Source organism: Tenrec ecaudatus, chromosome 9 (assembly GCF_050624435.1).
Source record: "Tenrec ecaudatus isolate mTenEca1 chromosome 9, mTenEca1.hap1, whole genome shotgun sequence".
NCBI lineage: Eukaryota > Metazoa > Chordata > Mammalia > Afrosoricida > Tenrecidae > Tenrec > Tenrec ecaudatus.
The window spans coordinates 61,094,906-61,239,084 of NC_134538.1; the positions used below are offsets into that span (position 1 = coordinate 61,094,906).

Here is a 144,179-nt window from a genome sequence, read left to right on the forward strand (position 1 = left end):
ATCTCTGTTAATTTTATAAAATTTCAATACCACATATACTAGAGAATATGCCAAGACACCTACTGTATATACTCAAATATAAACCTACCCGTGTATAAGCCGAGGTACCTAATTATTACGTGGGAAACCAGAAAAACTGATTGACTTGAGTATAAGCCTAGGGTGGAAAATGCAGAAACTATTGGTGAGTTTCAGTAATCAAAACAAATGAAAATAAAATTATTAAAAATTGAGACATCAGTGGGGTAATGTATTTAAATATTTATTTTAAATAAAAAACATAAATAAAAGGACAAGTCATTTAACATTAGTATACCAGCACAGAAAGTGGAAAATAGGTTCAACAAAAACAGTAAGTTATCAACAATGATACCTTAAGAGTACTATTCCCTGAGCTCAGTCAGCAACCAAGCTAAAATGTAAACAGTTAAAATCCTTCAAAACTGGATTCCTCATCATCATCCGTATCCCAATGCAGAGCTTCAGCTGGTGTGAGGTCATCATAGATGTTGTCCTCACTGAGATCGCCATCATCACCATCACTGCTGTCATTTTCATACAAAGCACAGTCTTCACTGCCATCAATAGCATTACTAATACTACATTTCTGGAAGGCACATTGCACCATGTCTTCTGGAAAGTCTTCCCATCCATCTTGAACCCACTTTGCTATTAACTCTATGTCAGATTTCATGAGATTTCCTCCTTTTGTTAGTTGGGTTTGACCAGATGACATCCAATCAGGCCACATCCTTTGCACACAGTCTTTAAAAGCTTATTCAAAGATACATTCAGAGGCTACAGTACAGATGAAAGCCCACCTGGAAGAATGGCTAAAGTAACTTTACTAGATTTTGCCAAATTTTTTATGTCATCCCATAGGTGGACTCTGAACATATCCCAAAGAAGGAATGATGGCTTTTTCTTTAAGGCTGCTCCTGATCGTCGGTTCCAAATTTCTTCCAGCCATTTTTTTTTGTTCTGCCATCATCCATCTAGCCTATAACATTTGCATGCCCAGTAATTCTTGGTGGGAAATTGATCTTTTCAGGCAAGGTCTTTCTTTTAAAAATAATGACAGGACATAGCTTAGTTCCATTAGCCAAACATGATAGCACAACTGTAAAGTGTTTATTTGTTTGTTTTCATTTCCTGTGGTTTTGAGAAAAATGTTTTTTTTTCTCCTAAACTTGCCACAGTTCTGTTGCTTGGAAGATCAAAAGTCATGGCAGTTTCATCCATATTCCCAATACCTACCAGGTCATAATTACAAATCCTTCTTTGTTTTATAATAAATGACTAGAATGACATAATTTTTTCTTCAAGGTCTTGTGGCAATTTCTAGGAAATCCTTGTTCTTTATCTCAAACCTACTGGTAGGCCAAACCTATTCATGAAGCAGATACACCCTCCTGCTGATGCAACACATTTTTCAATCCTGGTGCTTTATATTTGTTATCCTTAGCCATTTGTAGAGCATGTATGTGGAGTCCAATGCATGTTACGTGGGAACCATTTTGATGACATGCCATAATCCATTTATGCAATTCACTCTCTAGAGCCCCATAAAAATACATTAAACTACAATGATCATTTTTAGCTTTTGGGATCTGTTCCAAGTAAGCCTTCATTTTTCGCCACTTCCTCACTTGCTTTTCATCAACACAGACTTCCCTACTTGCAGTACTGTTATTGCTCTCTTCTGATCTTGACACAACCTTCATTTTGAAACCAGCCTCATATGACCAGCGTTTTTGTTTTGGTTCAAGAGTATCCATTACTAATAGGATAAAAAAAAAGACTTTGAATAAGAACTTTCATGATAATGCCCCCCCACCACATGTTAGCCGGGAGAAGGTGAGGAGTCTGTGTAGGTGGGGCATGTAGGATGTGAATTAACACAGAGACCAGAGCGGAGAGATGGAGCGCAGCCACAGACACATCCTTACCAGTTCAGCTACCAGTGTAAGTGAATCACTATGGGTGCTTCTGCGAATTGGGGCCGTCCACATCATAGGTCAGCTCTGATTGGTTAGATGTGAGTAAACAATCATTCAAAGCCCTTCAGTGTCATTGGGGCTTTGAATGGACAGCGGAGAAATGGCAATCACCCATGTGATAATGGGTGCTCGTTCTGTTACCTCGGGAGGGGCGGGGGTAGCAACATGTTGCACCTCTCTGGGGTACCATTGACCCGTGTATAAGCCAAACCCCAGTTTTTCAGCTGAAAAACTCAGCTTATACACAAGTATATATGGTAATTTTACCACAAAATCTAAGGGGTTTTTTCAGCATTAAAAATGTTCTGAACACTGAAGCTGCAGCTCAGGGAGAGGGACGTGTGAGTTCAGAGCACACATGAGCGCAAACAAAGGGGGAGGAAGAGAGAGTGGAGCATATCCTGGCCAACCAAACCTTGATGATGATATTCCCACCAAGAGCAGCAAATCCACAGAGAAGACCATATGGCCAGCCCCACTATAAGAAACAACATCCCTCACTGACACAGCCCTACAGGGGACAACACTTGAAACAAAGTGTGGGAATTGTGCCTGATCTGATCCCACCACACCGAGGCAAAACACTAAGGGAGTGCAACAGAACAGCAAGGGGAACAGAGCAATGAAGTCCCTAGGGAATACCAAAAATAGACTTTGGGCCCGGGCTTGGCACCCCATCAGATTTTGTCCCATCCCACGGAACATCAACAAGGTGGATATCTGAAAGAGGGACTGGGAATGAAGATGGACAAGGGTGCGAGAAATGGAGGCAAGACAGGAATCTTATCAAGCCTCATTTGTTGAGCTGAGAGCAGAGGTTTAAAAAGCCAGCAAAGGGCTGGCACCATTACATCACATGTAAAATAAGGTACAGCTGAGGTAGCCAATAGTCGTGCATCTCTAAATAAGGAAGAAATGGCGGGCAACTGATCAAACAGGTAAGTATGCTAATGAAGCTTTCCTGGAGAGCCTGGGGGGAGATGCCGTCAGTCATGTATTGACCAATGAACATAGCAGCTGCTAGTGAAAGAGCACCAATCCTAGTAAGGATCAAGGCAGCCACCCTCTGGCGGGAAAGGAACAAAGGACAGTAAAACCTCAGGGCAGTTTGTATGGCAGGAAACTGAGAGTAAACTCATGGCTTAAATTCAGGGTAGGGAGACATGCAGTTCCCTACAAGACTTGACCATAAAACACCCCTAAAGGCCAACAAACAGACCTTGAACTAACTACAAGGTTTCCTTTTATTATTGTCACTGGTTTGTTGTTGTTTTGTTTTCTTTTGTTGCTTTGTTTTGCTCTGTCTTGTTTTTGTGGATGTTATTATCTCTGCAGGTCTGTCTAAATAAAAAAGGCTAGATGAACAATCTTGAGGAGAAAACAATGGGATCGAAGGTTCCAGGGGACATGTGAGTGGGGGAGGCAGGGGAAAGGAATTGGCGTTAACAAACCCAGGGACAAGGGAACAAAAAGTGATCCAAATCATTGTTGAGGAGGGTGTAGGAGGCTTGGTAGGGCGTGAGCAACAGTAATGTAACCAAGAGGAATTACTGAAACCCAAATGATGTCTGAGAATGATAGTGCGACAAGAGGAAAGTAAAAGGAAATAGAAGAAAGAACTAGGAGGCAAAGAGCATTTATAGAGGTCTAAGTACAGACATGGTCATATGTAAATATATTTTTATATGAGGATGGGAAATATATCTATGTGCATGTATTTATAGGTTTAGTATTAAGGTAGCAAATGCACATTGGGCCTTCATGCAAGTACTCCCTCAATGGAAGAATACTTTGTTCTATAAAATTGACATTCCATGATGCTTACCTTTCTTACAGGATCACTGAAGAGAAAGCGAGTGCATAAGCAAATGTGGTGAAGAAAGCTGATGGTGTCTTACTATCAAAAGACATAGCATCTAGGGTCTTTAAAGCTTGAAGGTAATCAAGAAGCTATCTAGCTCAAAGCAGCAAAGTCCACATGGAAGAAGCTCTCCAGCCTGTGTGATCATGAGGTCCTGAAGGCATCAGATAGCAGGCATCAAAGAACAAAAAAAATTATATCACGATGTGCTCATCTTCCCATACAATCGCTGAAGACAAATGAATGCCTAAGCAAATGTGAAGAAAGCTGATGGTGCCCAGCTATCAAAAATTATAGCATCTGGGGTCTTAAAGGCTTAAAGGTAAACAAGCAGCCATCTAGCTCAGAAGCAACAAAACCCATATGGAAGAAGCACATCAGCCTGTGTGATCATGAGATGTTGAAGGTTCAGGTATCAGGCATCATCAGAACAAAAAAATCAAATCATTGTGAATGAGGGGATACACATATGGGAACCCAAGACCCATGTGTAGGAAACTGTACATCCCCTTACAGAAGGGTGTCAGGGAGGAGACTAGCCAGTCAGAGTGCAGTGTAGAAATGATGAAATGTATAACTTTCCTCTAGCTCCTAAATGTTCTTCTCCCCCTCCCTCGCACTGTCATGATCCCAATTCTACCTTACAAATCAGGTTAGACCAGAAGATGTATATTGGTACAGATAGGAACTGGAAACACAGGGAATACAGGACAGATGATCCCTTCAGGACCAGTGCTTAGAGTGGTGATATTGGGAGGGTCGAGGGTGGGGGAGTAGGTGGGGGGAACTGATTACAAGGATCTACATATAGCCTCCTCCCTGGGGGATGGATAGCAGAAGAGTGGGTGAAGGGATACATCATACAGTGTAAGATATGACAAAATAATAATAATTTCTAAATTATCAAGGGTTTGTGGGTGGGGGAAGTGGGGAGGGAGAGGAAAAAAAGTGAGGAGTTGATACTAAGGACTCAAGTGGAAAGAAAGTGTTTTGAGAATCATGATTGCAACAAATGTACAAAAGTACTTGACAGAATGGATGTACAAGACCCCAATAAAACAATTTTTTAAGTGCTGAAAAAACTCAGCTTATACTCGAGTATGTATGGTAGATGTGTCAGTCTTGGTTATTCTGTATCTATCAACTAATTTTGTATTGTGAATGAAGAAGGAAGAAGGCAGATCCGTGAACCTAAAATATCCCACATGCAAAAACCTCACCCACGATTGGACCCAACTTCTATGTAAACTCTCAACCTTGAACTTGAGTCAAATCCTTTAGACAGAAAGATGAAAACCTGATTGGTTTTGGAAGGAGTGAGTGCATTCTTCTGGAAAAATGTAGATTCCTTTAACTGGAAGATTGATTCTGAGAATTAAAAATAGTTGAAAATTCTTTATTACTCTTCCTATTTGAAGGGTTATCAAAACCCTTGGGGATTTAAATGCAGACTAATAGATGTTCACATAAAATTGTTTTAGGACTGGTCTCCTCCACTGAAAATGAGAATAAAGATTTTAGTTTTAGCCACACTTCATTTGACATACCTATCACAAATAGAAGTGTGATTCTAAACAGGTTGTTGCATATACAACTCAGAAAATAAAGATAGTCTCAACTAGAAATAAAAATTGTAAAACATCTCCATAGAGAAGATATTTAAAGTCCATGGAAAATATTTTACCAGATTGGGTGATAATTCATAGAGAAAATAGAGTAGATAGAAGCATGGCAATGAGAAAACAATTTAAAAATAGAAATGTGTAAGTGCACAGGAGAAACGGGAACAGTTTATAGTTTAATATTACTGAAACTGAGTACAATGTGTTATATCCAATAGTGAAAAACTGTACAAGATATATTTTTGACCTTAAACTCTTATCAATCTAATAGAGTTGGTAGGTCCTAAAAAAATAAACACATTTTAGTACAAGTGAGGAAGCTATAAAGCACAAAGGGTTATAGTGGAAATTTTCTACTACACAAATTGGGGGTCAAGGTGGGAAGGAGGTGAGACTAAGGAAAATTCACGTTGGTGATAGGGCCAATTTACTTGACTAGAGATGGATCAACTCAATATTTTACAAAGCTTATGTATCTCAACATCTTTCCAAGAGATGGATTTTTATTATTTAATGTGCAACATTACATGAATGTGTATTCATATAGAACACATGTTCTTTATATACAGCACATGTTCATTATAGATAACACACACATATAACTGCCTGTGTATATATGCATAGAAGTTACACATGTATGTGTTTGTGCAGTAACTTGGAGCTCCGTACTTCCATAATCTCTCAAGTGTAAAACTACTTTGTTCCCACTCAGATTAAAGGAAACGATCTGCTCTAATTCATTCCTGGGTCTCTCCTACAATTTATTTCTGTTGAAGCTCTAAATGCAATTCAGACCAACCTCAAAGTATTTCCTCAACAAGTAGTATCAAAATAACAGAATAAATAATTTACTTTATTTCCTACTACCTTTGTGTAAAATTAGTGTGTGGAAAATATCTAACCTCCTCTGACTTCACAAATGGGAAGGAAAATCAAACTCAACATTAGTTCTCAGTTCATTCCTATGAAGTTGAGGGTAGATATACGTCCAAACTCCAACCTGCTTACAACGTTTGAGATCAGTGTTCCTCTCACATCACCATGTCTCTAAGCAATTCAATAATTCATTGCAATGGTCACAGAAAACTCATAGACACTATTCAAAATTATGAAGTCTATCAGGGAAATTAACTGGTTAGAATTCAGGATAAAAAAATGCCCAAGACACAGTTCTTAGATTAGGAGAGCCTTTCACAAAGGTAATCCTCTGTCTGTCTCTCTATGTTCCTCCGTCTTTCAGTCACATGGCTGATCACTGTCATGTTCAGGTATTATTGCTAACTCTTTTAGCACTGCCGATGAGTGCCCAAAGGGCACACAACTCCACCACCAGCTTCATTTTGAAGGAGCTCACCTATATATCTGTGGGTCAATAACCTAGTTCTTCTAATTAAGTGCCTGAATTGTGTCCCACTTTGTGGGTCACGAACCCCACCATTCTCTTTTGTGCTTGGGCTCTTAGGTATGTTCCTGTCATTGATCTGTCAATCCCCTTCTACTTTCTGTACCATGGAGTGATACAGAAATGATGTCTCTGGATAGAAGGAGTTTGGTATGTGGATGTCATGTGGTCCATAAAAGAGACTACACCCTAGGCTCTTTGTTCTTAAGGGTATTGACATTCCCCTACTGGGGATGGCTCATTTTATTCCCAGCAGAATGTCAAAATTTACCAATCCCCCCATTAGAGTTCTACATTTTTACAATGAGAAAGTCATATGTTAACAATCTCTCACAACTGAATCATGCAATCCATCAGCATCTTTCTTCACCTTCTTTTACCGAAACCCAATAAGTAAAGGAGAACGCACCCCATCTGTATGGACCCACTCTCTTCTTTAGGGAGAGTTTCACAGACTATGACTAGAAGAATCAAATCAAGTTAATCATCGGACTCCATTGATATTTTCCCAAGCACAGTGTATGATATAAAACCAACACTAGTTTAAATTAGGTTGTTGTTAGGTGCCGAGTTGATTCTCACTCAAAGCAAGTCCACTCACAACAGAACAACACAGCCCAGTGCTGCACATCCTCACAATTGTTCCGATAGCTGAGCTCGCTGTTGCAGCCACTGTGCCAATCCATCTAGGAGAGTCTTCCTCTTTTCCACTGCCCCTCCCCTTTAATCCAATCAAAACTATTTTCATTAAGACAGCAATAATAACAAAAGATTGAGAGTATGCTTAAGAATGATAAAGTAACATAAAAATGGTAACATTTTATTTTGCGATGTCCTTGTTCTGTCAATGATTAAAATACCTGGATGAAGCTGGAGGAGTGGTAAGCATAAAGAAGCTGTGTTAGTATAAAGAAGAAAACGGGACTTAAGTATGCATGTGCCTCTGTATCACGTCAAAATATTTGAACTTTATTTTAAAAATTAATGGGAAATGATTGAAGAGCTTTAAAATATTAGACTTATGTTTATGAATACATATTTTTTCTTTTTTTTGAGTACATATATTTTAAATGGTCAGTAGAATACAAGAGGGGAACTTTAAATATAAAGAGGGGTTGATTAGAAAACGATGTGAATAAATTTGTTATATTTAATACTATCTAGAGTAATTTAACTGTCATACTCCTTTCTAAAATAATTCACAGAAATTACATGATTGCTTGGAAAGACAGGATTTGATTCGTAAACATTTAAGTTATTGAAATTCATCTTTTAGATGTTTGTTCTTATATATTTCTAGTGTAAGTAATACGATTATGTTTGGCCCGCAACATGTTATCAATAATCATTTGGCAAGGAGTTACATGAAGGTAAGTCAAAAAGCATTGCTACTGTGGCTCTAGTTTATACAGGCATGGCTTTATACAGGCAAAGAGCGAAAAGCTTCAGGGATTGGTCTCCAGTAAGACCACTGGCAACTGGCTGTAGATGCAGTGAATCCAAGGGCCACGGGACAGACGACATGTGGGTGACAACTCCTAGGACCAACAAACATTATGTCAGGCTATTGGTTCAAGTCCAAAGAATTAGCGGTCAGAGAGCCAGGTGAAGCATCAAAGCAAACAAGTTTGAAACAGCATCCACTTATATTGGTAGCAGGCACACACCTGATATAAATGATGTCATCAACACTGTGACCTGAATTAAGGTGCTGCATTCTGCCCTAAGCTTATCCCACTATGGACACTTAGCAGAGATTTACTGTGATTATATTGTATTAGGACAGGTAATGGAGGATTACTAGTGCCAGACCACTAAGAACACTGGCACAGTCAGGCTGACTTAACTCTCTCAGGGCTGACACTGAGGATGTAGTGATTATGGACTCAAAGTCCCTGAGGTGTTTGCTGTTGGTTCTTTCTTCTCATTTTTGAGTTTCTATTCTGAAAATATCTCGTCATCCCCATTCTAGCTGATTTTATTTCTACATTGTATTCTGCATATTTTTAGTGTACAATTCATTGTACTTACATTCATCTTTGCCGTGTGAGATGCAATTTTTAAAGTCGGCTGTTCTGCCTCGGTCCTGTTTCTTCTTTCCCTGGATGGCAGTATCTTTCCTACAGACTGCTACATCCTAACGTGGGGTGATGTCAGTGCTTGTCCAAAGAGGAAGATAATGAGGGCTAATAATTCATTATAGAATTAGACATTATATCTGTGAAGATAAAAGACATCAGCAATATGCTCTTTGGTAATCATCATGCAAATTTATCAGTAAATTTACAAAGTAAAGTGGAATGAAAAAAAAATGGAAAGTTTTGTTCTCTTAATATTATGCACACTGATAAATCTGAAAGAAATGAACCCCATATTTCAGGGAGACAGAATCAGGTTGAGGACAGCTTATAAAACTTGGCATTTGCTAGCTCTAGGTTTAAGCATCTACTCATTAGTAGTTTATTCTTATACAAATTAATAACCTGGATGTCTACTTTCTTTTTGAACAAATGGATTAATAGCTACTTTAAAAGTATTGAGAGTTTTAAGTGAGCTCTAAATGTGCATTTAAAATAGAATGCTGTCTCTGTCAGTAGAGAATTGAATGCACACGGAGACTAAGACGTTTTCATCGCAGCACCGCATAATCCTGAGTTCGATGATCACAATATCAGAATGGCATATATGTATGAGATAGAAGTTATGAGTAACTATCAACCAGAATATACATTTGGCATATCTGGTGGCGTTAGAAAATGACTAAGTCCCAAAATGCACGTCAATTATACATATAGTTGAGCATAAGCATGAAGCAAAATCTCCTAGCAAGATGGCATTTAGGAGGTAAAAGTCTGATGTGTTCTCTCCAAATTGAAAACGTTATAAAACAATGTCTTTGTTTGCAGCCCTGGTACAGTTGTCATCAAGTTCTTTTGGCAGAACTCGGCCTGCAGATCTGACAGGAATAGAGCCTTGAGTTCAGCCTGTATCTCGTCACTGCTAGGGCTGTAGACAGTGTTACCATTATGTAAGAGCTGGCACTCTGATCTAGAAACTGACAGTTTTCTCCTCTTTCTGTTATGACAAGTCAGAATTTCTCCGCTTCCTCTTTAGTCATTTGTCTGTAAACTGCTGAATAATAAAGCTTGTTGAGTTATTAGTAACAACAAGGAACGGTGTGCATGTAAGCGTTGATGCTGCCCTGTCAGTTCGCATTACACATTTTAGGGGACCGTGGCAGCAGATTCAGTTTTGGCAGTTTCTCTCCAGAATCCTTGCCTTAAGATATAATTAGGAGCTTGGCAATAGTGCCATGATAAATGTTTAGTATTCTGAAATGATTCCCGCCGCCACATCAATAAGCTTTATGCTACATCTAAAGCCAGTCATTCAAAATTTCTTAATGATGGTGATTACAGCATTTTGCTGACTATTCGGCAGTCCCTCTATCTCTAGGAAGTGACAATTAAATTCAAAGAAACTGAATTCATGTCGCAGTCTACACTAAGCGTAATCTGCAGGCTGTCCACATTGCACATGGGCAATTCCGACCTGACAGATTACTCTGAATTTCGCTTACGTTGCAGTAGTTCTAATAAACAAGCAATTCAAATGCCAAACAAGAAAATCAGACTTGACAACATCTGATGTTAATGACATAAGTATAAAGACCATGTAGCGGATCTAAGAAAGGCATGGCAGAATGAAATATTAAAAAAAAGGCCAAGAAGCCTGTGAATATCCGGAGGCAAAGAAACAAGAGGGACCCATGAACTAACCTACTTTCCTTCATAGGCCATCCTGCATCTATTTCAATGTATGATGTTGACACTGCCTGTACTATCTTTCTAGTAAACTGCTGAAGATGGAAAGAGAATCAGAGGCTCTCATCAGCTGGAAATGAAGTAGATAGGCAACTGAACAGGGAGCGGATGTCAGGGGCTCACTTGGGAAGAGAGTGATTTGAAAATGGTGATGGTGGCATATGTGCAAATGGACTCGATACATTGGTGGAATGTATGAATTGTGATAAGAGATATAAGAGCCCCCAATAAAATATTTTTAAAAAGAAAATTATTTCTGTACATTAGCTCCTGATTGGTTGAATACTCCTAGTTTCAGGGTATTGGGACAGAGGATGTAAATAGGGACAGAAGGATCTTGTGTTTAGTAGACATAGACTTAAATCATTGGTCTAATGTCCCTTAAACTGTTTGGGCAACCTTCATTGTTTTAGAACAGGGATAATATCGCAAATCAAAGGGCATATTTATTCTCATTCCAGAATCTTGTTGTGTGTGGTTTAGCTGTCCATTTCCTTAGGTCAGAACCAATTGAGTTGGAATCAACTCTATGACAATGAGTTTGATTAGGCTCCAAAATATATACTAATAACTCATTTCCTATATTCACCTCCCAGAATAAAGATAAGAAAGAACCTTAAAATTATATCACTTAACACTTTGTTCATAAGAATTTTATTAGTTTAGATACAAAGACTACACAATATTTACTCTTTGGTAATGTAATCTTTACTATTTTGTAATGACCCCATAGGACAGAGTAAAAGTGCTCCGGAGAGTTTTCGAGAACGTGAGGAAGCAGGCTGCCTTATCTTCCTTCCTAATAGTAGTAGGCAGGATTGAACCAAAAACCTTTCCGTTAACAGCCCACTACTTAACCCACTATGCCCCGAGGGCTCCCAATTTTGATAGTAACAGGAAGTCAATTTAAAGGTAAAATGTTTCAATTATTGAATGATTTATTGACTCCGTAATTGTCAATATCAGAGACTTCATTCAGTCAGTTACATCACTGTGGATCTACTGTCTTTGTCTCTGCTTGCCTTCTACATAGTCAGTTTCATTTTAAGATCACAAGTTGACTGCTAACCGTTTTTATGATCATATGTTCAACTCTTGCACAAAAACCTTGAGGTTTAGTCAGGACTAACTGAGAACACATGCCAACTCATTCAGGGTACCTGGACTACATAGCGATTATCTTAGATGCGGTTTGGGAACTTATCCCAAAACCAGTCACTGAGGCTTGAGGATGTAAAAAAAGGAGAAATAGAGAGGAGTTCATTTGTACAAACAAAGTCGCCTCTATTCAATGGATGAGGGGACTCAATAGAGAAGGGCAAATAAGAAAATATGACTAGAAAATCATATAAAATGTTCTTAAATAAGAATAACAAAATGTGAAGCTATTATTTCTTGACATATCCCCAGCTCGGCCCACACACTCCGAAAGGCAGTGTTTCCATCTTTCTGAGTCTACTCTGTAGAATTCTGGGCTCTTCAATTTACCACACTTCCAAATGACACTTTTGACATCCTTCAGAGACTGAGATAGCACTACATTTCAATGTTCTCTGAGTTTAGGAAACAAAAAGATGACTGAAGTGATCAAATTAGGGATTTGAGGTGGATGGATTTGGGGTGGATGGATTTGGGGTGGATGGTATGAAGTTTCTCAAGGACGGTCTCACAGGACAGCCCATGTTACCCCTGAAGAATACACCGTCCTGAGGGAAAAAATAATTCCTTGGCATTTACTGGTCTTGTTCTCACCAATAGTTTTCATGCTCTTAAAGTTCTTTATATAAGCTTCCATCGTCATTTTGTGTTTTTTTGTAAAAATCTATCGGATTACTCCTTGGGTACCCTAACACACAATTCCTTGTATGCCACTTCCTTGATTGGAGTTTTTGAAGATGCTAACAAGACTAAGACACGTTATTTTGCTGAGAAAATTGGCCTGGAGCCATGCACCAATCACATGGACATGTTAAACATGCTTTGTGTCTGTAGGAACCAGAACCTTTATAGCAATAGTTTTCTACTTACCCACACATTTTGGAAAGCCATTATCTTTGGAAAGCCTGATCATATAAGAGTGACTCCCAAGATTTTGGGATTCTATTAATGTTTTGAGACTGCCAACACAAGATTCCATACTTACTTCAAGGTAGGGATATTACAGAATATCACCCCACATGTTAAATTCTGCTAATAATTTATTCTCTGCTACTAGTCTCCTATTCCTCTATGAAAAATTCAAAAAAAATCCTAATAACTAAATTTTAAAATGGGTGTTTAAAATTTTATTTTAATTTATTATTAACAGAGTTAATACATATATCATACCATTCTTAGTTCAGTCATGTCAAACAGTATTGAACAATTGGTACCACAATCAGTTCCCAAACATTCTTTGTATGTTGTTGTTGTTCCTGGACTCCTTGACATCATCTCCCTCCCCCTGAATCCCTTATTCTACTTGCTGTCCCTGTAGGTTCATCAATCCCAGACCCCTATATCGAAAGACGTGTAACACATTTGAAGGCACTAAGGTTCAATAATTGTGCCAACTGGAGTGAGCTGAGAGATGGACTGCTTTGTGGATGTTGCTAAAAGAAGACAACTAAATATTGTTCACAGTTTTCATGAGCCCTCTACCTCCTCAAGGAGAGTGGGGATTGGAGCAGGACTGTATAAGACAATGTCTTACCCTCTATGTTCTGTGTGTGTTTTAAATCCTCCTCTCCTGCAAAAGAAGAAATGATTGAGGATAGGGTAGGAAGTGACAAAGGCTTCCCTCCCCCCCTAGCCCCCCACCCCTATCTCCAGTCAAAGATACCAGGAGTTTGCAATGTGTCTTGCACTTAGCCATTGGGAAAGGGTGAGAGGCTTAACAATGGTACCATATCTGCTTAACACATCAAAATTCAAAGAGCAGGGGATGGTCTACTTTGCTCAGGATATCAGTAGCCAAGAAGTGGTCGTGTTCGGAGAGCTGCATTCTCAGAGTTTGTGGTAGAAAATAAATGTAAGTTTCCTGCGACTCCGACCTGGTGAAGCAAAAAGAAAGAATCAACCCTTAGAGGCTCTATTCAGATTCACCCAATTGAAATGGGCGGCTGAAGAAGTTGATAGTGTGTCTTTATTTCTCACACATGGTCACACCTGCTTTTCCAAATATGACTTTAATATGCATCATTTATCTCCACCTCTTCTGCTCTTAATACAGAAAATCTTCCATGGTCAGCCAGAGATTACTATTCTGTGATTTCAACAAGTCACTTGCCCCTCAGGACATATACTTCAATTCCAAGAGTCATTCTATATAATCAGATTCTTACAGGGGTCATTATAATACCGTCTTTTTAAAAAAAATTACATTTTACATTTCTTTTGGTAAATCCATACCTTAAATTTGGATTTGTGTTTTTGTTTCACATTATTTGTGTAATTTTTAAATACTCTAAGGGGAAATTTTTTGAAAATATCTTTGTGTGCCTGTGGTAAAACCAGAATCACCTTATTGTCTTTAATGGGAAAATTCGATGCACATGAACTAACATGATACTTTTACATTTTTCATCTGTTTCCCCTGCATATTGCCCTTCCCTGAGCATAAACATTATTATTATTATTTGCCTTTACCTATTTTTTAAAATTGTACATAAACATGCATATATACACAAATACATGCTCATATGTATGTTCAAGGATTTATCTTTTGTTGTGTATAGCAGAATGCTATTATTTTATGGAAGTGACATTTCTCTCTGATATATAGTTATGAAATCAACTGATTCTTACTTTCATTTCTGTTTCCATGTTTAGTCCACACATGCCTTCAGTATTTTCCCTAGCTTTTTGTAATACTTATTCTTTATAAATAGATATAAGGTTTGCATATCTGCTCAAGCAAATTAGAGGCTTAATTACTAAATATTGATCATTTTAGGCTGTTTTCCTCGAGTTCAGTAAATATCCCTCCTTTTCCTGCAGTGATTTTCACATTATTTTAGTTCTTCTATGAACTTCAGATAATGTTCTCTCTCACACATCTCAGGGATGATTTTCTCACATGTTGATCACTACTTGGTTGAATTTTGACATGGGCCTTAAAAGATCTAGAAAATTCCCTGTGCAGCTATCCCATCTCTCACACTTTGTCTACTTGATCCTAGCCACCTTGGTCTTTCTGTATTAACAGCCATCTCTTCAAATCAAGATCATCTCCAGATTTCCTATTAAAAAGGATTTTAGATGAAAGAACACTTACACCTTTATTAACAGAGTCTGGATTCATTTAAACTTACAAATTTAAAACTTAAATTTTTTAAGTTCAAACTTAAAAATAATAATAAGGAATATGCATTGTATTTATTGATAGGGGATTTTATTTATAGACTATGATAGACAGATAGGCCCTTGATGGAAATGATCTCAACCCCTTTGGTACAATTTTCAGCCCCCAGTTGACGGGCTTATCAGGGAAACAATAACATTAGGGAGATATGCATACCTTTGAATAACCAGTCTGTAAGCTCATAAGGGTAGCATTTACCTGCAGGAAAAGTTGGTAAGCGTTAGGAAAGAAGAATGGGAAAGGGAAACAGGGAGGAAGTGGGATAATGGTTGTTAGCTTGTTGGCACAGCATTCAGTGAGATGAAAAATAGTGAATATAAATAAACCTAGCTCCCTTAATTGGGTGCCCAGAGGCACCTCCTTCCAGTAAGCTTCAACCCAAAGTCTCTCAGCTCTACCTCCATGAGTCAGCAAGTCCAACTTCTCCAAGAGCCGCCCCATTCTGCAAGCCAGTCTCCTGCACAAAGCACTCAGCTGACTGGCTCTGTGTGTGGGGAGTCCACCGCTGGGTTCCATCCTCACACTCCTGCTTCTGATGCACCTCCTCCAGTGTATTTTGGGTCCTGAATGTTCACTGCATGAGGATCTTGGGTTCAGAGAACGTGCTCCACTCTTGGCTCTTGCTGGCCTTGAGCTCCCGTCTCCTCCTTCTCAGAGGCTCCTTCCTTTTACACACAGCTGAACGGCATTCCAGGGAATCCTATCAGCAAATTCCCTTACCTTCTCATCAGAACTAGGCAGGAAAGGGTTGACCCGTCCCGCGGGTCATCAACAACGTGGATACCTGAAAGAGGGACTGGGATTGAAGAGGAGCAAGAGACGCGAGAAATGGAGACAAGACAGGAGTCTGATCAAGTCTCATTTATTGAACAAAAGGCAGAGGCTTAAATAGCCGGCAAAGGGCAGGCACCATTACGTCATATGAAAATAAGATATAGCTGGGGTAGCCAATAGTCACACACCTACCAAATAAGGAATAAATGGCGGGTGATTGTGCTCAAACAGGTCTGCATGCTAATGAGGTATACTGGGCGCCTGGCGGAAGTGCCGCCAGGTGTGTGTTGTCCAATGAGCGTAGCGGCTGCTAGCAATTGAGCACCAATCCTAGCAAAGGTCAAGTAACTAATAACTGTAGGTGAAACCAAGGCAGGAAGACCACTGGGCACAATTTATATGACAGGAAACCGAGAGTAAATACATGAAGGTTGTATATGGCTATGATCCAAAGCTCAGGGACATGCAGTTCCCTACAAAGGGTCATTTGGTGGGAATTAGTGTCTGCCTATAAGAGTCATATTAAATAATTCACTGCACCTATAGCCCTTAAATCCAAATATGGTTTGTGGTGGCTTATGACCTAACAAAAGCATTCACATGACTTAAGATTTAGATTGTATGTTGCACACCTGAGTCAGTGAGACTATTTCATGTAAACCACACTACAGACAAAATCCTCTGACATATATGCAGTCATAGCCAATATACATATATAATTTTCTCTCTGTGAAAGAAAAAAGAGGACCATTTGAAATAATGAACAAGAATATTTTCCTTTCTTGGAAATAATTATTTATAAATGTTAACACTACAATTATTTGAATAAACATTGTATATTTTCAGTTAATACATGTAATCATGGGATTTTTCAACTTTGCTAGTTCTTTTTCACACACCTGTCAGGTTTTTCAGTGGTTCTGAGTTGTTAACTATTGAACTTTGATTTCAGATACTCCCTTATTTCTCTGTCTTTTTTAATTATCTCAGATTATGTGTAGCTACTTAAAGATACAATGTCTACAGATTTGGAAAATATCTACTTTGCCTTCTTAGTCTTTACTAAGATCTATGAAACCAAGAGTAGTGTTTCACCTAGTAAATAAAGTTACTAATAATATCATTCATTGGAAGTCTGATTCTTCGTGAAGATACATTGCCTAGTGAAATAAGAGGCAAATAAATCTTCTTAATATACACAAATTAGCTGTGCCAGCAAGTTCCTATAATACTATCTCAGCAGTTTACTGGAGGTATTTACAATCACTAACTTTGTTTCTAATGCTTCAGTTTAAAAACACATCTAAGGCATGTGGTGAAACTATCTGAGCTTATGTTGATGGATCCTACTGAGACTTATAAGTACAATACAAAATCAACATGCTGACAGAGATTATTGCAGAATTGGATTCCTGCTCAGCAAAGTATTACCTATAGACCAACTGTGGATCTGATAGAGAAAAACCACAATCCCTGATAATCACCAATGTCAGAAACTCTGCAGTTACATTGGTTGGGAAGTTGAGGTCAATGTTTATGAGCTTTCACCTACACCCTTGAGTCAGTGAGTGTCTGTGGGGAAAACAAAGAAATGTGACATTATCATTCTGAGACCATACTTGAAAAATATTATTTAGTTAACAGTTCAGTGTCAGCTATTTTAAGATCTTAAATAATATACCAGATTTGTTGGCGGGGGGCAGTAAAAAGAACACAATGATGTTCTTTAAGTATTTTTTTAATGCTAGAAAAACATAGTAGCTGGGAGAATAACTGAAGTAATACATTGTGTTTATGTAATGCATGATTAGAGACACACCCAATGATCCAGGGGAACACTAAGATTAGAGACACACCCAATGACCCATGGGAAGACTAAGAAGACGTGTTCCACATGGATGAGTCCTCTATGGTAGGGAGCTATGATTCTGTTGATTTGTTGCTTCACCATACTAAGACATATGTTGAAGACATGAAAAAGTTATATTCAAATTAAAATGTACTTTTTTGTTAAGGAGCCCGAGTGCCATAGGGGGCTATTAATGACAAGGTCAGCAGTTTGTGTCTATCAACCCCTTCATGAGAGAAAGGCAGAGGGTTTTGCTCATGGAACTCTAAGTAGCTGAGGCGACCCCTGGGGACAGGTCCCTTTGTCCATTAGTGCCCTGTGAGTGAGAATGGACTCAATGCTAGTCAGTGTGTGTGCGTGTTCTTTTGAAATGTAACAAATAAATCCATTGTCAAATTGAGTAAACACTCTTGAAAAGAGTAATACCAAGTCTACTCATGGCTGGCTCTATTTAGTGCAGCTGCACTGTATTATACCGGATGACAATAATTTAAAATCCCAGAAACATAACGGAGGCCACTTAAACTTGGGAAAACATTCTGCTCATCAGAGAACGTAGAAGACGCAACAATACAATGTTTCAAGAGCTAGAGGGGTAAAACAATAATTTAAAATATGTTCAATAAAATAATCATTGAAGAGTGAAGATGATCTTAGGTAGTTTCAGACATGCTGAGCGTTCATTAAAATACGTGATTATTATTAGACATCTGTATATCTTTGTTGAGTAAATGTCTTTTCAAATGTGCTGTCTTTAAAAAAATGTGTTGTTTGCCATCTTATGGATGAGTTGTAAGTATTTCTTCTTATGTATTCTGGATAAACCCCCCTTATGAAGTATTTGGTATATAATTTGCAGACTTTCTTTCTCACAAGAAAGGCGCCCTACTGCTGTAGTGACTTGTTCAGTGGACCACAACACTCCATGCCACAACACTCCCTGCCACAACACTCCCTGCCACAACACTCCCTGCCACAACACTCCATGCCACAACACTCCCTGCCACAACACTCCATGCCACAACACTCCATGCCTCAACGCTCACCTCCACAACACTTCATGCCACAACACTCCCTGCCACAACACTCACTGCCACAACACTCCCTGCCACAACACTCACTGCCGCATGCTGCTCCTTGCGAGGAAGATGAAGCTTTTGTTCCCAGGAAGAATGAGAGTCTCTAAAACCCACAAGCATTCGACGTATTTTGCTTCACAGGCTTTCTATGCGTCAGAACTCACTCAGCGGCAGGGGGTTGTATATTTGTCTGTTTCTCTCTAATTACAAATGGTGTCTTTCTATGTTTTCCTTATTGTGCATTTGAAGGAAATAAAATATCATGAAATTACATTTATCAGATTTTAATTTTTGTTGATTGTGCTTTTGATGTCCTCTTTAAGATAAAATTGTCTACTAAAAAGGCAAACGTGGTCTTATATTTTTAAAAGAATTTTATCATTTTAGATTTTATACTTAGGTTGATAACCCATTTTGAGCTAATTTTTCTGTATAAGAGAGGGTTCCAATTTCATTCTTATATATGAATACATAGTTTAACCACTACCATTAAAAATAGTTTTCTTTCCTTGCTCATATGTCTAGACATCTTTAAAAGTTAGTGAAATATAAACACATAAGTGTGTTTCTGTCATCATAGTCATGTTGGATTGATCTATTATGTCTATACTTATAACAGAAACACAGTGTCATAATTATTATAGCATTGCAGTACTTAAGAATTGAGAATCTGAGTTCTAAAATTTTGTTCTAGTCTGTCAAGATTGTTTTGGCCGTTATGAGTGTCTGTCATTTCATAAAAAAATTTTAGCAAGAGCATGCCAATTTCTGCAAAAGAGCCAGCTGGATTTTGATTGAGGTTATGTTGAAATCAAAGTTATTGGTGCTTAAAAAAATAATAAGTGTTATAACCCATAGCATGAAATGTCTTCCCACCTATTTAGAACTTTTGAATTTGTTTTAACAATGCTTGATAGATTTCCAGTGTACAAGTATTACACTTTAAAAAATTGATACTGAAGTATTCTACGTTTATTCATGCTATTGAAAATGTAGCTGTTTTCTTCATTTTATTTTTAGGTTACACTTCATTTGTAAACAGAAAAACAATCAAATTCTGTAACTATATCTTGAGCCTTGTAACCTTGATGGGTTCTTTTTGTGGTCCGACTGGTATTTTCCCTAGTCTTCTCTATATTTTTCTTTCCTAAGTTCCCTTCATAGACCCTCTTCCGGTATGCTGAACAGAATGGAAACAATGGGCAGCTCTTCTTGTTTAATGCTGAAATTAAAAGGAAAGCGTTCAATGTCTCCATGGACTGTGTGATTTTTAAGTGTCTTTATAAGGTTCAGAGGAGAAGCCTGGTGGTTAAACAATGGCTACACACATGTCTGCTCACTGAAAGGTCAGCAGTTTGAACTCACAGCTGCTCTGCAGGAGGAAGATGCAGTGGTCTGCTTCCAGAAAGATTTGTAACCTTGGAGACTTAATGGGACCATCTTCCCCTGCCCTAGAATGTTGCTGTGAGTAAGGATCCATTTAAAGGCAACTTGTGTGTGTCTGTGCGTTGTTGTTGTTAATTGGGCAGTAAGGGATGATCAGGTTGTGACTTATTCTACCATTCCTAGGGCATAGGGTGATTTTATCATGAAAGAGTGCTGGGTTATGTCCATTTTTTCTGTGTCTTTCCGCAACGCCACACCAGCTTTCATGTGATTGAAGTGCATATGCTATGTATTTTTACTGGGTGGCTTTGAGTCTGTTCTCACTCACACCAACTCTATGTACCGGAGAATAAAACATTGCCATTCTCACAACAGTGGCTATGCTTGTGTCCCTCTTACTGAGGGTTTTCCTCCCCTTTTGGACCCTTCCCCCCTCCCCTCAAGTATCATGGACTTCGCATGACTGTTCCCACTGATCACTCGTCAAAAATATTAATGACGAAGTTTCACCGTCCTTGCTTCTAAGGCACATTCTGCCTGTATGTTTTCAAATATTTGTCCTGATTAATGAATAGCTGAATGATGTGTATGCAGACACACATTGTTTCATCATATTTGTATATTCTATATGGCAAGCAAATAATCCAAGATACTGGGTGATAAGAAGGAGACTGCAGGATCATGAGTAGACAAATACTCATTGACAACATGAAAGATGCAAAGGATACACTTTTGCTTGTTAAAGTGGAAACGTTTGAAGCATTTACTGCTGTAGGTCGCAGACCACAGTCTTCCAGATAGGTCACACCTGAGCTAAGGAACACAAAACCACAACGAGGCCAATAAACAAAATCCTGCGAAATGGTGAAGAAATTGAAGTGTTTATGATTCATTTCTTTTTAAATCAACAATCAATGCCCTTGGAAGGAGCAGTCAAGAAATCAAAGGAACTATTTTTTCAGAGGCAAGCTGGTGCATCTAACTTGCTGCCCCGTCTGTTAGTGTCTGAGTCCTTAACCCAATGACCAGGGCTCCTCAGAATCCCCCTGTGACAAGCAGAGAGGAGACCCCAGAGGGGTCTTATTAAGAATAACTTGCCGAGAGAATACATCAAAAGAAGAATAGAGCTTCGTTCAGAGAATAAAGAGAGCAATCTTTCAAGGAGAGGAGTGAACAGGTGTCAGGCTAGAGCAATGTAACACGTCACTGTGCATACTTTCCCAGGACCAAACTTTGATATAATTGCATATGATTTAACTGGAGAACCTGAAAGCAGGGTTTTCTAAGAACAGGGAGGGGAATCTCCTGAAATGTATCGGTTAATTAAAGGGCATATACCGTTGCTCTCCCAGGGGCAGTCAGTCTCCAAAGCTTCTAGGCTATTGTGCAGGATTCATGATAGGACGTTGCCCGATCTCAGCCATCCATCCTTGGGAAAACTCTCCCTCCTTTCGAAATGGTGCATTTTACTCTCTCTCTCCCTGAAATATTTGGGTTTCCTGTGAACAACTTTAGAGATGTGTTAAGCCATTTCTTCGAGGAAGAGTGTCTCAGTACTCCTGTGTGGTTATTAGCAGCAATGCCTGCCAGCAGCTTTCCTTTGGATGAGTTGAGGGGATTTATCAGTGGGGTTCTGGGGTCCCTCCTGTCTCTCACTAACCACAAATGCAGGCCTGCTAAGTTCATATCCAACTTCAATGCCTGCCCACTTTTTCTTTCCTTCTTTCTTCCCTTCTCTAGTGGGGCAGGCTCTGTGGATTTATTTGATATTTTCTAGCTCCCCAGACATTGGAAGTCACTTGACTCATCCTCCACTTTATTGATCACTCATGAGTTTCTCAAAGATTTGATCCACTTGTTTTCCTATTGGCAGCATTTTATTATGTGGTTAAAATTATCTGAGGCATTTAACATAAATACATAGCACATCTCATCTACTTAACCTGCTCCGTCCTGAATCTCCATTTATGTTTTAAATAAGTATATAAATATGTGTACATATATGAGTTGCCTTCAAAAATTCATGGGGAAATTCCATCTTTTTAAATCATTTTATTGGGGTAGTCTACAACTGTTATCGCAATCCATCCATCCATCCATTGTGTCAAGCACATTTGTACATTTGCTGTCATCATCATTCTCAGAACATTTGCTTTCGACTTGAGCTCTTGATATCAGCTTCTCATTTATTCCCCTTCCTCCCTCCTACCCCCTTCCCCGTGAACACTTGATAATTTATAAATTGTTATTATTTTGTCATATCTTACACCATCTGACATCAACCTTTGCCTACTTTTCTGTTTTCCGTCCCCCAGGGAGGGGGTTAGATATAGATCATTGTGACCGGTTTTGATTCGCTTTATAGAATGTCTCACGACCATACATGATGTGTAACACTCTGTGGCTTTGCTCCCCTGTAGTGTTGTTTTGCATAACATCATTGGTTTTTATGTAGGGAGGGAAGGGTGTGGTACATAAAGATTAACAGAGGATATTTAAAAAATGTTGTCATTGCCATTAAGGAACCCTGGGGGTGCTGTCAGGTAAGACGTAGGCTGCTAGTCACAAGGTCAGCTGTTCAAACCCACCAACTTCTCCATGAGCAAAAGAGGAGGCTATTTGCTCCCATAAAGATTTGTAGTCTCAGAAATCTTAGTTTTCTAAAGAAGATAAACTCATTTATCCAGAGGAATTGTGTGTGTGTGTGTGTGTGTGAATAATGGCTATTATTATTATCCCCATTTTATAGTTTCCTTTTTTGGATTTTATATATAAATTAAATATAAAATACATAAAAATATGTATCTCCATCAAGAGCACTTGGCGTAAATAAAAATGGCTAAATTCGAAGTTGAGACTGGACTTCATTTCTGCTTCACTCATTAAAGAAATGTAGCCTCTGTGGTCTCCCAGGTTCGGAATCTCTTACCCTCAGAAAGGGACAAGAGGCAGATTATTACATGAAAGCCCTTCATACAGGAGTTTCTCAGAAAATATATTGTTGGAAGCAAAGTATTTTGAATTTATCTACTTTCCGTGTTAAAACATTGTTTATACCTAATCCTCAACAAATATCTACTTTCCATGTGAAAAATTTGATTTATGTCCAACATTCCTAAAAAATATCTGCATTATGTGTTCTCAAGGAAACAACCTATGTCTAAATAGTTACATTGATACTCAGCAAACCTGTTTACTGTCTGATTTCAGAGCAAATTCCATCTCAATTTTGTCCTGCTTGTGGGCTGAAGATCTAGCTGCAGCATGTACAACCTAACTTCTACATATTATTAGTAATTGTCTTCAGCTAGCCTATATAGATATATAAACATATTACAATATGTCCTAGAAATGTAATAATAAATATAATTATTACCTTGAATTCTGGTTTCCTTTTGATGGATATGATATTGGTGAAAGTTTTCTGTCCTATTTGGGGGGTCTGGGCTGTTTCATCTGCTGATTATGGATTCATTTCCCTTTGCAGCCGGAAGCTCATTGTCCAACTTGCCATTGCTGCATTCATCAGCCTTTGCAGCTCTGGGAATCAGGAGAAGCTTCCAGTCTGACATCTGACCCATGGCATTAAACCTTGTGTGCCTACATAACTGTGAGTCATTGCCTGAGGAAAAACCTCTCTCTCTCTCTCTCTCTCTCTCTATATATATATATATATATATATATACATATATATATATAGATACATATCTCACTGGCTTTGCTTCTCTAGACAATGCAGTATAAGACAATGGACAATGTAGTTCCTCATTGAAATCCTCCTTTAAATGCATAATAAACTCTTTTATTCCTTCAACATCAATCCCCTCATTTCATTAAAAGTTTAATTACACATTTAATATTACCTCAAATATAAGTTTTATTCTCATCAAAAATATATATTTTTGCATATATGTGTAGAATTATATTTCATAGCTTAAAGTATATGTTTAATAGAGGGTTTTATTTTTCCTTTCTTTTTCAACTCATCTCTTTTCCTTCCAGAGATATTAGAGTTATCACTACTAAAACATCCAACACTGTATGGACAGAAGAATGCCTATGTACTTCTAATTTCCAATTTTAAGATTATCAAATTATTTGATCTTTAATAGTCCCTTTAAGGATAGCAATTCTCTGTCAAAAGTGTGGTTAGAATCATTTTCAGACATTTTTTAAAGGCAGAGGGATCTTACTTCAACCTATTTTCCAAGACTCTAGTTATGACTTCTCTTGTATTAGGGCCTATCCTGTCTCAATTAAATATATATAATCACTAAAAGACTCCAGTAATCCTGTTGATTCACCAAGAATATGTAGTCAGTGATGATATGGAGACTCATTTAGCTTTTAAAGCATAACAGTATCTAATAGATAATTAACAGTGAGGGTGGGTGATGAAAAGGGTTACTAGAATTATTTTTTTCTGTACTACAACATTGAGTAATTTTATGAGAAAATGTATTTAAGGACTTTCCATGTTTTTCCCCAAATCCTTTCTATTACAACTAATTATATATGATTGCAATGCTTAGCAATCAGTCAGAGTCTACTCAAAGATGAATAAGAACAAAAAGTAATCTTATGTGAGAAACTTGAAATGATTAGAGAATAAAAATATCCATATAAGAAGTACTTCTCAATACAAGGTATTCAGAAATGTCTTCAAAATATATACAGAGTCCCCCAAGAAGTGCATACAAAATTCTACAAAATGTGACTAGTTAAAGCTATCAGAATAGATCGATGAGGTGATTTGGAAGAAAAGGAGGCAAATGCTTTGCTTCTGTGGAACCATCCTGACAAATTAATGGCCATTTTTTTTACCATAAAGAATTAAATAGGTATTGTCCAGTAGAACAAACAAAAATAGCATTTAGTGTACAAAGAAGTTCTATTAAACTGCTTAATGGAATCATCAGTTAAAGTAGGCAATGTAATAAGATGGATGATGGATAGGGCAAAGTGGTTTAAATCTTAGACTGTAAACATGAGTAAGTGTGCTTTCTGCAGGAGAATTTAAAGGTGAATCAAAAAGAAAACTTTTAGAAGGTGCCCATTGTGGTAAAATTAAAAGAAGGCAATGTAGGCAGTACTCAATAGAAAGCTTGTAAAGGTAGCAGGAGAAAATAAAGCATGAAAATGAAATGTGCAAAATATAGAGTTGGAAAGGTCAAAACAAAACACCCTCAGGGTATCTGAAGCTGAAAGGTCTGCAGAAAATAAGCTGAAGACCAATGGTAATGTTGAAGGAAGCTTTAAGGACAAAAGGAATGCTGCAGGAAGCATCAAAAGAAGAGAGAACCAATGCACCGAGTCTCTAAAAAAATTGGTTGACATATAGCCTTTTTTAGAGGGAGCTTTTTTAAGAGGGGCGCTGAATCATTTAAGAGGTGGCATAAGGACTGATGATCTTGAAGGGAGAACACCAAGAGTGCACTCAGGGCACTACTGAAATGAAAAAAAAAAATGATGAGGGCAAAGACTGTACAGATGTGCTTTATACAATTGATGTATGTATATGTATGAACTGTGATAAGAATTGTATCAGCCCCAATAAATTGTTTAAAAAAAAAAAAGAAAAGTATATAGCACCAATCGAAATGTTTCCAAACGACAAACGTACCCTTGGAAGCACTCACTAGTTTATACCAGGAAAAATTTAAGACAGTTTATTGCCAACTGGTTATAGAAAAAAATCCATATGTGTGCCTATCCCAAAGTAAGCTGATCCAAGAGGATGCAAACAGTCTTGAGCAGTGTGATTAAAATCATACCAAGTAAAAATTTGCTGAAGATAATTAAAAAAATGATTGCAGCATTACATTGATAGGAAACTGGCAAAAATTCAGGGTGAATTCAGAAGAGGATGGGTAACGAAGGATGTCATTGAGGTAGTCAGATGGATCTTGGCTGAAAGCAAAGAGTAACAGAAAGATGGTTAACTGTGTTTTATTGACCATGAAAAAAGAATTCTACTATATAGATCATAGCCAATTATGCTTAACATTGCAAAGAATGGGAATTCCAGAATGCTTAATTGGGCTCACATGGAACTTATACACAGAAAGAGATAGCTTTTTGAACAGAACAGAAGGATGACTTAAAATTAGAAAAGATGCGTGTTAGGGTTGTATGCTTTCTGAAGAAGTATTCCATCTGTATGCTGAGCAAATAATCTGAAACCCCGAGCTATATTAAGAAAAATCCTGAATTCAAATTGGAGGAAGACTCAGGAAAAACCCACACTAGGGAGTGGACACAGCCTTGTTTGCTGAAAACCGAGACTCTTAGCACTTACCGGCGCTCCACAGGCTCCCGCCTCCGCCGTGGAGCCCACCTCGGTGTAAAGAAAGGGGACATCCTCACAACAGGCCCAAAGAGAACCTCACGAAAAACAAACAACACCGTGTTTTCCTTTGCTGGCGTCCGCCATGACCTCTCACGGAACAAGTCCAAGCTTCAAACCGCATAGTCTGCTGCGCCTGACCTCTGGGTTAAAGAGCCACGGTGGCATTTGGAGGACTAAGGTACGCCTGCCCAAGCCAAGATCTTTTCAATCACCTCCTATACGTGTGACAATGAATCAGAAGCCGGAAGAAGCATTGATGCAATTGAACTATGGCGTTGTCAAAGAATAATACAAGCGCAGGGACTGCCCAGCCAGAATTCTCCTTAGAAGCGAGGATGAAATGTTTTCATCTAACATACTCTGTATATCAGGAGACGCCAGTCCTGGAAAAGAACATTATGTTCGATGAAGTAGCCTGTCAGTGAATAAAAAGGAAGGAAGACTCTGGATGAAATAGATGTATTGACTTAGCGGCTGCAGCAATTAAAACAATCACAAATAACAACTCCAAAATAATCACAATAATGAGGATGCATAGGAGGAGGCATTGTTTAGTTCTGCGGAACAAGGTTTCACTATGACTCAGAGTGGACTGGATGACATCGACCATGTGGAGACAGCACAGCGAAGTTCTGCTCGTCAGCAGGATGAGCTTCCACGTCACCGTCTTCAAACTCGCAGTGCAGCCTCAGAGATTACCCAGTGCATTGGTAGAGTTGTTACTAGGCGGCTAGTTTATGTAACCTTGCAATAACAAAAATAAATATTGATCAATATACTCGACTGTCTATGATACAATCAGGCAGTATTCATATCTGTCTATAGGTGAAAGCTCTCTTAATCCAGTCATATTATTTCATGAATAATCAAAATATTTATTAAAATAAATATACATGCTCTATTAGATATACAATGGTACTTCAAAAACTATTGCTACCAAAGTTCCAGCTTATACATGCACTATTTTTTCCAAGCAAAATGTTTCTCTGTTACCAGTGAATTAGCTGTAGAAAAGTTCTATTTTGTACGACACTAATCTAATACCTGTTACTGTTCTGGCTGAAAGGTGCCTTCTATATATGTGTACACTGTACACAACAGAAGAAGCAGAATGAAACACTGCCTAGTCTTGCTCCATCCTCAGAATTGTTCTGATGTTTGAGCCCCTTGTTGCAGCCATTGCGTCAGTCCATCTCAGCAAGGGCCTTCCTCTTTGTTGCTGCCCCTCTGCTTTACTATCACGATGTCCTTTCACAGGGCCTGGTCTCTCCTGATAACTTGTCCAAACTACCATCATCCTTATAAATGCCATCATCCTTACATCTGAGGCGCCTTCTGACTGGACTTGTTCAATACAGAGTTTTGTTCTTTCGGCAATTGATGATGCATCCTGTACTCTTTACCTGTACAATCATGCAAATGCCTCAGCTCTTCTTCCGTCTTCCTCATTTAATGTCCAACTTGAACATGCGATGAAGCCTTTCACAAAGTTCTAATCTGTATAGCTAAACTCCAAAGGGATGATTGATAATTTTTTTTCTGTTTTGTCCATTTTTTCCCCTTTACGTTTCTGTCTTTGTTTGTTTTTGTTTTCTTAGTTGTTGTTCCTGTGGGTTTGGGTTTTTGTCATAATATGACCGGCAAAATAAATCAGGGTTTTTCTTAACTCCTGTAGAAGCAGATTGAGTTTGGGCTTCCACATTATTCTAGCCCCAGTCTAAGAAATATTATTTTTTAAAACATGGCCCTCCTGGATACTTACCTCTATGAAGAGATCATTGAAAATAAGGGTGCTACAGCAGAGCATGGTAAAGAAAGCAGATGGTACCTGACTATTAATTGGAACAGTGGCTGAGGTCTTAAAGGTTTGTTTGTATTCAAACAAGCAGACAGCTAAGTGAGGCATCAGTTAAGTCCACACCAAAGTAGCACGGAAGCCTGTGTGAACCAAAGCTGTTATTGACAAAATCCAAATATGATGAAGGGAATGGTATCAGAGCTTATATTGCGAACACTCAGTTTGTAGTAGGTTGACGAGAACAGTGAGAGCTTCAAATCTATCTGCAGAGAATCGAATCAGATTAAGCCTCTGGCAGATCCCCTCTGACCACAGATGCCCTCTGACCACAGATGCCCTCTGACCACAGAGGAGAAACTCAACTAGCCCTACTGTCAGAGAGACTATTGTAAAGTTGATGATGGTGAATTGAAGCATGGTATAATATAATACTTGGCTAGGTGCATCCCTCTTAACCCAACCTGAATTTGTTATAGATTTAAATATTTCTCGCTTGTTTAATGACATAAATTTATTCTTTGGCTTTTAAAATATTGTTGGTTGTCTTCTATTTCTTACTCTTTATTTCTGTTTTTATCTTTATAATATTATTATTATTTTCTTCTTTCTGTTCCATTTTGTTGTTGGTATTTTGGGTTCACTCTAGGTTTCCTAGTTTATGAAGCACAGGAGTGGATAAACAGAGACAATGACTGAGGCAATGGCTTATTAGAATGGATGTTGGCAGGGTGAAGAGAATTGGGGAGGAAGTGGGGAATGCAGGAGATGAGGGACAGCACAAGAAAATGCATTGATACAGATACAACTATTTTTAAATGTAACTTAACAATGGAACTATATTATGTATTAGTTTTATACCAAGGAAACTATTTTTAAAAGGAAATAAAAATTTACCGACGTTTACCATGGGGAAAAGGAAGAGTTTTTGTTTAGAGAGAATGAGTTTATGTTAATGCTGGAATAATTTAGAAAATGATATCAGTACTGGCTGTACAATATAGTATAATGAATGGTACTCAATTATACAAGTAGATGGTGTTGAATCAAAGAATATTTTGTTGTGTATACTTTTCCAAAATTAAAAATAATAAGAATTACAGTAATAATGAGTACAAGAAAGAAGAAAATGTTTTAAAATTGATTCTGGTAATGCTTGCACAGCTCTTCTTGATATGATTGAACTATTGAATTATATGAATTAATTTATTTTATTTTTACAAAACAACCTTATAATATTCAAAATACTCTCCATTACACTTAATACATTTGCTAAATCTGCCATTCCTTTCGTGGAAACATTTTTCAAACTCATCTGTTTGGATGACTGACAGCACCTCCCTCACTTTTTTCTTCACTTCTTCTATGGCCTCAAATCACTGTCCTTTCTTTCATGTCCGTCTGCATTTAGCGTACAAAAAGAAGTTTCACAGAGTTAGGTCAAGTGAGTAACTTTTGTGGGGAAAGACAGGCATGCTGTTTTTTTGCCAAAAATTGGCACACTGAGATGGCTGTGTGAGCAGGCGCATTGTCATGCTGGCAAAACTAGTCCCCCGTCTGTCATAAATCAGGTGTCTTTTGTTGCACACTGTTACACAATATTTTCAGATCCTTTAAATAATTGCTTGGTTAACAGTCTGACCTGGTGGAATGAACCCCAAATGTACTATCCCCCTCACATAAAAAACAAAGGCTTGAAGATTAAGAAGCAGTCATATAGCTGAGAAGCAAGAAAGCCCATATGGAAGAAGCACACCAGCCTGTAAGACCATGAGGTGTCAATGGGATCAGTTATCAGGCATTAAAGACCCAAAACAAACAAATATACAAACAAAGTAATATCAATGGGACTGAGGGGGAGGGCCGAATAGAGACCCAACCAAAGCCCATCAGTAGTCAATTGGGCATGCCCCTTCCGGAAAGGCCCCAAGGAAGAGAAGAGCTAGTCAGGGTGCAGTATAGCACCAACGAAACACACAACCTTCCTCTAGTTCTTTAGCACTTCCTTCCCCACCAGTACCATGACCCCAAATTCCATCTTACAAATCTGGCTAGTCCAGAACAAATATGCTGGCCCAGATCAGAACTCACAACAGAGATAAACAGAACAGATAAACCCCTCAGGACCAATAAGAGGAGCAGTGATACTAGAAAGAAAAGGGTCAGGGGGAGAGTAAGGCAGAACAAATCAAGATCATGGATGTATGGGCCCCAAGGGGGACAGACAGCAGAAGATGGGGTGAAATTAAAACACGGGGAGTGTAAGATGAAAAAAAGAATAATTTATAAATTTCCAAGGGGACCTGGGGGAGGGAGGGTGGAGGAGTGAGGTAAAATATGTACAATGCAATCTATCAGGGAGTTATGAGGGTGCTGGGAGGAGGGAGGTAGAAAAAAAAGGAGGAGCTGATACCAAGGGCTCAATAGAAAGTAAATGTCTAGAAAAAATGGAGGCAACATATGTACAAACATGCCTGATTCAATCGATGTATGGATTGTGATAAGAGTTGTAAGAGCCCTCAAGTTTAAAAAATAAGCAAAAGGATTTTAAAAGTAAACATCACTTTTGAAGAGTGGGGAAGAAAACAAATGAGCATTGGTTTTCTGGAGGGTACCCCCTCACCTGCTGAGTGGAAGAAGTGCTAATAAAGCTGTGAAAGAGAAAAAGAAATGAAAACAACAGGGCTCAGGTCAGGGCACATTTGTCCTCAAAGTAACATCCTCACTTTTCAATCTCATAAAGAGGCCTTGTGTAACAGCTTTAACAATGTCGTGCATCACTTGATCTCTGGACTGATGTTTACATGAGCACTGACTGCATCCAAGCAAAACAAAGTCCTTGACCACTCCAACCTTTTCTCCATTTCTCATGATGTACCCAACTGGTCTAGTTGGGAGGATTTGGGTTTTCTCGACACTGAGTTGTAATTCATATTGTAGGTTGAAACCCTTGATCTTCATGAGCAAGTGATTAAAATCCTACTTACTTTCAACACGTAATATTGTGTCATATGCATATTGCAGGCTGTTAATGAGTCTTCCTCCAATTATGATACCGCATTCTTTTTCAAGTAGTTCAGCTTCTCTGATTATTTACTCAGCATAAGATTGAAAAAATATAGTGAGGAGACCACCTTGTCATACACCTTTCCCGATTTTAAACCATGCACTCTTTCTTTGTTCTCTTTGAATGAATGCATTTTCATCAATGTAGAGGTTTGTATGGGCACAATTATGTGTTCTGGAAATCTCATTTTCTCAAACTATCCATAGACTTTTTTATGATACACACAGACGAATTCCCTTGCACAGTCAATAACATACATTTAATTGCATTTTTGGTATTCTCTACATTTAGCCAAGATCCATCTGACATCAACAATAATATCCTTTTTCCCACATCTTTGTCTTAATCTGGACTGAATTTGTAGTAGATCCTTGTCAATTTGCTGCTATAATCCTTGTTGAATGATCTTCAGTAAAATTTTATAGCATGTGATATCATTCTATAATGTGTGCATTCTGTTAGGTCACTATTCTTTGCAATGGATACAAACACAGATCTCTTCTAGTCAGTTGGCAAGTTATCTTTCTTCCAAATTTCTTCATATAGACTAATGCATGCCTCCAGTGCTTCATCAGCTTGTTGAAACATTTCGAATGGTATTCCATCAATTCCTGGAACCTTTTGGGGCTGATGCCTTCAGTGCAGCTTTGACTTCTTTCAGTATCATTCGTCCTTGATCATGTGCTCCCTTCTGAAACGGTGCAATATCAACTAGGTATTTTTGGTCCAGTGACTGATAATTCTTTCCATCTTACCTTGATGCTTCCTCCATCTTTCAGTAATGTGTCCATAGAATCTTTCAATATTGAAACTTCAGGCTTGAATTTTTCTTTTTTGTTTTTCTAACTCTGTTTTTTTTGCATGTTCCAAAGTAATATTTTATTTTCTCTTATAGAGTTGCCCTTTGAAATTTTCTGTTCCAGTCTTTTAAATCATCATTTCTTCTATTTGCCTTAGCTACTCTATATTTTTAGCAAGTTTCAGAGTCTCTTCTGACATCCACACATGTTTTCTTTCCTGTCTCTTAGATATCCTTTCACTTCCTTTGCTTATAACATTTCTGATGTTTTCCCACAGATCATTGTTTTTTGTCATTAATGTTCAATATATTAATTTTTTCTTGAAATGGTTTTTGGAATTCAGGTGGGATAGGCTCAAGGTTGTATTTTGACTTTTGAGGATTATTTAATCTTTTACAACTTCAACCTAAACTTGGATATGAGCAATTGATGATCTGCCCCAGACTTACTCCCCGGCTTCCTTTTAGGAGCTGATATTGAGCTTCTCCATTGCCTCTCTCTACAGATGCAGTCAATTTCTGTGTATTCCATTAAAGTAAGTCCATGTGTAAAGTCACCTTTAATACTACTGGGAAAAAATACTACTGGAAAATATATACAGGATTAAAAAGTCATTGGTCTTGAAAAGTTTGATCATGGCATCTACTCTTTCATTTCAATCACCAAGACAAAAATTTTAAATTACTCTCTTTTCCTCATTGTTTCCAACATTTACATTTCAATAGCTAATAATCACGAACACTTCTTGATGGCATGTTTGATAAATTCTGAATGAAGGACTTCATAAAACTGAAATTTTTTCATCGCAAGCTTTATTTGTTGGTACTGCAATATGACTAAGAGTTGGGCTGGCTGGGTTTCTTTGTTTATGAATAAATATTATTCTATCACAGACAGAATTGTACTTCAAAATTGATGTTTAAATATCCTCTTTGATTATAAATATGATACACTCTTCTTGAATATATCATAAACCAATCTTCATACCTTCCATTTAATTTTCTTAACTTCTAATTTTCCTGGATGCCTACTTCATACATTTCATGTTTCAATTACGAACAGATATTTGAAACTGCCTTTCATATTTGCATTATACTAGTGATGCCTGACTAAAGGAAGACCCCAAAACCCACTCCTGAAGGTCTTCTTCCATTTCCATCATCGTGGTCAACTCTGCCTTTGAGAAGGCAGTTCTTTCGCAGACATATTTTGAGTGCCTACTGACCGGAAAGGCTTATCTTTTGGCATGATATCCAAACATGTTCTACTGCTACTTGTGTGCACTTCAGTATCTAACAATGTTTTGATGCTGCCCCTAAAATGTTCAGTGACTAATTCTTCAGAACTGGACAGTCTATTTCTTTTTAATAGTCCATTCTGGGTCTGAAAGTTTTGCTGAAACATTTTGGATGACCCTGCTGGTATTTGATATACCAGTAACATAGTTTCTGGCCACAGAGCAACACATTATCCATCACAAGATGACAAACTGATCAACAGACTGGTGATCATTCTTGTGATAATATGTGATATTCAGATTGTTTTTTTAATTCGCCATAGCCAAATTCTCAGTAGTTTTGTCTCTTCTATGATGTGATCTCCACCACTTGACTACCAGTTTACTGTATTATGTTGGCTTGTGTGTTGCTGTGATGTGGAAGCTGTGTCACCTGTATTTCAAATGTCAGAAGGCTCACAGACAGTGGGTAAGTTTGGCAGAGCTTCCAAACTAAGAAGAGACCATGAAAAAGGAATAGGCTGTCTACTTCTGAGGAATTAGCCATGGACCTATGGACAGAATAAAAACCATGGACAGAATAAAACCATTGCCAGACACTGAAAACCTTATGAAAGTAAGCATAACAGTGTCAGAGATTGTACCATAAAATGAGTCCCTCAGGTCAGAGGGCTCTCAAGATATGATTGGGGAACAACTAGCTGCCTTCTCCAAGGAGATTCAACTATTCTGAAGCAGATGGAGTAAAGTCTTTGGAATCTTTGTTTCACGACAGAACAGGATTCAAATGAGAAGAAGCAGCTGAAAACATCACTTAATAATGATGACTTGAAATGTGCAAACTAGTAAACTAGAAAAATTTGAAGTCATAAAAATTATATGTAGTGCATATAAATCAACATTTGAGGCATTAGTGAACTGAAATGGACTGATATTGACTATTTTGAATCAGAAAATCATGTTGTTTCCTATGCTGGGAATGAAACAATCTATAGGAATGGTGTTGCATTCATCATCAAAGAAACATTTCAAAATCTATCTTGAAATGCAATTCTGTCTGTGATAGGATAGTATCTGTCTAGATATGAGGAAATATGATCAATATAACTATTATTTAAATTTATACACCAACCATGAGAGCTAGCAATAAAGAAATTGAATCATTGTACCAGCATCTTCAGTCTGAAATTGATCAAGCTGGCACACAGAATGCATTGATAATTTTTGGCAATTGGGATACAAAATTTGGAAAGCAAAAGGAAGGAACAGTATTGCCTTGGTAATAAGAATGAAACTGGCTGTCCCATGACACAATTTGCAAGACTATTGACTTTCCATTGAAAATACATTTTTTCAACAACACAGAAGGTGATTCTACATGTGGACTTCTCCATATGGAGTGCATAGAAATGAAATTGACTACATATGAGGGAAGATAAGATATACAAACTCATTATTATCAGCTAAAACCAGACCAGAGGTTGACTGTGGAACAGATCATTAATTTCTCATATGTAAGTTTAGAGAGAAGATGAAGAATATTTAAAAACCTCCACCAGAGCCAAATTACCACCCACTGCAAGAACATCTCAAGAAAAAATCTTCTGAAGTGAGCAACAATGGCAGAATATTTGAACAATTGTAGGATGACAAAAAGAAAAAATGATGAAAGCAAAAATTCGCTAAAAAGACAGGAAAGTAAAAAAAGACATCAAAGTGACATCAAAGTGGATGTCAGAAGCATCTCTGAAACTTGCTCTTAATCACAGCATAAGTGAGGCACATTGAAGAAATAATGAAGTCAAAGAGATGAACAGAAAACTGTAAAGGTGACTCAAGAAAACAAAGTAATAAAATATTATACTAAAATGTGCAAGACCTAGAGTTAGAAAATCAAAACTGAAGAATATGCTCAGCATGTGTTAACCTGAAAGAACTCAATAAAAAATTCACGCTTACGTTGCAATACTGAAAGATTCTACAGGGAAAATATTGAGTGATGCAGGAAGCAAAAAAAATAAAAGTAAAGCATACACGAAGTTGTTGTACCGAAATATGCAGTCAACATACAACCATTTCAAGAGGTTGCAGCATATGAGCAAGTGGCAACGGGCTTGGAGGAGAAAGTGCAAGCTGCCCAGAAAGCATAGGCCACAGACTGGACTCCAGAAATCGATGAAATACGAACTGAAATGTTTCAACCTGCTCATGAAGTGCTGGGATCACGATCACTCATCTTTCTCCTTCGTTTTCAGCTCAATGCACTGCACAAAAATCAGATGGCTTAAAGAACTGCTGATTCTTCCAGTATTTTAAGAAATTTAAAATGTTGAAAATAATTATATTGAATGAATCTAAACTAATATTTACTAATATTATCTAGATCAGCGGTTCTCAATATGTGGGTTGTGACCCCTTTGGGTGTCGAACGCTTCATAACAGTAGCAAAATGACAGTTATGAAGTAGCAACAAAAATAATTTTATGGTTAGGGGGTCACCACAACATGTGGAACTGTATTATAGGTCCGTGGCATTAGGAAGGTTGAGAACCACTGATCTAGAAAGTAATGTCCAATCAAAAGAGTGGCTTCCAAGAGATCCTGCTGAGACAGGTTCCTTCAAAGCAGAGGCGTCAGCTCAGAAAGCTGTGTCAAAGGTTTCTTGAAGTTACAAAGGAATGGACTTGATAGATTTTCTCAGAGGACATAGGATTGTCATGGGGGCTTACTGTGAAGAAGTGTGAAAAGCTTTAAAATCTGCATTGTTAACTAAAAAACAGGAAAATTATACCAAGGTTCTTTTTCCTATGAAAATTCACTTCCACATTTTTCAAGAATATAAAAGACCGTTAGAGAAAAATTTCATTAGGAAACTTTATCTACTACATAGCCCTGGTCTTGCCCTTTCAGACAACTTTTTGATCTCCAAATTCAAAGATAATTGAAAAGTAACACAATTGGAGTCTCTTGAGGATCCCCAAGCTCCTAAGGTAGATGTAGCATCCATCTAAGGGTGCAGGATTTTCCAGGGAAGAGGTGTTGTTACTAGCTGAAACCAAGTTGTCGCTAACTCATAAGGACCCTTTGGGCAACAGAAAGAAAACATGTCTTACTTTCAAAGGACTATGGACCTACATATGCCCAGAACCAATGTTCACATTTCATTATTTTTGTTTAAAAATATTTCTATGTTGTTCAGCATTAATGTAGCCTTACTTTCACATATATAAATATACATTTCCTACTGAACTGTAAAAAAGTTATGAAACATTGCTCTTCAATCTTCTCTTTTTCTTTGTGATACTAATGTACTTGAATGATAAGAACAACATATATCTCCCTCCTATTTCAAATTGCTGACATAGACTGTACAGAGCAAAGTATTTCAGATATAACTATTTAAAGTACAGTATGCATTTCATACTGGTGATGTATGTGCCTAGGCTTGAATTAAATTTATACATATCAAGCATCTGTGTATTTATTCTCAATGTATGAATTTATATATTTCAGTCATTCTTAAACATTAAAATGACACTCATGGAAGAGAGATTCCCATGGTAAATAAGGAGAATTATATAATTTAATGTGTACAATGATATGATGAGTTACTTACAAAAGTTCCTGTTGTTGCGTGCCAGTGGGTTAGGTCTAACTCTCAGAGACCTATGTGCAGCAGAGCAAGACACAGTCCTCTTCTGCACCATCCTCGCAATCTTTCCCATGTGTTGAATATATTGATTCAGTCTCTGTGTCGACTCATCTCATTCAGGGTCTCATTCCCAGTTATTTTCCATTTTACCAAGCATGATGCCCTTTGATAGGGACTGGTCCCTCCTGATAGCGTTTCCCATGGAAGTGAGATGAAGAATTTACTTGCTAGCTCATGAGGTGCATTCTTGCTGTCCATCCTCAGAAAGACAAATTTCATTGTACTTGCAATCCACGTTGTAGTCCACAGTTTTTGCCAACACCATACGCACATGCGGAAATTCTTCTTGAGTCTTCCTCTTTCATTATACAACTGCCCCGTACCTAAAGTGAACTTGAAAATACCATGTGATAAGAGTTGTATGAGCCCATAATAAAATGATTTTTTTAAATAAAGAAAAAAGATTTCAAAAAAGAAAGAAGAAAATACCATGACTTGAGTAAAGTGAACTTTAGTCCTCAAAGTTAAAGTTCTGTCTTTTCACAAAGTTTTGTTGTGTATTTTTCAATACAATAAGTCATTTGACTTCTTGACTACTTGCCTATTGCTTCCATGGGTTTTAGTTGTTAATCTAACTTAAATGAAATGTTTGGTAACACCAACATTTTCACAATTTATCATGATGTTGGTCATTGGTCCTGTTATAAGGACTTTTGTTTTCTTTATATTTATGTTTATGTTACACTCAAAGCTCTGCTCTTGTTGACTTGCATCAATAATTGCATTAAGATGTCTGCATATTTAGCATGAGAGTGTGTGTACTAATTATTCTTCCTCCAGTCTTCATGCCACTTCTGTCTTCAAACAGTTCACCTTCTGGGACTATTTTCCCTCCTTATACAGATTGAGTAAAAAGCATTGAACGTTAATGGCTGAAGATCAGAGAGATGTGGAATGACATTACGGACATCATTCAGGAAGGAAGGTCATGAAAAAGAAAGGAAAGTCCAAAATTAACTTCAAAATAGACTAAAACCTTGCTCTCTAGCTGGGCTAGGCCATTCTGTCTGGAGAGCCAGTATAGCTCTTTCGGTATATACATGTGGCTCTGAAGTAAAATGGGAAGAAAAAACAGGCTTTTATTCAGATATTCTTGATTGTATTTGTTTGTAAATATATTTTTATGGCTCTTGAATATTCTTTTTAAATATTGTGAACAACATGATTGACTCTACTGTTTGAAAGTTTGCAGACCTGTGCTCTAGAGGACAGTGTACCTAGATTAGACGGAAGATACAATGAAGAAAATTAACTGAATAGAAGCTTTCAAAGGGCAGCTCAAGAAAACAAGGTTAAATATTCAAACAAAAGACTTGCATACTTACAAAAAATTTAGGTACTGAGCGCCATTAACACCTTAGATTTTCACAATGATGGTTGGGTCTATATGAAGAATTGCTGCATTTATCCAACACTAAAGATCAATTTTGATTCTTTTTCTTTTTGATCGCTTTATTAGGGGCTTATACAACTCTTATCACAACCTATACATATATCAATTGTGTAAAGAACATTTGTACATTCATTACCCTCATCATTCTCAAAACAGTTGCTCTCCACTTAAGCCCTTGGCATCAGGTCCTTAGGGACAATGTTATCTCTATAAAACTCACCAAAATATGAAACCTATTTTCTTCACAAATAATATTATGTTACTTAATGCTAAGGTGATAATGTTTTGTTCTGAAGAAAAATATACTATAATATAATATCTAATTTTCTGTGAAAATACACATAGATGTGTACAGGAAACTTGAAAATTACTACAGGAAACATGTAATGAAATAGTCAAAAAAGCAAGAAAGAAGAAAATACAGTAGAGCCTTTCCATTTTCAATAAAATGGCAATGTAAAATGTTAAAGTTAAAATAAAGTCCATACAATATTTACATTGACTGCAAGTGGCCATGAAGTGCCAGTGGAAAGATTGTCAAGCTAAGTAGCAAAATTCAAACTAAAGGAAAAAGGAATTCACTCTGTGTTATTTTAAGCAACCATATCTATATAGATACAGAAAGCATAAAAGCCAAACGATGAGAAAACATATATAATTTCAAAACAAACCACACAAAAAAATCTATTTCAGGAAAAAGGAAACAGATTAAAAGGCACAAGAAAAACTAGAGATTACAGAATGAAAAAGGTTTACTTTAAGAAACATTTTATATTTCTAAATTATATACTTGTAAAGGCATGGGTTCAGACTGTCATATTTCCATGCAAAATAAAAGAGGTTTCTACATCTATTTGCATAAGCCTCCCCACAGGAGGAATTTTTGTACATTCACTATACTGATTTTCATAGTAACAAGTAAAAAAAAAATGGTAAACAGGATTTAGCAAATCAATCCAGGAGAGGGGAAATGGTTGGCAAACAAATGTAAACTATTTGTATACATCGATAAAATGTTCATCTAAAATTTAGAAGACTATCTGTATAAAAATAAGGTACGTAAAGCACAAAATTGTCCAAACGCAGAACAAAAAGACACATTCACAACTGTACAGGGAAATTGTTTTTGCCTTCTCCCAATAAATGATAAACAGCCAAAATATTTTTAAAATATATAATATTTAGTAGCACAGTCACCTTGACTTATTAAAGATATTCACATGCAGAACTTTTGAATATATATTTTACTGCAACTTGCCATCAGAAACATACGAGGTCATAAAACAAGTCTTTCATCTAAGTAGAAATTGATGACAAAAAATACAAGTGTTTTACTACTAAAATATCTCTAAATGAACCTTAGGTCAAAGAATATGAAATTGAATAGTAAGTAAAACACCATACAGTATGCAGCTAAAATTAGAGGAAATAAAGGGAAAAAATGAATATTTTTATAATTAGTGTAGGAGAAGAGTAACAAATGCAAGGACAGTAACATGAGTTACAATAAAAAATGACCATGAGTACTGCGCTCTGATCCTGCAAGTGCAATAAAATCATGTGCACAAAATGACTTTCTCTCAGTGAGTGGAATGATTTTACAGATATATTTTTTACTTATTCTTTCAAAAATCTACTTTACAGACATTGACAAGAAGAGAAATTGTTAAACCTAATTTTGATTATAAGTATTCATTTTGGTTAGTAATCAAGACACTTCATGTGCAAAAAAAATCCCTAACAAAAATCCCAGGGATAAAAATGTTCTAGTTCACAGAGACTCTCCCCGAGATGGAAGGGTGGACACAGTGTCTGCAGCAATGATGTCCCGCAGAACAGTCTGAAGGACAGCGGAGCAGCCTGTTGCATCCTGAGTGTCGCTCTGTTGCATCATGAGACTCTCGGAGCTGGAACCGAGCAGGTGGCACCAACAACAGTTTGCAAAACTTCACTCGCACATTCTACTAAACATTCAAGAAAAAAATACATTCCCCTAGAACACTCATCGTTAACACAGAGACATGAAGACCCCTCCTTAAATATTATTCTCTTTCTGCTTCTGTGAATGATGAATTGCATACCAAAAGAAAATGAAAGGTTATACTAATTGTTCACCTAAACATAGGTGAGCAAAACAAATGTAGCGATAGGTAAAGAGAATAATAGACTACAACCATTTCTGTTTATTCTTTATATTAAAAGTTGATTCAAATGTACTAAACTGAAGAGTGAAATTCCTTTAATCAACTAAATTCAGAGTACAATCCATGACAACCTAGTAGATACAGAATTTTTGATAAAAAGGATATCCATTTATAATAAAACATTTAGTAATTTGAAGCATCTTGGAAATGGAAATGAATTTTTAATACTATAGTATGTATGGGTATATGCTTGATATATTAAAACTATTGGAAATGGTGCATTTCTTAAATTCTAAAATTTACACTTTTCTTGCATGTATACAACTCAGGTTTATAAACTACACACAGGAGATTTGTTAGCTCGTGAATCCCGAGTTCTAGATACTATTTTATGTATGTAAGCAAAGTGCTTTATTAAGAACTTCACAAATGTTTCTACATATACTGTTCTATCATTAATATCATGTATGAGAGTTAATTGCTTTATTTCTTCCCTTTCAAAACATATGCAAATAGTATGGGGAAACAGGGAAAGTTTCAAAAGTTCCTGGAATAATTTCACTGCCATTTAATTCCAGAGTTTTTCAGTAACTTTTTGAAGCTCCCTTGTCCTAATAAATATAAACTCTCCTGCCTGGAAATCATGCAGAACACTACAATGTGGTATTAAATAATTGAAGACCTGGGTAAAGGAGAATTAACCACATGCATGCACTGGAAGTCTTGATATTATAAAGATAGTGATTTTTTCCAACTGATCCATAACTTCAATGCAATCTCAAATAAAAGAGTGTGGTAGAATCTCAGAAGCTGATCCACAATGTGTATGTAAATGCTAAGGCTCAAAAAGAGTGCTAAGGAATTTGTTAGAATAAAGACAGGTAACAGAACCTGTTTGTTCCAATATTACGTCTTATATAAGGCTATATTATTAATTAGGAACCTGACTGAACAAGGAGAAACAAATACTCCCACGCTAATAGTGCCAACGCAAAACCACACATAAAATATACAAATATATAGTATATAATTAAATGTTGCATAGTTTTATAGTAAAAAATATGCCAACATTTCTTGCTTGGTTTCATTGAGTCAGGTCCAACTCAGAGTGACACAATGTACAATAAGACAAAACATGGCCTGACCAGACGCAATCCTCAGAATAGCATTATCTACCTTTGGAAAAAATTGACACTGAGGAGCACTGGAAGAAAGGATTGTCTTCATGGTGCTGTGGTATCATATATATATATATATATATATATATATCCTTATCAGATAATATAGAGATTAGCAAAACCAAGTTGGTTGCAGCTATGTATCCACTAAGAAAAATGATAAAGCCTAATGAGAGAAGCTTTTTATGTTCTTTGCTGTTATTAGCGAACCTTAAATCAGTTCTAATTCATTATCCGACAGAGACAGGCCCAGCCTTGCAGGGGCTCCTCTGCCCCAGTCCATTGTTGCCGCCACTCTGTCATTTCATTCTGCTGAGTGAGTTCTTTGCTTGTCATGGAACCTCTACTTGGCATGATGTCCTTCTCCGGGACTGGTCCCTCCTGGGAGCATGTTCAAAGAACATCAGGTAGAATGTCCCCATCCGTTCTCAGGAGAATTCTATCTGTTCTTCCAACACAGATTCATTGATTCTTCTGGTAATTTATGGGTTCTTCACTATTCTTTGTGAAAACTGTAATTCAAGGCATCAATTCTTCAGCTTCCTTTTTCTTTTTCACTGTTCAGCTTGCACAGGTGTATAAAGTGGCTGAAAATATTCTCATTTGATCAATACCCACCTGAGTTCTCAATGTGATATCTCTGCTTCTTAAAGACTTCTAAGAGATCTTTTGAGGTAGGCTTGTCTAATGCAAGATGTCTTCTGATTTCCCGATGGCTACTTCCATACATGCTCATTGTGGAGCACGCAGGACTGCTATTGGGTCATTATAAATCACGATCACTCAATGGCAGGAAGTTTGCCTTGGTTTACTAATAGAATGACCATATGCCCCATGGGGATGATTTATACCATTCCCCAATAAAATTATAGAGGTATCTAAAATGAATCAGAACCATGTATAAACCATAGAATATGAATGGATTTTGAGCTTGCATCTAATCATAGGACAAATCGAAGAACAATTCATTTCTGTGACATAGCTCTCCTCGATACGTGCCTCATGAAGAGAGAACTGAAGATATGGGTGTTACAGCGAATGGTAATGAAGAAATCATGTGGTGCCTGGTTGTCAGAAAAAATAGCATGTTGGCCCTTAAAAGCTTGTCTTAAAATAAGCAACCATGTAAATGAGGTAACAGCTAAATCCCCAGGAAGAAGCACAACAGTCTGTGTGATCCAAGTCTGTACATAATAAAATCCAAACCAGAAGAGGGAACAGTATGAGAGCTTAAAATCTGAACACGCAATTTTCATAAGAGTATGGTTAACACATCAAGGCTTATGCATCTATCCAAGAGAAATTATTTTAAGTCTACAGAAATATGTACAACACATGATGAAAATGAGAAACGATGGCCAATAGACATGCTTAAAGATGTTCATTACAGGTAACACAATTATCCATCAACTGAAAACCTTTTAAAAATAATGTGAGGTATTTTCAAGAGTTATTGACATATAATTCACATATCATGCAATTCAAGGATTCAGTCACATCAAGAAGAACTGTACAATCATCACCACAGTCAGTTTTAGAGCATTTTCTTCAATCTTGTACTCAGCATTATTAGCCCCACCCCTTGCCCACCCCGAAGCCCCAGGAAATATTAATCCAGTTACCTATTCTGCATTTGATATATAGAAAAACACATAGAACAAACAGCAACAACAAAAACTAATGAGAATAACAAAATTAAACAGCCAAAAATCTGAATGGAAAAGAAAGCAGAAAACATTAAAAACTATGACAAATTTAAATGGATCCTAAGGAGATCCAATCAACGGGTTCTAAATTTTAACCTAACCAGAACTGCAGCAGTGTAAAGCATTCTTCACTTTAACAAGGCAACTCACATCTCTGGTCCATGGGGTTTAATCCATATTATTTCCTCTTCACATTATTTTAATTGAAATAACTTTAAAATGGGTCTAAAAGGAGAGCAAATGATAATATATTTTAAACTAAATGCATCTGCCACAATAGACTTTAAAATGCTTGTTGCCTAATAACAGGGCTATTCACATTACTAAGATTAGAGGGGATTTGCCAGGGCCTTAATCCATATGTGGACTCTATAAATGGGTTTAGAGCTTCCAGAGTCATCCACAGCCTTCTGAAAATCTGTTGTTCACAATATAAACTCGGATGCCATTCCCTCCTTTGGATTTGGATTATATTATTTACAAGCCTTGGATCACACAGTTCTACAAAAGGCTGGTATACTTTTTCCATGTGGACTTAGTGGACACTTCACTTAGAAGGCTGCTTGTTTAAAATCAAGCCTTTAGGATTTTAAGCAGTATTCTTTCTGATAGTCAAACAATTCTAGTTTCTTCCCCACATTTTGCTATAGGACCCATATTTTCCATGAATTCTTCATGCGGTCAAGTAGCAAACAGGGCCATTTCATAAAAACCATTTGTTCTTTGATTAGGGCTAGAATTAAGTGTGAGCCCCAAATCCATTTTTATGTCTGTGGTTTATGTCCATCTCTGGTTCACCTTAGAGACATCATTGTCCTTTTGTGTTAGAAAACATTATCTATCAACCTTCTGGGGCATCACTTCCACCACCATCAACTCATTGCTGACTTATAGCCTCCATAAGGTAGATCTTCCCCTGTGAGTCTCTGAGCCTGCAAATCTTCACAGGTGTAGGAAGCTCCATACTTCCCTCACGAGGTGGCTGGCAGTTTTAGCCCAATGTGTAACCACTGCACATTGATGCTGTCAATGGCATAGAATTAGTCAATGGCATAGAATTTGAAACACTGGTGATAAACTGAAATCTTGTAGTATGGCCAGCTGTTTGCCACAATGCATAAATTGTTGACTTGCACAGATTTAACTCATAAGTGACTGGCCACGATTCACACAAATAACATGAGCATAGCCAAGCCTACCAGATAGATACATGTCACACTGAAGCACGGAGGGCATTGGGAAAGAAAATAATGGTTCACATTTTGGGGCACCCTTAAGGCAAGAGATTTGAAACAAGGTCCAAAAGTCCACTAAGTCTATGTCCTTGGGCTAATAGTCTTCTTTTTCTTCTTCTCACAGTAGGGCATCTCAGCCTTATGTTTAATGGGTGTAGGTGAGTTTACGGTGAATAAAGCCCAGTTCACTCAGTGGAGTTTCCACATTGGATCCCTCTGGGGTGGCGCATGAAGGATGCCCTGAACCTCGAAAGAACAGATCCAAAGTTCTAATAGTCTACAGCACACAGAGTGGGTCACCAAGGGCTACATAAAATATAGGTTAAAAGTGTCCAATCAGGAACCTAGAAGCAGGTATATTTTCCCCTTGGGAGGAGGTTCAGGAAAAAGGTGTGGGGAAAAAAGAGACAAAAGACACAAGTGTGACTAGGATGTGAGTGCTGAATTTCTGTTGCTATGGTAGCATGAATGTGGGCCCATGACCTCAGAGAGGGGGTGGGGAAGCCTTTGTTTGGGTGGATGTGCTGGAATCTATAGGTCTGCCTTTATTTTGCTCAAGGGGAATGCATATTCTCAGGAGGCTGAGGTCAGACCATCAGAGTATGCCAGAAGAGAAGGTGCAATAATGTCTTCTAATAGAACACAAGTGCAAAAACCAAAGAAAATAACATAAGTAAAAATTAAAGCCGCATTTTCTTTGGGATTCCTGCTCATTTGGCAGAATTATTTTGTGGACATCTGTGCTGCACTGGGGCGGTGGAACCACGTGAGATGGGGAGGGCACTGTAGAACAAAGCAAGAAAGAAGGAGGTAGGGAAACCCGTGGCAAAAAGTGAAGGATGGATATTGTGTACGTCTGCACTAAGCTACCCAGGTGCTTTCCCATCCACTGCTGTCCCTGAAGATCAGAGAAGTAACAAGTTTATGAGATTGGAGTGACTCAGACAGTTGGAAAAATCGGCTGTGCCAGGGTAGGGTGGGGCTAACAGAGAGCTCGCAGCTCTGCTCAGTGGTAAAGAGCAAAGCCATCGGACTTGGCTGCTCTCTGCTTTAAGGAGCCTGGATCTACTTACCTTTAAAGTTCAATTTCTCCCTGCCAGGACATGCAGGAACTCCCTGCTAGTGAAACCACTCCGGTAGTTGCTGAGATTTCCCCATGTTTGTGATTCGGCAGACTTATTTTCCTGTCAATAAATAGAACCCTCTTAGCATTTTCATGCATGTGCACCAGCCCGGCAATATATCAAACTTTGAAGGAAAATGTTTGCTAATCTAGAATTTTATAATCAGCAAAATTGTACCTTAACTGTGACATGAAAATTAGGCCACTTACAGATAAGCAGATATTAAAGGAATTTTTAAAACCAGACCAATCTTACAAGAAATACTAAAGGGAGTTCCTTATAGAAAACCCAAAACCAACAGGCAAGGAATCTGAGATGAACAAACATGATAATATCACTCAGAAGCCAACCTAAGCAGAAGTCTCCAAACTAAAGCAAGCAGATAAGACTGAGGATAGGAACATCAAAGATATTTGCATTATTACAAAATATAAAAGGAACATAACACAGTTACAGAAATTTTAAGTGGCATAGACGTCAAGTAAACTTACCTGTGTCAAGAGGAAGGCAATATACAGTAAGAGGATGATGGACAAAAAGGCGAAGGGAGCAGAGGTAAGGTAACAATGGTAAGTACTGTTATATGCACAATCATAAAATAACAGTGATCTATGAGTAATGGCATGGATAGTTTTGCAGACTGAAAATGTGTTTGGAAGGGAAAGTTAGTGTGTACTCACAAATATATACAGACTTGATAGAGGATATTTGTACATAATTATTGATCATTAGTGAAAATAGATCCATTTAAGCGGTGGAGCACACAGAGGACAAAGTTATTTAGACTTAGATGGAACCACACACCTGAAGCAAATGAGTTACTAATCTTGGGAGTAAGGAGCATGATCCTGTGGGACATCAAAATTAATTGGCATGACAGTACACAAAGACCATATTGTCCATTCTATGTTGGTGAGTATTTACTGGCCTCCTAAAAGCGTCTGTGGTCATTTACGATGCAACCATAGGTCTCTCCCTTTCCACAAGAAAGAAAATGGTAAGATACATGGAAAAATGCAATTCAATGAACTAGTGGGCCAAAAGCCTATTACTACTACCAACAACTCTGGAAATGGTCACATGAGAAATTCCTGACGGCAGTGGAAGGAAAACGTGGGACAAAACTCAAAATCCTACTTGGTAGTTCATAGAGACTGCTGGAACCCCTGACGCCCTCAGATCTGAAAATGGATGAACCCAGCCCCCTCCCATTCCTCCACTTTCAGCAAAACAATAGATTGTAAAGGCAACAATAACGCAATAGAAACACACACAATTTAGAATAAGCACTCATTTGTTACCAAAAGGACAGTATTTATCCAAAGACAACATTCACTAGGGTTAGCAAAAGAAAACAGAAGCTAGGACAGGATGAATGCCTCAGGACCAGCGGTGTGAGTGGTGAGGGAGGGGGAGGGAAAAAAGGAAAATGAGCTGATTCCAGGAACCCAAGTGGAAGGCGGATTTTGAGAATGATGAGGGCAAGGAATGTATCAGGGTGCTTTACTCCATTGATGTATGTATAGATTGTGATAAGAGTTGTATGAGCCCCAATAAAATGATTTATTAAATTAAAAAAAAAGAAAAGAGAATGGAAACAGATAACACAGTGAATCAATGGGATATAAGTGTTTGGGGGATTGCAACCAATGTGATGAAACAATATGTGCAAGGAGTATTGAGTGTTAAACTGATTTGCTGCTTTAAACTTTCACATAGTTCACAATGAAAAGTTTCAAAAACCAATTGGCATATTACATTGAGCAAATTTGCCAACTGGGACTTCTTTAAAATGTTAAAGAGTGAAGATGTTATTTTGAGGACTAAGGTGCACCTGACCCAAGCTAATTTCAATCACCTCATATGCACATGAAAACTGAACAATGAACATGAAAGACAAGAGAATAATTGATGTCTCTGAATTATGATATTGGCAAGGAATATTGACATTTGGATAGGCTGAGAGGATAAACAAAGGTGTATTGGAAGAAATATAGCCATAATACTCTTTAAAAGCAAAAAGAAGGACTTTCTCATAAGGACTTTGGACATATTATCAAAAAGACTCTTCTGGTTAAAGAATGTCATACTTATAAACATTGACAGTGAAAAAGAGAAAGACTCTCAATGAGATGGATTCCTATTGTGGCTGTGACTATGAACTCCAACACAATAACAATTGTGAAATGGCTCAGAGAAGGGGATGTAGTGTTCTGTGGTATATGAGGTTCAATATTAGTTAGAACTGATTCCAAACTCCTAACACCAGCAAGAAACGCGTACGCGTGCGCACACACACACACACACACACACACACATACACACACACACACACACTCGGGCATCAAAAAGTTTGTGGGAAAAGAGAATTAAACGATAATGGAATTTTTCCATAAACGTTTAGAAAATCTTTCGTAATATGCCAAAATTTAAAAGAGAATTGAGATACTTGTCAAATTTAATGATTCAGCATTTTTCAGAGAGGAATCCTTTGACAGATTTATTAATAAATAATTTACATAAATTGTACATGTTAAGAACCTAACATTATTGCATATAAAGGTATTTTCTTTCAAATTGGATTTATCACATTTTGCTATTTCAATTTTGAAGGTAATTTATATGATTCAAACATTTTAAGAGTGTCGCATCAACACATCTTCTAAAAATAAATTAATAAAGAGATACTACAATGTAATAAAATTAAGAAAGTGAGAATGGCTGTATATATAATACAGCATACGTATTTTAAATATTTGCATGATGTTCATTCAAACTGCTATATATAAACAGATGATGCTGCAAAATGAAGATTAATAAATATTGTTCAAGAAATAGTTGGAAAGGGGGAACTGATTACAAGGTTTCACATGTGACCTCCTCCCTGGGAGATGGGCGGCAGAGAAGCGGGGGAAGGGAGACTCTGGATAGGGCAAGATAATGACAAAATAACAATGTATAAATTACCAAGGGCACATGAAGGAGGGGAGAGCGGGGAGGGAGGGGGGAAAAAAAAGAGGACCTGATGAGAAAAAAAAAAAGAAATAGTTACAAAGAAAGAGTATTTAAGGTTCACAGTGTTCTTTATATTTTCCAGAATTTCAGGAAAATTAACCTTTATTACTGCTTTCTTGCATGTCAAACTGTATGTGATACTATTCAAAGTCATAAGACTGAATAACACTGAAGAATCTAATGAATACCATAAGGGTTATAAATAGACAAATTTAATTTATATAATGACACAAAAAAACTGTTATTCCCCAAGGATGTATAATTAAGTTAAGGACTATGTTTTAATCCAATATACATCACGTAGCTACAATGAACTAAAGAACTGGTCACCGTTGATTGCTACAGTTAATGAGGCTTCTTTTCGTTTGAAATTCATGTGATTTGTTTCCCCTTAAATAAGCAGGTAGTGATATTGGAAATAATGTGTTGCTTTGTGTCTGCTGCTTTACTCGGGATGTGCGCAGCAGATCCCTGGAATGTTGTAAATATGTAATGAACACTCCAATGCAATGGTTAGTGATTTTAAGTGTCAGAGATCCAAGGAAAGCTTGTCTTATTATAAAACAAATAAAAACATCAGCAAGCTTTACCACTTTGTGATTCTGGAAAACAGGATCTGGCAATTTTCGAAAGCATTATACAATTCCTTATATATCTACTGTGAAATAGAAGTAGTTGCAGTGACATTTTTGTGACTATCAGATAAAATATGGACTATTTACATTGAGTGTTTATTCTGATGAACTTTTCCTAAAGAAAAGTTTCCTCATGAGTTTTATTTCACAGAATGTCCCAATTTAAAATTAAAGATGTAGAAATGACAGATAACAATCTTCCACAATTATACTCTATTTTCATCTACACATACAATTATATACAATTTTAATCATATTTTACAGAAAATATTGTGCTCACTTTTTAAAACTCATCTCACATTATCCACATCAAGCACCTTGAAAACAACTGCCTATGTGTTTGCTGGGGCTGGCAGTTCAAACTCTCCATCCACTTCTCGAGAGAAAGGTGAGAGATTCTGGTCCCATAGAGATTTACAGTCGAGGCAGCCCACACCAAACCCAAGGTTTATTCTGAGCAGGAATTGACTTGATAACTTTGGTTTGGGGAGAATAACAATTTCATTTGAAGAAGTTATATGAATTGCAGACAGTGCTCAAAATAAGAAAAAAATTAACACAATTTATAATACTTAAGATAGGCAGAGAAAAAATGAGGAAGATCACAACGTGTTAGCAGTGGTTCATTCTCTTATAAATAGGGCCACTGTGACTCAAAACCTTTCAATGGCACTTACCAAGAACAAAAACGCACTACTATGAAATAATTTTGTGTCATATTTTTCATATATTTTAATGTTTCTAAATGTGAATGTGTATGCATTAATGTGCGAAAATATAAAGTATAACTAATGATGTATCATAACAAATTGAAACCACTTCAAAGGCTATTCATATAAATGTGCTATATTAACCATTTACAAACATGGGAATAAAAAGAAGACTTAGCTATTTAATGTAGAAGACCACATCGAAATAACCATTTTCGCCTATAAGTTTTTGTTCAAAATCTAGATTATTTTATTAAAGTAGAATAATGATACACGAAGAAAAGGAAAACGTAATCATATGCTCCCGCAATAAGCAGCGATAGTGAGGATGTCATATGTGTTTCCAAGAAGTCCTGTTAATTGTGCAGACGTATTGAGATTTGCTATCCAAACTACTCGTATATGAAATGAAGATGTATCACTTTTTTCTGTCTTAATTGACATTAAAGCAGGTTGGCAGAAAGAGCTGAAGTAAGACATTAGGATAAGTTCTTAGAATTGATATATGAGAATGTTTATTATTTTTTAAATACTGCAGTGTCACCTGTCCACCCTTCATTTGTCAATTGTCAATCTTTGATGGTTTGCCAGTGAGGCTGGAAGATGTGCCAACAGTATTTCAAATACCAGCATGTCTTCCGTGGTGGACAACACTAGCAGAGTTTCCAGACTAAGACAAACTGGAAAAAAGTTAGGTGTAATCTACTTCTGAAGACTTGACTACTGGAAACCTTAAGAGTAGCAGTAGAACACTGTCTGGATGTTGTCAGATCAGCCAGTTAGGTTAGAAAGCACTCAAAATACATCTGGAAGATACAACCTACTCAAAGAAGAGTCTATTTTATTGACTTGAACAGAGCCAGGTTTTCAGGACCTTCATTTTCTGAAGTGGCACCATTCAAAATGAGAAGAAACAACGGAAAGAATCCATTGATTATGTAAACAATAAATATGACTGCCAATATTATAAATAATGTGTGAAGTATAAAATTGGAAAAGCTGAACATCACAAAACTGGGAGATATTAAGAGTGATAATCTAGGAATAAATGAACTTAAATGGACAGCTACTGCCCAATTTAAATTGTGTTAGGTCTGCTTGACCAGAGAAAAAAATCCAGAGGCACTCCTATAATGAGAGAGCTTTATCTCGAGAAGTAATGATCTATCAAGCAAACATTCCAATCCAGTCCAGATCAAATCCATCAGTTCAATATTTGTCCATAGGCCCCTATTCAGTCTCACAAGGCCACATGCAATGATGCAGGAAGCAGGACTATCACAGGCCCCTGGGTGCAAACTCCTGGGGATCCAGTGGTGGTGGACAGCTCTAGGTTACTGGAAGCAACCCAGGTCTGCTAGCAGGAAGGTGAAGGCAGAAGTGGTGGTGGTGGGGGGGGGGGCAGGTTCTTAGGGTGCTCCTTAGAAGAAGCCCATGGCCACAAGGAGGCACCATCAGGGTGTGACTTATTGACAGCTTAAACTCCACCCCTGCAATGTTATACAGCTCCAAGTTGACACAAAATCACGTCACTCCCACCACAATCATGTGGTTTACAAAGCAAGAAAGGAAAGATTGAAGATGAATAGCATCACATTCATACTTCAAACCCTATCCATAGTCCTGTAAAAGCCGCCCTTCTGGTAGACTGGATACATGGCGGGCTGCCATCTGACAGGTCAGCCTTCGAAATGACCAGCCCTCCATGGGAGAAAGATGAGGCGTTCCACACCAGGGAAGATTTACGGCCTCAGAAATCTGCAGGGGCAGTTCTACCCTGCTTGATAAGGTCACTACGAGTCACAATTGTCTCGATGGCACTGAGTTTGGTCTGGGGGAGTTTCATATGCCAAAAGGAACGACTCTTGTTAAAATTTGCTCATTAATCATTAAAATGAATAACGGGGAAATTGAAGACTTTACCAATTTCTGAAGTTTAAAATTGATTAAACATGCAATCAAGATGTAATTTTAATTACTGTGATCAGAATTTGAAAATTGGAAATGAAGTGAAAGCGCAGTTGGAAAATATGGACTTGTTGATTAAAAATAATGACCCCAAAGATGTCACATGCATTAGATTGGGCTCTCTACAAGCAAAGCCACTTACTCCTCTACGGGTATAAGAGATTTCTATCAAGAAATGACTCATACCGTTGTAGAAGACGATAAGCCCAGTCAAACTAAAGTCCTGGGGTCAGATCTAAGTTGAAGGCTTCTTTTGACTCTTGTAGCGGCAGGGGCTGATGAACAAGAAGCAGGGAGATAAAGCAGGGAGATCACAGGCCGGTGCATGTACAGCTGAATGAATCTGAGATTGGTCAAATAAATCTAAGGTTGGCAGTTGTCTGCTCAGTTAATTCTAACTCAGAGTGACCCATGTGTTACAAAGTAGAGCTCTCCCATGAGCTTTCTTGCCTGTAATATTACAGCGCAGACCTTCCTTCTTCTAAGTGTGAACCATTGAACTGGTAAAGAAGCATAAACTGTTTACACTGCCCAGAAATCTCAATTGGTTTCTTTGTCACTATAGTCAGTCAATTTGGAAAGATTTTGCCCAATATAGGAAATAGAATTTTAATTCTACTTATCAAAGTATCTAATATCTACTCAGATATAATGGTGTGTGTATGCCCCTTCAACTCAGAATATTCTGAAAACAATAAGTAGATCTGAAGGAACATAACTACAAGATATTTGTAATAGATTTTTTAAAATGGTCTGTAGGAGAGGGAAAGTACATTTAAATATATGACTTCACTTCTTTGTCATTAAGAAACTAATAATAAAAAAAGAAACTAAAAGAAATTCTCCTTAAAATGGCTAAAAGCATGTTCAGTGTGGAATTCTTTCTCTTCTAGTTCCTCGCAGAGAATTTAGGATATACATTTTTTTTCTTTTAGTATTCCTATTTTCAGTGTCAGTTGACATTTAATTTACTTCTCCATTAGGGAAATGCTTAGATAATTATATAGCACCTTTATTAAAGACTAGATTGAGAAAATGACTCCTTTATAACACCAGTGTTTTATCTGTGTGACCACCAAACCACACCGCGACAGTGATGGTGATGGTAGGATAGCAAGCCTCCTTTTTTATAGAAGTAGCAATCTCTTGGTTATGTGTATTGACGATGGTTACTTGTGCTAAGTTGCTAATCAAAAGGTTGCAAATTCATGCCCAGAGGCTCATTTGAAGAAAAGCCTAGTGAATTATTTTTAGAAAGTTAGCCATAGATAATGCTGGAGAAGAGTTTGACTCTGTCATACATGTTGTTGCCATTAGTCACAATCAAGTTCACAACAACTGATTTGACAACAGACACTTCCTACTTGTTGTCATTGACAAAACTAATGCCCTGGTGGCCTTACACTGGCGCCTTTTGAATGTACCATTAGGAACTATCCATCCACTAGTTAACAACTCCTCTACCATTTCATGTTATGATAGCAGTTTCTATTTTTCTAGAAAATATATAAGACCATTATTTAAATCTGAGTAGTTGTTTTATAAACATACAGTACTGCCGAAACCATCTTAGATCAACAATGGGTCTTCAAGGGTCAGGACTGCACTGTGTTCGCTGACAGCTCACATTATTAAAGAAAATGTTTATTGTTCCTTCCTGTCAAGCCAAAATATGTCTCTAATATGTCAAGCAATTGCTAGTTTCAGGTATGTGAAGGATTTGCCATTGCTGCTAGGTTAAGATCAGAGTTGACACATGAGCATACAGTGTTAACATTTACCAATATGGAAAAGGGCTGATTCTGACAACCTATTTTTGGTTAGAATATTATTTTCTATATTATTTTACCTAATCCCTTATAAATTTCACTAAGTAATTAGTGCAATATTAGTGCAAAATTTCACTAGTGCAATGAATTGCACTAAGTTGGATTATATGTTCTGTATAAGAAAGTGGGTAAAGGGAGACAACAGACAGTGTAAGATATGACAAAACAATAATTTATAAATTATCAAGGGTTCTTAAGGGAGGGACCAGCAGGAAGGCAGGGGGAAAAATGAGGAGCTGATATCAAGGGCTCAAGTAGAGAGCAAATGTTTTGAGAATGGTGAAGGCAACAAATGTACAAATGTGCTTGACACAGTGGATGCATGTATGGATTGTGATAAGAGATGTACAAGCCTCCAATAAAATGATTTAATACAAAAAATAAATAAGAAAGAAAGTTTGACATTTAATAGAAATTACATACTTCCAAAAATTCTGTTTACCATGTTTGTAGTTCTGTGTGCCATTGAAAATTCAAGCCAAGTGTTTAGAAATATTTAATCCATGTGCATCTTACATAGAAGCAGCACTTTCCAAAGCATGCTTTGGCAAGAACACATCTGTTGGTTACACATGACAAATCCTATCTTGTGACTAATTATGTAAAATTACTTGCACCATATGTGATTATCCTAGAAAACTTACAAGTGAAAGTTCCTTAAGATTTTCAAATCCATTCTTTTCTCCAACATAAATTCAATTTGCTTATAGAATTGAAATCATTGCTATTGCATTCCAAAGGTGAGAATTGCACGTAAATTGTGATGAAGACAGGGATTTGTGGGTTATGCTCTAAGGCTCACATATGTTGTTATGACCAGAAACTTGTTCAAAGTCACCTCCAAGGTGCTACAGTTTTCATGCAGATGTCATGTAATGAGTTTCAAAGGGAAAATAGAAATGTTTTACACATTAAGGGAATAAGATAATTTTCCATTGCTTCAATGCATCTGTTGATTAAATTAATTGCTCTCAATAGAGTTCACTTGTTTCATGGTCCAAAGATTTCCAACAGTAATTAGAGAACCAAGGAAAATAACACAATGACAATATGTATCCCTTCGTTACCAGAAAACCTCTAAAGTATGTGAAGATCATGGTTAGTATTTATTTATGTAGTCTGTTCTTCCATATGCTCGCCTATATACGTCCAAAATTCACATTTCCAAAAATATTCTGAAAAAATATGAAGGGTTTTCACATTAATTTTGAAATAAATATTGTAAAATATAAATATGAATATCTACTATTAGGTATGTTTCTTTGCGTCTGAGATGAGATAAACATTCATTTTAAATACAATTACAGTTAGAAATGATTCGATAAAAGAAATTCCTCCGCCAGTTTTTCTTTTGAAACTTCCCAGAGATGGGTAAGTTCATAATAAGCCAAAGTAGCACAGTCACTACGTTATGTTCCCTCTCTCTGATCAATTGCCCAGAGTATCCCTGGATTGTAAAAGACTCAGTAAGTAGAACTCTGTCAAAAGGAATATTCTGTTTGGTAGAACATATTTGAAGTAACTCTAGTCAGATCTGAGAGAGTTCAATATTATTGTATTATAAACCTCACCAGAATGTATCTCTTTCCTTTTCTACTGCTTCAAAATCTTGCTGTCTGTCCATGCTGTTTGAGGGTACTGATGGATAATATTGTTGGATGATTTTACAATGTCTGACATTTTGGTTGTGGTAATTTTTTGACAAAGACATAGATTTAATGAATGAGCACTTATATACCAGGTTTAATTTTAGTAATTTAGTTACTCTAATTTTACTCCATAGTTTCTAGATTTAAGAAGATGATTTAATATTACTTTTGCAGTATTGTGATAGCTGGAATGTTATTACTCCACAGAAATTCAGAGATCCTAACATTAAAATATTTGTGTAAAAATAACTATTTCTAAGAGAAAAGCAGTTCAAAAATTATGTATTAATTTAAACTACATGGGATGTAATTTCGGTTAACAACAAAAAAAGTCCTTTATTGTAAGGGTGGTCAATACATTTAAAGAAACCAATTTCCCTTTGAAAATATTATTTGGACTCATATATGATTACACAAAGACACTACTCAGAGAATGAAAAGAGACCAAGAAAAGAGGTTTTCCTTTAAAATGTGTGTTATTATAAGAAAGTGAATAGTAATAGACATTATATACTACTATTAAAACAGAATTATCAAGGACAAAATTGCATGCAGCTTTTACCTATGTAAGATGACAATGCATATTTCTAACTTAAAGATAGTTTATTTATGCTTTGGCTACATTAAAAATTATTCTTATCGTCTCATTTGAAGATACATTCTAAACAGTAAATTTACCTACTTTGTTTCTTTTTCCAATAAAATGATGACTTTTATTTTATTGTGTCCAGGGAGATTTGCTATATACTCTTTTCTTTGTAGTCATTTTATTAGGGGCTTATACAACTCTTATCAAGATCCATACATATATCAATGTGTAAAGCACATTTGTACACTCCTTGCCCTCATCATTCTCAAAATACTTGCTCTCCACTAAAGCCCTTGGTATCAGCTCCTCATTCTTCCCTTCCTTCCCCACCCTACTCTCATGAACCTTTGATAATTTATTAATTATTATTATTTTGTCATGTCTTACACTGTCTGACACCTTCCTTCCCAAATTTTTCTGTTATCTGTCCCCCAGGGAGGAGGTTATATGTAGATCCTTATAATCGGTTCCCCTTTCTACCCCCCTTCTCTCCACCCTCCACTCTCACCACTGGTCCAGAATGGATCATCTGTCCTGGATTCCCTGTGCTTTTGGTTCCTATCTGTACCAGTGTACATCCTCGGATCTAGCCAGATTTGTAAGGTAGAATTGGGATCATGATAATAGGGGGAAGGAAGCATTTAGGAATTAGAGGAAGTGTATATGTTTCATTGTTGCTACACTGCACGTTGACTGGCTCATCTCCTCCCCATGACCCTTCTTTAAGAGGGTGTCCTGTTACCTACAGATGGGCTTTGGGTCTCCACTCTGCATTCCCCCTCATTCACAATGATATGATTTTTTATTCTTTCATATCTGATACCTGATCCTTTGGCCACCTCGTGGTCACACAGACTGGTGTGCTACTTCCATGTGGGCTTTGTTGCTTCTGAGCTAGATGCCCACTTGTTTACCTGCAAGAATTTATGACCCCAGATGCTATATCTTTTGATAGTTGGGCACCAACAGCTTTCTTCACCACTTTTGCTTATGCACACATTTGTCTTCAGCGATGGTGTCAGGAATGTGTGCATCATGGAATGCCAATTAAATAGAACACAGTGTTCTTTTATTGAGGAAGTACTTGAGTGGAGGTCCAATTCAATCTGCGGTCTTAATACTAAACCTACAAATATATGCAAATAAATGTTTCCCCATCATCCTATGTAAATATATTTACATATGTTCATGACTATATTTAGAACTCTATACATGTCCTTTGCCTCCCAGTTCTTTCCTCTATTTCCTTTTACTTTCCCACTAACATGCTCAGCTTTCATTTGCACTTCGGTAATTTTCTCAGTTACATTGCCCTTGATCAATTCCAACCAGGCTTCTCACACCCTCCTTGCCACTAATTTTGCGTTACTTGTTTTTCCCTTATCCCTGGGTTGGTTAACACCACCTCCTTTCCCCCACAACCCCCTTTCCCATGTCCTCCTGGAATCATTGGTCCCATTGTTTTCTCCTTCAGACTCTTTATCCAGCCTGTCTTATCTAGGTAGACCTGCAGACATAATAATATGCACACACAAAAACAAGGCTTAACAAGACAAAGCGACAAACGAGAACATAATGATGACAACAACAAAGGAAACCAATGACCAAATGAATAAATATATTTTTAAAAACCCTGAAAATAGTTCAAGGGCTGTTTGTTGACCTCTAGGAGTGTCCTCCATTCGCGTCAGATGAGGTGCCATGCTCTGGCCCCAAAGTCTATCTTTTGCACTTCCTCGGCACCCCCTGATCTGCTCCCCATGTTGCTCTACTACATGCCCTTAGTGTTTTTCCTGGTGTGGTGGAGTCAGACAGGGCCAATCCTGACACTGAATCTCCAGTGTTGTCCCCTGTAGGGCCATGGGTCAGCTAGGGGCATTGTGTCTCATAGTGGGAACAGCCATGTTGTCTACTCTGTGTATTGGCTGCTCTGGGCGGAGATATCACCCTCAAGGCTTGGTGGGCCAGGATGTGCTCTACTCTCTCTTCTTCCCTATTCATTTGCTCCAGTGTGCTCTGATCAGACATGTCCCTCTCCCCTAGCTGCCGCTTCAGTGCTGTCCTCTAAAGTAAATTCTTATTGGGGGAGGGTAGTGGTCCAATTAGCTGGAATTGGGTCCGTGCCCTCAGACCCTTCCACTGGCTCCCCTCTCCATGCTGGCATGCTGCATCTGCATCTTGGAACACTGGATAGAAGTCTGGTCTTTCTTTCCCTGTGGAGATATAAAAAAATGCTCTCCCCTTGGGTAGGTTAGTGCCCTGTTCCCCTGGTACACATTTCTGTCCTTTTTTTTTCCTTTCCTCTCTGACCCCTCCTTTTAGTTAGCTACCATATGTACCCCTGGATTTGGTCTGGCCCCTGCCAAATTACCTGGACCTCACCCCTGGGGTGTTTGTGTACAGTAGCTTTTTCACTGTGCCCCTTCTGCATTTTTTTAAAGCTTACCTCAATGGACTCATGTTGTACTTGTCCTTTTGTGCTTGACTTACTTCACTTAGCATAATTTCCTGCAGTTCTTCCCGTGAGGTGATGTGCTTCATGCATTCATCACTCCATTTTAGTGATGCATCGTACTCCACTGTATGTATGTACCACAGTTTTTTAATTCATTTATCTGTTGATGGAAATTTGAGTTGTTTCTACCCTCTTGTAATTGTGAACTGTGCCACGATGAACATTAGAGCACAGATGTCTGGCCATGGTTTGTAAAATAATATAAAGGGTTTTATAAAAGTTCCTGAAGAAAAATGAATTATAAAAGGAATAATCGGAGTCCCCCACACCCCCCTGCCCCCCCCCCCCCCACACACACCACCACCACCACCACCACCACCACCACCACCACCACTTCTTGATGGCCTCTTGTTTCTGGTGAGGAATGGGTTTCATGATAATATCTTGGTCAGAAATGAAAACTACACTGACTAATTCAGAGAAATCAAGGACTCCTCATTGGCGCCTAGTCCTGCTGTTAACTTCTAGATGGACTCCCCCCAAGGGTCTAGAGAGCAGCAAGGAGCAGAGGTGAGGTGACATTTTTCTTGTCACTGGTTTTATTTAGCCTGGGTTTACAAAGGCCCACACCATTTACATGTCAACTCTGGGATGACAAGTGACTCCGTGTACAGATGAGAGAGAAGCATGTTTAGGGAAAGACCCTGCAATGTCATACCACTGCATCACTTTAACACATCAGTCCAGCCTCTTCTTTTAAAATACATTCTCTTTGAGCAAAATGAGTGCTCAAATAAGACTTCTCATCAGCATCCTTAAGATTTGATGGATTTTTCAACACTAGAGACGAACAGATTTTTAATAATGGGAAAAAAATCAGGAACAAATTTCATGTATCTATATGTGTATGTATATATGTACATATGTGTATATAAGTATAACATGTACCCTTGTGGTACATTAGATTAGGCATTGACCTGTTAACTGAAAGGTCGGCATATCAAAGCCAACAACAAGCAGCTCCACAGGAGAAAGACAAGGCTGTCTATTCTCTTACAATCTTAAATACCTATGTAGCCAGATGTTCTACTCCGTCCTATACAAACCTGCTATGAGACAGAATTAATTCAATTTTACTGAGTTGTTTTGTTTTTGTTTTAGTTTTATATATAAGAAGGCTTCAAAAGGTTGTGGACACATCCCATTATATTTTAAGTCTATTTTTTACTAACTTTTAGAAGCCCACTCATATATAAAAATATGGGAAATAAGTGTAGGGATGGAAGTTAAAAATATCATAAAAAATAATAAAAACTCAATGATGACAGAAGCAACAAAATACATACATACATACATACATACATACATACATACATACATAAAAGGATAGCCAATACATTTTTCAGAGTTCTAATCTGTATGTAAGAAAAATAAAAATAGAAGTTAAGAAACCTCTTACAGTACAGTAGGATTTATAAACTATAAGCCTAAGTTATTTTAGGTTTCTTCATATGCATGTGAAAGTTGGACATTGTATACAGAAGGGCCCAGAAGAAATAATGAATTTCAAATAAAGTGCTGGCAAAAATTAACTTCCAAACAGATCTGTCTTGGCCGAAGTATAGCCAGTATGCCCATTGGAAGCAAGGATGGTCAGATTTCATCTCACATACGTTGGATATGTTCTCAAGAGGATAATGTCCCTGAAAAATGGCATCATGCTAGGTAATGTAGAAGCGTCGTGTAAAAGAAGAACACTCGTGATGAGACGATTGACAGAGTGGGCTCCACAATGGGCTCAAACAGGTTGGTGTTTAGTCATGTTGTACATAAGGCTTCCATGAGTTGAAACTGACTTGAGGGCATCTATCAAAACCTTCCTTGGGTTTATCCATTCAAATGTTAATTAATATATTATAATAAAAACATTTTGTTTGTATATTCTATGCTCTTCTTCACCCAACATATATGTACTTTATCAGATTCTACCACACAATCATGCTTCCCTCCTAAATCCACTATCGTTATAATTGTTTTCACGTTATGAATCCCTACCTTAATACATGGGAGCTTTCACGGTCATCCATAGTCTTCTGCTGAGTGCTTAGCTCTAATACAATCCTCTCCTCCGGTTATGAATATCATTCTTTCCACCCCGAGGGTCTCATGAGCTGCAGTGCTTCTTCCATGTGGCTTTACACGCTTGAATGGCCACTTGTTTTTAGACAAATCTTTAGCATCTTAGACACTATTCGTTTTGAAAACTGACCGTAATCTTCTTTCTTCACTTTCTTTACTATAGCACCTCTATCTTCAGTGATCACTTCATGTGGGAAAGTATCAATTAGCGCCAAATCTTAAGAACTAATTTTTCTTAAATTAACACTTTCAAGTAAAAGCAAGCTCAATATCAATTAAGGTTTAGACGTAGTCCTGGTCCACTTTAGAGGCGGCATCGTGACCTTCTTGAGAGGTAGCATAGGTAACCTGAGGGATGCATGACCTGAGACTAGGTGCCAGGCTTTATCTTGGTATTTATTCTTATAGTAGGGTCTCACAATATTTTGAGATTGACTATTTTTACATAACATAATGTTCTCTAGACCCACTTATGTCATAAAGTGCATTGTGGTTTCATCGATATTTTTCAGTGATGTATAAATTTCCACTGCACATATATACCAAACTTTCTTTATTCTTTCTTCTGTTATTGGGCTTTTAGCTATTTCCAAATTCTTCCTCATTTGAACAGTGTCAAAATGCACATGGGAGAACATATGTTTGTTCATATTATGTCTCTTACTTCATTAGGATGAATGTCCATCACAGGGATTGAGGAATCAGATGGAATTTTTATACCCAGTTGTTTAGGTAGTTCCATATTGTTTTCCATGGTGATTACACATATATTTACTGACTTCCCAGAGTTAGAGGAACAATCTTTCCACACCCACTCTAGTACTTACTGTTTCTATTTGTTTTAAAATGGGCTGTTATTTTTTGGTGTACAGTGATATGTCATTGTGCTTTGCATCTCCAAGATGGTTAATGAACATGCACAGTTTTTCATGTGCTTGTGATTTATTTAAATATCATTTTGGATGAACTATTGATTCAAGTATTTTCAATAAAGACAGTTACTGCTCCATGAACTAGAAAAGATCCATATGTTTGCCCATTCCAAAGAATGCTCAAATTATGGACTCGTATCATTAGTATCACTGGCAAATAAAAATTGCTAAGCATTGTCCAATAATGAATGTAGGAATTCATTAGCAAGGAGTGGCCAAGGTTCAGGCTAGAAGCAGAAGAGGATACGGGACAGGGATATCATTGCTGATGTCAGATACTATACTTTACTCTACTCTACTTTACTATAGCACCCCTATCTTCTATATCTACTATATTATACTTTACTGTAGCACCCCCATCTACTATACTATCCTTTACTATACTATATACTTTACTATACTATATACTTTACTATACTATATACTTTACTATAGTATCTACTATACTATACTATTTTACCTCTTTCTTTACTATAGCACCCCTATCTTTTGATTGAAAGCCAAGAGTACTAGAAATATATTACCTTGTGTTTTCTTAAGTATACCAATGCATTTGACTGTATGCATCAAAACAGACTAGAGACCAATTTTAGGAGAATGGAAACTACAAAACCCTTCATTGTGCTCCTGTGGACCTTCTATATGGGTCAAGAGGCAAATGTGCGAATGGAACAGGATAATACTGCATGGTTTAAAATCAGAAAAGGTGTGTGTCAGGGTCGTATCCCCTCATCATACTTATTCAGTGTGTATACTGAGCAAATTGTCTGAGAAGTTAGACACTAGGATTGGAGGTTTATTAACAATTTGCAATATGCAAATGACATGACCTTGCTTGCTGAAAGTGAGGAGGAATTGAAGCACTTCCTGATGAAGAGCTCAAGGTATGAAGCCTTCATTATGGATTACAACTCAATGTAAAGACCAAAATGCTTACAACTACATCAGTAGGTAACATCATGATCAATATATAAAGTGTTGAAGTTGTCAAGGATTCTGTGCTGCTTAGATTCACCATCATGCTCACGAAAGCAGCAGTCTAAAGATGAAAAGACGTGCTGCAGTGGGTAAATCTGTTGCACAAGACCTCTTAGAGTATTCAGAAGCAAGGTTGTTGTTGAGGTTGTTGTAAGAAGTGCCTGACCTAAGCCTGGGTATTTTCAATTGCCTCACATACATGTGAAAGTTGGGCACTGATAAAGGATCTATGCATTTGAATTGAGGTGCTGAAGAAGAATATTGAAGTATCATTGACTGTTACAAAAATAAACTCATCTATCTTGGAATAAGTATATCCAGAGTGCTCCTTAGGAGCAAAGGTGATGAGACTTTGTCTTATATACTTTGGTCATGTTGTCAGGAGAGGCCAGTCTCTGGAGGAGGACCTTATGCTTAGTGCAGTAGAGAAGTAACAAAAAGGAGGTAAGCCCACAGTGACATGGAGCTGCACAGTGGTTACAACAATGGGTTAAATCATTGGTACTATTGTGAGGACGGTGCAGGACTGGGTAGTCTTTCTGTTGTGCATGGGATTACTATGGGCCAGAACCAACTGGATGGCACATAAGAACAACACCAGTCAGCATTAATTTGGGTAGTTAGTATATTTTTAAGAATTTCTCCGTATCTTGTAAGAAATCAAATATCTTGGAGTACAGTCTTTTGTAGTAGTTTGTTAGTATTTTTCTTTTCCATTTGGTTCCATTGTAATGTCACCTCTGTTCTGTGTGGTAGTTACATAATCTCGTGTTAACTTCAGGGGAGGAAGCGTGAAGGGATGTAGTCTAGCCTGTCAATCAGGTCACAGTCTGAGATGCCTCCTTGTGGGCATGGCCTTCTAATGAGGATTCTGAAAACTGATTCTCTTTCTCCCTGGAGGAGGCAGACCATACGTTCTCTCTCTGATTCACCTTTCTGCTGTTGAGTCAATTGAAGAGCTGAAGGAGCTAGGTGGAGACCCACACCAGCATTGAGATGCTTCTACTGTGACTGGATCCACAAGACTTTCCACCCACCAGCCTGTGATCTTCCTGTATTTGGCATCATTGCGTGTGCTGAATGATTCTACAGAGGAGTTTATGGACTGGTATCAGACATATGGGCTAATATGAGACTTATGGACTTGATCTGGACTGGGCTGGGCTCTTTTCTCAATATAAAATAGCTCGTTGATATAAAGCTCTCTCTTTCACACATGAATGACTGGATTTGCTTCTCGGGTCACCCTGGTCTAATACCTTCTGTAAGTCTAGATATTTTCATCTTATTGTTTTTTTCCTTTGTTAAGTTTTCTAGTTGCTTGTCATTTTAATTAATACTTTCAAAGTATACATTCTCTGTCATGATTTTTCCAATTGTTTTATTTTAAACATCATTTATTTCTGTTCTAACCTATTTTTATTTTTAATCATTTTATGGGGGGGGGTTCTTACTACAATCCATACATCCATCCATTGTGCCAAGCACATGTGTACATATGTTGCCATCATCATTTTCAAAACATTTTCTTTTCACTTGAGTCCTGGTATCAGCTCCTCCCTCACTCACCCTTGATAATTTTTTTAAATGTCTTACACAAACTGCTGTCTCCTTCACCCACATTTCTGTTGTTCATCCCCCATGAGGAGGAAGGTTATATGTAGATAATTGTGATCAGTTACCCCTTTCTCCCCCCATTCTCCCCCTACCCTCCTGGTAACGCAACTCACATTATCGGTCCTAAGGGGTTTATCTGTCCTGGATCCTGTGTTGCAAGCTCTTACTTGTACCAGTGTACATGTTTGTTTCTAACTGGATTTATAAGGTAGAATTGGGGTCTTGATAGTGGTGGGGAGTAAGCATTAAAGAACTAGAAGAAAGCTGTATGCTTTGTCTGTACTATACTGCAATCAGACTGGCTCATCAACTCCTTGTGACCCTTCTGTGAGGGGAGTCAATTGTCTATAGATGGGCTTTGGGTCTCCACTCTGCCCTCCCTCTCATTCACATTGATAAAAGTTTTTGTTCTGGGTCTTTGATGCCAGATTCCTGACCCCACCTACACCTTATGATCACACAGGCTTGTGTGCTTCTTCCATGTTGGCTTTATTGCTTCTCAGCTAGGTGGCCACTTGTTTAACTTCAAGCATTTAAGACCCCAGACACTATATCTTTTGATAGGCAGGCACCATCAGCTTTCTTTACTAGATTTGCTTATGCACCCATTTTGACTTCAGCAATTATTTTGCAAAGTTGAGCATAACAGATTGCCGGGTTATTAGAACAAAGTATTCTTGCATTGAGGGAGTACTTGAGTAGAGGCCCAATGTCTGTCTGCTAACTTAATACTTAACATATAAATATATGTATATAGCTCTATTTCCCTATCATTGTATAGAAATACATTTACATATATACATGACTGTATTTAAACCTCTATAAATGTCCTTTGCTTCTTAGTTCTAGCCTCTACTTCCTTTTACTTTCTTCTTCTCCCACTGTCATGTTCAACCTTCAGTCAGTTTTCATTGATTCCTCTTGGCTACATTGCACTCGACCAAGCCCCAGCAGGCATCTTACGCCCCCTCACCATCAATTTTAGATCACTTGTTGTTCCCTTGTCCCCCACCTCCCACTCTCCAGAGCCCCCCCTACAACTGCCCCGCCCTGCTGTTTTCCCCCTCTGAATTGTTTATCCTGCCTGTCTTATCTAGATAGACATGCAAAAACAATAATAAACACAAAAACAAAACAACAAAAAAGAAAAGCCTATAAATACTTCCGGGTCTGTTTGTTGACCTTTATGAGTATTTTCCTGGTGAGTCTTGTGAGGTGCCATGCCCTGTCCCCAAAGCTTATTTCTGGGATTCCTCAGGGACTTCATTGCTTTGCTCCCCCTTGCTGCTCTGTTGCATGCCCTTAGTATTTCACCCTGGTGTGGTTGGGTCAGATGAGGCTCAATTCCCGCACTATTCCAGTGTCATACCTTGTAGTGATATTGGTCAGTGAGAGACTTTGTGTCTTGTGGCAGACTCAGCCCTATAGTCCTCTCTCTGCATTGGCTATTCCAAGCAGGAATGTCATCCTAGGGACTTGCTGGGCCAGGATGTGTTCCACTCTCTTTTACTCTCTCCTTCCCTCTTAGTTTGCTCCTGCATGTTCAGATCAGACGCACCCCTTTCCATGAGTTATGACTTCAGCGCTGTCCTCTATAGTGCAGTCTTATGGGGAGTGGTGGGGTCCATGTAGCTGGGATTGGGGCTGGCCCCACAGACCTCTCTATTGATTTGTAGCTTCATACTATTATGTTGCATTGCCGCCTTGGAGATATAAACAATACCCTTCTCTTGGGTGGGTTAGTACCCTGTTCCTCCTTTACCTTTGTCCTTTTTTTTTTGCCCTCTCCTTTTAAGTTGGTTGCCATATGTATCCCTGAATTGGTCTTCCCCTACCAGAGTACCTGAACCTCACCCCAGGATTGTATGCTTATAGTACCTTACCCCCTACAACCATTTTGATTTTTAAGCTTACCTCAGTGAACTCACAGAAGAATTCAAGTACTCTGGGAAGAACTGATACCAATCCTACACAAACTCTTCCAGAGCATAATAAAAGACTCCCAAATTGTTTCTATGAAACTAGTACAACTCTTATACCTAAACTGGGCAAGGATCCAACAATAATTGAGAACTACAGACCAATATCCCTAATGAACATCAATACAAAAATTCTTAATGAAAAATACAAAAGTATATAAAACAAATAATTCACTATAACCAAGTGGGATTTATTCTAGGGATGCAGTGATGGTTCAATATAGGAAAGACCATTAGTATTATTAGTCACATTGACATGAAAAATGATCAGAACCACATGATAATATTGACAAATGCATAAAAGTTTTCAAGAAAATAGGAATGAGTGGTAGTTACATAATTTGGTGTCAATTTGGGACTTGAGAGGATTAAGAGTGAAGGGGTGGAGTCTAGTCTGTCAATCAGATCATAGCCAATGAGGCCTCTGTGTGGGCATGGCCTTATCCTGAGGATTCTGACCATAGATGGAATAGACATGGTTATCAAGGGATTACCAACAAAAAATGCCCTGTATTGCTATGGCTCTGTTGTGGTTCTTGACATCCTTGTGGGACAGTCTAAGGAGGGATTGTTTCACCAAGTCTTTATCTATGTTTTCCAAGTTGCTGAATTCATTAGAGCCTTCATAGTACTGTGTAGTTATCTTTTTTATTTCATTAGGGTCCACTGTAATGTCCTTTATTTCATCCATTATCCTTGCTATTGAAATTTGTTCCTTCCTTTCTTTGGTTAGGTTTGCTCCCAGGCTATCGATTCTGATAATCCTTTCAAAGAAAAAGCTTTTTGCTGCATTGATTTTTTCCACACTTTTCATGTTTTCCCTCTCATGTATCTCAGCCCTGATATTTATTATTTATTTTCTTTGGCTATTAGTAAAATTGTCCTATTGACTCTGCTCTCATTGCTGTAAGTTTTGGTCTAGCATATCAATCACAAGTTTCTCTACATTTTCCCTGTGTGCATGTATTTCTATTAAACTTATAGCTGTTTCCCAAATATTTTAATACATTGCATTCTCATTATCCTTGGTTTCTAGAAAATTCCTAATTTTATCTCTGATCTGGGCCAGTACCCATTCCTTTTGCAATAAAGAATTCTTCATCCTCTGATTGCTTGCCCTTGTTTTCTTAATCGTTATTTTGTTGATTTCCAGCCTAATGGCATAGTGGTCCAAGAAGGAAGTATGCACAATCTCTATGTGTTTGAATAAACACAGACTCAACTTCTGTCCAAGCATGTGGTTTATCTTGAGAATGTGCCATGTGAGCTTGAGAAGAAATGTGATTTATTTGCATTTGGGTGGAGATTTCTGAAAATACCTATCAGGTCAAGCTAATTATAAAGTTTAGATCTGTAGCCTCCTTTTAAGCTTCTTTCCCTGTGATCTGTTTTTCTCAGAGGGTGGTGTATTAAAGACACCTACTATAATTGTTGAGCCTGTGATTTCTTTTTTCTTCTTTTGGAGCATTTGATTAGTGAATTTCTCAGGTTTCCCATTGAGTGGAATATATTTATCATGCTAACTGATTTTTGGTCTATAGTTCCCTTGAGAATTATATAGTCTCTTTTGATGACCTGCACCTTGAGATTAATTTTATCTAAGATTAGGATTGCAACCTCTGTGTTTTTTGAATTCCCATATGCTTGGTATATTTTTTTCCAGCCTTTGATTCTCAATCTAATTCTATCTGTAATCATGAGTATCCTGAAGGCAGCAGATTGAGGGGTTGTGTTTTCTAATTCAGTTTTCTAGCCTCTGTCTTTTAATGTACGAGTTCAGGCTATCGATATCTTGGTTAATACATGCATGTGTGGACTCTGTGATATCATCTTATACCTTTGTGTTAGGGGTTTTCCTATCTCCCATTCTTATCAGTGCATCATGGATGTTCATGGGTGTGATTCATTCTTACCTTCTTTCCACCATTGTTCTAATATTTATGATTTCTTTTCTTCTGTTGGTTGAGGGTTGATTTTATTGCTCTTTTTCAAGTTGGTGAGGATCATGCTTTCAGGTGTTGATTTTGAGTTTCTCTTGTTTTTCATGTTTGTTGATTGCTATAAATTGCCTTCTGATCATGGCTTTTGCTGTGTCCTAAAGCTTTGGGTATGTTGTGGTTTTTCTTCTCATTTATTTTAAGAAATTGTAAAATTGTATTTCTTATTTGACCTATTATACAGTTGTGTGTTTAAGTAGTATGTTGCTCAGTCTCCATATATTTGAAGGGTCACTATTGTTGCCTGGGTTGTAATTGGGATTGGAATGAGTCTTAAGAGGGAAAGCTCTGTACTTGGGGTCATTGGGGGCCTTGTTGATTATGTGCAGGTGATGGGGGCACAGGAGCAACCTTGCTCACTGACCAATAGCAAAAGGAAGACACAGAAGCAGAGGTATCTCCCAGGAAGGATGTGCCCTGAGTCTGCCTGTGTCATTCAGCATAGTTTGCCAATACCCTTGTCTCCCTTAGCTCAGTCCATTCCCACACACTCTAGGTTGGAGGAAACCAGGTCCACTTAGATTTGAAGGTGTTTTACTGATTTCAAGAGAGCTTAGTTATTCCCTCTAGCCCACCCCCCCCCCTTTCTAATCTTGTGGTGATGATCCCTTTATTCTTAGATCATAGCCATCTTCCTGGAAATCTAGAGTGATTTTAATTAGAGTAACGGGTCTAGATCTCTTTATACAGTGTCTCCACCCTCCACCCCACCCCCCATTCCTTAGCTGTTGTTGAAAGCACTTTCCTATGGAAAGGGATGTGACCTTGACTGTGACAGTTCTCTGCAAGGAGTATAAACACTACAGTGGGAAGAATCAGCTGCAAGTTGTCACCTGCCAACACAGCCCGGAGAATAAAGGAATGAGCTTTTAAGTTTTGTGAGGAAAGGGACAAGGACGCAGCTAGCACATGCTCCAGTACATTACACAGAGATACAAAGATTCCTAAAATCAGAAAAAGATCACAGCGATAAAGGAGGAATGTCAAAAGGGTTTTTGCCATAAGAAAGCACTGCATATCCAAATTATTTGGAAACAAATCCTCTGTGTTATATATTTGTCAACTTCAGCTGTGTTTGGATTTTAGAGTTATCTGTTTGACAAACTAACAAAAGTAAAAATTTGGCTTTAAACACTTGTTTTCAAAGTACTGGCACCTGAATTTTCGACTTTTGATCTAAATCCATTTATCTGTGGCAAGACAGTAAACATTGAAATAGAAAAGCTACAGATGAGAACATTTTTAATACTTAGAGGAAAGTACAAGCAAGAAAACTGATGCTGAGGTGGTAGGATAATGACAATCTTCCTGTCAATTGGCTTAAGGGATAAAATGCCATCTATCTGCATAATAAATAAAAGGAAAATTGCAATATTTACGGCCTCACCAAAATGATCTGTTTCTAGGTAACATTAATTTCCGTGCTGCCCCAGGGCATCCTTTGCCACAGAAGGTCTTTGACTGTTAAATGCTCAGATGGGTTAAACAAGTGCTTAGGAAGTATATGATTTCTAATCAGGAAAAAGACAAAGATTTTTAAAAGGACAAATATTAAAATAACTTTTTGGAAAAAAATGCTTTTCATAGTTTCTGTTTAGAAACGTTTGTGTGTTAATGTTGAAATCAAGCACCGTATCAATGTTTAAATCTCTGTTCATTCAGTTTCATTGTATTGCATTTTGGAAGGGAGGATATATTTGAATATGACTCTATAAGATCAAGATGAGTGTGAATTGACTTGATAGCCGGGAGTTCATTGCCAAAATAATCTTCAGGTTGAATGCGTTTATATTCAACAGTGCCCAATATCAAATTTTGTAACTCTCAAATTGTATGCTCTGGTTATGATCCCATTGCATCCCAAAATTTCACTAAGTACCATAAAGAGCATTTGTTTTTGAGATATCCTCTATAATCATTTTCCAAAATACAAGCATTTCCAAAATATTTATTTATAATGTGTTGAAAATAGCAATAACAGAGACATTATATGCTGATAAAAATCATATTTAAAAAGAAAATGAGCATGCTTTTCACTTTAAAAAGGTTACACTCAAAAGGCACTGTATTACATACTGATAACTATTTTTATTCCTTGGCTTGAGAAAATTCAGCTGGCATCCCTTGTTGACATTATTTCAGGTATGTTCCATAGATCGAACAACTAGAGATTTGTCTATGCTTTCTCTGATTTTGTTTGCAGCATCCTGCATCTTTCCCCCTGTTCAAAATCACATCAAAACTCAGTCATTGAGTTGATTCTTCCTCCTAGAAAGCCTCTTGGACGGAATATAACTACCTTCTGCGTGTTTCCAGGGCTGTAAACCTTTAAGCAATCTTTCTGCTCCGGAGAAACTGGTGAGTTGAAACAGTTGACCTTGCTGTGAACACACAGTGCATAACTCACTGTGCCGCCAGGGCTCCTTCTGTTTCCGGAAGTTGCCTAACTCTCTTCCTTTCTCTTTATTATCAAGTAGTTTCAGTGCTATTTCTTCCCCTGGAGAACAGGCACCCAGGGCTCAATCAACAATGGTGTATATATTTATTTCAGGCAGAGCAGAAGCTGTGTGGTAGGATAGGAGTGTCACAGCTTCAGGTTTGCGGGTGTGGTATCTTGTCAGACTCCCAATCTCAAGGAAGGTGTGGGGAACAAAAAGAGAATCACAACCATCCTTGTGGGGTTTTGTGTGGTCCCGGCAAGCAACGCCAATTTTAAGTGGAATACTGCTTGAAAAAGTTCAAAAGGGTCATACTGTCAGACCATCTGTCATTTCAACTGTTCTATCTCCTCCTGGCTCACTGCTTTTGTTCAGCATCTCCTCCTACTTGCTATACAATACCCTCGTTTATTCTTCCCTATGCATTTCAGGATTCCAGGATGATCACCTGTATCAGTTTCATTTGGACTATCATGTTTTGGTTGTAAAGGGGCTGTGTAGCATGTTAACTGGCTCCTCCATATTGCTGGATTCCTACTGCTTTTTTGTTTTCCTTTTTCCCTAAATGTCCTATAGTATTTATACTTCACACCTAAGTCTGATAAAATTTGGAGTTATTTTATATGAAAATATTTCTGTCTGATATAAATATTAGATCTTTGCCCCTTTCTTGGACTATGGATGTTCAATTATTTTCACAATACAGGCTGTAAAAGATTACTTGTCATCATTGAATTTCTTTCACACTTTGTTAGAGCTAAGTTAGGTAAATTTATTTGAGTCTATTTTCCTACACTAACACAACTTAGTCTGACTACTGGTTCTATATTATATCTTTAAATCAAGTAGATTAGTTCTTCCAACATTATTCGATTTTACAAAAGTGAATTTGTTCTTTTGGTTTCGTTGTGTTTATGTAAAATTTTGGAATAGATTTGCATATACCTACAAAAATGATTCTTTGAATTTTTATAGCAATTATGTTAAAACTATGCAGGCAGTATACCTCAGAGACATGAGTTTTGTTACAGACTATGGTAATAGCAAATATTTCAATAAAGCAAGTCTCACAACATTTTGGTTTCCAGTATCTATAAAAGTTATGTCTCACTATACTGTAGTTTACTAAGTATAGAATAACATTATAAAGAATTTTGGAATATTGTGAGAAATATCAAAATGTGACAGAGGAACACAAAGTGCACATGTGCTGTCTGAAAGATAGTGCTGAAAGACTTGTTCAACACAGGATTGACATACGTTTTTAATTTTTTAAAGCACAATATCTTTACAACATGTAATGATATTGTCTGCATATTCATTTGGGTGATTTTGAATCTTTACTATATTCCGTTTTCTAATGCATGATCACAGAATGTCTCTCCATTGATTATATGATGAATCTGAGTTAGATTTCATCAAATTATTTCCTGCATGGATTCATTTGTTCATGTGTATTTTTATTATTTTCTTATAGCTGATGTAGTTAAATAGATTTGATTAAGTTTATTTTATTGGTATTCTTTGTGTGTGTGTGTGTGTGTGTAAGAAAGAGCTTTATATAAAGAATAATTGTACATTAGAAAACAGTCCAGTCCAAAATCAAGTCTGTAAGTCTGAAATTAGCATATATGTCTGATACCAATCTATAAAACCCTCTTCAGACTCATGGAACACATGCAATGACACTGAAGGCAGGAAGATCACAGGCCGGTGGGTGCAAAGTCTTGAAGATCCAGTGGTGGTAGAAGCATCTCAGCTCTGGCAGGGGTCTCCATTTGGCTCCTCCAGCTCCCAGGGCACAGGCTCTATTCAGCGTAGTGTCATGTGTCTTGTCAGCAGAGTGTCTCCCTTATTAGACTCACTCCCTGAGAGACACTTTATTGGTTTTCATATGTTAAATCAGACATGCATGCCTAGAATTGATTATACTTGGTAGGTGTGTACAATTAGTTTATATACTGCTGAATTATATTGACTAATATTTTATTATTATAGTGCATCCTCATTGTTCATTGAAGTGTATTGATGAAATGTTCATTGATTTAGCATCACAAAATGAATTGGTATGCATTTTTTAGTTCTAGAAGAGATTGTCCAAAAAGATAGACTGTACGAAGACTGTGACACCAGAATTCGGGAAAGGCACAGTACTATAATGTGCAAATGAAACAACCTTGTGTGCTGAAAGGAAGGAGGACTTGAAGTTCTTGTTGATGACAATCAAGACTGCAACTCAAAGCAAACAAAAATCCTCACAACTTTGGAGCTGGCCCTACCAAGCTAAATGAAGCTTAAAGTTGTCAAGGATTTAATTTTACTGAAATATACATTCAATGTTCATGAAAGCAATAACCATTAAAACAAACATTTTGCAATGGAAAAAAATGCTACTGAAGACCTTGGTGAAGTGTTAAAGAGCAAAGACGTCACTTTCAGAGCACGGTGTACCTAACTTAAGCCATGCTTTTTCCAAATGCCCCATATGCATGTTGTCATTGGACAATGACTAAGGAAGATCACAGAATAATTTATTCATTTGAATTATGGTGTCGATGAAGACTCTTGGAAGTACAGTTGACTGCCAGAGAACAAACAAGTGTGCATTGGAATTAATATGGCCAGGCTGCTCCTTGGAAGTAAGAATGACGAGATTGCATCCAACACACTTTGGACATGTTTATCAGGAGAGTCCTGGGAAGTGACATCAGACTTACTAAAGTAGCAGGACAATAAAATATGAAAATATCCAGAGATAGATTAAGGCAGAAGCTGTAACAATGTGTTCAAATATACCCAAAGTTGTGAGACTGTCACAGGACAGGAAAGTTTTTTCATGCTCTTGTACAGGGGTGGCTATGAGTCAGTACTGATTCAACTACATCCACCCGCAATGAAGCAAGAAAATCCCAAACACAAATCCATGGTGACTGAGTTCATTCTGATTCACAGGAAGACTGTAGGACAGAGTAGAACTGTCCCCTACAGTTGCTGAGACTGTAAATCTTTATGGAAGTCACTGACTTGTCTTTCTCTCATTTTTCCTCAGTTGGTGGATGCAAGCTGTCAGTATTTTGGTTAGCAGCCACATACTTAACCCCTGCACCACGCCTAGGCAATGCAGAATCAGTTTTAATTCTTCTTTATTTATGTAATATGCATTGTTAGTGAAACTACTAAACCTAGGAATTGCTTTTATGAAATTTTAAATTTAAATGTTCTTAATAGATACAGTTATTTAAATGACCCATTTCACATTAGTTGCCTTACATAACTGTTTTATTTGGTTCTCTTTCTCTCTTTTCTTCTATTGTGCACGTTTTCCCCTCCTCCTGCTCTTCTTCCTGTTCCTCCTTTTCCTGCTCCTCCTCTTCTTCTCCTCCTTCTCTCAGATTGTGTAATATCGATTATTCCATTTTTAAAGTTCTGATTTTCTCCCTACATCCTCTTTATTCTATATTTAAACCCACCCATTGAGTTATGTTTTTCATTCAGCTATTGTATTTTCATCTTCTGTAAGATATGTTTAGTTATTGCTTAGATTTCTATATTTTAATATTCTTTCATTTCTTTCAAGTGTGTTTATAATTGCTCATTGAAGTACTTTTTTATGACTGCTTGAAAATCCTTATTAGATAGTTTCACGATCACTATTGTTTTGGTACTTATTTCATAATTATCTTTTTTATTCATTTTGAGATCTTACTGTTCTTAATTTGATTAATTAGTATTTATTGAATACTGGGAATTTGGGGTACTATAAAACACTGAATCTCACACACTTTCTGTTAGCTCTCTCTGACTTTACCTTAGGCAAGAAAGTGTAAGTACTCTCATTCCTACTGAGTGGTGAAAAAATCTATGCTACCCACTTGGGATAGTGGCTTAGCTGTTGAGCTACTAACCACAAGGTCAGCAGTTTGAAACCACTATTTGCTCCCCACGAGAACATGGATGATTTTCTAGTACTGCAATAGAATACAGTCTGGATGCACACAAAGGCCACTCTGTTTTGTCCTGCAGGTTTGCCATGAGTTGTTACCAACTTGATGACAGTGTGATTTGAGTTTTACTCAGACCCGATTTTCATATGAGTAAGTGTAGTACAGGAAGACATGAGTGGTCATATTACTATTCACTGGTAGTGGACAGCTGGGCTCCCTACTAGATCTTCCTCTATGTTGCAATGGCTGAGAGAAGTCAGGCTTCGTTGATAAAACTGAGAGAGAGCTCAGTGGGTTCATAATTTCCAGAGTGGAAAATCCTGACTCTTTCCGGGACATCTTCTAATGGTGTTCCAGTTGAAAGGTTTCAGAACAACATATTAAAGGTTGGCAAGGATGGAAGCTTATTCCTGCCCCCCATTAAGCCATTGTTGGCAATTTTTTTCTTGGTCCTACTTGATAGAAAAAGAGTGTCATGTCTAAACATGTCTATTTGCTCTTGTGGAGAGCAAATAGTGTCATGTTGTCTACCTTTCTAGGCTACTCTTTCTCTGATCATACTGCTAATGATAATGGATTCTTTATTGCTATTGTTTTGGCTCTTTTTGGTTCTATATATGGTATATTTAAAACAAGAACATTTTTTCAAAGCCGTGTATTATAAATAGTTTACAAACAACCTTATCACCTTCAAAGTACTCTCCATTACATTTAATACATTTGTCAAATCTGCAATTCCATTCTTTTTCTTTCTTTCTTTGCAACTCCATTCTTAGAAACATTTTTCAAACCCTGCGTTTGGATGGCTGACAGCAATTCCCTGTTTTGTTTTATTGTACTTCAATTCTACCTTTAATGTCCCTCTTCATCTGCAGAAACAAAAATAAGTCACACAGAGTGAGGTCAGGTGAGTAAGGTACATGGGGGTAAGAGAGGCACGCTGTGTTTTGTCAAAAACTGGTGCACTGAGATGGCTGAGCGAGTGAGTGCATTGTCGTGGTGGCAAAACCATTCTCCATCTGTCACAAATCTGCCCTTGGTGTCGTACACTGCTACACAGTCTTTTCAGGCCCTCCAAATAGAAAGCTTGATTAACAGTCTGACCTGGTGGAATGAACTCCAAATGCACTGTCCCCCTCACATCATTTTATTGATCTTTGATTTCACTTGAAGAGCTATTTTTGGATGAGGTGATGCTGGTATCTTCCACTGACTTGATTGATGTTTGCTTTGGGACTCATAAGAATAGCACCACGTCTCATCATCATTAATGCCCTTGGGGAAAAGAAGTCTGGGACACTCTGGAGCTGTTCTTTCAGAGCACAGCCTGTTTCCACTTGATGCTCTTTTTCTGGTCAGTCAGAACCCAAAGCACAAATTTCATAGTAACCTTTCTCCTTCCCAAATCTTCCATTAAAATATGCTGACCCGATCTCCCGGATATTCCAGAGAATTTTCCCATCTCTGTGATGGTCTACGATCTGTCTTTGAGCACAAGTGCATGAACTTTGTCAACATTTCCATCCATTCCGAAGTTGACAGCCTTCCAAAATGAAGTTTGTCCTCAATGAACATTTCCCATTTTTTGAAAGGAGCAAAACACTCATACACTTGAGTTTTTCCCATAGGGGTGTCCTTGTAAGCTGTGTTCAACATCACAACAGTTTCTGCGGCATTTTTTCATGAGCAGGACAAAAAATTCCACAGCTGCATGCTGCTCTATCAAATCCTCCATCACAAAAACAAGGTTCAAGCAAAACTGCTTTTACTAAAAATGTCACTGTGACCAGACAGAACCTTCAAAGGAGATGCCATGGGGGGAACTAGCTGATAGTGAGTTGTTCAATGGTTGTCTAGTGGGGAAAAATGTGTACTATGAAAGCTTTGCCCAGCGGTACTTTTCAGGGTTTTTTAGGGGGGGGGAGCATTGGGGGGAGTACACCTTCATATATGATTTGTATTCATTGCCAGCTTCATTCATCCACACAGGTGAGGATAGATCAAGGAATTCATACTTGGTTGATGTTTTTCCTTTGGTACACAGCCTTTCAGAATCTTCTTGTGTTTATTTTATGTATAATGTACATAAGTAAATTTTTGTAAGGATTAATGTGAATTGAATGGGTAAATCTATGTTTCCACTTAAGTTGAGAAATTTCCACAACCGAGGCTATTTAGAAAACACTTTCTTGATTTTTCCCCCTATTTCCTTCTCTCAAAAGTAAGACCACATATAATAACTTATGTGGTAAATAAGTTAGTAATATAATGCTATGTGAGTGAGTGGAGTAACTCAATAGTAAATTTTCTTCAGCATAAATACCTTTGACATGTATTTTTGGACCAAAGTATTACAGCAAGTACTTATCTGAAGATTAAGAAATTATTGTTTATATTTTTTACATAAATATTCTTCATTGGATCACTGAGTAGGAAAATGTTTGCTAATATCTACAACTTGTATGTCTCTCTGTCATACTCTGGTGGCTTATGTTTTGCTTTGATGCTGAAAGCTTCGAATTTCAAATGTCAGCAAGGCCACTCAAAGGGAACAGGTTTTGGTGGAGTTTCCATGAAAAGAACTGATCATAAAGAAGAAATACGCTGTCCACTTTGGAGGATTAGCCTCTGAAACTCATATATAGCATCTAAATATTGTCAGATATTGAAGGCCTACGAAATAGAAGTAGAACTTTGTGAGAGTTACTGCCAGAAGATAAGCCCTCCAGGTGAGAATGCACTCTAAAAGTATGATTAAGGCAGAGCTGCCTTCTCGAGATAAATCAACCAGCATGGCAAGAATGGAATATTTCTGGTAAGAGGAATGGCTTTGGGAACTTCGGCCACTGATGGAGCAGGACTCAAACTGAGAAGAAGTGCCTGGAAACGTTGACTAATAATCTGTATATGAAATCTATGAAATAGGGATCGAGGGATATTGGGAGTCATAACAATGGAATGGAATGCAGACATGGATATCCTAGGTGTTTGTGAGCTGATAGTCACTAGTATTGGCCTTTTTAAAATAGAAAATCATATGGTTTTACTATGCTGGAAATGACACAATCAAGAAAAATGGACTCATTCATTGTAGTGTAATACTGTCAGTGATAAAATTGTATTTATCCATAGTGAGGGAAATCCAGTCAATACAAGTATTAAAATGTATACATCAATCATGAAAGCTAGTGATAAAGAAATTGAAGAATTCTCCTGAAGTCTTCACTCTGAAATTGATTAAATATGCAGTCAAAAACAATGCATTAATAACTATTAGTAAATAGAATACAAAAGTTGGAAGCAAAGAGAAAGAATAGTAGCTGGAAAATATAGTCTTGGGGATAGAAATGGAGCTGGCAATCATATGATCAATTTCTGAAAGAATTGTTCACAGCCAATACCTTTTTTTCAAAAACACAAACTGCAACTACACAGTTGCCTATGGACCTCTCCAGAGGGAATATAAAGAAATTAAGTGGACTACATCTGTGGGAGGGGACAATGGAGAAACACAGTATCAGCAGTTAGAATGAGGACAACAGGGTTGACTGGGACAGATAACCATCAATTGTTCATATGTAAGTTCAGCTGGAAGCTGAGCAAGATGAAAACAAGTCCACGAAAGCCAGAATACGAGCTTGCATCCATTCCACCTGAATTCTAAAAGCATCTCAGGACAGCTTTGCTGTGTTGAACACTAATGAAAGAAGGCCTGATGAACTGCCGAAGACCTCAGGAACTTCATACATGAAGAAGAAAAAAGCTCACTATACAGGCAGGAAAAGGAGAAAATGCAGCTTGGATTCAGAAGAAACTGAAACTTCGTTTTAACTGTAGAGGAGCTAAGGCACGTGGAAGACATGATGACGTCAAAGAGCTGAACGGAACGCGGCAAAGGATGGCTCTGGAAGACAGAATAAACTATTAGAATGCAATGTGGAAAGACCTAGCATCAGAAAACAGAAAAGGAACAAACTTCAAATTGCAATACTGAAAGATCATTTGGGCAAATATTGAATGATCGAGGAAGCATCAAAAGTAAATGGACAGAACACACAGAGTCACTGTACCAAAAAGAACTAGTGCACATTCAACCCTTTCAGGAGGTGGTGTAGGAGCAAAAACCAATGGAACTGAATGAGGAAGTCCACACTGCAACAAAAGTATCAGCCAAAAATGAGGCTTTAGTAAGTGATGGGACACCAAATGAAATGTGTCAATAAGATTATGAGGCTCTGGAAGCCCTTACTTGTCTAGGCCAGGAAATTTAGAAGACAGGTACTTAACCAACTGACTGGAAGAGATCCATAGTTGTGCCCATTCAAGAGAAAGGCAACCCAGCAGAGTGTGCAAATTATAGAACAATATCACAAACCAGTAAAATTTTGCTGAAGATCATCCAACATTGGTTGTAGCAGTACCCTGACAGGGAGCTGCCATCGTTTCAGGTCAGATTTGGAGAAGGATGTGGAGTCAGGGCCTGGAGTCGGATGGATCTTGGCTCAAAGCAGAGAAAATCAGAACGATACTTGTGCTTTATTTACTATGCAAGACGGTCAGCTGTGTGAGTCATCACAAACTAAGGATCTCCTTAAGAAAATGGGAATTCCAGAATGCCACAATTTGCCCATTAGAAGCTGTAGTTGAATCAAGAGGAAGCTGAGGACACAGAACAATGAAATAATGCATAGTTTAAAACCAGGAAACGTGCGCATCAGGGTTGTATCCTCTCACAATACCTATTCAATCTGCACTTTAAATAAATCATCAGAGAAGTTGGATTATATGGAGAATGGGACCTCAGGATTGGAACAAGGCTTATTAATAACCTACAATATTCATATGACACACCATTGCTTGCTGAAAATTGGTAATATTTGAAGCAATTGCTGACAAAGATCAAGGATTGCAGTCTTCAGAACAGACAGTGTAAAGTACAATTCAGTGTAAAGATTACCTAAAGCCACATAGCTGGATAAGTAATATCATGATAAATGGGCAATAATATTGAAGTTATGAAGGTTTTTGTCTTTTTTGTATCCACAATCCTTGCTCAGGGACCCAGCATTCAACAAATGTGCCAGTCTAGGTACTTTAGAGAAACAAATCCACAGAATCTCATGTATAAGAGAGAGTATTATATAAAGGTTAAGTGTGCATCAAGGAAACATCTCAACCCAGTCCTGCCCAAGCCCACAAGTCCAAATTAATCCATATGTCCAACACCAATCCACAAAGTCCAACCCATATGTCCAACACCAATCCACAAAGTCCTCCTCCATCTCAAACACACACACACACACACACACACACACACAATGACGCCAACTGCAGGAGGAAAGCTGAGTCAGTGAATGTGTAAGCTTCTCAGCGCTGGCAGGGGTCTCCACATGGCTGCTCCACCACCCAGGGCTGCATTGGGGTAGGTCCATGTGGCTTCTCCTTGGGGATGTCTTGAAGGAAGTCAGCCTTGCCAGCTGAAGCAAGGAACTACTAAGGCAGATGCTCCCTGGTCCACCCATCACCAAATAAGAAACCCAAGAACTAGAAAGGCAAAGCTCACTGAGCCATTTGCCCCTTAGCTCTTCCATTAACCCCACATGTCTTTATTGGCCAGGTTGGCACAATAAACTAACTCAGTGATCAAAATATTTGGGTAAATCTGCTGCACAAAATATCTTTAAAGTGTTGAAAAGTGAGGATATTACATTGAGGACTAAGGTACACATGCCCCAAGCTATAGCATATTCAACTACTTCATAATGCATGTGAAAGTTGGACACCGAATCAGGAAGCCTGAAGAAGAACTGGTAAGTTTGAATTACGATGGATGCTTGTGAAGTATACTGAAATTACCATGATCTCCCAAATGAAATAACTACTCTCACTTTGAAGAAGCACAGCCAGAATGCTCCTTAGAAGCAAGAATAGTGAGATTTGTGTCAGGGACTTTGGGCAGGTTGTTGGGAGAGACCAGTCCCCTGACAAGGAGAGCATGCTTGGCAGAGGGGCTGTGAAAAAGATGAATGCCTTTGAATAGATGGGTGGACACAGAGGCTGCTACAGTGTTGGCAGGCATAAGAACAGCGGTCAGGATGGTGCAGGACTGGGCAGCCTTTTGTTCTGTTTTCAGAGGGTTACTATGAGTTAGCAGGACTTGATGGCACCTAACCATGACAACAGAACATATATATATATATGTAAACCTGATGGATAAAAGACAGCTGAGTTTAAAAATGTGCAATCATTGAAATATAGTTTGGTAAATTGAGAGTTTCTGCCAATCAATGAGCTTCTTGATTCATTTTGAGGCGAGTTAGCAAGTTAAAACTTCATCCCTACTCAGCAATGCCATAGAATTTCTTATAATGTAAACCTAGTATTATCATGGAACTACATTACTTGATTTAAAAAAAGATAACTGTGATTGTTTCTAAAATTGTGATTCTTTTCAATACCTAAACTTATCTTTTCATAAAATTCTAATTCAAGAGTGCATAAAAAGATAAAATGTATTAATGCAAAATACTATGTCAATGTCACTGAAATGGATGAATACTAAGCCAAATTCTCTAAAGCTTTAATGGAAGCAGGGAAGCATAGTAGATCATATTAGTGTGGTTGCAATTTAAATTAATTTTAACATATATCCACCATATATTATTTTTAGTTTTTTTCCTGAAATGATAAAATATTATAATTGTTTTCATAATCTTTGAGTATTTTCAAGCTGTTTTTTGTTTGTCTTTTTATTCACATTATAAATTACAATGCAATTTTCCAAGTTTCCTATCAGGCTTTTCTCTTTGCTCAGGCTTTCCAGTGGGGAATAGAAATGATATAATAATCAATAGGGCTTCTGTTCACTTTGTAATTATAAAAGTGTACATGCGTTCAGATAGAAAAGGTGAATCTTTGAAATGTCCCCTGAGGAAATACTTGAATTAAATAGAGGAGAGTTTGAGAAAGGACAAGCAAGCCAGAGATACAAAGAAAATGATGACAAAAAACAGGTGAGATATTTAATAAGAGGAGAGAAGGCAGCAAAGAGGCCCCTACCCTGCAAACAAAGAGCATACATTTGATATTGCTGTGAGAAATGAGGATAAGAGGCAAAATTTTTAGAATTTGCAAGATTTATTTTTCCTACTAAATATAGCACATTCCAAATGAAAGTGGACTTAAAGATTCACCATCATATTCAGTGATCCATGCTGCTCACACTCTAAAAACTATAGGAACAATATTAGAAATTTAGCAGAACACTGTAGAATGTGGGCACTAAAGGTTAAGAGCTAGATGGATAGCAGAAAGGTTAGATCCAACCAGAGGCACTTACGAAAACGGGGCTCCTCGACAGCCGAGGAAAGGCTACAGAGCAGGTCTACTCTGTTGACATGAAGTCACCATAGAAGTGATTCCATAGCTTCTAACAACAGCAATAACCTCATTTTCTATGCAAAATTTAAAAGCCATAATTCTGAGCTACTCAAATACACATCCAACAATCCAAGGATTTAGTACTAGTGTACACTAGAGACCTCTTGAGAGACAGAGAGCCCCGAGCTGTTCCACACAGCAGCTGACAGACCACGTGGTGATGGAAGACATCTGGGATGTTCCAGACTTCAGTTCAGGTTTCAGTTAAAACAGTTCTAACAGTGATCTCACTTGAGATCATGGGTAAACCATTCATTGAACCCAGCCAACATAGATAAGCAAAGGCCTCAGCTTGGGGGTAGCTTGTTAGACAAGAGTAGTTCATTGATGCAAGAGGTCATATGAAGGAAACAAGTAAGTGCATATGGGAGCTGGAGGCACAGGGAATCCAGGGCGGATGATCCCTTCAGGACCAGGGGTGTGAGGGACGATACTGGGAGGGTAGAGGGAGGGTGGGTTGGAAAGGGGGAACCGATTACAAGGATCTACATGTGACTTCCTCCCTGGGGGACAGACAACAGAGAAGGGAGTGAAGGGAGATGCTGGATAGGACAAGATATGACAAAATAATAATCTATTAATTATCAAGGGCACATGAGGGAGGGGGGAGAAGGGAAGGAGGGGAAAAAAAGAGGACCTGATGCAAAGGGTTTAAGTGGAGAGCAAATGCTTTGAGAATGATTAGGGAAAAGAATGTATGGATGTGCTTTATACAATTGATGTATGTATATGCATGGATTGTGATAAGAGGTGGATGAGCCCCTAATAAAATGTAAAAAAAAGAAAGAAAGAAATTGGGAAGTAGAGGAAGGGAACAAAGCCACAAAAATGAATCCACTGATGTCCCTAGGCTGTGTGTTTGCTGGTCAAAGCTAGTCACACACAGTAAATAATACATACATCTATAATAGATAGATAGATACATAGATAGATGAAAAAGTTTATGAAATTGTGGACTCTAGCATGATCACACATCTGTGGGTCTGGTAATAGGTCGGTGACTTCGGAATCATTTGGTCGCAGGGTCTGACTAACCTACAATCTGCAAGACAAGAGACAGACGGAAAGTTTCTAATCACACAAGACCCAGGGTTTCGAGGACCATAACAAGACAAATGCAGGATTGTGGGAGAGTTCAAGCTTTCACCAAATATCCACATATATCGGGATGAAGACCACAGCCGCAATGAAATGTCCCTTACAACTATTTGGTTGGTCTCATGAGATCACAAAATGGAGTAGCATTACAGAAGAGCTGCTAAATGTGGCCTGATCAAGTTGATCTGTAACACCGACCATCACCAGTGGTCAATCAGCTATACACCGTGAACTCCCTCTTGTTCAATGCCTATGCCTTAGAGCCTATCATAGAATTCTCCTAACCGTGGCATTTTTCTTCCAATTTCACCTATTTTATCCACCAATTTCTATTAGTCATTCGTTGGGGACTGCTACCTGGAAGATTAACTCTTTAGCACAATTGGTATGTTCCAACCAGACAAGGAAAAAGGAAAAGTGAGAGGGAGATAAAGAGAGAGCGAGAGAGATGGAAGGAGGAAAGGAGGTTAGGATGAAACAAGGAAGAAAGGAAGGAATCCTTCAAGCAGCGAATCCTAGGGAGTGAACTAGGACTGGCAAGACTAGGCACCTTGACCACTGAGGGGATGCTTATGGATGAGCCCCTGCAACAACTGTGCCAGGATCATTGGGAAATGCCAGCTACCCATGAACTAGAAGCTTCAGGTCATAGTCTCAGAAAAAGTGTCTTTTGTGGTGTCAAATAACAGTTATTCACTTAACCCACGTCATTTCTATGTCATTTCCAGATGAGAGAGCCTCTCGTATAAATGAAGGATTGGCACAAACAAAATATAGGCTGTAACATCTAGGGCAGGACATAGATAATTGAACATTGATAGGTAAATAATCTTGTTAGTCTCATGCCATTTATTCCTCAAAAATGCATCTTAAATCTCAAAGACCAAATATATATTATATTTTAGGACCAAATGTAATTTTCTGGAATTTGTTGGCTTTTGTTCAGCTTTTAACGTGGTTCACTCATTACAATCTCTTTGAGAGCACCTCTATCAATGTTCTATTTAACAGAAACCTCTTTTACTACTAATTGTGTTAGTCTGGGTACTTTAGAGAAACAAATCTACAGAAACTCATGCATAAGAGAACGTTTTATATAAAGGTTAAGTGTGCATCAAAAAACATCCCAACCCAGTGCTGCCCAAGACCACAGTCCAACATTAACCCATATGTCTGACACCAATCCACAAAGGCCTCCTCCATCTCACAAAACACACACTATGACGCCAACTGCAGGAGAAAAGCCAAATCAGTGAATGTGTAAGCATCTCAGCGCTGGCCGGGGTCTCCACATGGCTGCTCCAGCACCCAGGGCTGCACTGGGGTAGGTCTATGTGGCTTCTCCTCAGGGATGTCTTGCAGAAAGTGAGCCTTGTCCGCTAAAGCAAATAATTGGCTAAAGCAGCTTCCCCCTGACCCGACCATCACAAAGCAAGAGACCTGAGAACTAAAAAGGCTCACGGAACCATTTATCCTTCCACACTTCAATTAACCCCATATGTGTTTATCGACCAGGTTGGCACAATAAACTAACTTCCTCACTCAGAAAATGCCATCACTCAATATTAATTTACTTCTCTAACTCTGCCTATGAATTCTACATGGTGACTTGCCATTGCATAAAGAAATATTTATTTTATTATGTTCTGTATTTACTACCTTCTTAATTTCTCTTCATATCCCCATGGCAAACTTCACACTCACAAATTTGGAAAGCCACTTTCATTCAACCTATTGCTCATAACTCATTTAAAAACTGTAGTACCATTTATGCTGTATCCAATTGTTGGATTTCTGCCCTAGAACGCAAACAGTTTAAATGGCAAATTTGAAAGGCACAATTAAAATATTTCATTATCCTGTGAAGCTGAATGCTTCCATTTTCATAAGTGCCTTAAATACTGTGAATCTTTTCGCCATCTTCTGCACATTTTGTTTAAGCACACTAACACATCTCATGAGATGATTCAAATAATCATTCATTTAGATGTGAAATTATGCTTAAAATAATCAAAGTAAACAGATTTACACTACATTACAAAAATTGTGTCTATGCAGTTTTCATAAGCTCATCTGAACTTCATTATAAAAATTATTTTGATTTAATGGAATATAAAAAGTTACACACTAACATTGAATTCTAGGTACTTTGGGGATTAATTTTTCTCAATTATTTTAAAATGACTGTCTTCTGATTTTCATAATTATAATTTTAACTATGGAATTTTAAATACTTACATGTAAAGAAATAAAAATTTAAATAATTAACACTTCCACCTCGTGGAAATCCTTTATTGTGGAAATTGATGTCTGCTGCTTTCCCTGCCCGAAAATACTCTGCTGACCATATCATACCATTTTTCAGTGTACATTATTTATTTTTTTTTTGGAAATAAAACATTATGTGTTTTTATTGAGATTTTGTGGTTTTGTTGGATGGCTTTGAAAATGGTATGGCTAGAGTCAAGTACATCTATTAAAAATTTTTTTTACATTTTATTAGGGTCTCATACAACTCTTATCACAATCCATACATATACATACATCAATTGTATAAAGCACATCCGTACATTCTTTGCCCTAATCATTTTCAAAGCATTTGCTCAATACTTAAACCCTTTGCATCAGGTCCTCTTTTTATTTCCCCTCCCTCCCAGCCCCCCCCTCCCTCAGGATCCCTTGATAATTTATAGATTGTTATTTTGTCATATCTTGACCCATCCGGAGTCTCCCTTCCCCCCTTCTCTGCCATCCATCTCCCAGGGAGGAGGTCACATGTGGATCCTTCTAATCAGTTCCCCCCCTCCAACCCACTCACCCTCCACTCTCCCAGCATCGCCCCTCACACCCCTGGTCCTGAAGGTATCGTCCACTCTGGATTCCCTGTGCCTCCAGCTCCCATATGCACCAGTCTACAACCTCCACCCTATCCAGTCCTGCAAGGTAGAATTCGGATCATGGTAGTTGCGGGGGAGGAAGCATCCAGGATCTGGGGGAAGGTTGTATTCTTCATAGGTACTACATCGCACCCTGACTGACCTAACTCCTCCCCTAAACCCCTCTATGAGGGGATGAATATGTGTATATATGTATATATGTGTGTGTATATATATATGTATATATATGCCATAGTGAATGAAGGGGGAAGTGCAGAGTGGAGACTCAAGGCCCATTTGTTGGTGTACTTTTTTATCAAACTTATTGAGATATAATTTACAACCCTAAAATTCACCCATTTTAAATGGTTTTGTGTATTCACTGATGTACACTAAAATATCGTCTTCTATTCCATTACCACCAAGTACCCTCTGACTCGTGGCTGTCTTGTACGGGGATTCTGAAATGGTGAACCTCATCACAGGGGCAGACATGCTCTTCCACAGCAGTGGCTGGTGAGTTTGAGCTGCTGACTTTGCAGTACCCAGTCCAAAACGAGGGCCACAGAACCACCGGGACACGTTGCTTTCTTAGATGAATTTAATCATGTTGTAAAATTATTAATTTCACAAAAGTACAAGAAAAGTTTGGGTAAGATGGGGCAGAGAGAAGCTCAACATTATAAATTCTTTCAAACACAAATGCAAATATCTATTGGATTGTACAATTTCAACGTGTTTTTATGTAGCTCAAATATACTAAATATAATTTTCCAAAGCTCAACCTTTTTAATTGCCAAAGATATATATAAAATGTGATCTGTTAAAAAATGAGCTCATTCTCTTTAGAAGATTTAAACTCTTTATGCTTTCCACTTTAATTTGCTAATCTATCAAAAAAAAAAAGCAAATACAATGAATGACTTTAAGCACCTTAAACGTCTTCCTTCCTTAACTTCCTTACATTAAAAAACAGCCTTCGGTCGCGGCCGGGGTCGGGGCCGTGGACGAGGCCGCGGGGCTCGCGGGGGCAAAGCCGAAGACAAGGAGTGGCTCCCTGTCACCAAGCTGGGTCGTCTGGTCAAGGACATGAAGATCAAGTCCCTGGAGGAGATCTGTCTGTTCTCCCTGCCCATCAAGGAGTCTGAGATCATTGACTTCTTCCTGGGGATGGCTCTCAAGGACGAGGTCCTAAAGATCCTGCCTGTGCAGAAGCAGACCCGAGCCGGCCAGCGCACCAGGTTCAAGGCCTTCGTTGCCATCGGGGACTACAATGGGCACGTTGGCCTGGGTGTCAAGTGCTCCAAGGAAGTCGCCACCGCCATCTGAGGGGCCATCATCCTGGCCAAGCTGTCCATTGTCCCGGTGCGGCGAGGCTACTGGGGCAACAAGATTGGCAAGCCCCACAGGGTCCCCTGCAAGGTGACCGGCCGCTGTGGGTCTGTGCTGGTGCGACTCATCCCTGCCCCCAGGGGCACTGGCATCGTCTCAGCCCCTGTGCCCAAGAAACTGCTGATGATGGCAGGGATTGATGAATGCTACACGTCGGCTAGGGGCTGCACAGCCACCCTGGGCAACTTTGCCAAAGCCACCTTTGATGCCATCTCCAAGACGTACAGCTATCTGACCCCTGACCTCTGGAAAGAGACCGTGTTCACCAAGTCTCCCTACCATGAATTCACTGAGCATCTTGTGAAGACCCACACCAGAGTCTCCATGCAGAGGACCCAGGCTCCAGCTGTGGCTACCACATAGTCAATTTTATACAAAATGTAATAAAGTGAATTGAGGCTGAAAAAAAGCAAACAGCCTTTAGTTCTTACAGGTTTTTTCCATCTTTCTATTACCTACTGTACCTTCCCAATAACTAAACTTTCCAATAAGTCTCTATTTGGCTCTTTTGCTCTCTAAATTCCAGTGATAATAAATTATTTCCAGTGACTTGTTTATTTTATCATTCCACTGTTTGATCTCGGTGGCTTCTTAAATTGTTCTTCTTTTCTTAGCACCCTAATGAACACTAACTCATCTATTGTTTCTTAGTTCAAGTAGCTCCGATGTTATGAAAGCTTTTTCTGGCCTCCCTCCAGCTCCGACCAGTTCAATTTTGCTAATCATGACTACATGTCTTCACCCAAACTTATATCAATTCTCTCCTAAATGTTTCATGCTGTTCCTACAAGCATAATTGTGGTAGTTACATAATCCAGTGTCAATCAGAGGATTAAGAGTGAAGGCGTGAAGGAGTCTAGACTGTCAACCAGGTTATAGCCAATGAGGCTTCTGTGTGGACATGGCCTTCTCCTGAAGATTTTGAGGACTCCTGTATTTCTCCTCGGAGACAGAAGACTCTCTCTCTCTCTCTCTCTCCTTACTCCCTGCAAGACATCCCTGTGGAGAAGATGTATGGAGAGAGGCTGATGGAGCCAGACCTCTGGAGCCAGAGAAGCCATATGGAGACCCCTCCCAGTGTTGACATACTTACAATCCTACAGGATCCACAAGACTTCCAACCCACTGGCCTGTGATCATCCTGAAGTTGGCATCATTGCATGTGTTTCATGAATCTGAAGAGGACTTTATAGATAGGTATCGGACTGATGGACCGGGCAGGGATGTTTTCTCAATATACAACTGCTCTTATATATAAAGCTCTTTCTTATACACATATATGAGTGTCCATGGATTTGTTTCTCTAGTCAACCGGACTAACAAAATAATCATAAGCCCTCACACATGCGTGCAGTACACACTCTCATGCACCCCCCCACAGGCTTCCCCTCAACATTCATAGTTCCTATCATTTCAATAGATGCCCACGTGGTCCAATTTAAACCATGGGTTAAGGCTACCAGAGCCCCTCTCTCCCAGGGTTAATATACTAACTAGACAGCCATGTGCTCATGCTAAATAGCATGTGCTGAGCCATTAAAGGAAAAATGGGTAAGAAAATGTGCTGATAAAAGGTTAAAAAGTGGGGGGGGGAATTGGAAGACCCCCCCCTCAATGGGCAATAGGCATTTTTCACTGCCCCTTTGGGGGAGCAAGGATCTCATAATGACTAGCCTAGATTTACTGGTATCTAGAGCATTGTTTCCTTCTATGTTGCATTAAGATAACTTAAAAGAATTCTGAATTTCCTCATTCACCTCCACCTAATGCACATAATTATTTTGTGTTCATTAATAGCAGCTATGCCCATTGATAGCTAGGTTAAGGATAAGATATATAACACATGTATGCATTCAGTATATGACATTAAAAACTTTTGTAACATTTTAAATACTAATTTTCTCCATTTCTAAATAGACAGGTTCAGAATTTTGTGAGAAATGACATTCATTATGCCAGGTACTTTCTCAAGGACAACTCCCACGTGAGTTAACAGGTCTGTCGCTTTCCAAAACTATATTGCTTTTGCTACATTGTGTGTTCTTTCATGGTTACATGTACTGGGTTCACTCATTGGCACAGGGAAAAGGGAGAGATAACACTTCTGACTAAAGGGGAGACAAAAGAACTTCTGAACAGGGTAAGGAAGCTCTTAAATTCCTAATATACAACACATGTCTAGTTCATTTTAACTTCTTCCTCGGATGGCAGTTGAGTCTACCGTGGTGGGGGCTGGTTTTAATGGTGAATGAGCTCATGGGAGATGAGCAGGAAATGAGCTTCAAAACACAGCGAGTAGGGGAGTAACTGTGGAGGCCTCACCAGAGCTCCTTCCAGATTGCTTGTGTCCTAAACCGCTCTTCTTTACCTTTGCTGCACGAAAAACTCGAGGCTAAACATTCTACTACATCGACCGAAAGACTCGCTTCTCTTTGGGGTTCCCCTGAACTCTGTTGTTCAAGGAATTTAAAAGCATTTGGCTGCTAAACGAAAGGTGTGTAGTTCAAACCCATCAGCTCTCTCTGAGGGAGAAAGACAAGGCTCTTTGCTCCTGTGATGATCTTCAATCTCAGAACCTGAGGAGCAGCTCCGCTCTGTCCTGTAGGGATGTGATGAGTTGGAATTGCTTCCACAGCAGTGGATTTGGTCTTAGGTTACACCCTATAGAGTGATGCAAATTGTGCAAGGAAGTGTGATACGGCGAGAATGCCTCCATTGACATCAAAAGACCTATGCGGTCTCTGTGCCACCGTACAGTTGCTTGAGATTCGTTCTCCTGATGTTCCATGCACACCAGTAAAGCAGGAAGAGAAATTATGTCTCAGAACAGTGGTGACGATTAAGCAAAAATCTATTCGTAAGTGTCTTCTTAACAAAGAAGTCTCTCAAGTAGTATTAGGTGTTATTATGTAAAATTGTTGAATCAAAGGAAAAAATAGATTTTTCATAAAGACAAACCAATTGCATGTGCCACTGTAAAATATTGCCGATGTAGACTGTGCCGCTGTAAAATGTTATATTAGAAAAAGAAGGCAGAAAAGATTTCCTCTACATTAGAAGTAGATAGATTGTACCTTAATTTATTTTTAAAAATCCCCTAATACTTGAAATAAATTAATGCATTTTAGAAATAATTATCCCTTAAAGAGAATGTGAAAGATACAGAAGTTTTTATAGGAAAACAAAAAGCCTATGTTCTAACTGACAATTTAAAAGAATACAGTAGTAAACAACTTTGATCCATATTTACACAGGAAAGCTTAATATTCAACTTTATCCTCCCCTCGAGATTTTAAAGCATTTTTAAAATTCTTCGGTGTTTTCCAATTTTTAAGTTGCTTTTGTTTGCCTTGCTGCATGGGTGTCTGTCCTGCTCATGCATAAAGGAGCAACATGCTCTCCAATCCAGGATCAATGAAACTTCATTGAAACTTGTCCAGCATCACAGAAATGCATGAGCCTCCATTGACAGATAAGGTTGACTGCCTGTGAGGAGAATTTCCCAGAATGAGGTCTTTCACATGGAAGACATGTATTCTATCAGTGAACCGTCAATGCCCTTTTGTTCCCGCTTGTTATATCTGTATAATGTTAATCTTCCTCATCCAATGCAGTCCCGATGTCAGAAACCTTTTTTCTATGTTGGCCCATTGATTTGCAACCTAGCCTGTTCTCCTCTTACAGTTCCTGTTATTGATTGATGGTGAAATATAGTTCTATAAGCCCCCAGCTCCTGCCTGCTGCTGGGATTCTCTCTTATGCAGTTAGGAAAATGACAACGATATGTAAATGACCCCCCCTATTATCATGCATGTACACAAATGCTGTTCTTCAAAGGGAAGTCCTGAGATTCAGTTCATATTGTCTCAGAAATCTGGGCACTTCCCTTCTCCATAGTAATGCTCTCTTCTTCCCCTTAGTGCCCAGGATGCTCTAGGAGCATTTCTGATGCATCTCAGGATACCATGAGCAGGTCCCTTTCTTTCAGCCCCTCTCTTCCATACTGACATGGGAAGCTTCACATGGATGAAGAGTAGGATCGGTAACGTGTAGATCTAGAAATTTTAAAAGAAATTTAACAGGAACGATACGGCTGTCTAATTTTTTAAATCTGCAAACTGCTGGGCTGCCGGCAAACAGGCCTGGACTCTATGGATTTCCAGGGAGAGAAGCCAGTCCTCTCAACAATGGATAGCTTTTCTGCCTCTCCGTTCCTTGGATCTTTGGCTGGTAGAAATGTCTAGATTCTAGAAATAAGTGATATTGACAATCTTCGTATTCTTCATTATTTTAAGCTTTCTTATTTTACTTTAGTGACAGAAGATTTGAGAGGCCACTGCGACACTGATACATTTTATCCTGAAAGTCTAAATTGTGCATGTGCATGTATGTGTAAGAAGAGAAATCCAGATGCACTGGAGAAACGAAGTGTATTGTGAGAATAATTGCTTAATGTGTTGTAATTTTAAAAAATAAATTGGCAAAATGAATAACTTTCTGTACTTACTTTTGCTATACCTAACTTAATTTTGCATATGTATGTAATAAAAAATCAACAATGCATAATGATTCTTAGAAAATTGACTAATGCAATATTATTGCCTCTTACTGAAAAGATAATTGTATGCTTCAAAATATAGGCATGCAATATCAGCAGGCAATTCATATCCTTCCTATTAATTAATATAGTGGTTAAATAATGGATTCACTTCAAATTTATATCAAGAACACGTGTTTTTATTAAAAGTACAAATGGAAATTAATTGGTACCAGATTTTTAAGAACATATCCAATGGGTTTCTCAATATTTGCTGTAGAATTTAGCACTTGGAAGATAATCAAAAGGACTAACGTAGCATATTCAGGTTCCAATTCCCATATCTGTTTAAAAAATGGACAGATAAAGTACCTTGAAGGAAATGTCCACTATTATTATACTGACAAACTTCAGCATTATGCAGGTGCAGGAAATGTAACACAATCTTAAGTAATAGAATTTCAAAATCAAAGTTACTCTTCCATCATTAACAGCATTATGATAGTCCCTTGCCAACAGTATTATGCCAGGACATTTTGAAAGAGTTTTGCATATAATAAGAAGAAATGAATGCTTTTCATCACTACTAAAAGAGAAAACCACAGAAAAAAAGTTTAAGAAAACCCAAAGCAAAATGGGCATAATAATCCTGACTTCCCCAATAATGCCTTTTTACTACGAGCATGTATTAATAAAAAGAAGAAAAACTTGTGTATCTGATATTTAGAAGGAAGACCAGTTTTGAAACTTGAACATAAAATGATCATTATCCTCCAGTGCGGTCAAGTTGGTTAGACTCTTAGCCACCGTGTCGAATTGAGTGGAGCTGCCCCAAGGCGCTGTCCAGGCTGGAAATCTCCGTGAAAGCAGATGCCACGGAGTTCTCCTGCAGAACAGTGCCCTCCACACGACTGCTCTTTGCATTAACACTCGGGGGCTTTAACCATGGGGCCACAATATCTTCCTTACTGGCACCTTAAAAAAATGGTAGCACAAAAGTTTAAATATTCTTCTGCTAAACAAAAAGTTAGCAGTTCAAGTCCAGGCATGGCTAGAAAGCATAAAAGACCCGGAGATTCACCATTGCCATTAAGTCAGTTTTGACTCATAGTGACCAGATGGAACGGATCAGAACTTCCCTGCATGGTTTCCAAGTCGATAAACTTTGCAGAATCAGACAGATTCTCCTGCAGAGCAACTTGTGAATTCAAATGACCAACTTTTAGGACTCCGTGGTACCCAACATATTTTCTTTCTCTAGTTCTTTCTGCTTGAGAAATGCCTCTGTTTATACTTCTTGTTGGGCGGTCTAATTCAATGTCTTTTCACATTTCATTATACTTACTTTGTCTTCTCAAGCCACCATTGAAATTTTCTCTTTAGTTTTTGAATCAATATTTCTTACATCCCTTTGCTTTAACTACTAAACATGTAACCATCTGTTTTGGACTCTTTCTTAACATATATTTGGGGCTTTCTTTCTTTCCTGTTTTTAAATGAGGTTTAATTTCTGACTGTTATACTTTGTTGTCTTTTGTGTCGATGTAATGCGGGGAGCTATGCCACCAGAATTTCAAACATCAGCTAGACCACCCATACTGGAGTTTTCAGTAGGGTTTCTAAATTAAGACATACTAGGAAGAAAGACTTGGAGACTTATTAAACAAATGGCAGATACAAATCTTATTTATAGCAATGAAGCATTGTCTGATATAGTGTGAGAAGATTTCAAAATGCATTTGGAAAGGAGAGGCCACCTCAAGGTAGAGTTGACTTAATGACAAAGTGGGAATAAAAATTTCAAGGCATTCACCTACTGATGGGGTGGCACTAAACTGAGAAGAAACAGTTACAAATATGCATTAATAATCAGAATGTGAATTCCATGAAGAATGAATCTAGGAGAATTAAAAGCTGTCTGTAATGGAACATACATTGCTAAAGTGAACTGGACGAATATTAGCCAATTTGAATAAGACAATCATATGCTGTAAAAGATAAGTTGAAAAAAATGATATCACATTCATTGTGAACAAGAGTATTTTAAGATTTATACTGATATGCAATGATGTTAATGATAAGATAATACCCATAAAATATGACCAGGTGAGGTAGTTAGTTTCCTGTGCCAACTTGGATGATAAACACATGTGGGATTAATTGAAGGGTGGAGAGAAAAATGACTTGTGAGTCTCGCCTTTCTTGTCTCTTGCTCTTTGATCATCAGACCAGTGTGCAACTACCTTGCTTGATCTCTGCCTTAATTTGCAAGCTACACTACCTGTGGGACACCTAAACCATGGACTGTGTCACTGTAATTGGAGGTTCCTTCAAGACCTGCTTCGCCACATCATTGGAATTTACATCTCTTGAGCTGGGTACTATCAGATCCTGTCATCTGGCTGACTGTTGGTGACCTGCCTTGCTGGTTGCTGCCTGTGCCCGGATAGCCTGAATTGCTCTACAGAGGACTACCCGGCGGTCCTCAAGACTTGAAGGACTGCCAGTGTCTCACCACTGTTTCATGGGAGTTGCACTGAACCATTTGCACTGCTTTACAATTTAAATAATTATTTATTTCTTATGTTATACATCTAACTATCTGTATAAATATAAATATATATATATAATTATAAGCATTCTGGTTTTGTTTCTCTAGAGAACTCTGTCTAACACATTTGGTACCAGGATTGCTTCTAGAGAAATAAAACCATAAATATGGGCTTCTTAAATTGGCCCTGCAGCTTGACTAGTCTTAATAGCACTAATAATGCTACTTCTACGCCCCAAAGCAGGGACAAATCTGCTACTCTTACTAATTCATTGTGTGAAGTAGAAAAACTAACATCTACAGTATCACCACCGATAGGTGAGGTGCCAGTTAAAGGAGAGGCTCTGAGTGATTGTATCTTCAATATTTTCCAGAAGTTTTGTCAGGATGACAAATATAGGGAAGCTGGCTGGCTGGTCCTTCTCACAATGGAAAGTGTGATTAATGAGAGGGATGGGTTCAGAGCCTCGGAAGCGCACCTCAGGTGCAGACTAACAGATTAGAAAGCTTCCGCCTGTGCTACAAAGGAGAGCCTTCTCTCCTCTAGTAATAGAGGTGACATTGCTGAGAACCAGGTCCAGAGTCTCATTATGCAAGTGGCTGAATTACAGTGGCAGCTGAATTGCAGACCTAGAGCAGTGTCTGATACCAAAGTTAGGACATTGATCAGAAAAAAATGGGACCCTGAAACATGGGATGGGAACATATGGTCTGATGATCCAGAAGAGGAGGAGAGTAAGCTCCTAGAAACAATTGACCCGCCCCAGCCAATAGCTCCACCCCTCCCTGCTGAAGGTATTAACTCACTATCAATAAAGCAAGCCACACCTGAGCAGATTAGCCAAACTGTTCAAGTTGATATGCCAGGTGGGGCTGCATCAGTAGCATTGCCTGAGGGAAATGTCTTACAAGATATATTGCTGAGAGTACCCAGGAAGGAGCTCTGGTGGATCATGGTAACATTAGGTTGCTAAGCTAAGCCACCATCCCCTCCTCAGGAGAAAGGCAGGGCTTTGTACTCCTGTAAAGATTACAGTCTCTGAATTTGACAGGGACAGTTTGTCTTCTAGAACTGTCATTTGACATCTTCTAAGGACAGGTCTAGCCCTTCCTATAGAATCACTATGAGTGGACAGGAACTCGATCACCGTGAGTTTTTTGGTATTATGATATCATTATCTATCTATCTATCTATCTATCTATTATCTATCTATCTACCTATCATCTGCATATACATGAACTATGATGGAGGGAATAGACAGGAAATAAACCCACTACTGTGGAAAGAACCAACAAAGAAGCTCAATAGTATCATTCAGAATAAAAGCTAGCAGATTAAAACAAAAGAGCTGTCTCTTGCTCATACCCAAGTTCAAGTTGAAACTGAAGAAAATTCCAAGTCCATGACAGCCAATGTTTGACAATGAATATCTCCTACCTCAATTTAGAGAACATCTCGAGAATACATCTGGCAGATTGAAGAGTAATGACCTAAGACCTGACAAGTTGGGGAATGGTATCATGGACTAAGGGCCATTAGAAAGACAGGGAAAGAATAAAAGGGCAAAATAGATGTCAAAGGAGGCTCTGAAACTGGCTCCTGAATGTCGAGAACCAAAAAGGAAACGTAGAAATTACGACCCAAAAGACATTAAATGAAGAGTTCAAACAGTAGCATAAGAGTAGAATGAAATCTACAAAACCCTAAAGCTAAAAGGCCAAAAAGAAAGAGCTCATTCAGTATTTTTCAAAATAAACGAACTTAAGGAAAAATGCAAGCCTTGAACTTCAGTACGGAAGGACTCCATGAGTGAAACACTGAATGACACAAGAGGCATCAAAAGAAGATGGAAGGAAGGCACAGAGGCGCTGAATACACAGAGGCGCTGAATACACAGAGGCGCTGAATACACAGAGGCGCTGTAACAAAAAGAACTAATTGGCTCTAAGCCATCTTAAGAGGTAGCCTGAGATAGAAGTGAGAGAAGACGTGCAAGAGGCACTGGAGGCCTTAGTGAAAGATAAGCCTTTGGAATTGACAAATTACCAGTAGAAATGTTTCAGGAAATGGATGCAACGCCGAGGCACCCCAGAGACTCTGCAAAAAAAAAAAAAAAATTGGAAAAGAGGTACCTGGTCAATTGAAAAAAATAACTATTCAAATTTCTGGGTTTTTTTTTTTTTCAAAGAAGGTGATTCACTAGAATAAGTAAATTATAAAGGAATATCATTAATATCACATGCAAGTAAAATGTTCCTGAAGATAATTAAAAGGGGGTTGCAGCAGTACATCAACAGGGAACTCCCTGAAATTCAAGCTTGATTCAGATGAGAATGGAAAATGAGGGATAGCGCTGCCGATATCAGACGGATCTTTGCTGAAACCAGAGAGTACAAGACAGAGGTTTATCTGTTTTTTTATGAGAAAATAAAGCTCTCTGTGTTAAAGCCATCTACTACTAGTGGTATTTCTGTCACAGTGGCACTAGATAATTAAAACATCTAGAAATATAATATCTTAAATATATTTTACTGGATAATCTTGTTTCATGGTTATTATTCTACATCAAAATAATGTTATATTGGATTGTTACACTCTTGGAGTATGTTATTAAAATGTCTCAAATGTCTTATTTTAAAATCTATGATTTTTTTCCTCTCTCCTGTGCTCTCAAGCAACTTTCATTTTGGTCTCTCTCCCTCATTTTCTTCAGTTTAGACTTTTCATGGTATGCTGTTGCATCAGGGACTTGGGGAATAAACGCACTACTGAGTTTTGTTTCATAATGAAGGTGGAAATCATGGAAATATAATTTTTCTTAAAAATTACCTGCTTTAAACTTTAAAAACACAAGCAGACTTAAAAGAGATAGTTATCTTCATAATGCAAGTGCCACCTATCACCAAAGATATTTCCTGCCATTTACTTAATGATTTATTTAACTTATTTAATATAAAAATAAAACAATTAGAACCCAATATTCAATGGCCTCCTGAGAAAGTGTAGAATAGAAAATAAATGATACTTTTATTGCAGAATATTGTGATAACAAAACGAATGCATGAAGCAAATTTGATACATTTCATAGGCCTTCAAGTAGATTTCATTTTAATAGCACCAAAGAGCCAGGATGTCACTTTGAGAACAGAAGTGAGTCTGATTCAATCCATGATATTTTCCATTACCTCCTATGCATGTGACATCTGGACACTGAATAAGGATGACCAGAGAACTCATGGATGGCTTTTAATTATTGTTGGCAAAGAATAGTGGACATGCCATTCAGAACAAGAAAGGAATATATGTTGGTAGAAATAAAGCCAAAATGCTCTTTACAAGAAAGGTGTGAGATTTTGTCTCATGTCCTTTGGACATGGTATCAGCAATGGCTAGTTCCTACAGAAGGACACTCTGCATGATGATGTAGGGAGTCTATGAAACACCAGATGACCCTCCAAACATGGATTTTACACAGAAGCAACACTGGCTCAAACAGGGTGTAGATGGGGCAGACTTGGGCCGGATTACCTTCAGTCATCTATCATGTCCTTCTGAGTTGGATCTGACTTGAGGACACCTGACAACTTCATAAGTATGTCACTTGTGTAAATTATTTAGAGTCCTGTTTCTGGTTTACCATGCTCCTCCCACAATCCCGTCTTCCCCCGAATGGCTAATGCAGTAAGCCAATACAGTCCCAAATTATGTGACTGAATATTATGTCCAATTTGAAGCCTGTGCCTCTTATTTCTCTTTTCCTACATCTTTCTCCAAAATAAAGATAAATCTTAAAACTAGGCTTTCAGGAGGATTTTCACACCCTTACACACCAAAAAAATTTGGAATATTTCCATTTTCTTCCCATCTTTCCTATTTATATCTTTTATTTTATTTTCCTTCATTTTCTTCGTTTAAAAAATGGAAACAGTGACTTAAACACATTCATTTTAAACCTTGAATGTGTAAAATATCAATTAAAACAAAGAAAACATGTTTTTATATTCCAATAAACCAGAAATGCCTTCTTTCAAAATCTTCTAAGTAGATGCTATATTCTGTTTTACTGTTTTGCTTTCTGGGGAAAAAAATCTGTACTGGTACTAGGTTTTCTGGCCCAGACAGATTAAATATGTCCTTTTGCCCTCTCACATTAAGTTTTGATTAAATATGAGTATAAATATTGTATATGACACATGCCTCTGTCATTTAATATTTTTCAAACAAATTATTTATCCTTATGTAATTTTACACATCATTCTTTTATTTTTTATGTTATATATAGTTTGTCCTTTTCTCTCCATGTTTTATTTTTGCTGGGTTGATCAAATTATTTTAATCTTACTTTTGACTATTGCATACTTTTTCTTAAATAACATCCTCCATCCTTTACAAATTGATAGCAATTTATATTTTTCACCAAACCTCAAGAACATTCAGTGCTTGCAAGAATAAGACAAAAGCAGAATTTAGAATTACTTCTTTCCCCTTCCAAATTTCATGTGGAATAATTGATTTAAATCACTAAAATATTAATGTTATTGTTTCAGCTATGTAACTTGTAAATCATGCCACTCATACTTAAAATATCTTAACAAATATATTAATTTTCATATTTACACTATGAATAATATTTTAATGTAATATAGTTTTGCCTCCCTTTTATCGATATTGGCATTTAAAAAATTAATTCATATAAACTCTCATTTATGATGCAAATTAAATCAACACAGACCCTCTCCTGTGTTACGCATCCACTGCCATCAAGTCATACTGACTCATAATGAGCCTATAAGACAAGGTGGAAAAGCCTTGTTTTCTCTCACACAGCACCTACTGGTTTCCAACTGCTGACCTCAGGGACAGCAGCCCAACAGGTAGCCACAACTCCAAAAAGGTTCCTCTCTCATGGGTAAGGAGTAGAAATTATTTGTGGGTATTAAAAGGAGAAGACGTGTGATGAAAATTTTTTCTGATACACCTGAATAAGAATTCTAATTTACTGACATGGCCACCCGTACCCTCTTAATGTTCACAGAAGCTCTGCATTACCTAACAGATTTTGCTAATGATTTATTCACTCACCTACTCCCAAATCTCACCAATGATGTATGATAATAAAACTGATTTAAAATAATAATAATAAAGACATAAAAATTCACAAATGAAATGTTTAATACGTAACATAGTGGATAGCTATTTCTTATATTTCAGTATCTCATCTTTGCCTTTTTGCCATTATTATGCTGAACTGCTATGAAGTTCTAAATCTACCTTTGCTAATGTCTTTTACTGTCTTCTATTCTTGCAGCTTCTAAATCAGAATAGGGGAACAAAGCACAGAATCACATTAGCCAAAGCTGGAATGTTCCTTCTCCTTCATGGTAGGATGCAATAAAGATTGATTATTAAGTATATTAAGACATTATTGCATGATTTTTCCTTTTAGCTTTCCATTTAGCAAGTCAGTTACATTGTTTTTCAATTGCAAGATTTGTTTTTCATTTTAGATATTGTGCATTGTGATGTACTTTTTGAGTAATTATATGTCTTAACTCACAATGGAGTGGGAGTCTGGCTGGCAATGTATAATGGTAAATTGAAATTTAGAATTTTCTCATTGCTCTCTATAACTTTTTCAGTTATCTGATATCATTTATCATTTCCCAGGCTGGCTGTCTTTTCTTTACTGATACGTCCTGATTTTTCTTTTCCTATGGAAGGTTGAAGGAAGTTCTTTTCACTCTCTTATTATCAAGACTGTTCTTTATTTTCAGTACTCCAACTGGGTGCTAAGGTTTCCTTTGTTGCTTTCAATTTTGAGTCATGTTTTTTAAATTGTTCTTTTCATTACATCATCCTGTGCCTTTCATATTGTGTTGCATCAGTGATAGTTAATTATATTTGTTACATATACCTACCTGTACATTCTTTAAATTTTGTGTTTTAATTTCAAAATCTTTCTATTATTCCAAGCTCTGAGATGATGGCCAGACACTCTCTAAGAGACGCTATCAGGAGAGACCAGTCACTGGAAAATGATTTCATGCTTGGTAAAGTACAGGAATCGTGGAAATGAGATGGGTTGACACAGTAGCAACAGTAGGGAGGCTGGTGCAGGCCTCAGCAGTGCTTGGGTCTGTGGTACGTAGGGGTGCTGTGAGTCTGAGCCAACTGCATGGCACCTTATAACTCTCTTCGTAGTTGAGTCTTCAGCATGAAGTGCATAGCTAACAAAGAGTGTCTGGACTAGAACCGGTCATTTAGTCATTTCCAAACCATAGCAGCCCTATGAGATGGCATAGAACTGCACCATAGACTTGTCAAGGCTGTAAGTCTCTTAGGAAGCTGGCTGGCAAACCTTTCTCTTGAGGGTGGGGGAAGGGTGGGGGGTTGGTGGGTTCAGACAGCTGAGTTTTTGTTTAGCCGATGAGCACTAGCAAACTGAGTCATCATGGCTCTGGAATGCAACAAATCAGAGTCATAAAGTGTGTAGACCTGAGAAATTGGCATTGAGCTGTGAACAGCAAGTGTGTTCATTCAAACCAATCAGCCAGTGCAAGGGAGGAAGATGAGGTGGTCTGCTCCCATAAAGATTTGCAGTCTTGACAACCCCATATAGGGGCTGCGATGAGTCAGAATTTACTAGAAGGCAGTATTTTTGATGTTTCTTTGTTTGCTATTTGAGGTAGTTGTTATATTTTTAAGAATGTATCCTAAAGTATGAACAGATGCATATGCAGAAACATTAGTCTAAGCATGGTCATTTCAGTATTATTTATAATAACCAATCTGGTGAGGTAAATAAAATGTTCTCCTGCGTGTAATACATGGAGTCCTGATGGTGCAGTGATGAAAGTACCCAGCTATGAACTGAAAGGACCGTGGTTTGAAACTAGCATGTGATCTGAGGGAGAAAGTGTCTGCTTCCGTGAAGAGTTGTAGTCTTGGACACCCTATGAAACCATCCTATTCGGTCCGATAGATTTATTATGAGCAGGAATTGACTCCATGATGGTGGATTACATGTTAGAAAGTGGTTCCATGTTTGCATAATAGCTGATCCTTATGATAAAATGATCTACCTAGCTTATTATAGTTGTATAACATATGAAGGGCCAACTATCAATTATGTTTTAATTCAATATTTCAACAAAATTGTCAAAGTGCCTCATATTTAAACTATGAAGAATGTTTATGGAATTAAGTTTTAAAGACAGATTACAAACTAGTAGGCATAAATGAGCATTTCTTTTCGTATGCAGAGAGAAAGGGAGAAGGAAAAAGAAACATGAAAGCAGTTTGACAATAATCGTTTTTCCTGTGGTAATTTAAAATCCTTTATAATTTATTTTTTCCAGTTCTCTATATGGTAATTTTTTATGAAGTTAATAAGAGCTCATCTTATATTCAGATAAATAAAAATATGTAGCTCTATTTCAGGAAATTCAGTGACAGCGGTGTAATTTTTGTCTGATGACCACAATGTCAGTGCCTTCTCCTCATTTGAACCTCTGAGCTCTCACCTGGGGGTGGGGGGGCGGGGTGAAGAGGTCTCAGCCTACTTCTGTAAAGAGTTTCAGCTTGGAAACCCTAAGAGACAGTTCCACTCTCTCCTTATAGACATATTCTGGATCAAAACTAATTCAGTAGCAAGGGGTTGTATGTTTAATTTGGCCAAGTGATTTTCATATAATATGAAATAATACACCACATACATAAATGATCTATATTTTTATAATAAATACCAAAATATAAATACATATGCATTTTTCCAATTGGATAAGAATCATGCACTATTCTGGGTGCTGGGGAGACAGTGCTGTTGTTGTTAGGCGCCATCGTGTTTGTTCTCCACTAAATCCCTCCTGGTCCAAGGTCCTCCTGACAATTGTTCTAATGTGTGAACCCATTATCACAGCTTAGGGGTGAATAGATTTTGCCCAGTGTCCTCTTTTCCACTGTCCCTCTGCTGCAGCAGCACTTCATCCACCACAAATGTTTGTTCCTTGGCAGTCCCTGGGAATTTCAAAAGTCTTTAGCAGCACCGTAATTCCAATGCATCGATTCTCCTTAGGTCTTGCTTATTCAATATCTAACGTGTACATACCTATGAGGACATTGAAAAGAACTGTCATGGGCAAGGTTCACCTCTGCCTGCAAAGTAATATCCTTGCTTGGAAGCACTTTGATGCTTTAAAGATGCCTTTTGCAGCAGATTGACCCAATACAATGCATCATTTGATCTCTTGACTGCGGCTTCCATGAGCACTGATTGTGGATTCAAACCAGCTGGAATCCCTTAAAACCTCCATCTTTCCTTCCTTTAGTTTGATGTTACCTATTGGCCCAGTTGTGAGGATTTTGGTTTTCTTTTCATCGATTTGGAGCACTTGTGGTCTAGTTGGACTGCTAACTGCAACGTCAGCAGTTTGAAGCACTTCTCTGGATAAAGACAGGGCGTTCTACTCTAGAAAGAGTTGGAAACTCACTAGGGCGGTTCAATCCCATCCTGAAGGGTCACTGTGGGTAGGCATTGGCTCCATGGCAGTGAATTTGGTTTTTGCTTTTACTTGAGCTGTAAACCAATACTGAAGGTTGAAAATCTTGATCTTCACTAGAACATGTTTCAATCCTCCTCGCTTTCAGTGAGCAGCTTATCAGATTGTTAATGAGCCTTCCATCCATCTTCATATAATCCAGCTTTCCTGATTACTTGCTCAGCATTCAGACAGAATAAGAATGTTGAGAAGATAATGCAAGGTTTAATTAATGTCCTCAGTCATACCTCTCTCAGCTCTAATATCCATTGCAATGGCTATGCAAAACTATGATACAAAAATCCACGATTAAAGGATTTATTTAAAAGTTAACAAGTTGGAATGCCAGTGAGAAATGTTTAGGGTTGAGTCGTATATCAGGGAAAGTCCCCCCCCCCTCCCCAAGACTATTAGCAATTGCCCCAAGGATATACCACTCTATGATAGACCTCAAGCAGAAAGCATTTGATTTAATTTCTGGGAGTCAGTAATCCTAGCTTCCTGAATTAAGTGCCCAGAAGTATCCAACTCCGGTAAGCCTCACCCCAAAGACAGCTCCACTTCCACGAGTCAGCAGGTGCAACTTCCCCAGTTAACTTTCCAGAGACACCCACTTCAGAATCCAGCCTCTGCACAAAAGCATACATCTGTACTTGCTCTGTGGATGAGAAAGCCCATCACTCTGTCCCACGTTCTGGTTCCTGGTTCTGCTGCTGCGCCTTTGATGTTGCCGTCATCTGAACCCAGGAGGAACACTGAGCAGGAATCATGGGTCCAGAGAACCTGTCCAACTCCTCGCTCTTAGTAATAAGATCCCTCCTCCTGCTTCTCAGAGGGCTCATTTTACACGCAGCAGGAATGCACTCCAGAGAATCATTTTTGCAGTCACTCAGAAGTGAATCCTATCCATATCTTCCCTCACCTTTTCAGCAGAGCCATCCAGGAAAAGTCTGTTTAGTGGGAATTAGCGACTTTGGTGAGAAAATCCACATTAAACCAGTTACTACCCCCTGCAGATACCTCCCTGACACACACTTCCTGCTTTTAACCCATACAGACTTCCCTTGTCCTGGTCACGCAACTGCCTCTTATGCATTTTGCATGTGTCAAATTAAGTGCTCTGGAATCCCCATTTTTTTAAAAAACTTTGCTATGGTTCACACCAATGCCACTGCATAGTCGATAAAATACAAGTAAACATCTTTTTAGAATTCTATGTACCACAAGATCCATCAGACATCAGCAATGATATCCTGTTTCATGTCCTCTGAATCCAGCCTGCATTTATGACTGCTCATTATCAATGCATTGCTGCAAGTGTTGTTGGATTATCTTTAAAATTTTTCACTTGCGTATGGTATTATTGATTGTTCTCTAATTTAAACATTCTGTTGAGTCACCTCTCTCTGGAATGGGTACAAATACAGAATGGGTACAAATGATGTTTCCAGTTATTTGGCCAGGTAGCAGCCTTCAAAATATCTTGGCATGAACAACTGTTTCTTAATCTTATTGAAACATTTCTGTTAGTATTCCATCGATTCCTATAGCCTTGTTTTTGGTTAATGCTTTTTCTGCAGCTTATACTTATTCCTTTGGTATTATTGTTATTAATCATATGCTACCGCTTGAAATAGTTGTGTGTGGCCTTGCTCTTCTTGTTACAATGATTCTGTGTTTTCTCTCTATCTTCTTCTGATGTTTCCTGCATCATTTAATATTTTTCCTAAGACTCTTTTCAATATTTCAACTGGAGGCTCGGATTTTTTCTTGAGTTCTTTCAGCTTAAGATATGTCAAAAGTGTTCTTCCTTTTTTGGTAATCTAACTCTATGTGTTGGTACATTTCATTATGATACTTTTGTTATCTTCTTGAGCTGCCCTTTGAAACTTTCTATTCAGCATTTTTACTTCATGATTTCTCTGTGGCCTTAGCTACTAGACAATTAAAAGGAAGATTAAGAGTCTTTCCTGACACCAAATTTGATCTTTCCTTTATTTCCTGTATTTTAATGACCTTATATTTTCTTCATGCATGATGTTCTTGATTTCCTGTGTTAGTCTAGGTTGATGAGAGAAATAAATTCATAGACACGCATTTGTGTATAAGAACTTTATATACAAGAGCAATTGGATATTAAGAAAAAATCCCATCCCGGTCCAGATAAAGTCCATGAGTCTGATATTAGCCCATATATCTATAAAGTACTCTTCAGATTCACAAAAGACATGCAACAATGCTGAATGCAGGATGATCACAGCCCCATGTGTGAAAAGCCTTATGGATCCAGTGGTAGTAGAGGCATCTCAGCGTAGGCAGGGGTATCCCCATGGTTCCTTCAGCTCCAAGACTCTGACTGCCATCAGCCTGTTTCCCTGTGGCCTGTCAAGGAGGATGTCTCACAGGGACTGAGCCAAGAGAATGAGTGTCCCACACCTCTGGGAAATACAAGAATTCCCAGAATCCTCCGGAGAAAGCCATGCCCACACAGAGGTCTCATTGGTTATATACTAATTACAGGCTAGACACCATCCCTTCGCTTGTAATCCTCTCAAATTGACACCAGATTATTTAACCACCACATGTCCTTCCACAGTTCTCAACTCCTCTGTCGTCAATGTGCAATGCAACAATCTGTTCTTGAAATTCTGGTGGGATAAACTCAAGATAATGTATTTTTTTGTCTCTCTTTCATATGAGTAATCAAGGGTCTGTTGCACAATCAGTTCCCGTCCTGGTTTTAGGGGCTGATACTGAACTTCTCCATCATCTATTTCCACAGAAGTAGTCGGTTTGATGTCTGTGTATTACATCTGGAGAAGTTGACATGCATAGTTACTGTGTTGATGAAAACAGTATTTTTAATGAAGAAATTGCTGACATTACAAAATTCTATCACGTGAACCTAGTTTCCTTTCTATCACCAAGGCCATATTTGCCAGCTCTTGTTCCTTCTTCTTTGCTTTCAACTATTACATTACAATTACTAATAATTGTCAATGCAACTGAATTACATGTTTGAACAATTTCCAAATGAAAATACTGGTAGAATTCTTCAATTTCATCATTACAAGTTTTACTGGTTGGTTTACAAATTTGAATAATAGTTGTATTCAGTGGATTTCCATGCATTCAGATAGATGATACCCTTTTACAGACATTGTTGTACTTCAAAATAGTCCATGAAATGTCCATTTGATGATGACTGTGACATTATTCCTTTTGAGTCTCAGACTACTGCCCTAGTAAACCATATGACTTACTGATTCAAAAGTCCAATAGTCCATTTCAGCTCATTAGCACCTTGGATATCAATCCTTGTGCATTCCATGTTGAGGACTTCATATTTTCTGATATCCATACTTCATACATTTCAAGTTCCAATTATTAATAGGTATTTGCAGCTGTTGCTCTCATTTTGAGTCTTGCCTTGTGAACCGATGAAGATCATGAATGCATCCTTTAATATGAATTATGACTCAATGTAAAGAAGACCCAAATCCACCCAAGTGGACCAACAGGTAATATCGTAATCAATGGAGAGAAGGTTGAAGTTGTCAAGGATTTTGCCTTGCTTGGATCCACAATTGGTCCTCATGGAAGCAGCAGTCAAGGGATCAGATGATGGGTTGCATTTGGTACATCTGCTGCACAAGGACTCTTTAGAGTATTGACAAGGTTTAGTTGCACCTGACCCCAAGCCATGGTACTTTCAATTGTCACGTATGCATGTGTAGGTTGTATATTGAATAAGGAAGACCAAAGAAGAATAGATGCATTTAATTTGTACTGCTGGAAAAGAATGTGGAAAATACTGTGGACTGCTATAAAGACCAAAAAAAATTAAAAAGGCCTTTATTGGAAGAAGTTAGTCCAGAATGTTGCTTAGAGGCAAGGATGGCAATACTTATATACTTTGACTACCTTGTCAGGAGAGACCAGTGCTTGAACAATGACATCATGCTTGGTAAAGCACAGAGGTGGTAAAAAGAGGAAGGCCCCCAAGGGGTGGATTGACACCCCAGAGGGTTTTGTTCTGTTGTGGATTAAGTTGCTAATGGTTGGAACTGACTCACTTTACCCAACAACAGGAGTGGGAGGTGGCAGGCTGGAAGCAAAAGTAATAGGAGAGAGGATACCACACAAGAGTCCCCTTGGATGGAGAGAAGATGATATCCAACAACAGTAAAATGAGGGGGAAATGATGAAAACAGAGCAAGCTATTGGAGAGTGTGATAAGTTGTTGAATGCAAAAATGATGATTCGATTTGCAAACTCTCACATAATTTGCAATAAAAAAAAGTTAAAAAGAAAAAGAACCAGGACTCTTTGGAGATACTGTTGTGTCTAAGCCTGGAGATGGAATGTGCATGTTAAGCTTGGGAAATAGTGCAATGCCAGGGATTAAGAGATTTCTCAAAGAAAAAATAATCCTCAGAAATGGGGAAATGTACCAAAGGGATATATGAATCTGTTGGGGGGAAAAATCAATGGCCAAAGATGGAATAAATAGAGCAAGGAAATTAAAATAAAAACATGTTTTTAATTAGGTCCCAAAGTATAAAGTAAATAACTGTAAGCCCATTGATATGACCAAATAATCAAATTGATTGGTTAAATAATTAGTGTGAGGAAGAGATAAAATTCCTCTTCTAAAGAATCTCAAATATTTTACAAAGATACTATGCTTTCAACATGTTAAATATAAATGTTATGGTGCATCCCCAGGTGGTTCTAATTCTTCTGTCCTAGTCTTCTTGAGATAAAGAAATCATCCAAGAGATTTAGCAGGATAGTTTGCATGCACTTGACAGAGTCTTCAGTGGGCTACGTGGAGAAGGGGTCTGAGCACTGCCTTGCAGGTAGCTGCCCCGTTTACAGTCCCTTTTCCATCCTTACCTGTGAGTCAGCTCTTGGGTTTTGTTTGTTTGTTGTTGTTTTGCTGATCAGTTTCTCATTTTCTGCCCCCTCCTCCCCTTGCCTCTAACCTGTATAATGACCTAGCATCCCCCAAACTAAGAAATAGGACAAACATTTGTTTTTGGAATTGGACAGGTGATCTTTCTTCTGGAACAATTTCTGGCTGAGCTGGGGTGGAGAAGAATTCTGGTTCTGCTGGGTTATGTGTTGGGTGCTAACTGAGAAGTGTACAGTTTGAGCCCACCACCTGCTCCATGGGAGAAAAATGTGATTTTGTTAGGTAGTGGAACAGGGACCAGGGTGTCTACTGGGCATGCTCCAAATTTTGCCTCCAAGCCAGGAAGGGGTAGTACACCTAGGAGGGCAGTACACCTGGATTGGCCCAATCTAGGGCAGGTGGGCTTAATTCAGCCAATGGGGTCAACCAGTATCATTGACCATGCCTCCCAGCGGGAGGCCCTAAAAGCTGGAACTTGAAGATCACCTCTGTCTTTTCCCCTGCTCCTTCTGCCTTCTGCCCAGCCATGTTGCAGTCTCTTTCTCTCTCTCTGGCCTCAGGGGCACCGTGTGTGGGTGTACAATGCCCTGAAGGTGCCTGTGTCCCTGGCGGTAAAACCTGAAACTTCTTCTCTTCTTTATAAAAACTCATTTGGATCACAAAGCAGGCTTTGGCATGAATTTCCTTCTCATGTGAAGCTAAGAATCAAGGTGGTTCCCACCCAAAGAATCTAACAGTTTTCCAGTTCCATAAGGATTCATAGCCTTGAGAGCTGAAAAGAGTTCTCCTATCCAGTGCAGATGGTCAATGAGTCCAAAATGACTCCATAGCAGAGGGTTTGATCTTTATATTTCCTTTGCTCACTCTCGAGGGGGAAGAATGCCCATTACTGGAGTCAAAACCTACCTCCAAACACATCAAATTGAAGAGGACTTTGAACACTTGCTGATGACGATCAAGGATTGCCACCTTCACTGTGGGTTACAACTTAATGTAAAGAAGACCAAATCCTCACAAGACCCAAATCCTCATAATTAAAGCAGTAGGTAATATCATGATAAATGGAGAAAGCATTGACCCTTTCAAGCTTTTCGCCTTGCTTGGTTCCACAAGCAATGCTCATGGAAGCAGCAATCAAGAGATCAAAAGACATATTGTTTCAGGTAAATTTGGTGCAGAAGACTGCTTTAGAGTACAAAAGAGCAAGGATGTTACTTTGAAGATGAACGTGTGCCTGAGCCGAGCAGTGGTATTCTCCATTGCATCATATGCTCATAAAAGTTGGATATTAAATAAGGAAGACAGGAGAAGAATGGATGCACCTGAATTGTGGTGCGAGCAAAGAATATTGGTAGCCCCATGGACTACTCAAAGGACAAGTAAATCTGTCTTGGAAGTAAGGCTAGAATGCTGCTAAGAGGCTAGTATGGTGAAACTTTGGCTTACATATTTTGGACATGTTGCCAAGAGAGACTAGTCCCTGGAGAAGAACACGATGTTTGGTCAAACAGAGGGGCAGTGAAAAAGAGGGAACCCCTCAATGAGATGGATTGGCATGGTGCTGCAACCATGGCGTCCAGCTCAGGGACATGTGTGAGCTATAGCAGGGACAGGCAGTGTTTTATTCTGACGTGCTTTGGGTCAGTATGAGTCAGTAGCTATTTGTTAGTATCTAACAATATAGAGCTGATTGTGAATCATCAGAACCCTATAGGATGGAGAAACCCGCCCAAGTGGGTTTCTGAGATGGTAATTAGTTACAGAAATAGAAGTCCTCTTTCTCCCACACAGGGGTTGGTTGTTTTGAATTGCTGCTCTTTAGCTTAGTAGCCCAATGCCTAAATCAAGCACAAGCAAATTTGTTTTGGTTGAAGTACAACCATAATGCTCTCTGGGAGCAAGAATGGCAAGACTTCATATCATGTATCTTAGACTTCTTATCAGGGGAGACTTTCCTGGAAAAGGACATCATGCTTGGTAAAGTCGAGAGGCAGTAAAAAAAAAAAGGAAGCCCTTGACAAGATGGATTGGCATAGTGGTTGCTACGAGGGGCTCAACCATAGCAAAAATTGTGAGGATGGCACAGGACCAAGCCGTGTTAAGCATTCATCCAGTGGTAAGCAGTGAGGAGCATTCATGAGCTGGGCCCATGACTTTTGTAGTTTCTTCTAAGACAGGTCCTTCAGAAACAGTTCTTCCTGAGGTGAGGTGATTTAACAAGATCTCTTTAAACACTCTAAAAGTGTGTTTCAATTCTCTTACATCCCTTCGTCAATGACGACCAGTACGGTGTAATCAGCTGACCTAGTCTACAGCCATTTAGTCCTTGTACTAAGCATAAGAGTGTGTGATATCTCAACTATTTCCATGAAGGGTGTTTGTTCCAGTTCATAACTGTCCCTGGGACATATCCACTGGTAAACATTTCATCCACTGGCAAACTGCCAGGCAGTTTCTGTAAGGTTTGTTCATTCTCCCTGTGAAAGAGTGCGGTTGTGAATAATAGTAATATCCTTCCAATTTAATCCACAGGCCAAGGTCAGGTGCCCAAAGGTCTCCATATACTTGTTTGTGATGTCCCAGAAGTTCTGTAACTTGGTGCTGATTCTACTTACATCTTGCGTGAAGAAGGGAACTTGGAACTTGGACTAGGCGCACTAATGTCTGGAAGGAGAAATAACAAAGAAAGGGCCAGAGAAGTGACACTTGCTTGGGGCGGGGGGGGGGGGTGTCAAGAGACAGCGGGGCTGGAGAAGAGTAGAGGCAGTGGAGTGTTTTGGGGTCTGGGTAACAGTATTTCCTTTGGGTAACCTGGTCTAGGGTTTCCATATTGTTTAATTTTTCATAGCTTTCATGATTTAATGCTGTCTGTGTATTACTGCTAGTTAGGTTTATATATTTTATATAGGTTGGGGTTTTCTTTTAGTACCATGAAAGTGCATATGTAAAGCACTTCTGCCCATGTCCCTTTCCTTCAACATTAGTCTAAGGGTAAGATAATCATGTATTTGAGGCTCCCAGTATGGGGCCATCACACCCTTTGCCAAGTTATTGTTGTTTTTGCACTCTATTAAAAAGAGCACGAGCTTTCTTCACCACATTTACTTGTTCACCCACTTTGGCTCCAGCCGTTGTGTCGGGAGAGTGAGCATCATAGAGTTCCAATTTAATAAAAGAAGGTATTCATGCATAGAGGGAGTGTTTGAGTAGAGGCCCAAGGTCCTTCCGCCACCTTAATACTTGACCTATAAATATCGACACAAAGATCTATTTCCCCAACCTCCTATATATATTTGCATGTACATGTCTTTGTCTAGACCTCCATGAATGCCCTTTGACTCCTAGCTCTTTCCTCCATCTCCCTTGACCTTCCTCTTGCCCTACTACCATGCTTCATCGCCACCTGGGCTAGAGTATACCTCTTCTCTAAGCAACCTTACCCTTGATCATTTCCCATCAGGCCTGCCACTCCCCCTTCTCTACCCTTTGGGGTCCCATGTTTTTCCCTTGTCCCTGGGTTTATTAACACCACTTCCTTACCCCCCCTACACCCCACCCCAAGTCCCCCCGGAACTGTCGGTCCCGTTATTTTTCATCCAGATAGTTCATCCAGCCTGTCCTATTCAGACAGACCTGTGGAGTCACTAACATGCACGAAAACTAGACAGAGGAACACAAAGCAACAGTATACAACCAGACAACAAAACAACCAAAACAAACCACTGAAAAAGAACAGAACAAAACAGTTCACAAGAGAAAAGCTTGTAGTTAGTTCAGGGATCTTTGCTGGCCCTTAGGAGCGTTTTCCAGTCCAGTCTGTTGGGGCACCACGCCCTGGCCCCAAAGTCCACTTTCAGCATTCCCTGGGGACCTTGCCACTCCATTCCCTTGCTGTTCCGCTGCACTCCCCCAGTGATTTGCCTCGGTGTGGTGGGATCAGGTCAGGTGCAATTCCCACACTGTGTGGTGAAGAAAGCTGATGGTGCCCGGCTATCAAAAGAGATAGTGACTGGGGTCTTAAAGGCTTGAAGATAAACAAGCGGCCATCTAGCTCAGAAGCAACAAAGTCCACATGGAAGAACACACCAGCCTGTGTGATCGAGTGGTCCCAAAGGGATCAGTTACCAGGCATCAAAGAACAAAAAATCATATCATAGACTACACACCTCCATGATAGGATCGCTGAAGACAAATGGGTGCACAAGCAAATGTGGTGAAGAAAGCTGATGGTGCCCGGCTATCAAAAGAGATAGTGTCTGGGGTCTTAAAGGCTTGAAGGTGAACAAGCGGCCATCTCGCTCAGAAACAAATAAGCCCACATGGAAGAAGCACACCGGCCAGTGCGATCATGAGGTGCCCAAGGGACCAGATATAAGGCATCATGCAAAAAAAAAAAAAAGATATAAGTGTGTGTATGTATGTGTATATATGTGTATATGTATATATGTATGTGTATATATATATTATATTAAATGAAGGGGGAAGTGCAGAGTGGAGACCCAAGGCCCAAGTGTCGGCCAATGGAGATCCCCTCATAGAGGGGCTTAGGAGAGGAGATGGGTTAACTAGGGTGTGAGGTAGTATCGATGAAGAACACAGCTTTCCCCCAGATCCTGGATGCTTCCTCCCCCCAACTACCATGATCCGAATTCTACCTTGCAGAGCTGGATAGGACAGAGGCTGTACACTGGTACATATGAGGGTTGGAGGTACAGGGAATCCAGGGTGGATGATACCTTCAGGACCAAGGGCATGAGGGACGATGCTGGGAGAGTGGAGGGTGAGTGGGTTGGAAAGGGGGAACTGATTACAAGGAGCCACATGTGACCTCTTCCCTGGGAGAGGGACAGCAGAGAAGGGGGGAAGGGAGACCCCGAATAGGGCAAGATATGACAAAATAACGAGGTATAAATTACCAAGGGCATATGAGGGAGGGGGGAAAGGGGAGGGAGGGGGGGAAAAAAAGAGGACCTGATGCAAGGGGCTTAAGTGGAGAGCAAATGCCTTGAGAATGATTGGGGCAGGGAATGTATGGATGTGCTTTATACAATTGATGTATGTATATGTATGGATTGTGGTAAGAGTTGTTGGAGTCCCTAATAAAATGTAAAAGAAGAAAAGAGAAAAAAAATGATTAGGGCAAAGACTGTACAGATGTGCTTTATACAATTGATGTATGTATATGTATGAACTGTGAAAAGAATTGTATCAGCCCCAATAAATTGTTAAAAAAAAAAAAAAAAAAAGAGCACGAGCTATCCTTTCCTCAGGATTCCTCCCAGGAGTAATATCTGGGCCTGAAGGTTTTCTCTTCTCCATCCATAAGAGAGAAGACTGGGAAGGAATAGCTGTGCCCATCTCCCCTTCCCCAGGGGAGGCCTGTCTGGGTAAATCCATGCACTGCCCCTGAGGTTGATTGACAGAGTTGATTGACCTCCTAACTTAGCTCTGCAGCCTGCTCTGTCAATCTGGTGAGTGCATTTGAGAGGGAAACTCCAAATCCTTGCCTCCCAGAGGAATTCCTTGCATAGGGAGTACTATAAAATTCAGCTAGATTGTTTTGAATGTTTTTCCCCCCTTCATACTACATGGGTTATGACATCTGGCTGGCCCTGCTACTGCTTCTCTGTAAAGAATCATGCACACATCATATTTTCAACCTCGAAGGAATACATAAACTTTTTAAAAGGATGCAGATTCAAAAGGATTTGAGAAAGCCTGCTGCCTGCACCAGTCATGAGAAGGTCAAACTGCTGCAGGCACTGGCTCCCATAGGGCCCTGTTGGGGAACTTGTTGATGTTGTAGTGCTTCTGTGAGTTGGCCACCCACGCCTGGCTTCAAGGACAGGCTGCATCACCTTGACCCAGAGAGTGGGCCAGAGCAAGTATGTTGTGCACTGCCTCCAGGCTGCCTGCCCAGCAGTCTGCAACACGGGCTCTGGCCAGGCTGTCTCGGTAAGCAAACACGTGCTCCAGCAGAGCCAGGTCCTTGTCTCAGTGAGATTCTAGGAGTGGCAGCACCCTTGTGGAATAAACCTAAATGTGTGGTCCACAAGCCCAAGTGGAGCTTCAGTCAACTTAAATCTGGGTGGGGCGGTGGTCTGGGGACCTTGGCGTACAGGAGGCTTTGCAGCGGGCCACTGCCAGGCTGCTTGGAAGCCCAGAGTTGCTGTCTGGCCTGGGCTCCTTCAGCTCCAGGTGGAGCTGCTGTTTCACCCTACCCTCCAAGGCAGTACGCTGAAGACCATGGAGGTCTAGACAAAACATGTACATGCAAATATATATAGGAGGATGGGGAAATAGATCTATGTGTCTATATTTATAGGTCAAGTATTAAGGTGGCGGAAGGACCTTGGGCCTCTACTCAAACACTCCTTCAATGCATGAATACCTTCTTTTATTAAATTGGAACTCTATGATGCTCACTCTCCCGACACAACGGCTGGAGCCAAAGTGGGTGAACAAGTAAATGTGGTGAAGAAAGCTGATGGTGCCCGGCTATCAAAAGAGATAGTGACTGGGGTCTTAAAGGCTTGAAGATAACCAAGCGGCCATCTAGCTCAGAAGCAACAAAGTCCACATGGAAGAATACACCAGCCTGTGTGATCAAGGGGTCCCAAAGGGATCAGTTACCAGGCATCAAAGAACAAAAAATCATATCATTGACTGCACACCTCCATGAGAGGATCGCTGAAGACAAATGGGTGCATAAGCAAATGTGGTGAAGAAAGCTGATGGTGCCCGGCTATCAAAAGAGATAGTGTCTGGGGTCTTAAAGGCTTGAAGGTGAACAAGTGGCCATCTAGCTCAGAAGCAAATAAGCCCACATGGAAGAAGCACACCGGCCAGTGCGATCACGAGGTGCCCAAGGGACCAGGTATAAGGCATCATGCAAAAAAAAAAAGATATAAGTGTGTGTATGTATGTGTATATATGTGTATATGTATGTGTATATATGTATATATATATCATATTAAATGAAGGGGGAAGTGCAGAGTGGAGACCCAAGGCCCAAGTGTCGGCCAATGGAGATCCCCTCATAGAGGGGTTTAGGAGAGGAGATGGGTTAATTAGGGTGTGAGGTAGTATCGATGAAGAACACAGCTTTCCCCCAGATCCTGGATGCTTCCTCCCCCCAACTATCATGATCCGAATTCTACCTTGCAGGGCTGGATAGGACAGAGGCTGTACACTGGTACATATGAGGGTTGGAGGTACAGGGAATCCAGGGTGGATGATACCTTCAGGACCAAGGGTGTGAGGGACGATGCTGGGAGAGTGGAGGGTGAGTGGGTTGGAAAGGGGGAACTGATTACAAGGATCCGCATGTGACCTCTTCCCTGGGAGAGGGACAGCAGAGAAGGGGGGAAGGGAGACTCCGGATAGGGCAAGATATGACAAAATAACGAGGTATAAATTACCAAGGGCATATGAGGGAGGGGGGAAAGGGGAGGGAGGGGGGGAAAAAAAAGAGGACCTGATGCAAGGGGCTTAAGTGGAGAGCAAATGCCTTGAGAATGATCAGGGCAGGGAATGTATGGATGCGCTTTATACAATTGATGTATGTATATGTATGGATTGTGGTAAGAGTTGTTTGAGTCCCTAACAAAATGTAAAAGAAGAAAAGAGAAAGAAATGATTAGGGCAAAGACTGTACAGATGTGCTTTATACAATTGATGTATGTATATGTATGAACCGTGAAAAGAATTGTATCAGCCCAATAAATTGTTAAAAAAAAATTCACCAACATTGGTTTACTAGTTCTGCCAAATGTACCATGGTAATATAAAATTGCAATGTGAAGTACAGGACAACTATCTGCACTATTTTTGCAATCAATCCGAATATCAACATAATTCTGAAGTCTAAAAACATGTTTCTTTAAAAAAGTGAAAGTAATGGGTGAGTGAGCGATGGACTGTACAATTGATGTCGGCTCATCAAGACGGTCCTTTGTGACAGGGCAGCATTTAATGGAGCTCATAAAAAGTAAACGAGAGAGGAATCCTAGACAGAAGGAACCGAATTAAAGTCCTGAGGCAGAGTACGCTTCCCGTGTCAGCGGATCACCTGGAGAGAACTGACAAGTGGAAGATTAGAAGGAGATAATGTCAGAGAGATGAGGTTGGGGCCCTGAAGGTTTCATTCAGTAAGAAATATAAAACCTATATGTAGTTATTGGTAGGGAGTACATGAACTCACTGCATTTTAGAGTCAGTCTGAGAGCTGTGTGGAAAAATGACTGTAGTAGGAGTTGGACAGTGAAGAAAGAGATCCTACCAATCAAAGCAGTTGGAGGGCCCCTTTAATAATAAAATAAGAAATCAGTTTGGCTTGGATTATATTACCTACAAGGGCAAATCAAAGAATTGGTATACTAGGGTTTCAGTTCATGTACGACTTGGGTTTTCCCCCCCAAAAGTGTTTAATCTAAAAGTCTTTCATCAGTGATTGGCTGAAGACAAGCCCACTTAGTAATGTATTTATCTTTGCATAGGGTTCCTACCCAAAGTGAAAGAAGGTCAAAGGAAATCTGCCTAATTTTCATATATTTTGTCAAATGACTCAGGATGACTATAGAGACTTCTTATAAACATTTTTTTTTTCAAAACTGCATCAGTGAGAACAAGTCCAGCACGCTTTGTCAAGGGATATATATTTTTCCATCATGACAATGCACTTTGAGGGTAGCAAGGGATGTCCTGTGGGAATTTTGCTGGGAAGCCTTACCCTATGCAAGCAATAGCCCTGCCTTTGCCCTTTTAAGCCTCCCTTTTCTTCCCAAAATTCAAGGAACATTTCAGAAGAACAATGTAAATCTCTCCAGGAGGCCAAAACTGTCATTTGATGTTGTGTAAACTTAAGAGCACAGATTTCTTTGGGGGACAGGTTTGATACGTTGAGAAACAATAATTGCACACTGTGACACTTTTGCTCGATAAATGTTTCTCTGATGTTATAGCGATACTTTTTCCTCCAACCCTCATATTATATTGGCAACTCCAGTTGTAGTGAGAAATGTCCAGACTCCTGGTGTCCTTTGAAAGCAAACGGAAAGGCTCCAGTGATGTTTTGAAGTGGAAAGTGAATGAAAAGACCGGAGTGGCTCACAACATATTTGACCTGAACAAACATGAAATGGAAATATCTAGCCTGAGAGAGGGGAAGAGGATCAGACACGCACCTTGGACCGACAGGATTCTCAGAACATAAAAGGAATGCTTCTTTGCACAAAAGGCTAAGGAGTGTAGTCTGATTATGAATATGATAGATGAATGCCTATAAAGAAAATTCTAATAACTTTCTCTAGTTAAAATAAAAAACTGGTATTAAAAAACACATTTTAAAGGTGATTACACAGTAAAAAATCTGCAACAATTATATAAAAGTAAAATTGCACTGCAATGTTTTCCTGGACATTACATATCAAAGGTCCACAGCCTTAATGGCTTAAAGTAAGACAGCTTTATTTTCTCAGGGGAGGCTGACAGTGAAATGAAGGGGCCAGTCACACTGGCTCGTGGCGAATGCTCGAGGGTAAGAATCTCTCTTTGCAGTTCCCAGCTCCCAGTGATTCCAGGCTCTCTGATTGTGGCAGCTCAGCCTCAATTTCTGTCTTGATCTTTGACTCACTCCCTCTATTTCTTTGTCTCTTCACCTGTTTTATAAGAACACTAGATCTATTGATTTGGGGCCCATTCTACTCCAGCATGACTCCATGTCAATTTAAATAATTACATCTCAAAAATGTTATATCCAAGGAAGTTCACATTCGCAGGCACCAGAGGTTAAGACTTGAACATGTTTTAAGGGATACACAAATCAGCCAAAAACCATATTCCTCATATATTTCTTTTTTTCTTCTCTTTTTTTTTAAGCCTGTGTTTTCCTTTGGGTTTCATTGCTTCTCTGGGTGCCAACAAATGGAATTTTGTGCAGAACCTTGAGACTGAAGGTTCTTCCTAATCAGTATCTCCTTGTGAGAGAAACTCAGAGCAGATAGGAGAAAGAAAACAGCTGTTGATTCTGGTAGAAAAAAAGAGAATTATACGTTACTGATGTTTGTTGAAGGAAAGATTCATTAGAGTTTAAAATGAACCTTTATTTATGAACCTGTATTCTAAAATACGCTTGTCTCTGGATCATTGTATGTGTTAGCCTTTAATCTCAAAATATTTTCTTCTAATTAATCATGATGTATAATAGTCAAATTTATATATTTATGGATAATTAAGGTGATATATGGAGTCACTCCTACTTCCTAGTTCAAAGAATTGCCATATTTTATGACTAAAAATAAGTAAACAGATACTTTCTTATTTAAAATAAAGCCTGGGCATATTTTTGTAACAGTATTGATTACAAATGAGAAATGAACAGCTAAAGACAAAGCGAAGTGGACAACTCTCATCTTACCTCTTTTGGAAACAACTGCAGGAAAAAGCAATCACTAGAAAATGGAATGCTTTTTGATAAATCAGATGGTCACTGAAAATGAGGTAAATTCTCCATGAGAATGCTGGACACAATAGAGGCAACAATAAACTCATAATACTAACCATTGTAAGGATGATTCAGGACCCAGCAAAGTTTCATTTGGTTTTACATAATTTGCCATAAATCTAAGCCAATGTCATAAAAAATAGAAACATTGTATTTCCACTTATTACATATGTCAAGAATCCTGTTGATGGAGCTGTGATATTACTGCTTTTTGATCAACCTCTGATACCATAGCAGTGATCCTAACTGGCCATCAGTACATATGACATCTCTACCATGGAGGTAGTAATAGGCATGAAAAACTTACTGCTGGTATTGTTATATCATGCTCTTTGCTTTATAAATTTCTTTGAAGCTATCTGATAAATATTTAAGTGCATTGAAGGTCTGCTTTAATACAATTTTAAAAGTTATATACACAATGCAAATAAAAAGGCTATAGGGATTGCACACACTTATTCTTAGGGTCATAGTTATTTTCCAATTTTTTGACTGACACTTTTTAAAATAGTTTTATTGGCATATAATTTACAAATCATATAATTTCTCAGTTAAATCATATCAAGAAGATTTGTGTGACCATCACCACAATCAACTTTAGAACACTCTCTTCATTCCTGTACTCACAGACGTTAGCTCCTCCTTTCCCCCAACCTGCCCTCCATAACCCTAGGCAACCATTAATCCAGGTATTGTCTCTATTGATCTAACCATCCTGGATTTCATACACAACATATGAAAAACAAACAAACAAAAACTAACAGCAATAACAAAGTCAGACAGAAAAATCTCAACTGATAAAACAGACAATATTAAAACTTGGAACAAATTTTAAACGTGTCTAAGGGAATATTTTTCAGTTGATCTACCCAACACAGTACGTCCTTTGACTTAGTGGCTGTTGCTTCCAGGAATACTGATTGTGCATCCCAATGAACTCCTTGATACTTGGACCTTTTCTTCATTTTTCTTGATGTTATCTCTTGGTTCAGTGGTGAAGATTTTTGTTTTCTTTATAGCAATGTATACAATAGTTTTATTTGGGCATAATCCAAATATGAAACAATTCAATAGTTCCATCATATCAAGCGTGTTGTACACTCATAACCACAATACATCTTAGAACGTTTCGTTTATTCCTGTACTCCTTGTTACTAGTTCTCTACTTCCTCCCAACTTCCCCTGGCATACTCCCAAGGTATCATTAATCCACTTACTGTACCTATAAAGTTACCCATCAAAATACATACTCAAAAACATACAAAACAAAGAGTCAAGAAAAAGCTAACAACAATAACAAAACAAATAGAGTTAACAATCCCAGTTGGAAAGAAAATAGAAAATATTTTTTTAAAATAAAACAACTTCAAAATGGATCAGAAAGGAGATCAAATGATAATATGCTAGATTTTGACCTAATTATATCTGTCATAATTCACTTTCCAATGTTTCTTGTACAGTAGCAAAACCATTCAGATCCTTGGCCTACGTTCAGAGGGAATTCATGCGTCAGAGACTTTAACCGTATATATTTCCCCTTCACTTTTTTTTTAACTTCTAGAATTTTAGATGTGTCAAAAATGGGGTCAAATTAGATGTTTTAATTTACCCATGCAAAGCAGCTGCTATAGTTAAATCTACCACAATCATCTCTACAATACTCTCTGTCTGATGACCTGGTTATCCACATCCCTCCACTATGGTCAGAGGGAAATCACCAGAGGCTTGATCTATGTCTAGATCCTGGAAATTAATTTTGGACTTCAACTGTCATCCATAACCTACTCCATACCAAACCAAACCAAACGAAAATCGAACTCAGTGCCTTGGAGTCGATACTGACTTACGATCCTCCTTTGGGTTTCCAATATTGGAACCTTGATGTAATGGAAAGCCCACTCAGGTAGTTTCAAACTGCCGGCCTGCTGATGCAATCCCAGTCTGTTACCACTACACCACTTGGGCTCCTGCAAACCAGCTTGCAATCTAAGCTCTGATATCATTCTTTCCCTCTGGATTTAGATTTATTATTTAGAATCCTTGATGCCTCTCTTAGATGGCTAATTGAAGACAAGCCTTTAAGACCCCAGTCTTTCTTTTAGCCAGGAACCATCTAGTTTCTTCAGCACTTTCTAATCTCTCTTCATGATCTCTCTTCCGATCTCTCTTCATGGGTATCAAGCCCTGCTATGTCATAGCAATTAATTCTTTTTTCGATTGGGGCTCGAAATAAGTGAAAGACAAAATCCATTCAAATATCTATGGTTCACGTATACCGATGTTTCACCTTAGAGACATTATTTTCATTTTATGCTAGAGAATGTTATCAATCATCTCAATGGAGAATAAGCTCATTCTATGAATAGTGTCATTAATTTAGCCAGTAGTAAATAATTTAAAGCAGCTGAGCAAAGAGATTATCCAAATTTAAGCTGGCTACAAACTGCAATACATTAATTATTGACTTGTACAGATTAAATCCTTAAGTGACTGGACACTGTTTACACAAACAATGGGTGTTGGTGATAGAGCCAGGTATACTAGAGTAATAAATATCTTAATAAAGCAAGAAGGGCAATAAAATATCAGGTATATGGTAATCCAGTGACCTCTAGTTCTATGCCTGTGGTATAGCTGTCTTTTGCTTCTTCTCACACCAAATAAATTCCATCTTAAGTCCAAGGTCTACAGTAGAACCCAGTCGCTTAGTGAAGTTTGCATCAAGTGCTGATGTAATGTATGAATGAGGTTCCTCAAAAGCAAAGGGTCTAAAGTCCCAGTAGTCTATATAGCACATTGTCTGAGTCACCAGGGGCTGAATAGAAACTAGGTCTAATGTGTCCAATTAGGAATACTGCCAGGTACATTCTTCCCTTGGGTTCCATGTAAGTGTTGGGTGTTTTTTCCTATTGGGCAGTTGATTCTTCCCATTTTTCTACCAACAGAAAGAAGTACACTTACTTTCTCTGAGATGTGCATATCCCCCCTCCCCATATCTAGACTAAATTTCCCATCAGGACTCCTTATCACTCTGGTAGGAATGTCTGTTGGTTTGGAGTGAATTTAGACTAATTTTGTATGGCAGGAACTAAATGGTCATCCATCATTTCCTTTACTCTTGAAAAATCTGACCCCCGCTGAAGTGAGGGCTCCTTTGTCAAAGTGGTTTCTATGAGAGATGCACGGAGAGGGGCCGGATGCTTCCAGGGGGCTAGTGAGGCTCTCTCTTGCATTACTTGACAGACTGGATTAGCCCATTCCATGACCTGGAAACCAAAAGGCATTACCTTCATCTCGGTGTCTATCCTTATTGTAGTGGACTCACACAATATTTGTCCTTTTGTGACTGACTGACTTCACTCAGCATAATGGTTTCTAGATTACTACGTGTTGTGAGGAAGGTGTCTCATGGTTTCATCATTTTTTTTTTTAGAAATGTGTATTACTACATTGTTTTGACTTTTGTCCATTCTTCTACTCGTGGGCATTTTGGCGGTTTCCAACTTCTTACTATTGTGAACTGTGCTGCAATGAAGGTGGGAAAGTTCTGTCTCATTTCTTTAGGGGTATATTCCAGCAGTGGTATTTGTGCATCCTATGGTACTTCTATTGCATATTGTTTTAAGTATTGCAATATCAATTTCAACAATGGTTGAACCTATTTACAAACACCTCAGGTTCTACATATTTAGATGTTTCAATCTCTTCACACCCTCTTCAGCATTTGTTATTCTCTGCTTTTTGCTTTGTTTTGTTTTTCAAATGGGGTTGTTGGGATAAGTCAGCAGTTCTCATCCTGTGGGTCGTGACCCCTTTGGGAATTGACCCTTTCACAGGGGTCACCAAAGATCATCAGAAAACACATATTTCATATGATCATAGGAACTGAGACACCGCTCCTCTATCCATCTCCAGATGTATCTGCCCACATGAAGATACACCCTCAAACGAGTACCGGGCCTGAAAACTGTTATGCATGCTACGCCATGATTCAACACAAAATTTTATTTATTTGTCATTAGAAATAAATGTTTCACAATCTATAATTACATATTGGTTTTTGTGATTGATCACTATGCTTTAATTATGTTCAATTTGTAACAATGAAAATATATCCTGAATATCAGATATTTACATTATGATTCATAAATGTAGCAAAATTACAGTTATGAAGTAGCAATAAAAATAATTTTATGTTTGGATGTCACCACAACATGAGGATTAGGAAGGTTGAGAACCACTGGTATAAGTTTTGATTTGCATTTCCCAAATGGCTAGTGAATGAGAGAATTTATTCATATGTTTGTTACCCATTCCAGTGTCATCCTTTATGAATTCTTGATTCAGGTCCTTTGCTTCCTCTTAAGTGGGTTGTTTGTTTGTTTGTTATTGAAGTGCTAAAGAATTCTGTTGATTTTAGTAATTTGTCCTTTGTCAAATATATCAGCTCTACAGATATTTTCCCAATTGGTGGGTTTTCATTTTGTTCTTTTGATCAAGTTTTTCGATATACTTAAATGTTTTACTTTTATTTTTGGTGTAAAATTTTAAAATTTAAGATTTGTAAGAAATATTATTAAAGTATGGCAGAGACTGGGAAAAATAAAGAACTGGATAGATCTTGGTTTCTAAACTCCTATATAAACTTCTCTATAGAGACTGTAGGAGTCAGAATTGACTCATCAGCAAGAGTGATTCTCTATATTGGGCAAAATATTTTGTCCAATTCTGTACCTAACTAACTAGCTTTATAGTGAAGACTAAGATTAAGCACGTGTTTTAAAAATATATTCATGTTCTGGTCTTTGTCTTGTTTGCATGTAGTTTCTTTCTGAGTATAGATAGGAGAATATTTAGGTGATCTTCAATTGCATAGCTACATGTTTCTTGGGTTTGTTTATATTTGTTTTTAGTTTTACTCCTCCCCAAGAGGATTCTAACATACACAGCAAAGGAATCTTACAGAATATTTGCTTCTAATGTATGTGATTTCATTGGAAATGTGGTATATAACTTCTAGCACATAGTAATTCAATATTTACCAAAGAAGGCTCAGCTGAGACATACTCTTCAGGAGGATTCTTTTCTCTAAAGAAATTCAGCCCATCTGTAAATGCATTGAATTCTAAAGTGTACTTTTCCACACAGGAACAGTGTGAGTAGCCGGAACAAGTTGCATTGACTTTCTAGGCAAATACATTGATGGAACTTTGTTGTGATTTGTTAACAGCACCTTATGTTTATGATTTTACAAAGAAACTGATCAATAAATACTGTTTGTATTGATAGTAAATATTTGTAATCATATTAAGCCTTTTTAGTCAGATATTAATGTGACAAACTTCTAATATCTCTTTAGTACAAATAACACAAATTATATGTCCAATAAATAGGCTGTCTTTTTACTTTTGCCTTCTTAACATTTAGAGCCAAATTATCTCTCCATATTTAGCTAGTTTGTAGGTCAATGTGATTCACAATTTTAGATTATTTTAGGCCTTATTTTAAAAAATGTTTGTCCTTTATTAGAGTTAGAAAGTAAGTGATAAATATGGCCAATATCTTGATGGAATTACATTTATGTGTTCTCACATAAAAGCAGTTCTCAAATTGCAAATAAGATCTGTTACTAAATGTGTTTTAAATCAAATCATAGATAATTCATAACAACCCTGATGGCATAGTGGGTACTTATTGGTCTGCTAACCTCAAGGTCAGCAGTTCCAAAGCACTAGCCTCTCCGAGGGAGAAAGATGAGGTGTTCTACTCTCCAAAAAAAGAAGCTCAGTCTCAGAAATGCACAGGAGCCGTTTTACCCTGATGTATACATGGTTGTGAGGAGTAGGAGTCAACTCACTGGACATGAATTTTAGGCCAAGAAAATGACTGAAATCCATTTTACTGATTTAAGTTATGCGTGCAGTAAGTAAAGTTGGTGATAATGAAGACGTTTTTGCCAGTAGGTGTTGGCTAAAGGAGCTCTGATGCTACCGCCAGGTAAGCAATGGACTGCTACCTGCAAAACTGATGGCTGAAGCTCAACGTCGCTTCTGCAGGATATGAGGCTATCTTCTCAGAAAGCCTACAGCACGCCACTGTGAGACAGGAGCTACTCCATGGCAGTAGCTGGGCTTTAGATTAGGCATTGCCTCAATCTTGCAAAATAAAGAAAAGTTTACATGGCATTAAAGAGCAAGTATAAGTTGTCCATAAATCAAATAGTTGTTTATAACCGGAAGAATTACTGTAGGTCTTATCCATAACTATAAATCTTGAGTTCCACATTTTAAAATGCATCAAAATTCTTAAGAGTACTCATACTTTTGACCGAATAATTCAGTGTTTTGGAGTGTAGTCTAGGGGTATAAGCAAATATAAACATATGAGCCAGGTTTATTATTCAAATTTTGAAGTAGTTAAAATTTTTAAATAACATCAGAATCCAGCAGTAGGAAAATTGCTAATTAACTCTGGCTAACAATATAAAAATTTGTCATGTTATGACACTGAATGAACAAAGTAAAAGATGGTTAGAAAATTATAATGCAGTATGGTTTCAATTTTTGAAAATTATATGTATTTTAATGAAAGGAAACCTGGAAATACTCCAGTTCTTCAAAAGTATTATACTATATTTTTCTTCATTTTCTTAATTCTTTAAAAATGAATAAGGAATATTAAGAAGATCATTTTGTGAGCAAACAAGAAAATTATGTAGTATAGCTACAGGAATTTTTTTTTTAGTAATAAACTTTTATTCAGCAAAATGAAAAATTTGAAAACATTTTGTTTTTGTCTGTTATCTTTAATTACAGTGTTACACAATAGACAGATAATTTACTTATAAATTTTGAGTATATTTTACAAAATGTTCACTCACTAAAATGATTTTTGGGAGCTGTACAAACTTTCAAAATATAAAATCAAGCATCATTAGGAAAATTACCAAGAAGAAAAGGCATATGATTCCAAAATTACCATTTGAACACTGACAAAGGAAGCAAATAAAACTAAAATATTGTATTTTTGAAAGGGCAATTTAAAAAGAGCAACCTTAATGCTAGTTAACAGTAGGAAGAAAAAGGATCTCCTCTCTCGGCCCCTTCAGCTACAGAAAGACAACGTTCTTTATGTACATTGGGGAATCTTCAAGATAGGCAGGTGTAAGGCAAAACTGAGGGTCCCAAACTTTAATATCTATGACTGTGGCCAAATTCATTTGGAGGTTTTACTTCTTCTCTTCATATAATAGATAGTAAGCAAACACAAATTATGTAAATATAAGTGACCATATATTCACCCATGCAAATCCAAGAATATTTTGCGAATAATGTCTATACTTCAATTTATATTTTGAAATGCTCTATTAACAATAATCACCTAAGTTGGATATAAAAAAATAGAAAGCATCTTTAGAAGTTATACACTATTTGGAAAGCTCTTTGTAAGGAAAAACATTAAAGAAATTCACTTTCTGATCAAGTTGCTCACCAAAAAAATTTAAATTGCAAGTAAAATGACAATAACAAAATGTGTTGTTTCTTTGTTTCTATTTTTTAAACTCTTATAGTCTATTCTTTCCATTTGTCAACAAATCCTATGGGCTACCTATGATGGTTTCTCTTCCACAGCAAAAACTTACCTTTGCTTTTATGGATAAACATGCATATATATGTTGTAATCATAGATTAGGATTCAAATTATTCTTGTAGAAAATTTGTTATAGCAGATCTAAAAATATGCATTTATTTACATACTAGAAGCTATAAATAAATGAAGAATGAATTTACCACTGCAAGATTGAATGACAACCAGAGCTCCCTTAAACATAAAGTTAAATGATCTTGAGTAATTTACACTTAATATGGTAGAAAATGACAAATATTTCTCTTGAGACATTAGTTAAGTTTAATAGTTTTGGGATTACAACTCAAATTAGAAATCAATCTATATATATTTTGTTATTATGATACACCAGATTCTTTCATTGGTTTCTGTTTTGATACTAGCCAAAAAGCATCCCACTCAGCAAGATTCCTGCTAGCACACCTAAGATATTTTTTATAGTATTGCTTACTAAAGAAAAATTATAGATATGTTCTATTTTGCCACAAATTCCTTTACAGTCAATATGAATATTTTTAGTTATCCTTAGAACATTGTTTATAACAGATACATGAAGCAATGGTTACAATCTTTTATTAATATTGTGTAAACATCTCAAGAAGGTGGGAGAATCTATTGTCTGTGACATCAGTGGTACAGAAGAAAAATTGGGTTACACTAAAATGTTTGGTGTAGAATTGATGTATATAGTTTTCATATGTTTTAAAATTATAGTTCAAAAACAAATTGAATTAAGTTGAATTCAATTCACAGGTCTAATAAAATCTATTTGGAAAATTCTGTTGTTCTAATACATTCATGGTAAAGTAATATTTCAAAATTTTGTAAATATATCAAAGGATGGCCACTAGTATTATAATAAAGTTCAAATGTAAAAATATACATGTTTACCCCAAAGCAAAATTCACTTAAGGTATTTATATGTAAAAATAATTTTATTTAATATTACTTTATATTTATGTGTAGTTATGTTTCATATGTAATAATATTCTCATTCTCTGTATTCATAATAAACACATATTAATATTCAGAACATGCATTCATAGACATTAGAACATTTACCTACAATATATGAAGGGTAACCCCCAAAATACTGATTTGTTTTTCAAAAATATATTTTTAAGTATTTTTATAAAACCACCTTATCACCTTCATTTAATACATTTATTAAATCTGTTATTCCATTCTTGAAAACATTTTTCAAACTCATCTGTTTGGATGGCTGACAGTACCTCCCTCTTTTTTTCTTCACCTCTTCCACATCATCAAATTGCTGTCCTTTCATGGCCCTCTTCATTCACAGAAACAAAAAGAAGTCCCAAAGAGCGAGGTCAGGTAATTAAGGTTCTTGTGGCAAGAGAAGCATGCTGTTTTTTGCCCAAAACTTGTGGACTGAGAGGGCTGCCTGAGTAGGTGCACAGTCATGATAAAACCAGTCCCCTGTCTGCCAAAAACCAGGCCTTTTTTATCACACACTGTTACACTATCTCTTCAGAACCACTAACTAGAAGCATGATTAACGGTCTGACCTGGTGGAACAAACTCCAAATGCATTTTGAGTTGATATTTTCAACATTTCGGAAAGTTGATGAACATCCAGAATGGGGTTTGTCATCAATTGACATTTCACCTTTTTTAAAAAAAAATCATTTTATTGGGAGGGGGTTCATACAGCTCTTATCACAATACAAACAAACATCCATTGTATGTATGAAGCACATTTGTGCATTTGTTGCCATCCTCATTTTCAAAACATTTTATCTTTTATATATTGCTTTATTAGGGGCTCATAGAACTCTTCTCACAATCCATACATCCATCAAACGTGTAGAGCACATCTGTACATTCATTGCCCTCATGACATTTTACCTTTTTAGAAATGAGAAAAACACGCATAAACTTGCGGACTTCCCCATAGTGCTGTCCTTATAAACTGTGTTCAACATCACAACAGTTTCTGCGACAGTTTTTCCTGAGTAGGAAACAAAATTTCACAGCCACACACTGCTCTTTTACAAACAAACGAAAAAAAAAAAAAACCCAAAAAACAAAAAAACTGAGGTCTGAATAAAACTGTTTTCATGAAAAAATTCAGTGTCCTATGAGAATGGTCCCAGGTGATCCCTCTGGGTGCCCTAACTCAAAGCAAGTTGCTCGATGTTTGTCTAGAGAGAAAAATACATACTATGAGAGGTCCACTGTGCGGAGCTTTTCCATATCTTTTTATGTGTGTGTGTGTGGGGAGGGTTACCCACTTGGGTATTTAAGAGAAAGCAGTTAAAATACTACAGAATTTTCTACTTGAGAATAAATAAAAATATTTTGGTTTGTCTTTCAATGTATCATTATCCTGCTAGCGTAGATCAAAATCCTCTATCTTATCTAAATCCAGCTAAGAGAAATGAGTGTTAATATTTAAGTATTCTGAAAGTTCATTTGTAGTGTGAAAGCAGACTTAGAAGTTACTTTTAGAAAATCAGCTACGGCTATAACGAGGCTGACTCTGCTTGTCTTTTTGACTGATGAGAGCCATTTCTAACAAACAAGCAAACAAAGCCTCAGGGCAGCTATTGAAGGAGACACAGTATCCCCTTAAATTATTTTAAGATAAACCGTAGTAAATGTCCCAGGCCATAGATTGTACACATGAGATGTCTCTTATTTTGTTCTAATCAGGAGAACATTACAGCTCTCAAAATTCCATGCAAATGGAAGTTTTCATCAAGTCTTGATTTTAATTGGAACCACTGAACAAGTTAGAAAATATGAACCCAAACTTAAGAACAGCATAAATGTTAAATAGAACAACTCATAAATGAATATTTAAGTTGTTGATTCAAAGCACTTGTGATTTTATAATTATATCATGTTTTTTTTCATTACATTGAATTAATTCCAATGTCCATAAGCCCAGCTGTACACAGGAGAGAGTAAACTCTGTAAGGTTTTCAAGGCTGGGACTGCGGATAGCCGGCAACTAGCCAGTCTTGCATCTTGATTTGCCCCAGATTAGGTTTGAAACACCAACCATTTGGTCAGTAGTTTAATTTGGGTAGTGGACTTTAACCACTGGTACTGCCTCCAAATCCTGTCTTTGTAAAAAATATTTTTACATTGACCTATTCGTTGAAACTTTGAGGTCTTACCATATTAATTACAGGTGAGAGATCAAATGCTTATGTTTCCTTGTCTCACTTTAACCTACCTTGAAATTCACATATAAAACCAAATGATTACTTGGGACATTTCAGACTAAACGGCTTTCACTCCAGGCTCTCTCTCTCAGGACTACCTCATTTACTACTCTGTATCTTTAAAATCATTTTAAAATTGTCTTCTAGGCAATAAGAATAAAAAAGAAATGAAGGCCCATGAGCCATGGGTATTTAACATATAAATATGCTATTTATAAGCAACAGATTTTTGCACTCTAGAATTTAAAGGTAGGAAATGGCTTATGATAAGAAATATACATTTAAGTTGAGGGACCCAAATGCTTTAAGGGGCATAATATTCCAGAATGTTCTGCTTCAGAGGACACTGTTTCTGAAAATCACTTTCAACTTGGGCCCTATTTTAGTTCAGGGTTAAATGATTGATTTCTAGTTCATTCTTCTGATATCCATTGGAATTCTCTGTGGTGTCAGAGGCAAAGACTGAAAGAAGTCTCAGTTAATATTGCTGAAAGAATAAAAGAACCTGTATGTCTGTTGAACATAGGTTAATCTATTAATATAATCAGAAATATTTGGAAAGTGCCTAGATTGCCAAGAAAGAAAATAGCTTATTGAAAGTGGAGAGTTTAAATACCATGTGTAAACATGAAAAGGAAATATTCATTTGGTATCATAAGGAAAAGTTAATCCAAATTTCAGCTAGGCAATTCTGTAGACAAAATGTTTTTACTGATTTGCTTATATATTGAAGAAAATAAAAACTGCACTGCATTTTCAGAACATGAATGACAAAGAAATCAAAATTATTAATACTTTATCAAATAATTATACCACCTTCTTCAAATGGGTATTCACTTTTGTTGCTTTGTGGTTTTATTTTTCAACTGTTACATGTATCATTCAGAAGAGTATATTGATCAAATCCAAGTTTAGAGAATTACTAAGTTTCCACCTATGGAGTACCTTGGTGGTACAAACAGTTCATATATTTGATTACTAACCAAAAGTTTGTAAATTTAGTCCACTTAAAGGCACATTGAAAGAAAGTTCTTTTGATCTACTTTGGAGAATTCAACCATTTAAAACCCTATAGTCGGACAAGTCAAGATATGACAAAATAATAATTTATAAATTATCAAGGGCTCATGAGGGAGGAGGAGAGATGAGGGAGGGGAAAAACTGAGGACCTGATGCCAGGGGCTTAAGTGGAGAGCAAATGTTTTGAGAATGATGAGTACAATGAATGTACAAATGTGCTTTACACAATTGATGTATATATGGATTGTGATAACAGTTGTATGAGCCCCTAATAAAATGAATTTTGAAAAATAAAATAAATTAGAAATCCACTCAAAATGTTTTTAATTAAAAAAAACCCATGGAACAATGTTCTCCTTTGTCACACTTGGGTTATCATGTGCCAGAATACAGTTCACAGCAAATGGAAAGAAAAGAAACTCATCCATAGAAAGAGGATGTTACTAGTCTCTCTGAAACAGGCCCCATACATATCCCCATCACCTCACCACCTTTCCCCAGGAGGAAAGTTTTGATCCTGTCTTCTTGTGTAATATTCTCTTGACTGTCATCAAAACTTGCTTAAGGGTACATCAAGAATTGCTACGAAGGTTCCAGTTAATACCTGCATAGATTTACTCCAAACAAAAGCTGCTTAAACATGCTTCTGTCATCAGTAGATAGCTGTAGAAACGTTTTCTGAGAAACACATTCCTTCTTAGTCATATTAGGGTGCTGGAAAATAAGTCCATTCCCAATTGTGACTTCTAGGGGGATGTGCCGGGCCACTCAAATTCAAGTCAGAAGAGTCAGCTCAGAAGATTTTGGTGACTATGTTGTTGGACTTCCAAAGGACTAATGTGATGGATTTTATGCAAGGATGCAGTACCATCATGGGGCTTATTAGGAAGAAAGTTTAAGCAAACTGAAAACTGCATTGGTGAGGAAAAGGCTAGGAAAATTGGGGTGCAGAGTTTTCTCCATCAGAACGAGGCACCCATTCACTCTTCAGGGTTAACAAGGACTTCCCTAGGATGTCTTCCTCCTTTCACCCTATACCCCTTTGGCATTTTTATCGTTGTTGTTTTGTTTTGCTGCTGCCCAAATGCAAAAAAAAATTTTTTTTAAATAATTTTCTTGGTGGCTTGTACAATTCTTATCACACTCCATCCATCCATTGTGTCAAACACATTTATACATTTGTTGCCATCATCATTCTCAAAACATTTCTTTCTACTTGAGCCCTTGATACCAACTACTCATTTTCTCCCTCCTTCGATATCAGCTCCTCATTTTCTCCCCTCCTTCCCTGCTCCACCCCATGAACCCTTGATTTATAAATTATTTTGTCATATCTTACACTCTCTGACTTATCCCTTCACCCAGTCAACTGGACATCCCCTTACAGAGGACATGGGGAGGAGAAGAGCCAGTCAGGGTGCACGGTATCAATGATGAAACATATAACTTTCTTCTATTTCTTAAATGTTTCCTCCACCCACTCTCATGATCCCAATTCTACCTTACAAATCTGGCTAGACCAGAGGATGTACACTGGTACTGTTAGGTAGCTAGCATGAGGGATAGGAAGTCCATTGACGCATGCTTAGGAGAGCCAGTATAGGACAAACTGGATTTTCCCGCCGGTGGGCATGGATGGGCATTACACCTGGAGCAGCCCACCTGGTCCAGGTGATTGCAATTCAGCAAATGGGATTGACCTGGGGTCGTTCACCACGCCTCCCCTGGGAATCCTTGAAAAGGCAGGAACCAAGAGGGCGAGGGGCTTTTTGTCTTGGTTTGGCTTGGATTGGCTTGTCTGGTGGTCTTTGTGGGAGGAAACTTAGGAGAGAGATCTTTGCGGGACCCTGAGCAGTCTTCTGCCAGGCCGCACGGTCAAAAGGAATCCTATGGGTGCCGCGTAAAACCTGAAGCTTCTTTAACTCTCATTAAACTCACTTGGATCACGAGCCCGGCTTCGATGTGAAATCTTTCTCTTGCGGAGCCAAGAACCGAGGCTGAAATCTAGCCAGGAGAGAGAGACCTTACAGTACAGATAAGAACTGGAAACACAGGGAATCTGGAACAGAATCAGTACCAGTGGTGAGAGTGGTGATATCTGGAAGGTGGAGGCAAGGTGGGGTAGAAAGGGGTAACTGTGTGGGGAGGCTCACAGCCATCCTCTCAGTTGCCAGACTGCAGTGGGCCCCACTCCCTGCTGTTAAAGGCAATGAACGCCTGCAGACATCTATTTGGTTCCAGTAGGTGGGGTTTACACCCTACTGATAATGGTTCCTATGGAGATGTAGGGAATAGATCAAAGTTAAACCGCCATCCTGAACCTAGGATCTGCCCATCTTGTCACATGTATAACCCTAATCCCTCCCCTTCCTATTGCGTGTATGCCCCTAGACCACCCCTCTCTCATTACTGTAATACCTATAGGACAGCCCCTTCCAGTGACGTATGCCCTTACCTGTAATTAGGGGCTTGCACGTCCCCAGAAAATATAAAAGGGGCCGGGGCTACCATTAAACTCTCTCTCTCTCTCTCCCTCCACGTGGACCATCAAGTGGGGCAGAGGTGAGCATGCTACCAAGAATTGTGTCTGACTCCCATTTATTTCAATACTTCTATCTCTCATGCTCTCTATGACTTTACTATGATCTTTACTTATTATTGCTGTACAATTGTGCCTACCGGACCCATAATGATGTGTTAGGGGCTGGCTTCCCCTGACAGGTAACTGATTACAAGGATCTTCATATAACCTCCTCCCTGGGGGTTGCAAAATCAAACAATTATTTTAAAGATACATGATTTCAGTAGCTTGAAGATGCCCAAACTGCCATTTTGATGTTGTGTGAATCACAGGCCTCACAATTCTTCAAGAACGGGTTAGAGAAACAAAAACAGCACCTTCAGAAATGGACAGAACTAGTAAGAGAATATTATCAAGAAAAAAATAGCTACATATGTTAATATTTTTAACAAAGGTTTCTATGATTGGGTAGCAATGGCTTTTCATTTACCCCTGTACCGCTTAACAAATAATTCTCCAAACAACATATTGCTCAGATTTGCCTGTGTTTGAACATTTTATTAAAATAATTATTTTCTACTTATTCTTCTCTGACATTCTGCTTTCCCTCAACATTAAGTTTTAAGTTGGTCCAAATTGATACCTTTAGCTGTTTATCAGCATCCCCTTCTGATTTAATTATGGAAACAAGCCAAAGCATGTTTAACTATTCTGCTGATGAACATTTGATTCGTTCCACTTAGGGACTATTACCACTCCAATTTATGGACCCTTGTCCTACTTTTCCAGCCAATTGAAATGCAGCAGACACTGAGTGCAAGAGAAACAAAAATAAATTCTACTGCCTGCCCAGCCAAGGAGCAGCACTGGGTCTTTAGACCAAATTGCCACCTGCCTCCTGTATCCTTTAGCCCTCAGACCTTAGAGATTCTGGCTCCTCCCTCCCCCTCCCTCCCCCTTTCCGCCCTCTAAACCAACTGTCCATAAACAAAGGTATGAATGGTGAGTCATAGTCTCCAGATTGACTTGCAGTTGAGAAAAAGGCTAGAGTAGGAAATCAGATCATTGTTATTCCTTCAGATCACTGGAGGCCTAGGGTGACCTAGAGAATTCTGATTTACTTATTTCACTTGTTCTCAGTTCCAGTCTCAACTGGGAGGCAGGCCCCTGGTGTCATTTGTGGTCAAAGCATCTTGCAATGAACTGTGATCTAGATGGAAGGTCTATAATCAATGTAAACTTTAGAGAGAAAAAGGATGGGTCACAGAGTACCAAATTAGGAGTAGGAGTCATAGACAAAATATATGCTGCAGATAGTGCTCAGTTTATCATATATTCAAGTTATAATAAACCTTGCATATAACAATTAACATTTGTGGAACATTTCATTTTCTGAGGAGAAAGTTATGGGGAAATGAAAACAGAGTATATACAACAAAAATAAACTCCAATCATTTGATCAGTATAATAAAATACTTGAGATCATTGGGAAAATAGTTCATATGCAAGAATACTGGATTTTAACATTGATATAGTTGATAGAAAACAGTTTGTATATCACAAAGAAATGAAACTCGTGTTAGAATAGGGAATTTGAAGAGGAAGGAAATTATGGAAAATAAAGAAAGAATGAAGAAGAAGAAAAAGAGAAGGTTAAAGGATGATCTGGAATTTTTTTCTAATCAGGGGCTTGGAAACTAATCAGGGATTTGAAAACATTAACTAAATCATGAAACACTGCTTTGCTAATGTCAGTAGGCAGATTTAGGTAGTGGAATCATGTCATCACAAATATATGAAGAAAACGTATTAAAATATACAGATGGCTCTTATTTTTTATTAGGAACACTATTTTTACTTACAGGAAGAATTCAGATAATCTGCAACCTTCTATAGGTGAAATTATTAAGGCAGCTGACAAAATGTCAACATTCTTCAACTTCATCATCATAAAAAAGGTTTATGATTTGTATATTTTTGTGTATGGATGGATGTATTAAAGTACATCTGTAAGTTTATATGTTTGCAATCCCCAAACACAACAGTCAGATTTATAAAGACAAAGAATATAAAGGCAATAATAATGAAGAATTTTTAAAAGAGCTATTCTACTTTATATATCTGAAACAATTTAAGACAGTCATGGAAATTGAATCCCTTCATAAGTCAAAGACTATCTTTATATTAAAGATAGTATATATAAGTATATGTGTATATGTGTTTATAAAAAGTAGCCATTTTACTTATCTTAAAAATTGATGAATAATTTTATATTTTTATGCTCTAAAATAATTTGCATAAACCTGTAACTAGTTTTTTTTAATACTGGGTAAAAATAATCTGTAAAACTGATCTATGTTATTTTCTTTGGGAAGCATTTTAACTTCTCTTTTTATTTGGCTAATGATTACTGGGAAATTTTGTATTTATTTTTACTTCATCCTAAGTTATTATGTAAGTTGGATCTTTAATTGCATCTAAGTTCTTCATAGTAATGTTTTTTGTTTTTATTCATTGGTATTTGATACACATGTCATTTGATATTTCAGTGACATCAAGTAGAATTATAATATTACTAACACAATAATTTTCCAATATTTTTCTGCATGGACTCCTTGACCATCTCCCTTTTTGCCTCCCCCTCCCCCACCACTCCCAGAACTCCTCCCCCAATGTTTGATATGCAGCAGCTTTGCATTTAACATCTAAATATTTTCCAATGCTTTTAGAATTTTTTTATATTTATCTCTATATTTTAATTAAATAGAGAGGTTTATAATACCTTTATCTGTTATAAGTTCATTATCTATTTGTATATTTGTGTTAGTCGCTGTCCAGTGAATTCCAATTTATGACCAACCTATGTACTCAGAATAGAACTGCTCCATAGGATTTTCAAGGCTGTGATTTTTCTGAAACTGATGGGCAGCCTGTCTTCAGAGGTTCCACCAAACTTTGGGTTAATAGTTTGACACTTTACCTTTTGTACCAGCCAGAATACTGCCTCTGTTTCCACTTAGTTTCAACAAATTAAGAATTCTGTATCTTTCTGGGAAAAATAAAAATGTTATCATTATCAGGTACCTCTATACATATCTTTTTAACTAATTCCTAAATATCTTCATGGTTTTAATATAGATTGATCTTATTATATTTCCCGCTCCATTTTTACACTTTAAATACTCTATTCCTATTTTCAATGGTTATCCTGACTTTTAAACATGAATGGCCAACTTCATATAACCAATAGTTAATCAATATATTTTTCTACTGTAGCATGAGGCACTTAAAATAGTTCGACAGAACTATTCTGATTTAACTTTGATATTTTTGTGTAATATTTTACTTCTTTTTGTTTTTTGCAAATCTCAAAAAATATATTTTATTGTATTGTTATATGGTCAATGTATAGTTAACCTACCCCTGGTTATTTCCATTTTCTTCACTGATACTTCTTTATAAATCAAGGAATTTTTTTCAGGATTATTTATTTGTTCTACAAATTCCTCCTATAATGAGGGGATTTCATTGTTCAATAGTTTAACTTATCCTAATTTTAACTTTACCCCTCAATATGACATTATACACTTAAAAATTTGAATGCATTGTTATTACTTTAGAGAAGTCTACTGAAATTGAATTTAATTTTCACTTTTCTGTAAAGAATCTGTCCCTCTTGGGGACTGATTTTTAAGACATTTTATTACAGAAGTTTTAAACACAATTCTATACAAAAGAGTAGAAAGAACAGTATCAAGGGATTTCATATAACTTTTATCCATATTTTCATATTATTAACTCATTGCAAGTTTTCTCATAACATTATCTCTCTTTGGACAGTTTTAAATGTTTAAAAATTTTATTGACCTATAATTATCATATTATTCAGTTCAATGGTTTAAACACTTTAAAAAAGAGTTGCAATCATCACTTCAATTTTACAATGGTTTCTTCTTCCTTATACTCATTATTATTAGCTCCCCCTTCATTTACCCTGCCATAATCTCAATAAACTATTAACCTAGTCACTGTCTCTATAGATTATCTACCCATATTTCATATAAAGAAAAATAACAAACAAAAAGCCCAGTAACAATAACAAAATTAAGCAGCTATATCTCAGTTGAAAAGATAACAGAAAATAATAAAAACAAGAAAAATTTAAATAGTTACGAAGGAAGACCAAACTATACAGTGTTAAGTTTCAACTTAATTACTTTTGTATTAGGCCACTTTCCAATACACTCTGGTTGATAACAAGCCTATTCACATCCCTTGTTGATGGTTGGAGGGGATCCAAGTGGGGACCCTGTAAGTGGAATTTGGGATTTCTCTGTCATCCATCGTCTTCTGCAAATTGAGGGCTCAGAATTTAAGCTCTAGCACTATTCCTTCCTCCTGTCTTATATTTTATTATTTGCAATCTTTGGATTGCACGGGCTACTGTGATTCTTCCACTGTCACTGTCACCTCACTAGATAACTACTTGTTTTGAGACAAGTCTTTAAGATCCCAGTTGATATTCTTTCTGATATCTGGGCACCCTCTTATTTCCTTACTACACTTAACTATAGAACCGATTAGCTTCAATAATCCCTCCATGAGGGTAGGAATTAAGTAGGTGATATCATAAGAATGAATTCTCATTAGATTAGGACAACAATTATTCATGGGTTCAAATTCCATTCATGTATCTATGGTTTATATATGTCCAGGTTCACTTTAGGGACATCAGTATACTTTTGGGGGGAATCATTATAAATCATCTCAAGGGTAATATGATAATTATTTTTTTAATTTAATAAGTCTTTTTATTGGGGCTCATACAACTCTTATCACAATCCATGCATACATGATGACAAAATTCATATGAAAAGGGAAGAAACCCAGGCTAGACAAAGAATTCCTTCAGAAGAAAATCCTAAGTAGGTGGTCTTGCACTCCCTGACCTCCAAACCTGCTAGCAACCATGGTTGTCAAAACAACCTGGTATTGGTATAAGACTAGATACTCAGAACAAGGGATCAGGACAAAAACACGGAAATAAAAACCATTCGCATGCAGATAATTGATTTTTGACAAAGGGCCCTCAAACATTAAATGGGAAGCAGTAGCCCTCTTCAAGAAATGGTATTGGAAAATCTGGATATACACGTGTAGAAAAGTGAAACAAGACCTATATCTCACTCCGTGCACAAAAACAAACTAAAGACTTGAGACCTGGATGGAAAACCTACAGCTATCAGGATCACCAAAGAGGAGATTGGGACAAAGCGAGGAGGCCTAGTGCACGGAATGCATGGGAGATCACAATAACAAAAAGGAAATACAGTCTGTGGAAGACAAAATAGATGAATGGGACCCATTAAAAATGAAACACTTATGTACATCAAAAGACTTTATTATAAAAGTAAAAAGACAGCCCACAGATTGAGAAAAGACATAACAGACAAAGGATTAATTACTAAGATCTACAGAATCTTACAAGCTTACAAGAAAACAATACTAGTAGCCCTCTGTGATGACATGCACAAATGATTGACAAAGGATGATCCTTGAATGGTTAAATAAACACATGAGTAAATGCTCAAGGTCATTAGCCATCCAGGAAATGCAAGTCAAAACAACAATGAGATATCCCCTAACACCCATTACCGTAACCCAATTAAAAAACACAAAAAACAAAACTGAGAAGGACAAATGTTGGAGAGGGTGTGTTGAGATAGAAACTGTCATCCACTGCTGGTGGACTTGTAGGTGCGAACATCCACTCTGGGAAGTGATATGGTGATACCTACAACAGATGGAAATTGAACTACCATGAGACCCAGCAATACCCATATACCCCAAAGAAATAAGAAACAGATTAAAACAAGCATTTGCTCCCCCATGTTCATTGCAGCACAGTTCACAATAGCAAGAAGCTAGAAACAGCCGAAACGCCCATCAGTAGAAGAGCGGATTTAAAAACCTTGGTAAATACACACAACGGAATACTATACATCCCCCCCAAACCGCAAAGAAACCATGACCACCTCAACTCGTGGAGGGATCTAGAAGACACTATACTGGCTGAAGTTCTAAAGCATGAACGGACAACTACTACGAGTCCATTATGATGGGAACAGCAAGCAAAACTGGCACAAGCTCAAACTTGCAGGCTAGCTAGTCTTCTGGTGGGAGACCAGACAGCCTGGTAAAGAGGCAAACCAGTGGAAAGCCACGCATCTTCAGCTCCAGGGAAATGTAATGTAGGTCACATGGCTGGAGGACATCTCACAGTAGCTGGGAACAAATGGGGTTGGGGTGGCAGGGGATGCTGTCTGCTGAGTGGTAGCCATGCAAATCTGGGGTAAGGTCCCCAGAAAGGAAGGCAGCCCTATCAGAGGGATGAGGCCTCCTGATGAGAGGAGCAGCGCAGGAAATGGAGAGGCAAGTCTGGCAAACATAGGCACATGCCTGTTAGGGGGAGCAAAGTGGAGGGAGGGCTGACTGCCAGGGGGTGGGGTGTGGTGAGACTGAGAATGCTCTTGGGATTGTTAGGTGGGGAGGGTCTTTGGTGGTGTGCAGCAGAGGACAGCATTGACCTAAGACATCTGGGAGAATCCAGGGAACCCGGGATAGGTACTGCAGAACACTGGGGCATTAAATCCTGGATCTTCGGGGTGCCCATCTTGTTCCAGAGGCTGCATTGGTGAGACCCCAAGTGAAAACTCCACTAGGCGAACTGGATCACAGACACACTTGTAATCTGAGGTCATAAACTGGAAAACACATGGTGTCTGAGGTATTAGACAACTGTACCAAGAGTAGTGTACTGTTGACTAGTGAACAAACAAGGTCTTGGTACATCAACACCCTGTTTGCTGTACTGAGACACATATTATACCGGCAATCCTGTGATGGCCATTCTGATAAATTCTGCGTATGCTCATTTATATAAGAGTATATCCCAGAGGTGCATCACCATTGGGGCTCGCCCTGTTGAAACTGTGTTTTGTTGCTTTGTTCTTTGGTAAGTAAAACCCAGGAATGTGGAGCTTACAGGGAAAGAAATTATAATAGTGGTTTGGGGGAAGGGGGATATAGAGGGACAGGGGGAGACAAGAGGGAGATGGTGTCAAGAAGACCCAGAAGACAATGTATGTTGTGGAAAGCATGTATGATTAAAGAAGAAATTGTAGAATTATGTCTGACATAATTGAATTATGGAATGATTTGACATATGTATTGACTCCCAAATGATAGCAAATTAAAAAAAATAAAGGCATAGATCCAGGATTGGGTTTGGGGCTCACACTAAATCGAGCTTCGACTTCAGAACAATCAGTTCACATCATGGCCCTGCTCAATGCTCACCTTCATGCAATGATCACTGAAGATGAGGGAGCTACAGCAGAGCATGGTGAAGAAATCAGATGGTGCTAAGCTATCAATAGGAATAGTGTCTGGGGTCTTAAAGGCTTGTTTCAAACAAGCAGCCATCTAAGCAAGGAGTCAACTAAGTCCACACGTGAGAAGCACACCAACTTTGGTGATCCAAAGATGACTACTACAAACTTCAAATATGGCAAAAAGGGAAGCATCAGAGCTAAAATGATGAACACTCAGTTTGGGGAGGGCTTTGGGGGACAGTGGGGGCCCATCTGAAGAGGATTTAGTCAGAGTGAGCCACTGGCAGATCCATTCTAGCCAGAGGCAAGAGTGACAATTAGCCATACTATCAGGTAGAGACCATTGTAATTTTGAATATGCTGGATTGAACTTGATACTTGTCCAGTTGACCACCATATAGATGCAGCCTGAATTTGTTCTGGGTATAAGTATCTATTATGATTGTACCACAGAAATTTCTTCCCTGGCTTTTCGATTATTGTTGGGGGTCTCTTCCTTCTTATGCAGTATTAGCTATTTTTTGTCTGTATACTATTACTGTATATACTTGTGTCTAACACGAGTTTTTCAGCACATTTGTTATGCAGATTTTGTGGTATAATTAGGTGCCTTGGCTGATATTTGGGACAGCTTGTACTCGAGTATATACGGTATGTTTCTATCCTTACTACCTTAATGCAATTTTGTTTTTCATTGATTTCTGTTAGGCTTCCCAGCTGTGAAGCACAAGAAGAGTGTGTACGTATGTAATAACTGATACTAGGGGATATAGGGAATACAGGGAGGGGTAATAGGAAGGGCAAGGGAATTTCATAGTAAACAATGACGATGGGAGGGGTGAAGGAAGCACTAAAGCGGATTGTGATTGAATAGATCATCTTAAAAGCAATGTAGCCATGGCAGGGACGTGGGGATGCTCTAAAACTGACGTTGGGATAATTGTACAATTCTTCTTATTGTAATTGAATGATTGAACGATTGAATTATATGATATGTAAATTACTTGCCAATAAAACTGATGGGAAAAAAAGAATGAGGAAAATGTTCTAATAATGGTTGTGGTGATGACTTTATGACCCTTTTTAATAAATCTTGGCCATTGAATGGTAGAGCATGTGAATTATGTCAATAAATCTATTAAAATGGAAAAAAATGTAAAGATCCATGACTTCATTAATTATATCCTTCGTTCCATGAGTTCTTTGTCTGCCCTGAACTTCGGGCACTTCCCTCTCAAAATACGGCTACAATTGTCATTGGATGATCTTCAGCAAAATTATACATGGATGTGATATTAATAATACTCTTCCATAATTTGAGCATTCTGTTGAATTATCTTTCTTTGGAATAGGTACAAACATGGCTCTCTTTCAGGCAGTTGGACAAGCGGCTGTCTTCCAAATTTTGTGACATAGAAGAGAGTGTTTTCAGTGATTCATCAATGTGTGGAAATATTTCTATTGGGATTCCATCAATTCCCAGAGACTTGTTTTGGGATATTGCTGTCCAGTACAGCTTGAAATTCTTCTTTCAGCAACATTGGCTTTTTCTCATATGCTACCCCCTGAAATGGTTGAAAGTCTACCATTTCTTTTTGGTACAGTGAATCTTTGTATTCATTTCCATTTTTAAAAGGTTTTCTTCATCACTCAGTATTTAACCTAAAAAATCTTGCAAGATTGCACCTCAAAAATTAAAATTTTTGTTGAGATCTTTCAGCTTAAGACATGATCAGTGTGTGCTCCTTTTTTGGTTTCTAACTCTAGTTCTTTGTACATTTCATTATAATATTTTACTTTGTCTTCTCAAGCTGCCCTTTGAAAATTTATCCTCAGCTCTTTGACTTCATTATTTCTTCCATTTTCCTTAGCTACCTAAATGATTAAAAGCAAGTTTTGAAGTCTCTTCTGCCATCCACCTTGATCTTTTTGTCTTGTGTTTTTAATGGCGATTTGATATTATTTGCTTGAATGATTTTCTTAAATGTCTTCCCACAACTCATTGGATCTTCTGTCATGAGTGGTCAATGGAACAAATCTGTTCTGGAGATATTCCCAAATTTCAGGTGAGATAATACTCAAGTCATAATTTGACTTTTGTGGACTTGTGTTAATTTTCTTGACCTTCAACCTGAACTTAAATATGAGCAATTGATGGTCTGTTTCACAGTCAGGTCCTGGTTTAGCTGCTGATATTGAGCTTCTCCATCTACTCTTCCCACAATTGTAGTCAATTTGATTTCTGTGTAATTTCATAAGGAGAAATGCATGTGCATAGTCATCATTTATGTTGTTGAAAACATATTTGCTATGAACAAGTCATTGGTCTTACAAAAGTCTCCAGTTTCATTTCTATCACCATAACCTACTTTCCTACTACTGTTCCTTCTATTTCCCCCCAACTTTTGCATTCCAATTGCCAATAATTTTCAATGCATATGGATTGACTGTTTGGTCAATTTCAATATGAAAGCATTGTTAGACTTCATCAATTTCTTCATCACCTGCTTTTGTGGTTGGGGTATATATTTGAATATAAATGCAATACCATTCCTCTTGATTGTTGCATCCCCTCCAACCCTTATAATTTTCTCACTAAAAATAGTTAATACCAGTCCATTTCAGCTCACCAGTGCCTAGCACATCACTCTTCATGCGTTCCATTTCATTGTTGATGATGTCAATTTCCCATTCATGCTTCAGACATTCCAAGCTCCATTCATTAGATTTTGAAGCTGTTTCTTCTTACCTTGAATTTCCCTTCTTCACCAAATGAAGATCCCAAAGGCTCCACTCCCACAGAACGTCACTCTATTCATGTCTCCATGTTGGACTCAATTTTGAGAAGGAAGCTCTTCTTCAGGCACATTTGTAGTACCTTCCCACCAAGGAGTTCATCCGCCAGCACTTGTCAAACACTGTCTACTTCCATTCTTTAGGCCTTCAGTCCCTGACAATGTTTAAATGCATAACGTTTTCAGTCGTTGCTTACACTGAAGTGGGCAGCCATCTTTGGGTGGCTCTACTGCCAGGTGCAATACCAGTGACACACCTTCCAGCATCACAGCAACACACAAGCCACCAGAGTACAAAAAACTGACAGATAAGTGGCATTTTGCCTCCCGAAGGCTTATTTTTTCAATACGTTTAAGATGTGCAAGAACCCTGGTGGTGTAGTAGCTACATGTTGAGCTGCTAACCCTAATGTCAAAACCTAGTTTTGAAACTATTTTTTTGAGACTAAACCTAAGTTTGAAATCACTAGCCACTCCTGTGGGGAAAAGACGGAGGTTTCTATTTCTTTAAAAAGTTGTAGTCTTAGGATCTCACACTGGTGTTTCTATTCTGTCCTATATATTCACTGTCAGTGGGCACTGACTTGATGGCAGTCATTTTTTAATCTAAGATACAATAAATATGATTTTAAGCATAACCTTAATTAAACTATCATGCTTAAATAAAGTAATGGCAGGCTATGATGAGCATACAGATTCCTGATAATGCATTGGACTAAAATAACAAAACAAAAAAAGAGACCCTGGAAAATAGCATAGAGTTGCTTGTGGTAGTTATATAATATGTTGTCCATTTGGGAGGATTAAGGCTGACTCCCTGGGAGACGTTGCAGCTGACAAGACAAATGGAGCTATGCTAGTGCTCTGAGCTGAAGGAGTCACGTGGAGACCCCTGCCAATGCTGAGATGCTCACAACACCACTGAATCCATAAGAATTCCCACCCACTGGCCTGTGATCATCCTGAACTCAGCATCATTACATGTGTTTTATGAGTCTGAAGAAGACTTTCTAGATTGGTAT

At 38.1% G+C, this 144,179-nt stretch overlaps 1 pseudogene; it reads left to right on the forward strand.

The window, feature by feature from the left end:
• Positions 1-27,065: 27,065 nt before the first annotated feature.
• LOC142455993 (small ribosomal subunit protein uS5 pseudogene) lies at positions 27,066-87,951 on the forward strand (annotated as a pseudogene).
• Positions 87,952-144,179: the final 56,228 nt, after the last annotated feature.